General features: G+C 46.1%; 2 protein-coding genes across 5 annotated transcripts; one reads left to right on the top strand and one right to left on the bottom strand.

Annotated features, from left to right (window-relative positions):
• Positions 1-21,830: 21,830 nt before the first annotated feature.
• On the bottom strand, positions 21,831-71,725 carry POLR3A (RNA polymerase III subunit A). 2 transcript variants are annotated; one of them, XM_080822441.1, is made up of 32 exons: positions 71,554-71,725; positions 68,412-68,547; positions 68,024-68,161; positions 67,432-67,603; positions 67,043-67,197; positions 59,624-59,863; positions 59,351-59,513; positions 59,035-59,171; positions 57,389-57,492; positions 56,632-56,773; positions 54,315-54,455; positions 49,857-49,926; positions 49,303-49,430; positions 49,062-49,200; positions 47,405-47,569; positions 44,285-44,457; positions 42,650-42,761; positions 41,711-41,829; positions 40,198-40,335; positions 38,024-38,194; positions 36,771-36,884; positions 34,479-34,514; positions 31,203-31,289; positions 31,032-31,114; positions 30,295-30,465; positions 29,215-29,308; positions 28,932-29,024; positions 27,497-27,661; positions 26,836-27,000; positions 26,486-26,617; positions 24,147-24,279; positions 21,831-22,428 (listed from the first exon to the last, which is right to left on the bottom strand). In XM_080822441.1, exons 1-32 carry the CDS (start codon positions 71,595-71,597, stop codon positions 22,280-22,282), a joined length of 4,209 nt encoding a protein of 1,402 aa, XP_080678567.1. In that variant the 5' UTR covers positions 71,598-71,725; the 3' UTR covers positions 21,831-22,279. The 2 variants fall into 2 exon arrangements, with proteins under 2 accessions (XP_080678567.1, XP_080678568.1); XM_080822442.1 differs by lacking the exon at positions 34,479-34,514 and having other exon boundaries at positions 71,554-71,723.
• A 2,206-nt stretch (positions 71,726-73,931) lies between these two features.
• On the top strand, positions 73,932-80,854 carry RPS24 (ribosomal protein S24). 3 transcript variants are annotated; one of them, XM_080823151.1, is made up of 5 exons: positions 73,932-74,011; positions 75,433-75,498; positions 75,590-75,799; positions 77,324-77,434; positions 80,370-80,854. In XM_080823151.1, the coding sequence occupies exons 1-5, from the start codon at positions 74,009-74,011 to the stop codon at positions 80,376-80,378; spliced, it is 399 nt and encodes a 132-aa protein (XP_080679277.1). In that variant the 5' UTR covers positions 73,932-74,008; the 3' UTR covers positions 80,379-80,854. The 3 variants fall into 3 exon arrangements, with proteins under 3 accessions (XP_080679277.1, XP_080679275.1, XP_080679276.1); XM_080823149.1 differs by lacking the exon at positions 80,370-80,854 and having other exon boundaries at positions 77,324-77,545; XM_080823150.1 differs by lacking the exons at positions 73,932-74,011; positions 80,370-80,854 and adding an exon at positions 74,531-74,549 and having other exon boundaries at positions 77,324-77,545.
• The last annotated feature ends 52,981 nt before the right edge of the window (positions 80,855-133,835 follow it).

Below are 133,835 nucleotides of genomic sequence, written 5' to 3'. Positions count from 1 at the left end.
AAACAGGCTCAAAGGAGTCATGGAACTTTCCCAGAGTCCTCACACGGGTGTGATAATCGGAATCCTCTGGTCTGATCAAACTTTAATCACCTTCAAAAGTGCAGCTCAAATATCCTTTCCTCCATAACCGGCCCCCATCTCCACCCTTAAGCAAAATGAATGCTTCCTCGTCTGTGCTTCCCTGTACTATGTGCATTCTTGTGTACAGCACTTGCCAACAAATATTCAACAAATCGTTCCCGGTACCTATTAGGATGGGTGACTATGTTCCTGTCTTTCTGCCCAGCTGTAGCTGGATATGTTGGTGGAAGGAAGTGTGTCTCTTTAAAAAAAAATTAAGATTTTACTTATACAAAATAGTCATAACCTAAAACTTACCATCCTAACCATTTTCAAGTGTACAGTTTACTTTTTAATTTTTTAAAAGATTTTATTTACTTATTTGTCAGAGAAGGGGGGCAGAGAGAGAGAGAGCACAAGCAGGGGGAGTGGCAGGCAGAGTGACATGGGACTCCATCCCGGGACCCTGGGATCATGACCTGAGCTGAAATCAAAGTCAGACACTTAACCAGCTGAGTCAACCAGGCATTCCCCCCACCCAACACCGTTTTTTTAAAAAAGATTTTGTCGGGGCACCTGGGTGGCTCAGTGGGTTAAGCCTCTGCCTTCAGCTCAGGTCATGATGGGATCAAGCCCCGAATCAGGCTCTCTGCTCAGCAGGGAGTCGGCTTCCCTTCCTTTCTCTCCGCCTGCCTCTTTGCCTCCTTGTGATCTCTGTCTGTCAAAAAAATAAATAAAATCTTTAAATAAATAAATAAATAAATAAAATAAAAAGATTTTGTCAAGTGCACAGTTTAGTAGTGGTAAATATGTGTATATCCTTCCATAACCAATTTCCAGAATGTTTTTCATCTTGAAAAGCTGAAACTCTGTACCCATTAAAGGACAATACCCCCTTACCTCTACCCACAGGCCCTGGCAACCACCATTCTGCTCTCTGTTTCTATGAATTTCACTACTCTAGGGACCTCAGATAACTGGAATTATACCATATTTGTCTCTAAAATTTGCTTATTTTACTTAGCATAGGGTCCTTAAGGTTCATCTGTGTTGTGTCATGTGTCCAGATTTCCTTCCTTGTTAAGGCTGAGTCTCCCAGTATAGGTACGTTTCACGTTCTGTTTATCCATTCATCCATCAATAGACACGTGGGTGGCTTCCAGCTTTTGGCTGTAATGAGTAATGCTGCTGTGAACAAGGGAGTACAAGTATCTCTTCGAAACCCTGCTTTTGCTTCTTTTGGGTCTACACGCAGAGATTGCTGGATCAGGGCACCTGGGTGACTCAGTCGGTTAAGCATCTGATTCTTGATTTTGGCTCAGGTCATGATCTCAGGGTTATGGGATTGAACCCCAGGTCAGCTAGGTGTGGAGCCTGCTTAAGATTCTCTCTCTCACTCTCTCCCTCTGCCCCTCCATTCTCTCTCTCTCTTTCTATCACATCCTTGCCAACACTTGTTGGTTTTAATAGAAGCCATCCTAATGGGTGTGAGGTGGTTTACTTTATACAATTCTTACTAAATGAGCCCAGACCCTGGCATATCAGAGTATTTATGGAGTGAATGGATTCAACCACAAATGGATGAGATAGTTTTGTTTCCCAGGGTTTGTTTGATGAAGAAATAGTATCCAATAGTCTGGTGTCTATTCTGAGCTCAAGAACTTGAATTTGGATTGTTTGGTGGTAAGACTGCACATTCTCCAGGCGGTGGCTTTGCCCTGAGCCTGGAGAGGTTTGTTTCTGCCTGCCAGACCCCAAGGCCCACCGTCCCTCTTCCGGGTGATCGGCTCCTGGAGGTGGTGGGGAGAGGCAGCCTCTCCTCAGAGTCACTTCCCCAACCTGGCTCCACTCTGCACAGGGCAAACAAATCCAGGAGGAAGAAACCAGCAGGCCTGCAAAATCCAAGCACCGATGCTCTGGGGACCCTGGGAGGGCAAGGGCAGGAACCCAGCCCCCTTCCCCTCCCACCTCAGGGTTCAGGGGGGCAAAGCGGAGTCACATTTCAGGGACACACCCAAGCTGACTTGAAAGCCCAAACCAGCAGCCGCCCCTGTTCTTGAGAACTCCTCTGGGTGCCTGCAGGCTTATGCTGGGCTGAGTCACTTCCTCACCTTAATTCCCCCTAATACCTTCCCTTTCTCTGCAGCTTTACTCCCGGCTCCACTGTCTGAGTGTGGAATGTCTGGGGAAGCTGTGCAGGTGGGTCGGCTAAGAGGTCTGGCCAGGTACTGCAGACAGGACCATGACTGGAGTTAGAGGATGTTGGGGGTGCGCATGGGGTGGGGGGGGTGCGTCACAACTGAAGCCAGGTTTCTCTGCTGGCTCTGAACAGCACATCCTAATCTCAGCCAGCTCGATCTCTGCAAGCCTGAGCGTAGGTCAACACCTCCAGGCAGGAGTCTTGAGGGGCAGGAGCAGAGCCTGGACGGTGGAGCAGAGGATGGAGAGGAGCAGAGGAAAGAGGGTAGGGGGAGCCTGGCTGCTCCGCATTCCATCCCCATCCCATGCCACATTCTCTGGAGAACAGGGTCGCATCCTGAAGGTCAGGTTCAAAAGTTACATTATTTGTGCCAGTTTCCTGGATGAGTCTAAGGAGGTCTCACTGTTATCCTGGGCACCAGCGTTCCTTTCATTCCTGTAGGTACTCTTTCCTTCCCTGTCTACAGCTAAAGTTTTCTTTTAAGATCCTGGATTCTTCATTTTTATCTTAGCGTTGCTTCCTGTGTCTGCCTGCCTCCGCCTGTACATTCAAAGATAGAAATCAGGGCAAAGTTGATTTCTAGTAAACCTATTCATCCACATAGCTTGAAGAGTCAAACAGCGGTGTAAGACTTAAGAAAAAGAGGTTATCCCTCATCAGAGATATCCACTTTCAATTGTCACGGCTCATTCTCACTCCAACAACTCACTACCTCCTTTGGTCCCCATCCTTCCAACGTTGCCACATGGTAATTTGGTTAGAGCAACGGTCTGTGCTGAGAGCATCGGCACCGGGTAAACATGATTTCCCTGTGTTTCCACTATGAGCTATAGATGGACTGTGAGGACTTCCCTTTTCATGCACAAGGTTTTTATTTTCCCTGGAGTGAGTAATTATCCACCCCCCCTCCATTTGCTTCCTTTTCTTTGTACTCCATGCCAAACTCTCTCGGTTGTTGAAATCTCCTCTCACTAAACTCAGATGATATTCTACCAATTAAATCTCCTTAATGAAACCTCTCTTGGAGTTTTGTGACCTCATCTGACTTGAGCTGCTTGGGCCTGGTCATGTTGCTTTCCTCCCGCAGTCACTGCCTTCAGAGGTATCCTGCAGGATTCCGCCTGGGTTAGAGCCCTGCTTCCTGTGCGCTCTTTTCTTCTCCTCCTCCTTCTCTTCCTCCTCCTTCTTCCTTTTTTAAGCAATCTCTAGGCCCAAGGTGGAGATTGAACTCACGACCCTGAGATCAAGAGTCACACTCACCACCAACTGAGCCAGCCAGCTGCCCCTCTGGTGTCTGTCTTTTGCTTGGTTTACTGCCTTAATCTGGTGAGACATCCTCCAGCAGCCTCCTGAGTCCATGAAAACAATTTCTTTTTTTATCTTAAATGACTGAAAATTGTCTTTTTCTACTTCCAAACCTGACTGATAATTTGCATGGATATAAAGATTTTAAGTTGAGGATAACTTATACCTTCAGAATTTTGAAAACATTGCATAAGTGTCTTCTAACTTCCAGTACTTCTTTTGAGACATTCGAGCCCTTATTTCTGACCTGTTCCTTCATCCCTCTGGAAATTTGTAGAACCTTCTTTTTGTCTTCTGTGTTCTGAATTATGATGAGTTTTTGTGATATGAGTCTATTATCATCCATTGTGTCAGACATTCAGTGGGCCCATGTATTTATTTATTTATTGTTTATTTATTTTATTAAAGATTTTATTTTTAAGGTATCTCTACACCCAATGTGGGGCTCGAACCCCAAGATCAAGAGTCCCATGCTCCACAGACTGAGCCAGCCAGGCACCCCTCTATGGGCCCTTTTAATCTGGACATGCGTGTCCTTCATATTTGGGCAAAATTCCTTCAAGCAGTTTTTTGACCATTCCCTCCATTTCCTTTTCTTTGTTTTTGTTTTTCTGAAACTCTTTTTGTTCAGACAGGGGTCCTCCTGGATAATTTTCTTGTCTGTTCCCTTTCATTTCCCATGTCTGTGGTTCTGTACTACTTTAGGGGGAGATTTCCTCAACTTTATCTTCCAATCCTTCTATTAAGTTTTTTATTTCTGATATTTAAAAGAGGTTTTGTTGTTGTTGTTGTTGTTGTTGTTTTTTAAAGACTTTATTTATTTATTTGACAGAATGAGAGAGAGGGAGACAGGAAGAGAGAGAACACAAGCAGGGGGAGTGAGAGAGGGAGAAGCAGGCTTCATGCTGAGCAGGGAGCCCGATGTGCAACTTGATCCCAGGACCCCGGGATCATAATGTTAGCTGAAGGCAGATGCTTTTTTTTTTTTTTAATATATTTTTTAAAAGATTTTATTCTTTTATTTGACAGACAGAGATCACAAGTAGGCAGAGAGGCAGGCAGAGAGAGGGGGAAGCAGGCTCCCTGCCAAGCAGAGAGCGTGATGTGGGGCTCGATCCCAGGACCCTGAGATCATGACCTGAGCCAAAGGCAGAGGCCTAACTCACTGAGCTACCCAGAGGCCCCTGAAGGCAGATGTTTAATGACTGAGTCACCCAAGCGCCCCTTAAAAGCGTTTTTTTTTTTTAACAAGAAAAATGACTGCTGTAATATGTTAAGAAAAATTTTGCATAAACTCTGATTCATCCCTGCTCTAATTGGTAATAAATGCAGTATTCATTATAAGGCATGATTTTTTTTTGAAGATTTTATTTATTTATTTGACAGAGAGAGATCACAAGTAGGCAGGGAGGCAGGCAGAGAGCTCTCTGCTGAGCAGAGAGCCGGATTCAGGCCTCGATCCCAAAACCTTGGGATCATGACCTGAGCCAAAGGCAGAGGTTTTAACCCACTGAGACACCCAGGTGCCCCACAAGGCATGATATTTTTAAGAATTCCTTTTTGGGGGCACCTGGGTGCCTCACTCGGTTAAGCATCAGAGTCTTGATTCTGGCTCAGGTCATGATCTCAAAACCTGAGATGGAGTCCCGTGTCAGACTCCGCTCCAGCTTTTGCACTTTCTCTCTAAAAACAAACAAACAAACAAACAAATATAAAAAGGGACCATTCAAAGGGGAAAGGAACTCTTTTTTTTTTTTTTCAAGATTTGATTTATTTATCTTAAAGAGAAAGAGACAGAAAGAGCAGTGTGCACAAGCAGGGAGTGGGGGCAGAAGGGGAGGGAGGGTGAGAATCCTAAGCAGACCCCACACCCTACATAGAACCTGACATGGGGCTTGATCTCAGGACTCTGAGATCATGACCTGAGCTGAAATCAAGAGTACAGTGCTTAACTGACTTATCTACCCATGTGCCCCGGAATGCTCCCTTATTAAAGAAACAGTAATATTGTGTTTTTGTTTTAGTTTTGTATGTAAATACATCTATTGTCTATATAAAATATGTCCATATGTGTATTTAATAGTATTGTGTTTTTGTTTAAGCAATGCAGTATATTTTAAAAATCTCTAAAGAGGGGTGCCTGGGTGGCTCAGTGGGTTAAGCCTCTGCCTTCGGCTCAGGTCATGATCTCAGGTCCTGGGGTTGAGCCCCGCATCAGGCTCTGTGCTCAGCAGGGAGCCTGCTTCCCTCTCTCTCTCTCCCTGCCTGCCTCTCTGCCTACTTGTGATCTCTGTCTGTCAAATAAATAAATAAAATCTTAAAAAAAAAAAAAGACATGTTGGTATTTAAAAAAAATCTCTAAAGATATTAATGATAAATTTTTAAAGTTTTGTTTTTTTATTTATTTTTTAAAGATTTTATTTATTTATTTCTTTGACAGAGAGATAGAGAGCACAAGTAGGTAGAGCAGCGGGTAGAGGGAGAGGAAAAAGCAGGCTCCCCACTGAGAGGGGAGCCTGTTTGGGGACTCGATCCCAGGATCCCGGGATCATGACCTGAGCCGAAGGCAGCCGCTTGACCGACTGAGCCACCCAGGCACCCTTAATTTTGTTTTTAAACTTGTTCTTCATGCATAAACTTTCTTCTCTAATTTTTTTTTTCTCTGCTTACTTTTAGTGTCTGCCTTTCATGGCAGAGGATCTCATCAGAGGACTGATAACACTGGTTATCTGAGTGAAGGCACTAAAAAGCCAGTTGGAAACTCTGAGCACATGCCTGGAGCTTTTTGAGCCGGTGCTTTTCTGTGGGGAATCTGACTGAGCTATAACATTGATGAACTCCTGGCATCAGCATATCCTCAGGGCTTTTTCCTTGGGCTAGACAGATTCCCCAAAATAGGCTTTCATGGGTCTCCTGGAGTTACAGTGTCCTGGGAGCCAAATGAATAATGGAGACTGGGCTCCACACTTTGTCGGTAAATATTTGCTTAATGCCATGCTTTAAGTACAGAGCCCCATGACTAGCTTAGCCAATATCTTCTAATCTGGATACCCTCTGGTTTACTTTCTCCTGAGACTAAACTTTTAGTTTTACGCAATGTTTAAATGGGAGAATAGGAGTGGGTATTTGGGATGTCTAATTTCTTCTTAAGTTTCCGAACGGCTCTCTTGTTCCTAGCGCGAACTTCACCGCTAAATGTTGTTGCCGCCAATTCCTGAGCCTTTTGGAGACTCCCTGTAGTAAACCTAGTTGCCTTTCACTTCTCCCCCTGCCGATTTTAGGATTCGGCTGTCTCAGACCTGCTAAATTCATCGCCGCTCATTACTTTTTCCAGTTTCCAATGTTGAGTAGTCGTGTTGCCAGCTCCATTCCTATTCCTAATGCCCGGCTCTTCCTACATGGTCATGGCCTTCTGGGGGCCTCCAGCGAAAGACCCCTCCAGTCTTTGCTAAGGTCAGTCCACTGTGGCTGGGGCCAGACTCCAGCTCTCCCAGTGCTGGATAGCCTCTGAAAGCTCCACCCAGCTGCTCTCTGCTCCATCGCCAAGTCTGGTGCTGCGGGTGGGTGGTTTAGGGGTCAGCCAAGCCTCAAGGGGGATTTTGGAATAATCAACTCTACTGGTTTAAAATACAATATACCGGGGAGCCTGGGTGGCTCAGTGGGTTAAAGCCTCTGCCATCGGCTCAGGTCCTGGGGTCCTGGGATCGAGCCCCGCATCGGGTTCTCTGCTTGGCAGGGAGCCTGCTTCCTCCTCTCTCTCTCTGCCTGCCTCTCTGCCTACCTGTGATCTCTGTCAAATAAATAAATAAAATCTTAAAAAAAATAAAAATAAGGGGCACCTGGGTGGCTCAGTGGGTTAAAGCCTTTGCCTTCGCCTCGGGTCATGATCCCAGAGTCCTGGGATCGAGCCCCACATCGGGCTCTCTGCTCAGCAGGGAGCCTGCTTCCTCCTCTCTCTCTGCCTGCTTCTCTGCCTACTTGTGATCTCCATCTGTCAAATAAATAAAAAAAATCTTTAAAAAAATAAAAATAAAAATAAAATAAAATACAATATACCAGGCACCTGGGTGGCTCAGTCATTAAGTGTCTGCCTTCAGCTCAGGTCATGATCCCAGGGTCCTGGGATCGAGCTCCGCATCAGGCTCCCTGCTCGGCGGGGAGCCTGCTTCTCTCTCTCCAACTCCCCCTGACTGTATTCCCTCTCTCACTGTCTCTCTGTCAAAAAATAAATAAAATATTTTAAAAAATAAAATAAAATATACTGATTTACTTACAACAACATTCACTAATTTTAAGAGTACCACTATTTTTGAGAGTACAGTTTTGACAAATGTAAACAGATCTATAACCCTCACAACCAAAATATAGAACATTCCCATCCCCTCAGAAAACTTCCTGTGCCCTCAAGGGGGATTTTAATGTAGATTTGAGGGGGTTCCTTCTCCGCATTTCCTCCCCACCCCCCCACCCCAGCCCCCCCGCCTTGGCAGCCTTGCACCCCGATCTGCTTTTTCCACCGAGTGAAACTGCCACGGTGCCCTTGGACACTATTTTCCACAGTTCAGAAGACGTTCTCAAGGTGAACACTGAGATGAACTTTCTCCTCATGATCACAGCCCTGCACTTGTTGACGTCTCTCGTAGGCAAAGAGTTGTTTTCATGTATTTTGTCCAGCCTCTACACTTGTTCACATTGGGGTCGAGGAAGGATAAATGTGATTCCAACTATTCCATCATACCTGGAACCGGAAGTATAAAATATCTTCCCAAATATACATTTTATACTTTTTTTCTGACTAACTCCGAGGACATGAAGAAAACACCCCTGCACAATCTTCCTTGTGGCCGTCAGGCAGGGAGCACTTGTGTCTGGAGCCTTCCTGGACTTTGAAGAGCATCCAGGAATCCTGAGGGAATAGATCCGGTCAGGGGCTCTGGAATTGTAGGCTCTGCTACGTGCTTACTGGGTGGCCTCTGGCCACACGGGAGGAGGCGGGTGTTGTGACAGTTCCATCAGCCACAGGAAGCCTGGAGACTTTAGATTCGGAGGGAGCTGGCTTTGCTTGTTGGCTCCAACATTAGCAGTGTGTCCCAAGAAGGCGACGGAACCATGCTGGTCCTCAGTTTTCTCATTTACAAAACAGAGCGAATATACCAACCTCAGAGGATCATTTGAAGAGTTAATGACAGCATTTAATATGTTCAGCGGGGTTCCTGCTACATAACCCAACAGACCAGAGTGGATAAGCAAAACTTGATCAACAGTGGCTGTTGATTGTTATTTTTATGGACACGGATATGCTTTATACTGTCTTAAGTACCTGGACAGCCCAGGATCTAAATCTTCTTCCTCCATGGAACCAAGGCCTTTCCTTGCATCCCCCAGGACAGGAATGAGAGATCCTTTCTCTCCTTGCTCTTGGTCCCTGGTGGCCCGAGTGGTCAGCTGGATGGCCTGCCAAGGGAGAACGGAGCCTTATTTGGCAGCAGGGACTAAGGCAGCACCAGGCCCGCTAGCACAGTGTCCTGGGCCATGCATGGGGATGGCTCTGGCTGATGTTTGCTGGCTCTCTGCTGATGTTTGCTCTTGGGTTTTGCCTTTCTTCTCATTGTGAAGCCCTTCACCACCTTTCCAGCCTTCGTGATGATTTTATGAGCTGCCCGATATGTTTCTAAACACAAACAAAATAAGACTTTTCTGCATCCTTAGCTGGATTTGGTTTCTACTGCTTGTCACTAGGAATTGTGACAGATACACCTGATGCCAAAGACTAGCAAATTACCAAAAACAGGACAATGACGCTTGACGTGCCAGGGAGACCAGAAAGTTAAAGGGAGTATGCTTGCCCCCATGGTTGTTCTTGCAGCGCTGAGAAGGCTGCTCGGGAACAAGGAACATCAATAGTCAACACGAAGTTGACCTTTAGGAGAAAAGAAATACGAATGAAAGAGACAGCATTTTTTTCTCCTATCACATTAGCAAATAATGCACCAAAGAATATGTGTGCGTGTAATTAAATTAAGATAGTGGGTACTAAGACAACCCTGTATGTTAACCATACTGGAATTAAGATAAAAATACAATAAACAATACCATAGCTGGCCTGGCGGGGAACCTCACATTCCAGGCACCTCACAGACAGATCTCTTGGCATCCCAGGGTTCTGAGGAACCCAAACAAGTGTCTCCACTTTCCTAGTAGAGAAGCACTTGAAAGATTGCTTCCCACTGCCCTAAGCAGCTTTCCTATGGGACAAGAGAGGCAACAGTCATAACTCCCACGTGCATGGATTTGTTGGAAAGTAGGACTTGGCTGTGCCTTTAAAAATTGTGGTAAAATATACATAAGATAAGATTGACCATTTTAACCATGTTTAAGAGGACAGTTCAGTGGCATTCAGTACATTCCCATTGTGGTAGGACCATCAACACCATCCACCTCCAGAACTTCCTCATCTCAGGAAACTGAAACTCCATCCCCATTAAGGGACAACTCTCCATTCTCCCCTCGTTGCAACCCCTGGCACCCACCGTTCTGCTTTCTGTCTCTGAGGATTTGACTGCTCTAGGCAGCTCATGTAAGTGACATCATACAGTATTTGTCCTTTTTTTAAAGGTTTATTTATTTATTTATTTGAGAGAGAGTGGGTGGAGGGGCAGAGGGAGAGAATCTTTAAGCAAACCCCCTTTTGAGCATGGAGTCCATCTGGGTCCATCATTCCCAGGACCCTGAGATCATGATCCGAGTCGAAACCAGGAGTCAGATGCCCAACCAGCTGAGCCACCCACATGCCCCAGCATGATGTCCTCAAGGTTCATCCATGTTGTCACATTTGTCAGAATTTCTTTCCTTTTTAAGGCTATATATATATAGCCTTAAAAAGAAATACACACACACACACACACACACACACACACACACACACATCTCCATCCCACATTTTGTTCATCTATTTGTCTGTCAGGGGATGCTTGGACTGATTCCACATTTCCCCTGTTGTGAACAGGACTGCTATGAATGTGGGTATACAAGTAACTGTTTCTTTGTAGTCTGGGTGTTAGCTCAGTTCTTCTGCTTTTGAGATTTCAATGACATTGGCTTAAGTACACCCACCACCTGACCACCCCTCCCCTCCAAAGTAAAAATGAACAGGAAGCTTCTTTGACACTGTCACTGTATCTAAGAACCCTGTCTCACCTTTTGGAGACCACAGCAACACTATTTCTGGAGTGCTAGGTGCTATTCTAGGTACTTCACAAATCTTACCTGTTTTAGTCCTGGCAGTAGCCCCATAAGGTGGCTGAGGGTCACTGCTTGCTCCCTGGGGCCTTTTATGCATAAAAAAAAAAAGGCTCGTTCTTCCTGGCACATCCATAGCTTGAAAAGCAGTGCAGGAGCTGGATTGGAGTGCCCACTTGGACCCTTGGCAGAGTCCTCTTGTGCAAGCCACAATCGATTATAAATACACGTGCGGGGCACCTGGCTGGCTCAGTCGGTGGAGCATGTGACTCTTGATCTCAGGGTTGTGGGTTCAAGTCCCACACTGGGTGTAGAGATTACTTAAAAAACAAAATCTTTAAATAATAAATAAATAAGTAAGCTGATAACCCGGGTTTATTGTTGAAGAAAGGGAAGCACAGAGGTGGAGGAGTCTGCCTGAGGTCACAGGGAGCCAAGGCAAACTTAGAACAGAATGGGGCCTGCCTTCAGCCCTTATTTGTACTTAGGTATGGTGAGGCCAGCAGATCTGGAGATTATTATCATTGAAAAGATAGTACGCACATAGCATGGTGACTGTCATTCACAATAGTATATTGCATAGTTAGCAAAGATATTGCATATCTTAGCAAAGAGAGTAGATCTTAAAAGTCTTCATCACAAGTAAAAAGGAAATCTTTTTGTACCCATGCATGCTGACAGATGTTAGCTAGACTTCCTGTGGTGATTATTTTGCATATATACAAATATTGAAACATTATGTTATATACTTCGAACTACTATAATGGCATATGTCAATTACACCTCAAAAAAAAAAAAAAAGAAAAAAAAAGAAAAGAGAATGTGTTACTCACAGTTTCCAAGAGGAGGGGCCATGCCTTCCCAGGGCTACACTGGGAAGCACCAGAGGGCAGATGTGAATGGAGAAACATGGGCAGGAGCCTTTCCTGTGGTTTCTGCAGGAAGGATGGGCAAGGCAGAGTAAGCAGGCAGGGGATTGGCTAGGTTGAATAATTTAAGTGGGCTCTGGGCTGTAGGGCTGTCCCTCATAATCTGATAGCTGGACCTGGGGTGATTAGAGTAGGGGAATAGAGGGCCAAGTGTAAGGACTTAATAAGAAGGTGATTTGGGCTCCTGGCTGGCTCAGTCAGTGGAACTTGTGTGTGGCTCTTGATCTTGGGGTTGTGAGTTTGACCCCCACCCTGGGTGTAGGGATTACTAAAAAAAAAAAAAAAAAGTGATTGGAGTCTGGGCTCCAGATTAGTTGGTTTGCATATGACAAATGCACTCATAGGAGAATCCTTCATTTTCTCCAGGATTTGGTGAGTTCTGGCAGGGGCAGTCTCTCCCGTGCATGAGGCCTGGGAATGTCAAAGCATCAGAATAAAAAGACATGCTTCCCACAGGGCTAGCGGGCAGGTTCTTAATTACTTTGCCATCCCTCCATAACACTTTCTCTGGCCAGTGGTTTTCAGACTTTGACATTTATTGCCTTTTGACAGTGGACCCCTTTCTTCAAGTGAAATCTTGAGGCCACCCCATTTGTTAAAGAATGCTCCTCTACCTGAGAGCAGCTGGGCGGAGGGCACGATATGAAGCCCCCAACAGCCGGCGCCCACTCATTTCAGAAGCAGCCCGAGAGGCCCCGCTGACCCTCTTTAAGAGAGCGGAAGGTGTGCACGTAGGCTGGACGGGAGCTGGAACTTGAGAGCAGACACAAGTTGTTGTGTGACGTTGGGTTAGTACTTTCCTTCCCATTTTCTCGTTTAAACAGCTTTACCGAGCTATTATCCACATATCCACTTAAAATATACAACTTCTTGGTTTTTAGAATATTCAGAGTCAAGCCTCTATCATCACAATTTGAGGACATTTCCATCACCCCAAAAGAAACCCCACCCCCATTGGCAGTCACCACCCAATCTTCCCACTCCACCCCCAACCCCAGGCAACCACGAACCTAGTTCTTATCTTTATAGAGCCCCCTGTTCTAGCTGTTTCACGTAGGTGCAGTCATTTAATACGTGGTTTTGGGTGGTCCTTGGCGAGGGGCTTCTTTCACTTAGCATGACATTTTCAAGGATCATCTTGATTATATCTTGAGGATATAAGTATCTTGAGGGTATAAGTATTTAATGTAGTAAATACTCTGTAAACAATTTTTTTATTTTTTCTGTAAATAATTTTAATTTGGAATATGTGATATTTACACATCTATGATAAAAGAAAGTCTGACAGTACATGAAGGAACATACATGAAAAACAAGTCTCTCTCCTAAACCCCCTTCTTGGGGGCCACCAACTGTTTCTAGTTTCCCGTCTTTCCCTTTGGATAGATTCTGTGCATACAGTAGAAGTTATTTATCACACGGGACCCCAGACTTGGTGGAGATCATTAACTTGCCTGGCTTTCCAGCCTGGTCTTTCCCACCCTGCCCTTTCACCCCCTCCCCCTGCTGGTCCACAGAACGGTGGGGCTCCCTCATTTGTCCAGCTCCCCCTTCCCAAGCCCCATCCACCTGGTAATGATTTCCTAGAGAGTCTCCCAGGGGTCTCCATGGGGACGTTTCCTGCTCCAGTCTCCATGGCAACTCTTCAGGTTGCCATGGTGACACTTAAGTGATTATTTGGAGACCCTTAAATAAATCACCCATGGTGGTATATGCTGGAAGCGTTTGGCTCCGACTCTTAGGTTTGGGGCCAGGGTTGGGGCCCAGGCCTGCAGGCAGGAATGGGAGGCAGCGGGGAGGGGCTCATCCGCCCCGTTGCCCCTGGTTCTAGCGCTGCGAGGGGCCCTCTCTGGGCAAAGGTGGAACTAAGCCTTTGGGGAAGTGGGGCGAGGACAAGCAGTCAGGCTTGAATAGAGACACTGTGGCAGGAGGGCACCCTTAACGGGACCAGAGGCAGCTTTGAGGAAGCCAGAAAGTGACTGAGCAGGGACTCAAATCTAGGCTTCTGGGATCCAAGGGCCTCACTCCTTGATGCTAAATATTAAGAAGAAATTCAAGATTGAATCCATTTCTTCACTTACACAACCCACTACACGCCAGGCACTGTGCTAAGCCTTGAGGATACAATAGTGATCAAAACAAACCGAACTACCCATCCTCATGAAGTTTGCATTCTACTGTGGGAGACACAATCAGCAAAATAATTAAAACACACAGGCCAGGGGCGCCTGGGTGGCTCAGTGGGTTAAGTGTCTGCCTTTGGCTCAGGTCCTGAGCCTAGGGTCCTGGGATAGAGCCCCACATTGGGCTCCCTGCTCAGTGGGGAGTCTGCTTCTCCCTCTCCCTCTGTCTCCCCAGCTCTGCTCTCTCTCTGAAATAAATAAATAAAAATCTTAAAAAAAAAAAATACACAGGCCAGACAGTGGTTTACAGACTGGGAAATTGAGAGTGAAAGCAGGCAGCACTGCTAACACCTTGAGTGACCACTCAAGTCTTGGCTAGCCTAGCCCAGGACCATTTCTGCCTGACCAGAGGATTTTTCAGCAACTCCTTGAATCCACATGTTCCCTGAGCACTGTCTTACTGAAGGCTGAATAAATAGCTTGAGCACCTGGGAGACTGGTGTAGTCTATCTGGAGAATCTGGTTTATTTTATTCCTAATGCCAACCTGGAACGGCGAAGATATGCTCCCCGACTTGCATGTGGTGAATTGCTCAGGCCTGTTCCTTGGTGCTGGAGCCAACTGATAGGTACAGGGGCAGGACTCCTTTCACCCTGGTTTCCCTGGGAGACACATTTACTCTTCCAGGAAAGAAGTTTGGAAGCACAGGCCCCAGGCCTACCATGCACATGGAGTGTTCTGTGCCAAAAAGCGTTTGTTTTTTTTTTTTTAAAGATTATTTATTTGAGAGAGAGAGAGAGATCACAAGTAGGTAGAGAGTCAGGCAGAGAGAGGAAGGGAAGCAGGCTTCCCAGTGAGCAGAGAGCCTGATGTGGGGCTCGATCCCAGGACCCCGGGATCATGACCTGAGCTGGAGGCAGAGGCTTTAACCCACTGAGCCACCCAGGTGCCCCCAAAAAGCTTCTGGAGGTTTGTCTTTCTTTCTTTTTTTATTTTTAATTTTTTTTATTTTTAAAGATTTTATTTATTTGACAGAGAGAGAGATCACAGGTAGGCAGAGAGGCAGGCAGAGAGAGAGGGGGAAGCAGGCTCCCCACTGAGCAGAGAGCCTGATGCGGGGCTCGATCCCAGAAACCTGACATCATGACCTGAGCCGAAGGCAGAGGCTTAACTCACTGAGCCACCCAGGTGGTCCAGGAGGCCTGTCTTTATACACCAGGTTCCCTCTGCCTTTTCAGAGTGTGGATCCACCGCCTTCTAATAGGCCTGGGATTTGGGGTCAGGTGAAGAGGCCACAGAAAAAGCCTTCTGGACAGGTCAAGCCCCAAGAGGTGTTCACCAGAAAGTTCCTTGGACAACGAGTCTGGGAGGCAAGTGGCCAGCCTCGGGAGGCGCTGGGGGCTGAGACACTCCCTGGGCTGGGGCTTAGCTCAGATACCAGTTTGAAGTTTCTGGAGAAGCTGTGATTGGTCTCCTGCTGGTGGCCCTCAGCCCTCAAGGGAGCCAGGCTCCCCTTCCACAGGGGCTCCCCTGCACTCCAGTCCCTCTGCTTACTCTTCTCAACCTTCAGATGTCCCCTCCCCTGAGGCCTGCTCACACCACCGACCTCTATCTTATTCAACACTGTAGCTCTTCCTAGGCTCTTAGCACAGGGTATAATTGTACACTGGTTACACACTCTTTCACTAACCTGAGCTTTCTCAATGACAGCCACCAGCCACACATGGCTATTGTGCATGTGGACCTTGAGATGTGCTATGAGTATAAAACACAGGCTGGATGCTGAAGACTCAACATCTCATTCATAATTTTTATCCTGATTACACGTAGAAATGGTATTTTGGATGTGGATAAAATAAATTAAGATTAAGCCTACCATTTTTTTTTTTTTTTAATGTATGGCTGCTAGGAAATTTACCATCACACACATTTCTGGTGGACAGTGTCGTGACTAGATTCAGTCCACAAGGTAAGTGGCCATGGAAATTTTGTCCCCACTTTATACCCAGCACCTGGCAGTAAAGGAGCAATAATCAGGGTTATTTACTGAATGCGTGTTTGACAGTTATATTTTCCATCAGCTCAGAAACATTTTGAACAGCCTGCTAAGGGAATGTATAATTTAAATGTCAGTTTATTAAAAAACAAAACAAAAAACCAAGCCAAACAAACAAAAACAAAAAACCACCACCAAGCCAAAACAAAAACCCTCAGGCAAAAAATTTGCCAGAAAGGGAAGAGAAAAGTGGGAATGAAGGGGTCCGGGTCTCAGTCTGTTTCTTTGAGGGGTTCAGGGGAATATTTGGACCTTCATCAATCAAAACAACGAATGCATGAAAAAACCCCCTAAAGGTCCTGATACACCAGAGGCAGATACATGATTGTTTCCCAGTTCCTGTTCCTCCTGTTTTCTTTGCTAACAGAAGCCCCTACTTTTAGCTAGGCACATGGCTCCCCAGAACCCCAGTGGCATCTGCCAGCTTCCCTTGGAACCAGGTTTGGTTAGTTCTGGCTGAAGGGATGGAAATAGAAATATCGCTCAACTTTTGGGAACTTTCCTTAAAGAAAGAGCTATGCCTCTCTTTCCCCCTTGTCTTCTGGCTAGCATGCCTGGAAATGGAGCGGCAGCCTTGGACCGTGAGGGATGAGGACAGTGCCGGAACCTAGAGGTGGTGGAGGGGGAGGCTGGCAGGGCCTGAGTCTGACAGCCTTGTGAAAGCGCCATTTCAGCCTTGTATTGCCCACTATGGTCTTAACGTCAGAAGAGAAAATCTTGGAGATGTAAGGCCGTGGCCATGAGAGATTTTGTGGTCACCTTATCCCAGAACAGTGTCCTCCCTGCATCTCTGGCGCTTCCTGGCTCTGTCTGTGTAACTGGAAGAGACCACTCTGCTCCTTTCAGAACAGAGCAGTTGAGCACTCTCCAAGAACAAAGTTGGCTTCAAGATGACTTGATTTCTTTACCACCAGATATTGGCAATACCTTCAGAAGGAACAAAATTAGAAAGACACAACAGAGCATAGTGTGAAAAATACCTCTGTTCTTTAGTCACTGTTTCTATTGCCAGAGGCAACCATTATTACCAGTTTGCGCAAGACTTTTAAATGGTAACCTCTCCTTTAGAGAGAAAAAAAAAGTCTCATCTCCTAGGACTTTATACACTAGATCTATGTAAATAAGTACATCCACAACCACCTCTATAATACTCTAAGCTACTGTCCACAACTCTTACAATGAGGTCACATTTATTTTATGGCCCAGATTAAAATGTTTAAGCACTCAGCATGTGACTGCCAAATGTCAGTCCCCTTCCCTAGCCTTTCCTCCCTGGTATGAAACACTTCACTAATCTAATGTTCGAGCAGACTGTGGGGCAGAAGTTATGACTCGGGAGGCTGGATTCCCAAGGCTACAAAGGACAGCTCCATTTGTGTGACTTAAAAGGATCAGAGTTGGGGCACCTGGGTAGCTCAGTTGTTAAGCATCTGGCTTTGGCTCAGGTCATGGTCCCAGGGTCCTCGGATCCAGCCCTCTCCGCGGGAGGCCTGTTCTCCCACTCCCATTCCTCCTGCTTGTATTCCCTCTCTGTCTTTGTCAAATAAATAAATAAAATCTTAAAAAAAAAAAGTGGGTCAGTTATGGGTTCCTGGGTGGCTCAGTCGGTTGAGCAGCCGACTCTTGATTCCAGCTCAGGTCATGATCTCAGGGTCAGGAGATGGAACCCTGGTCCACGCTGAGTGTGAGGTCTGCTTAAGATTCTCTCTCCCTCTGCCCCTTCCCCACTATGAGCACATATGCACGTGCTCTTAAAAAAGAAAAAGGGTCAGAGTTTGGGTTTTAGTTCTGAATTCTCAGACCATGTTTTCCAGTAAAAATACTGATGGTCACCAAACTGCAAACACATTTTAGAGTGTGTCCTTTGTGCCAGACACCATACTTGGATCTTACATGCAAGATCACTTTGAAACTTCATAATGACCCCATGAGTTACGTACCACTAAATAGCATTCCTATCTTATAAATGAGGCAGAGAGGTAGATCATTAGCTCAAGGTCACCAGACAGAAAGGGGAAATTGGGATTTGCATTCTGATACTCTGTTCATAGAAACCTGGCTCTTAACCACAAGCTGACCCTGACCAGACGGTAAGTCCCCCCCCCCTCCCCCCCACAGGGATTTTCTCTGAGGCCCACACACCACCTGGCACAGAGCAGCTTAGCAAATTTTCATGGACTTAAATGTCCACTTATGAACACTGTACAGGGAATGCAGGCTAAGTATGGGAGCCTTCTTTCCCCACGATTGTAGGCTTGTGTCTACTCAGGGCCTACCCTCTAGAACCCCAGTCCAAGGGATGGAGGCCAATCAGCAGTGGGAAGTGCGCTGGAGGGCCTGGAAGCAGGGGCTGTGCTGGCTGCAGGACTGGTATCTGGGCTGGAGGTGCCAGACCTCCCACAGGACCCTCAGTTCTGCAGCTATGACCCTAGACAGTGTTGGACACATATTTGCAGGCTTGATCCACCACCTCTTGGCTCTGCCCCTTCTGTGGAAGAATTGTTTTTAGTTGCATCAGTATCTGATACACTGGTTTTATTTACTGCTGCTTTTAGTACCTAGAATATAGTAGGCCTTTATTTGCTGAATGAACTTCAGAACAGTTAGGCGAGGCACTTGACCCCAGCTAGGTGGCACTTCCAGGAGGCTCTGCATTGTGTCCCACTGGGCTTGGATCAGCTACATGATGGGGGCGGAGAGGGGCACAGTGCTTACTGTTGACTTCTAGCACCTGAGAGGTGGGCTTGTGGCAGGGGACACTGATTACTATAGGAGTTGGAGCCCATATGTATCCTAGTCACTCTGTTCCACAACCCATGGGGATGAACTGCTACTGTTATATGCAGTTACGTTTTCCTCCTTTCAGTTTTCCTAAAAAAGTAGTGTTCTGTCAAGAGGCAACCAAAATTCAAGAAAAATAATCATTATATGGTGTCAGGTTCAATCAGACATGAATCAATGTGAATACCCATGGATAAACCCTGAAACAGAAACACAGCACTGTAATTTGACTCCAACACAGACACGGAAAGATTCCAGAATGTCTCACCCACACCCAAAGAGCTGAAAAAGCAGGGGGCTGTAACTGAGTCAGTCGCTACTTAAATCCCTTTGTACAAAAGATGTAAGTAAAAAAGGCAAAGGATTAGACAGTATCACTAGTCAGAAATATGAATGTGTTAATGCATGAGACCATTTAAATGCATTTTTATTTCTTCCCCAACAGGCCTAGAGTAAAATCCCAACCTCCTGTGGGGCTTCCTCTTGAGAAGACACTGCTCTCTGGATCTCTGGATCCGGCGTCGTGTGCTTGCATAAAGCTAATGCCATGGCAGCAGGTCACTCCATCAGGGGAGTTTGCACACCTACCTAGGGCACACATACATCAGGGAGCACAGACTAGGGCCCACCAACCAACGCCACCTATGCTAGGGGTCCCTGCAGGGCTACCACAGCGATGAGGACCCATGGTCTCTGACTGGGTGGTGCGTTGCTTCATGTAAGCCTTATGTCTCTGCAGTGCCACATACTGATTGATCCCAGGCCCCTGCCTGCACGTAGCACCATCACACACCGCTCATCCAGGCTCCGAGGCACCCAGAGTCCTTGCTCAAGCAGTAGGCAGCTCCTGGCGGGGCTGTCTTTATTACTCACAGCCCCACACATCAGCTCCCCTCCCCACTTCAGAGACATGTCACACAGAGGAAGGCGGGTGCTGGTGCTCCCTCCCACTTGGGGAGTCCACCCTCCCACAGCCCTCGTGTGTCTTCTTGCAGTTCTGGATCTGAGCAGACCCAAGGCTTACTCCCCAGGCAGGTTTTTGGGAAGGCAGCTGTGGCACTGTGCAGCTCTTGGCTGGTTGTATGAGGGAAGCAAAGCCCGTGGTGAGGTTTCAGATGGCACCCCTGAGTAAGTCTGTTAACAGGCTTCATCTGTGTTGGAACCAGGCTAGCTCAGTTCAGAGATATGGGGAGTGGATGTGGGGGAGGGTGGAAGATGAAAAAGTGACTTTTTCACCTTAAGAGAACTTCCTAAGTCAACCTCATGGGTACAGGGCCATGTCCTCAGGGCCAAACTAATTTTAACAGAATTTAAACCAGAGAAGGGCCAAAGGTTCAGGTAAAGAATTCTGGATTCAGGGGCGCCTGGGTGGCTCAGTGGGTTGAGGCCTCTGCCTTCGGCTCAGGACATGATCCCAGGGTCCTGGGATCGAGCCCCGCATCGGGCTCTCTGCTTGGCAGGGAGCCTGCTTCCTCCTCTCTCTCTGCCTGCCTCTCTGCCTACTTGCGATCTCTGTCCATCGAATAAATAAATAAAATCTTTAAAAAAAAAAAAAAAATTCTGGATTCAGGATCCCATCAGGATGCGAGAGAAAGCATTCATCCTGACAGACCCCACAGTTGATGGTTACATCAAGTGCCTTAGCAGCATTAACTCAGAACTTTCAGGAATCAACTAGAGATGTCCGAAGAAGCAAAGTGTGATTCTGTGTACTACAACCTGAATTGTGAGTGCCTGCCCTACTCCCTCCCCATCCCCCATCCACCTCTTTAATCAGCCAAACCATCTTCTTCCTCAATAATAAACTCACATCTCTTCAGTCTGCGCTGCTGTTTCTTCCAGGGGCTGGATACAAAGAGAGAAATTAACGATGTCCCTTCAGTAGCAGAGCTTCCCAGGTGCATGGAGCCAGAAGGTAGGGTCGAAGTCCTACTTTCACAATCACCTCACTCCCAACTAAGCATCCTTGGTTTTCCAAGGCCCCCTGGCAAAGAAGGAAGAGCCAGGGGCAGTGGGACTTGGCTCTGGATAGGGGAGGGAAGGGCAGGATTCACGGAACATTCTCCAAAGGGAGTAGTGAGCAGCAAACACATCACTTCTCTTGTGACCTTGGCCCAATCTTATGGAGCAAATTCAGTACAAAGCATCACGGTCTTTGGCAGCAAAACCCTTCTGCTCAGATAAGTTATGTACATTTCTTTCTTCTGTTGCACAAAACCCCATCACAAACCTTGCGGGGTCCTCCTGGGATATCCTGCTAGCGCTCCTCCAGGTCTGACCTGTGCTCTGTTGTTAGATTTACTCTTTTAGGAGCCTGCTACTGCCAAATGGGGCACATTGTCAGCTCTAGCTCCCTCTCCACCACCACCTGGGCCTCCTCTCTTGCTGTCTGGGTGGTCCTTTCACCCCTGCCTGTACCCAGAAAGGCCTTACCCCACCTCTGCCCCCAGGCACTTTTTAGCCCATAGCTCTGCACCTGCCCTGCTTGCTCTGTGGCTGTGGGAGGCAGGGCCCCTGCACATATACCTCAGGGGGTGTGGTCACCGCCCAGGCAATGTAGGGCCCTGGACCAGCTTCACCCCATTACCTCCACGCACGACAGTCCCCACCGCAGTGGGCTCCAAACTCTGGCAAGACTTCTATCAGCCATGAAGAATGGTTCCCACTCTTGTCACAAAGGCATGGTCCACTCATGGAGGTCAGAGGTACATAAAAACAATGGGGTATGGGGTGCCTGGGTGGCTCAGTGGCTTAAAGCCTCTGCCTTCAGCTCAGGTCACGATCCCAGGGTCCTGGGATCGAGCCCCGCATCGGGCTCTCTGCTCAGCAGGGAGCCTGCTCCCCCCTTTCTCTCTGCCTGCTTCTCTGCCTACTTGTGATCTCTGTCTGTCAAATAAATAAATAAAATCTTAAAACAAAAACAAAAACAAAACAATGGGGTGGCCGGAGGCCTCTGTAAAAGATGTTTCAGAGCAGCTTGGGCCTCATGACGGTTTTAGCTCAGTTACAAATCCTAGGCGGTCCCATCTGCTTAACCAGTTTTTCCGGTGATACTTCAATGCTGGCTTTCTTGGTTTCTATAGTCTCTTGCTTTCAAATTTCAAAAGTAAAGCCAAAATAATAACAACAACTCCAAATTCTCCAAACTGAATAAATAAATAATAGTGATAATATTTACATTGAGCAGGCCATGTTGAGAGATTCAAGCATGACCGAGCAACAGAAAAACCAGAACAGGCCCTGGTCTCAGGCCTTACACCTGGCTCTGGATCATGGTGGGATACTCCTGAAAGCCGATGGTTGAAAGGGTGAGCTGAGAATGAGCAAAGATGCCTGGCTGGGGCCTCCTGGTGAGGCTAGGGTTTCAAACAGACAAACTTCAGTTCTCCCAACCAGGCACTGTGGTGTAATCACGGTCCTGGGTGAGCTGCTCCTGGGGACACAGAGGCCTTCTCTGCGTGACAGCATGGTGGGGATATCAGGGACTGTCCCAGGGAGCACAACCTCTCTGGGTCAGCTGCCAGTCTCAACCCCTTTCCAGACAGGACAAGGAGCCGAGGTCAGGAATGGTCTCCTCTTCCCTGAACTATGTGACAAGGGGGATGTGGAATTCGTTTGTGTCGAAGATCAAGGGTCTCCTGGGAGGGCTTGGGTCCCTGTCGGCCTTGTGTAGCAGCTTGAAGAGCCCAGTTCCGATGTTCATGGGGATCCCCATGATGATGCATTCAGACACCCCTGAAATCAACCAGACAGGGTATTAGATGGCTTTTCACCACACAGGTGGGTTCCCAGCTCTCCTCTTGGTCTGGGTCACAGTTGCTCTGGAAGGCGAGCCTTCCAGAGCACTAAACTCAGACAGCAGGGATACTGAATGATGTTCACAGAACCCTGACTTTGCCACCCAATGTTTCCTCAGTTTAGGGCCTAGAAGAGAAACAAACAGGCTGATGGTAAAGACAAGTGCCTGTGGAAACAGCAGGAGAAACTTGTTCCCTATGCTCAGGGGTCAAGGCTGGGTCAGGCTTAACAGCTTTCCAGCACCCCTGTACCTTGGAAACCCACAGCCCTAATGGGAGACACTTGGAAGGCAAGGCCCCTGCAGAGACAGAAGGAAGGCAATGGAGCAGATTCTTTCTCTGAACTCCACTCCAGCTTTGGCTCAGACTTCTGGTTCCGTAACAAGCGAGTGCTTGCCTACTCTATTCCAGGCTTTGTGCTATCAGGAAACCAGAAGAGACAAACTGCCATGCTAAAGACCAACGTGGACTGAGGGCTGACTCTGAGTTAACAACAATGCAAAGGGTGAGGAAGGGGAAGATTTCACAGTGGGGGGTGGGGTGACTGTGCCAGGGCACCATCAAGGTGGCAGTGTGTGGGGCTGCAAGGCCCAGCACCCCGATGGCAGGGTCGCAGCGCTGGCCGTTAATCCCACTGTCAAGCACACTCACTCTTACTTTGGCCTTGGCCTTGTCCTGTTCTTCTGCCCCAATCTCTGCTCCCTTTTTCTTTCCTCTGACTTATCTTAAAAAATGATATAGTAATTTCTCTTTTCCTTTGTCTGCAACCTGTGTCCCTTTTGAAAAGAGAAGAGTTAATCTTGGGAACAAAGCAGCGGCATGTGCCCAGCCCGAGGCCTCACCTGGCCAGCTCCTGTTTGGCAAATCCACGTAAGACTAGGAGACGAGACAGGAAATGGCCATGAGGAAGCCAACCTCTGGTGATAAGGATGGCAGCCAGGCTGGGAATCCCTGCTTGGGCCCGATGAGTATGTGACCTTGGCCTAGCTACTGAGCTCCCCGCGGACTCCCTTCTCGGGCATGTGGTGCGGGAACCAGGGACGAGCCAGCCAGGCAGCAGGTACAATGGTGATAGCTCTGCCAAGGCCCTTCTCTCCTAGGCTGTCGTCAGAGATGTGCTGGGTGCTGTGGGGAGGTGGCCGGTGCAGGGCGAGACTCGTCAGCCAGTAAGCTAGTTCCCTGTGCGACTTGTGCAAAGGTTTAATACCCATCCCTTATAGACGTGCTGTGCTCAGTGCATGCAAGGTGCTGGGCCTGGCAGCTCTCCTTCCCCAGGGGTCACGACAGCAGGGCCACTAGACGCTGCTCCCTCCTGTCAGCCCTGGCACCATACAGGAGGGGCAGGATCATACTGGCCCACCGCATCTCTAAGGTCTAGAACACTCATTGGTGCCCAGGGTTGATCTTTTCTCCTTAGCCCCCAAAAGTTGTCTGTACTGACAGAGAAGCCTTCTAGCAGATGAAGGGGGATACAGGGAGCCACAGCCAGGATGTGGAGATAAAAGATATCATTTCCAATACCGTGATCTATGACTTTATGCCTAAAAAATAAACACTCTGCCTACTCAGTTTCCTCACCTCCTGGGAATCCTCAGCCAGTCTCAGCTATAAACCACAAAGGCCCTCTGATGAAAGTCTTAGAAACCCCAAACCTACCACACACGGAGTCCTTCTGCCCAAAGTAGGCAGCATCGAAGAGATGGTCAGCTGTCTTCTCAAAGGAGGCCAGCATCAGCACACTTTCTTTCATCTTGGCCAGACCAAACCTCGTAATGCCCAGGACTTCACCCTGCATTGGGGGAGAAGGAGTCAGGGTGGTACTCACACCACTTACAAAAGGCCACAGCAAACCACACCCTCTGCCTCCCCTCAAAAGAGTCAGCCCAAATCGGCGAAGCAGCTGTTCAAGTCAGTCTCGGGTCAGGACAGGACCCTCACTGTAAACTGTCCCACCGGCATCCCCCTGAGGGCTACCAGTCACTGACGACAGGGATCCTTACATTCCCAACTACATGCTGTTGGAACAAAGAATCATGAACTGAGAGCTAGAATTAAAAGTCAACTTTTAAAAAAGAGAGTACTTCTGAAGATGTTTATTATGGCTCAAAGAATTCCAAACTCAAATAATTTAAAAGCCTCACAGTAGGGAAAGAGTTAAGTAAATTTAGGTGCTTTCATTCAAGCAAACACTGCACCATCATTAAAAAAGTATATTTATGGGGCACTTGGGTGGCTCAGTTGTTAAGCATCTACCTTTAGCTCAGGTCATGATCCCAGGGCCCTGGGACTGAGCACCGCACTGGGCTCCTTGCTCAGCGGGAAGCCTGCTTCTCCCTCTCCCACTCCCCCTGCTTCTGTTCCCTCTCTCGCTATATCTCTATCAAAAAAATAAATAAAATCTTGGGGCGCCTGGGTGGCTCAGTGGGCTAAAGCCTCTGCCTTCGGCTCGGGTCATGATCCCGGAGTCCTGGGATCGGGCCCCACATCGGGCTCTCTGCTGCTCAGCAGGGAGCCTGCTTCCTCCTCTCTCTCTCTCTGCCTGCCTCTCTGCCTGCTTGTGATCTCTATCTGTCAAGTAAATAAATAAAATCTTTAAAAAAAAAAATAAAATAAAATCTTAAAAAATATATATATATATACTTATGGGGCCCCTGGGTGGCTCAGATGGTTGGGTGTCTACCTTTATTTATTCACTTATTTATTTTTAAAGAATCTTTTTTTTTTCAAGATTTTATTTATTTATTTGACAGACAGAGATCACAAGTAGGCAGAGAGGCAGGCAGAGAGAGGAAGGGAAGCAGGCTTCCCGCTGAGTAGAGAGCCCGATGCGGGGCTTGATCCCAGGACCCTGGGATCATGACCTGAGCTGGAGGCAGAGGCTTTAACCCACTGAGTCACCCAGGCACCCCTGGGTGTCTGCCTTTAGCTCAGGTCACAATCTCCATCCAGTTCCTGGGATGGAGCCCCACATCGGGCTCCCCGCTCAGTGGGGAGTCTGCGTCTCCCTCTCCCTCTGCCTCGCCCCGTGCTTGTGCTCTCTCAAATGAATAAATAAAATCTTAAAAAAAAAAAAGTATATTTATAAAAACTATGTGACAGGGGCGCCTGGGTGGCTCGGTGGGTTAAAGCCTCTGCCTTCGGCTCAGGTCATGATCCCAGGGTCCTGGGATCGAGCCCCGCATCGGGCTCTCTGCTCGGCGGGGAGCCTGCTTCCTCCCCTCTCTCTCTCTGCCTGCCTCTCTGCCTACTTGTGATCTATGTCTGTCAAATGAAGGAATAGAATCTTTAAAAAAAAAAAAAAAAAAAAAAAAAAAAAAAAAAACTATGTGACATGGAAAATAGGCAAAAAGTTACATGAAATAGGATAAAACCCATAAGCCCACTATTCACTGCAAGTACATAACACAATATGTGCGGAGAGAGTAAGACCAGGAGGCAAGACTTAAAAGTGACAGCCTTTACTACAGGGAGGAGGAAACAGGTCATTTCTCTATCTGCTCTGTCATCAGGGACAGGTTCCTATGGGGAGGCACCATGAAAACCTTATGGCACTGCTACGGGACACGTGTACTACTATGGGGAATGGATATGTTTTATAGAAAAAGAGAAAGAAAACGACCAACCTCATTCCCCACCTAGCCTCCCCTTCAGATCATGGTAACTTATCCTTCACCTGGAAATGGCTACAGAAATGTGAGGAATGGGTTCAATAGGAAATAAACACCTTGGTTTGCCATGGAAATCCCTGGGCTTTTGGCAATGGCTGGTTTTGCTCTAGGATAATATTTCTAATAAGGACAAAAATAGTAATGCCCCACCTCCTGTCAAAAGGCTGCAAGTTTCATACCAGAGTTTCACCAGATCACCCAGCCCAACCCCCATGCTTTGGTCTTTGAGCAATGGGGACATCCTGTTTTCTTTCTGCGGCGGTCATCACAGCCGTGTGTTCTCCAGGCAGCTGCGAGCCGGCTGGCATGCCACGCCCACGCACGAACCTTATAGGTCATCAGGTCGGAGAGCAGCATCACATGCCTCCTGTCGATGCTCATGCCGTGGTTGACCATCGTGTACTGGATTTCGTTGATGATCGTTGTCCGGGCAGCTTCGATGCCCAGCGTTTTCTCCACCTATAGAGAGCCAGGCTGAGTGCAAGCAGCCTCTTCTGACACGCCGGCCCATGTCCTCCCCACATCTTCCTCTGCTCAGCAGCTTCCCGGCACACTTTAGGCACTCTGCCAGAAACGGGCTGCTGGTCAATCTTTTGTGCAGACCCAGAGAAAACAGTAGTATTTATCACACCAGTGTGCTGGGACAACCCTGAGGTGACTCAGGGCATGAATGGTACCTCATAGGTGTTATTGGAGGTGGTGCGGGTGCCCTTCACACCGTGGGTGGCCATGACTGCCCGCAGGTTATCACCCTCCACCAGAAGCTTGTATTTCTCCTTTCCGCTCTGCTCGTCGATGTGGATGACAGCTCTGGAAACCTCTGGGATGCCTTGCACCACCACCTGGACTCAAGAGACACAGAAGGCTCAAGGCCCAGCGGGGCCCACGGCCGTCCTCCTCCCCCCATCCTGGTAGCCTCTGAAATCACATGGCTGTGAGAACTGGGAAGGTCATGCCTGGGTTGTCACCTTGACCAGCCCTGTTTCTCAGTGGGGTTTACTGGGAACATAACAAATCTAAAAGTGCCCGTGTGCTGTTAGGGCTTACGGAGAAAGCACAAGTTCAGGCAGCCATGCCTCAGTCTACATCAGTTTTACCACAGAACACACAGGAATCTAACGGTAGAGTTTGTGTGGCTGGGCAAAGATGGGAAAAACCTGATTACAGAGGGATGTGGCAAGAAAGAAGAAATAGGCACCCCTCTCAGTCTCTGTAGTGACACAGTCCTCAGGTTTCCTGACACCTGGGTATTTGGGCCACAAGTAAACACAGTCTCTCCATCTACAAATGTCCAGGCATTAGGCTGGGTGGGCCTCCAAGAGGGAACTTCTGTCTCACCTTGGGGAGATCCTCTTTCAGGAACTGCAGCACATAGTACATGGAGCTCTTGCTGTTCTCTCTGGGGGTGACACATACCACAGCCTCGCCATGAACAGCCACATCGCCAGGCTTCACGCGGAGCTTGGACATGCAGATGGAATAGCGCACGGTCTCAGCGTTCACCTGCAAGGTGACCAGACATGGGCCGCCCACCCAGAATATTACTGACAGGGTTGGAGGCTTTGATTCCAGTGTTTCTTGGCCTTTTTCCATCACTGCCCCCTGACAAGCCTCATTTTTCCCTTATTGGTATTCCTCGCCATAAAATCCTAACATGTGACATATTGTATATTTGCTTATGTACTGCCTAAGTACGTCTACTTTACTTATAAACAGAGGAGACTTTCTTCACAACCTCCCCTCACCCTAAACCAACTTTCGCCCCCATTGAAAATGCATGTTGCATTCACAGTAACACACACAGGCTCTGAGGTGGTTCCAGAGGGCAGGGGGCTGGAGAGCAGGACAGTTTGTGTTAGTGAAGCCTCCCCTTCACCTGACCTCACCACAACTGCTCACGGGTCACATGCCTGGATGCAACTCAGCCCTGGTTCAAGAGTCACAAGGCACGTGGCCAGAGGTAGGCCAGAGAAGTCCCCAGCCTGGAGACCTGACTGCTCAATTCTGGAATCACAGTCTCTGGTCAACACGAACTTGATACTTGAGAGAATGGGCTGAGACACAATGTGGCCAGGATGGGTGCTAACTCCCTGAGAGGAAGAGGAAAGTGCCAGAAAGTTACTCAGTTTGCACCCCTGCCTCAGCTGCTCTGTGAGAAAGGCTGACAATCTCTCGATCTTTACCTGACCGTGAACACCAGTAATACTAAGCCAGACTAGTCCATCTAGCCAAAAACATTGGCAGAGCCAGCCAGGCGCCATGCTGGGGCCCACACATGAATAAGATAAAGGTGGCCCTGGGACGCCTGGGTGGCTCAGTTGGTTAAGCGGCTGCCTTCGGCTTGGGTCATGATCCCAGGGCCCTGGGATCGAGTCCCACATCGGGCTCCTTGCTCAGCAGGGAGCCTGCTTCTCCCTCTGTCTCTGTCTGCCTGTGCTCACTCTCTCTGACAAATAAATAAATAAAATCTTAAAAAAAAAAAAAAAAGATAAAGGTGGCCCTATATTCCTGCCAGACCCTCTAATACTGTGTCACAGCAAACGGCTATTGTGGCCTCACAAAATTCCTGTGTGTCTTTAGGTGGGAATGTGTGTGTCAGGGTCAGGTTCAGAGAGAATGGGAAGGTACGATAGACCCTTACAGAACAGAAACCCAACGAAGCCTCGCCTCCTCGATGCTTCTCACACCTGGCTTAGCTCCTACTCGGCGATCAGTGCCCATCCTGGGACTCACAGAGGATGACCTACTACCTACATTTAATGACGTGACTCACTTCTAGTCTCAGAAGTCTGATCCGTTCCAGGGAGAGCTTGACGAGGATAAAGCAATCATCCGGAAGAAACACTTCTTCAATATACTCTGAAATCTGTCGTGTCAGAAGATCAGAACATTATACAATCACTCTCCCCCTTTCAAAGAGCACACGCTGCTCCTTTTGAGGGACCCAGGACAGCACGGCCCCACTGATTAGAAGGCCCACCACAACCGGAGTTTACATGTGCGTGCTTGCCACACTGCTGCTCCAAGTGCTCTCGTCACCAAGACGGATTTCTTACCTCTCCCAAGAGGGTTTTCTCGATTCTGCCCTTCACGAGGCGAGCGTAGTCTGCATCGTCGTCCTTATCCAGCTGTGCCGTGATGATCGGGGTACTGAGAGAAGGCAGGGGCAGCGGTTACAGCCCAGGAAGGAGACACGGGGAGGCCGAGGCACTATAGGAATCCTAGTGCTAAAACCAGCTGCAATTTCTGAAGCACTCATTGGAGGCTTCACATTCTTATCCAGACTTTCTCTGTTTAGAACTCACATGCAATCGACTCCATCAGTGAATGAGACAATTTTCAGAACATTCTTCCTGACCAAGTGAACCTACATCTTCCTCTCTGGTCCTAGCAGGTAGTTATTTCAATTCTGTACTGACACTTAATGCTTGTGTATCAGAGCTTCCGCCACCCCTCCGTCCCACCCACATCACCCCCTTTCCAGGTTGACACCTGCCAATCACTCACTCCCAGCTTCTGCCCTCCCTGTCCTGGCTGGTGTCTCCTGGCCATGCATTCCTGGGAGACCAGAGCAGCTGGAGCGGCAGTAGAGCTCCTGCCACCCTGGACGCCCACCAGTGCTGCTCTAGAACGCAGTGCCGTGTTCCCTCATTGGATGCTATCTCTCATCACTGTGGAGGATTCAGATCACAGGTGAATCATCATGAGGTCACAGAATGCACTGTAACGTAGTTCTTTCTTTTCTGGTCTCAGATGACCTATAAATCCTACCATGAAATCACTAGGGAGTCACAGACTGTGGCCACAGCTCAAGTGACAGACTCACCAGTCAAGCTTAGGCTGGGAATAACATCTGAAATTTAAATTGACACAGACATATTGATACAGTCTTTCCAGTCATTTTTTTTGATGTTTCTTTCTTTCATGTGACTTGTGGCCACAAAGAACAACTGCCTCACTTGTGACTATACCCAGTTTCCACTTATCTTTTTCTCAATTGGGTTTTTAAACAATCCGGATCTGATGAAGGCAAGCATGCCACCAGAGCTGACAATACTGCCCACTAGAGTACCAGGCGTAGTTAGAGAAGCACACGACAGGCAGCATGAGAACAAAAGGGAGGTGGAGGGAAGCACCTGATAGCCTTGGAAGCATTGATGATCTCTTTGATCCGGGGCACACCCAGGGTGATGTTCATGGAGGCCACGCCCGCAAAGTGGAAAGTCTTCAGGGTCATCTGAGTGCCTGGCTCGCCAATGCTCTGGGCACACAGCGCGCCCACCGCAGAACCTGGCTCCATCTGCGCCCTAGTAGGTAAGGGTATGGAAGAAGAGTCCAGCAAAACTGTTGGGAAGAGGCTTCTGATTATCTCTTTTCAACAGAAAAAAATGCAGGTGTCGTCAGGGTCAGGAGGGAGTATGCTACGAACCAAGCCGTGCTTTGACGGGAAGAACCTGGCATGGATCAGCCAGAGGTGTAGACAGGGGGGTTGGGTGGGGATGCCATAGTCCGAGGGGCCCGATAATGGAAGTGAACTCTGTGTGGCTACTTGTGGTCCGCTTGCAGTGACTGGGCCCAAACATCGATGGCCTTGAGAAGATCCAAGAGCTCTGCTAACAAATGGTGCCAACGGTAGACAGTGTAGCTGGCACCCACAAAGCATACTGGGAGTGACTCCATGGGGTAAAGACACTCAGAAATGCCTTTGCAATTATTTCTGCATCTTGGAACATCCAGCCTGCCTCCCCACTGGAGCCCCTAAGAAGAGGTGATAGAACCTGCTTGAATGCTGGCACTGGAAATGCAGTGGGCAACAGGAAGGACAGGAGCCCCATGGGCCTGCCCCACAGTCTAGGCAAATTAGCATCTGTACCTCATGTACTTGTCCCTACAGGTCTCCAGGAACTTTTCGATTTGGGTGGGAGTGATCCGGTCCAACTGGTACAACACACGGGGCTGGAGGGACAGAAACCAAGTGAGGGGTCAGGCTGCGGGACCCGAGCCCATGAGGGCACCAGAGCCCGTTGGGGAAGCCGAGCGTTACCTCTGTGGTGCCATTGTCATTGATGCCATATTTATCTCTGGTCTTCTTGATCTTCTCGGAAACGCCCTTGACGAAATTTTTTATTTCCTGAAAGATTACACAGCAAATATCAGTTGTGCATTTGTGGGGATTTGGATGGCAGTTTGTCTTACAAACTTCGGCAGTATGATGAGCCCGCCAGCCTCACGATGGTTCATGACACCCTCTCTGCCCGTTCCACACAGCCGCCCACACAGCCAGTGGGAGCCACGGCAGGAGAGGCTGACGCGCCCACCTTCTCCTCTGCTCTCCTGGCATACCTGTCGCCTGCATCCTCCCATCCTCCCAGCTTAGAATGGCTAGAACTTATAAACTCACGGTTTCTAAACAGGCTTATTTTTGAGGTTTCTTCTGAAGTTACTGTCAACTGAAGCACCAGCTAAGGCATAGCCTTGTAGATGCCATACACATTTCAAACACATGGTTTCGGCTTGCCTTCATTTCAAAGAAGACACTCCCGAATCCCTGCTTCTCTTTTTTTCTCTGACCCTCGCCTCTGCATCAACCCCACCCCTAGTCTTACTTGCCCTTCCCAACAATCAGGACTTGGTAAGGATTCCAGGAAACCAGGCTGGGAATGAAACATCAGGGTGTCTGTGGTCCCCTCTGCATTGCAGAGTAGCACTCTAGGCCCCAGATAGGGACTATATGGAGCAAGGAAGGTGACAAGGACAACATGTGGAGGAAGCACAGGGCAAGGCTAGAGGCCACAGACCTACACTTTCTCGTAATCACTCAAGGGGGTAAAACTTATCTGTTTTATAATTTGTGGTGTATCTCTGACACAGACAAGCCCTGTAGTCACCCCTGGAGCCAGGATCTAGAACCAGGATCCGCCAGCACTCAAGGAGGACTTACGGAGGAGGTGATGGGATTTAGAGAGCTACACCCATCAAAACCTTGCTCCCTGGGCCTCATGTGTCAAGCACTGTGGGACCGACTCTAAGAGTACTTCCCAGGTGAGTGGACAGCACACGCCATGCAGTGACAGCAGTCTTCCAGAGGCCGCTGTGACACAGGCCTGGTGGCTGGCCATCAGCCACTCTAGTTTGATCCAGGGGTGTTTTTTGAGAATACAGGAAAGAGTGGCTAGACTGCACTTCGCCTCAGTAGCCCCCATGGAAATGTATTTTCCCTCATTGAGTTTGGACAAATAACAGTGGCAGTGAGCTTAACCATCACTCTTGAATGCCAGTGCAGGTACCCAGCTGCTCTGTGTGGCTGGCTGAGGGCAGATCCAAACACGCAGGCAGTCCAAGGGTGGAGGGAATACCGTCATGGCTGCAAAGCTTTAGGAAGTCCTATTTCTTGATTCCAAAGCAGGCTTAGGGACCACAAGGAGAAGACCAACATAACCCACTACCCAAAGTCTACTCCATCTATATCACATAGCTGAAAATACCTGTTTTGTGTGAAATAAATATTTTAAAGCAGATGGAACCAGCAGCCTACTCTTGCAAAAATATAACCCTATGTGTATTCACGTAGAGCTTAAAACTTACCAGAACCCAGTTCTACCTTAACCTTGCAATAATAAGTCTCCTTAGCCGCCCACAGACCACCTAGCAAATCCTAGTTACTATGTTTCCTGAAAGCAAAAACCCTAATTCTTAATGTTCGTATTTTAAGTAGCCTTAACTTTTAATATACAAATGGTCCAAGGCTCATGGGCCGTTCCCAGCCAGCTGCTACCTGGCAGGGTGAGCCCTCCCCGTGAGGTGGCATTGCATCAACCCCATCACTCTAGAGCGGAGGGCACTGATGGGCTCAGGGAGGTCACAGGCTTGGCCAAGGTGGCAGGCCTCTCCCTGAAGTCAGATGCTTTCTCTGAAATCTGCTCTTGGGGCAAGGGGGTTCTGCAATGTCATCCTTGCCCACTGGTGATTTCTGTTTCCTTGGAGCTCAGCTAACCAAAGGGCTGCTTGAGGTCCATCATATTCTATCCCTTGCTCATGAACGTAGCTTTCTTGTGATGACTGCGTTTGTGGGCCAACTCTCTTCTTTCTCCTTGAGAAAGCGTGGAATATGTGAGGGGTACTGTGCCTTTCCACTGTCATTCGACACAGGAAAGGACTTTTATTAATTTACAAGATCTTAAAAGTTTTCTAGAAACTCTCCTTAAAAAAAAGCTCTCTGGGTTTACTTACTGATTGTGAGATGGAGACCACACTTTCAGGTAGTCAGTGACTGCAAACCAGAGAGGGGACCTAGACTGCAGGGGGCAGTGCGACAATCATTCCTGCATGGCTCTGCTCAACACAGGCACTCTTAGCTGCTGCCGCCTCATCTTCCCTCTGCATCATTCAGTGCAGAGCCTCTCTGACATTGGTGATTTCCTCCCTGAGCCTACGCATCTAGCTGTGGCTGTGTTCTTTAGGGCAAGCTGCTGATCGGCAGCTGGTCAAGGCTGCCCCACTGCTGGCTCAGCGAAACCACAGCAGGAGCCAAAGGCTGAGCAGACCCAGGGCATTTTCATCTGAGGAACTCTGCACACAGGAGTAAAAGAACACACATCTAAAACCATTCCTCAGCTTAGGGGAACTGGAAAGGAGGTCTTTCAGCTACCACCCAAACGGACATGCTTCCAGTGGCTTTGCTGAAAGGAACGATTTTCCTTACACAAAAGTTAGGGCGGATTTTCTCAAAGTTAGGTTTAAGAAAAAAAAAAAGCTCACTTTGTAGAAATGAAAACTGAAATAAGCTACTAAGAGTTCAGCTGCATCAACCCATGCATACTAAAAGGGACTCACAACATGGCAACTGGCAGGCAATTAATCACACTGTTAACCAGCAGTTACGGTCTCACACTCACTCCATAGCACATCTGCGAGCACAGGCAGCGGCCTCTGGCGGGCCTCAGCTCTGGCACAGGCTGGGGCTGGAGAACACATGAGGGGCTCAGACACATCTGTTCTGGCCCGTGATTTTGGACCTGAGTTCATTAGGCGGTGAGCCCCTAGAGGGTATAGACACATTTAGTCATCTTTGAGGCGTGTGACATGTATTGAGGGCTAGAAGGAGTGCTCACTGAGGAAGCACACACTGCGAGTCGGTGGGGGGGGGGGGGGCACTCGTTAAATCCTGTTAAAGGAAAGAAGGGAGCCAGAGTGATGAACAGGGAAGCCACGTGTGCCGGAAGTGGGGCGGAAGCCTGTCGAGTCTGGGGCTGGCCGACAGCCGCACTGCTGCAGACTTCACCCCTAATGCTCAGCATTCCCAGCATGCTCAGTGCAGTACCTCGTTATATTTCTCATAGCCTGTCTCAGTTAAGGTCTTTGAGGATAAACAAAAAAGTAAGTAAGTGAATATAATCATATATAAAAGCAAAATCACAATTCTAATGTGTTAAAAAAGAAGAGTAGGGCGCCTGGGTGGCTCAGTCGGTTAAAGCCTCTGCCTTCAGGGGCGCCTGGGTGGCTCAGTGGGTTAAGCCACTGCCTTCGGCTCAGGTCATGATCTCGGGGTCCTGGGATCGAGTCCCGCATCGGGCTCTCTGCTCAGCAGGGAGCCTGCTTTCCTCTCATTCTCTCTGCCTGCCTCTTTGCCTACTTGTGATCTCTGTCAAATAAATAAATAAAATCTTTAAAAAAAAAAAAAAAAGCCTCTGCCTTCAGCTCAGGTCATGATCCCAGGGTCCTGGGATCGAGTCCTGCATCAGGCTCTCTGCTCAGCAGGGAGCCTGCTTCCCTTCCTCTCTCTCTGCCTGCCTCTCTGCCTACTTGTGATCTCTGTCTGTCAAGTAAATAAATAAAATCTTTAAAAAAAAAAAAAAAAAAAAGAAGAGTAAGGGCGCTTGCGTGGTTCAGTGGGTTAAGCCTCTGCCTTCGACTCAGGTCATGATCTCAGGGTCCTGGGATCGAGCCCCAGGTCAGGCTCTGCTCAGTAGGGAGCCTGCTCCCCACCCTCCCGCCTGCCTCTCGGCCTACTCTGTGTGTCAAATAAATAAATAAAATCTTAAAAAAAAAAAAAAAAGGTAAGAAGACAAAACAAAAGGTACTCAGCCCAGCCATACTCTGGATTTTAAACTTATTAAAATCTGGAAGAGTCTCTTTTTCCCCTTTCCCACCTTAACATATAAAAAGAGTCAAGAGCTTCCTTAACTAAAACATTTAAGTTTCACTTTACTGCTGTCATTTCTGATATATTGAAAGGGATAGATTCCAGACAATCCTGTGCTGCATTTGAGTCACCAGTCGGTACACAAAGGCAACCATTTACTGGTTTTTGTATCCCTTTGCTTTTGATTGTAACCATGATTATAAACAGGAAGGAGCTGCCTGAGCAGGTCAGTGAAATTCAAAACAAAAAACCAACAAACTAAAAAAACCGTAAGAGGGGGGCGTCTGGGTGGCTCAGTGGGTTAAGCCTCTCTGCCTTTGGCTCAGGTCATGATCTCAGGGTCCTGAGATTGAGCCCCCCATCAGGCTCTCTGCTCAGCAGGGGGCCTGCTTCCCTCCTCTCTCCCTACTTGTGATCTCTCTCTCTGTGTCAAATAAATAAATAAAAATCTTTAAACAAACAAACAAACAAACAAACAAAAAATGTTAAGAGGCTATCATGGTAATAGCTCCCTGGAAGAAGGAGGCTGGCTAACTCAATAAACTTTGGATCCACACTATGGTAACAGGAAGAGCAATTTAAAACGTTACCACTGGGGCGCCTGGTCAGCTCAGTGGGTAGAGCAGGTGACTCTGGGTTCCAGCCAGCCCTGCGTTGGTGTGGAAATTACTTATAAATTAAATCTTTTTAAATTTTATTTATTTATTTATTTATTTATTTATTTATTTGATAGAGATAACAAGTAGGCAGAGAGGCAGGCAGAAAGAAAGAGGAAGGGAAGCAGGCTCCCTGCTGAGCAGAGAGCCCAATGCGGGGCTCTCTCCCAGGACCCTGGGATCATGACCTGAGCCGAAGGCAGAGGCTTTAACCCACTGAGCCACCCAGGCGCCCCACAAATTAAATCTTCGAAAAAGAAAAAGTAATCACCCCACTAGGAAAAAATCACTAGGGATTCACAATGACTGTGGAAAGAGCTGGTCCCTCAAGATGGGGAAGTAGATAAAGGGGTTGATAGGGACATGGTTAAAAAAAAATCAGTTCTCTAAAGGAGTATTTTTCTAGCAGGGAGACACTCAGGTGAGAGACATACACTAAGGACCTAACATAAATTCTTTATATGTTGGCTGGTGAAATTTTGCCTGGGCCAATCCTGAATTTTTTTTTTTTTAAATAAAATATTTATTTATTTGACAGAGAGATACAGAGCACAAGTAGGCAGAGCAGCAGGCAGAAGGAGAGGGAGAAGCAGGCTTCCTGCTGAGCAGGGTGCCCAATGCAGGGCTCAATCCCAGGACCCTGGGATCATGACCTGAGACAAAGGCAGATGGTTAATTGATTGAGTCATGCAGGCACCCCAATCCTGAAATTTTTAACAAAGAAATACTCTTAATGTCCTCCTCCCCAACCTGTGCCAACCATCTCTTGGTGATGGCCAAGCTGCACCGCCCCCCCGCCGGCAGCAGAACTCACCTGCAGAAAGCTGTCCTGGCAGCAGAGGAATTCAGTCTTCTTCATGATTGATTCAGTGGTCAGGACCAGTTCATTTTTACTTAGCGCAGGCTCACTCTGACACGGGAAGACTGCCTCGAGTATCGAAAGGAGACAGTGTGGTGTGTATGGGGGCAACCAAGGGTGGGGGGCAGTATTAAGTGAAGAATTTATAAGAGACAAAATGACTATTCTCAATGCAAGCTTTTACTAACCTGTGATTTTTTTCTTCTTTCAAAATGTATTTTACATTCTACCTTTAGTGTGAAGGTGACAAGAGAATAACCCCACTCCATCCCACACAAAGACTTACGGAATAGTGGGTATTGTTCCATTATTCCTCAATCTTCACCCCATTCCAGATTTGTATGAAAAATATGTATTGTTGTTTTAAAGGGGCACCTGGGTGGCTCAGTGGGTTAAAGCCTCTGCCTTCGGCTCAGGTCATGATCCCAGGGTCCTGGGATCGAGCCCCTCGTCGGGGTCTCTGCTCAGTGGGGAGCCTGCTTCCCCCCCACCTCTGCCTGCCTCTCTGCCTACTTGTGATCTCTCTCTGTCAAATAAATAAAATCTTTAAAAAATATATTGTTTAAAAAAAAAACCCGAACATTTCAGAAGTGAAAAATCCCATCCCTAAGCTTGTGGGATTTCCCCAAAGTTTTAATGGCTGCATATTACCCTAACACATGGGCAAATCACTATGTATCTGATCTATACTTTACTGGTGGTTGCCTTTACTATAAATGATGCTGGAAAAACACTCTTGACACATTTAGATCATTTCCGTAAGGCAAATTTCTGTAAGTGGAACTACTGGGTCAAAAGACACCCACATTTAAATTCAGATCACTATTGTCAACTACATTCTGAAAAGATTGTTCTAAATTATACCCCCAGTTAAAATATGTTTTAGTAAAAATTTAAAGTAAAGTTTCTTCTCAACACCCACGACTTTTAACACTGGAGTGTGTGTGACACACTGCACTAGACAGAGAGAAACCCAAAGCCCTCTTCTGTGCATTCAATCACTACCAGTGCTAGGCTTTGAAACTGAAAAAATATTTTCCCTTAATATTTGGGAAAATTAAGCAGAGCACACAAGAAGAAAAATACTAACCCAGTAGCTGGGTAGAATAACTGAGGCACTAACTGTGTGTGAAACTCCAGAGGACACCTGCATTCTAAGAACACATCCTCAGAAACATTCTAACCCCAGATATAATACTAAATCTTACTTTGATGTTGTCCAGAACTCTTTTGAACTCTAACGGTTCATCTTTTCCCTCCATAGCTGCAGGATCCAAGCCATCTCCCCCGTAAATGAACTGGATAATGTCACCCGTAGAGCTTCGGACAGTCAGATCATACTGTGAGCAAAGATCTTCAAGGGACTTGACAAGCCTTCTCTAAAGGAAAAGAAAGAGAGGAAACAAACCCTCAGTTGCTTTGAGAAGGCCAGTCACATGTACAGAGGATGGGATGTGCACACTAAGTTTCAAGGTTACTAGTACTTTCATCAGTTAAAACATTTTAACAGAAATCTTTTAGGGGTGCCTGGGTGGCTCAGTGGGTTAAGCCCCTGCCTTCAGCTCAAGTCATGATCTCAGGGTCCTGGGATGGAGCCCTGCATTGGGCTCTCTGTTCAGCGGGGAGTCTGCTTCCCTTCCTCTCTCTCTGCCTGCCTCTCTGCCTACTTGTGATCTCTCTACCTCTGTCAAATAAATAAATAAAATCTTTAAAACAAAACAAAACAAAACAAAAAAAACAAGCTCTAAGTGGCCCGACAGCCTGTGCAGGGGGATTTAGAATATGCTCCAACCTCACGCACCTTAGTGTACTTTTGAGTACATGCAATTTAAGCCCCATCACCCCCCCCAAAGGACTCTGCAAACACTAGCTGTTTTCCTAGGCTGTTTTGCCTTCCCTCTCTTTCTCCCTAAAGTATAAATTAATGCAACAGCTTTGCATTTCTAAACACAACTTAATCCAGGACCCCTGTGGACTTTAATATGAATTACAGAGGATCAGGTGCAGGCCCTCTTCTGGGACACAGGGGGAAGAAGAGAGAACAGGGACAGCATTGTGTCTGAACCAGCAGGCAGCAGCCATTTCTCAAATCTGCTTAGGGAGAACCTTCCACCAGCAGAGCACTCCAGCTAGCAATGGGATGGTGGCTCAGTGAATTAAAGAGAGCGAAATCTTCTTCCAGGCAACTTCAAAACAAAAATTCCTCATGCCAGAACAAATTTGTTCTAGGTTAACACAGCGCTCTGGGAAAGTCACACTTTCGACTTCAAAAAGGTAAAGTCAGAAAATAAAGTAAAAAGACATTGTGGCATAGTGGTGAAAAGCATTTTACAGTCTGTGGGTTTCCGACAAAAGCAGCACACTCCAAAATTGAAGGGCAATTTCCCACCCAAAGATAATGAGAAGGGAAGTAGATCGATGAGGATACGCACGTGCAGGAGAGTGTACGGACATAGCTGCCTACTGACTCGAGTCTGATCCCACCCTCAGCCTTATTTGCTTTGGCTCCCTCAGCCACATCCCTGCTTTATCAGTCCTGCGTCCCAGCCTGCAAAGGGCTGTGCTTCTCAAACTGGGGTCCACAGCGGGGAGAGAGGGGACACAAAGCCACAGTATGGGCATGGCCCACAACTGGGAGATTTAACTTCATCTGGTGTTATGAAGAAACAAAAATATTGAAAAAATGTAAAAGCAAACACAGATCATAGAGGACAGAACAGAAAATGATAATTAGAGAACGAAAAGAAATCCTCTGCTTGTGGTCTTGTGGAAGAACAAAGTTGGGATGTGTTCTCTCTCCTCTGCCATCCGGGGTATTTTTTACCGCGGCTGGAGAAGCGCAGGCGTTGCGAAACCCTCTAGTTTCATTCTGGCCCCCTAAGCCTATTATCCTGGAACTGTGCAAACAATGGAGAGAGAGCCATCCCTCCAAGTGGCCAAGGCCTCTGCCGGCACTGGAGTAAGTTCTCGGCGTCAGTTAAAATTATCCTAATAATGGGTTACACAAATAGTTGCCATGTGAGAAGCAGAGTCCTCTCAGTGATTGGGAGGTACTATCATCCCCATCTTCATGTATTAGGACACAGAGGCCCAGTGCGGCTCAATGCTGTGTCCCCGGATGCACTTCCAGTATGTTCTCTGCAGAGCTTTGGCGTGTGTGGTTCTGGCCTGATCTGGTTCCCTCGAGGTACACGGATGAAGGGAACACATTACCTTGTTAGGCTATTTATTACTATGGCACCTGAATTTCTCAAGTTTTCCTTTTTAATTCTAGGACTCAATAAATTACAGCTCATGTACAAAACATGTAAACACTCAGCAGTCAAAATCCTTAGAACCCTGTACTGCTCGGCCGCAAATGGCCTACATTTCTTTGAATTACCTGCATGTACCCTGTTTCAGCGGTCTTTACGGCTGTGTCAACGAGACCTTCCCGGCCAGCCATTGTGTGGAAGAAAAACTCAGTTGGAGTCAAACCGGAATAAAAGCTATTAGCCACAAAGCCTTTGGCAGCTGGGAGCTAGAGAGAGGCGGTGGGGGTGGTGGGGGGAAGAGAAGAAGAATCAGACAAAAAAACCTTCAAGGTCCACAACTTTAAAACCTATTCAAATCACAAAATGCCCCACGTTTAGACTATAAATACCCAGTCAGTGCACTCTTATGAAGGGGGAGACTTTATAAGCGCTTTCCTAAAGGAGGAATAGCTTGGCGTTAACTATCCTTTCTAGAGGCAAGCAAGGGTGAGGTCCCAGTCAGGGCTGATGCTGGTGCCAGTGGCAGGCAAGTGGACCAAGTGAAGTTGGGATGCCCCCAGCCTCTCCTCCAAACTCGTCAGGCTCCCTTAGAACTCTGAGCTTGACATGCACAGCAGGCACCATTCCAATGACCACATGGCTGTCTAACTTCTAGTGAATTCTGATCTTGGGCAGAGACCCTGAAATGTTCCTGGGGCTGTTTGGATACAGATAGTACCTATACACTCTTAGGACAGCAGTCCTGTCTCCCCAGGAGGGGCTGGACAGAAACCCTGCAGTCCCATGGGACAGGAACAGCTGGGGCATCTACGCTTTAATGGGAGTAAGAGCTGACTCCAAATACAGAATCTGAGTAACTAAATCTACTCTAAGTTCTTCAACTAGATTTAATAGTTGTCTGCCCCTGAGTTCCAGAAAAAGCCCAGCATAGATTTGTCTATCTCTGCTTATATCAGCACTCAAACCACAAAGCCAATGGAACCAAGAGGTCATTTAAAAACTGAGCTTGAGGGGCACCTGGGTGGCTCAGTCAGTTAGTATCTGCCTCTTAATTTTGGCTTAGGTCATGATCTCCGTTCAGGTCATGATCTCAGGTGTGAGATCGAGCCCTGTGTCAGGCTCTGTGCTGGGGGTAGAGCCTGCTTAAGATTCTCTTTCTCCTTCTGCCGCTCTCCCTCTGCTCACACGCACAAGCATGGGCTTGCTCTCTCTCAAAAATAAATAAACCAAAAAACTGAGTTTGAGAACTCAAGAGGAGAATCTGGAATTTGCTGGCTGTTTTGGTGTGGTTCCTATCATCACTATTTTAAAATCACCATACTTTGATGTCATTGCCCCCCAAATAAGCATACAGATTGATCATGCATGAGGTAACTTTATATTCTGACTACTGAATGTAAGCTCGATAGGACCCTGAAATCTTCCTCCTTGGAGAGAAAACAGGAGTGGGTGTCGATCTTCCAGTTTTATAACTTCGAGTCTTACAAGGCTCCTACATGACTCTGCTGGGAATGAAGAGGGTAAGCAGCCCTGGCCTCACAACCCTTCCTCTAGGGGCTCCTCGGCTGGTGGCACGTGCTTCCGTTCCTCTCCTGTGCCATCGGTTGCCCTTCAAAGTTCTGCCGGAGCCGCTACACTTACCTTTGAGTGCTTTTCAAAGTGAGGCAAGGACCTGTTTTCAAAGCCATCTGGCACTCGAGAGCCACTGATGGCCTGTTGTCCCACACAGGCAATCATCTGTGATATGTTAATGAAAGAACCTGGGAAAACAGGTCAGGAATATAATACTCGTTTACCAAAATCACATTAACTGAAGCATGAGCAGATCTGTGGGATAAAACAGGACCATGACATAGCAGGCTCCCAGTCTAGGGACAGTAAGAGCCAGAATGAGAATAGTACAAGGTAGAGCCCTCGGTAACAGAACAAAAGCAGAAGGAGGGTGGGCAGAGCTCAGCAGGGAGTTAGCACTTTGGGACTGGAGGAAAGACTTGTAGGTGAGGCTGCAACCGGGCTGAACTGTGGCAGGACACCACGATTTGGACATGAAAAGGATGAGGAGAGGAATTCCAAAGTAAGTGGAAGAGTGGGAAGGAAAGACACAGGAATAGGAAAGTGGGGGGCATATATGTGTACCGGGAGCAGGAAGTAGAATACTGAGGGGAAAGACAGCAAAGTTGGCCTTTATTCTGCTAAAAAATTTTAAAGAAATAAAAGCATGGAGTTTTTGAATCTGAGTGCAGTACCATGAAACCTAACGCAGGTTCTAAATAACTATGAAATTTAAGTGTTTTGCTATTGCATTAAATATATTAGTTCAGAAAGGTTATTTTTTTTTTAAATAAGATCAAGTTGGCTTAAAGCATCTTTGCGCTCTTAAATCAACACGTATTATACAAGTTCCTCCAGAGGAGTTAAATTACTGCAGTGCACACAATTCTCTTTCTGTACATGTGATTTAAAAAGCTATCCCCTTATAAACGGAAGGTCTGAAGTTGTCATGCATACATTTGCTGGCACAACCCCGGCCAGCCCATCCAGAGAGAGTATGATGGCCGCGGCAGCCCGAGATGCACTCACCTTTGGAGCCGCACAGAGCCATGGTGAGCGGGCTGTTGCTCTTGTCCAGTTCCCGGAGGCAGGCGCTGCCGGCGTGGTCTCGGATCACAGACAGCTCCTTCAGGATCAGAGCCTGGTGGGTGGGGGAAGAGAGGTGCATGGGGGCTCTGCCGACTACCAACATTCAATCTGACATTTAAGGGAATTTGAAAAAATTTAAGCCAGAGGTCGTATTTCCAAGTAGGGTTTCTGAGCCTTTGAAGACCAAAATGCCTTATCTATAAAGACCCACATCTTCCACAAGGTTCTAAAATCAGTGCTTAAGGTAAAACTGATAAGTAACAAAACCCTGAAAAATCCTTATTTTTTAAATCCTTTAAATGGCCCATAAGGTAGAATGCGAATGGCCCTGTACATAGCGAGCGCCCTACAGTACAATATGTCTGTATGTATTTTACTGTATGCATCCACATCCACTTAAATAAACATACGAAGTATACGCTAACGTGTAGCATATAGTGAAAGAGAACTGCTTGTACTATTTATAAAATTTACCTCTTGTTTTTTACTTTCCAAGCACAAATGTGAATTCCCACAAGTGTGTGGTAAGGTGTCTCTACAAGAATATTCTAGTCTTTGAGCTCAGGTTGTCCTTCATCAACTCACAGTTTAGGGTGCTGAATCAGTGAGGAGTCAGGTTCCATGAAAGCCAAGTGCTGCTGAAGGCCCAAGTTACAAGTCAGTGAGAAACCTGTGTGTCTCTCTCAGGACTCAGTGAGATTAAGAAGGAGCTAATGGTGAATAGGGCCTACAACTCTTCTTTCTTCCTAGTTCACAAGAAATTCCTTCCATCAGAAAATTTCTTACTGTTTATCTGTTCTCACACACTTAGGTGAGTTAAAAGCCCTTAGCCAGGGGCTATAGGAGAGGCAGAAGAGAGCCAGGCAAAATCCCGGTGCAGTCAGACTGCTGATACTGGCTGCCTGAGAGAGAATGTAGGGCTCACAGAGGCTGGTGGTTGTTCTAATTCTGACACCTGCTGGTCAAATTCTCAGCTAACCTAGTTTCAGAGGGGACAGGGGTAGGAGATAGGCATGTGACTCTCAGACATGAATTTTCCCTCTTCTGTGTCCAAGTCTCTTTCGAAGTACATCTGTTGCTTTTTATTTTCTTTTCTGAAGATTTAATGCTTAAGTAATCTCTACACCCAATGTGGGGCTCAAACCTACAACCCAGAGATCAGGAGTCGTGTGCTCTACCCACTGAACCAGCCAGAAGTCCCATCAGACCATTCATTTAAAGAGCTATGGTTGCCAGTCTCTACTGGAAAGATGCTAGAAACAGAAAGGGCAGAAGCACTGGAGTACCAGTTACAGCAGGGGTCTAAGTGTAACGCTGGGGCAAGAGCGGCTCCATGTGGTCAGAGTGAGCTGATGGCCCCACTGAGGACTGAGATAGCCGCAGGGGTATAAAGGATCTAGTTGAGAGTCCTCCCCTCATTAAATGAATGAGCACACACCCAAGGAGCAGAGAGCTGACCTGGGGCTAAAGCCATACCGTGCTGACGTCCCCCTCCCCTCTGCTACCAATTCTTCGGGCCCGCAGCACAGGCCCACGAGGACCACGTGGCTAACCCAGAAGAAGAGCCCGACGCACCTCCAGAGTCTCCTCAGCGGTGCAGCCGGGCTGCTGCTGCAGCTTGCCAGTGTTCAGGGCTTCGATGTACTCGTCACATTTCTTATAGCCAGCATTCAGCAACTCATACTTGGCCTTCAGTAGTCCCTGACCAGGTGTGACGTCACCAATCCCAATGGAGAATCCACGGTTGGCTGCAGAACAGTTGGCAGGTGGAATAGAAAGAGAGGGCCATGAATGGTCATCAACCTACTACATGGAAACAAGTTTACACCTTCAAAGAAGGTGTCATGATCTAATTAAATAAAAATGTATCATGGCAGTCCCTTGCAAGTTACGTAAAAATGACCAAGACTCACTGAATCCTGTCAGAGACCTTACAACCCAGCGGGGGGCAAGTCCTGTCCCCAACTAATTACAATATAAAGGAGACCAAAACACTAAAAAGCAGCCAGAGAAAGCCAGCAATGGAAAGTGAGCCATGTGACTTCTGGTTCTAAGACACCATCTTAGAGAACTTTCTGCCCACACCCCCGGGCTTCCTTCTTCAGAAATCATTTCAAAACACAGAAAAACCCCATCCTCGAGGGAACTATGCCCCACCAATGACTTAACCTAAGATACATAGAAATGGGTGGATGAGAGGCACCTGGCTTAGCAGTGTGGGGAAGGGATGCCTAAGAGTGGCTGTGGATCTGAGGACCCATGAGACTGGGAAGGCTCAGAAACTATAGCACCAGCTTCTGTAGATGCTGGAGATAATATAAGGGTTGGAAGCAAGGAAACCTGGTGGAAAATCAGTATTTTCCTATGGGAGATGGAAGTTCGCTAATGGAATTAGAGAACTCTGGACTGGGGGATAGTAGGTGCAAAAAGATAGGAACAACTGGGGAGCAGGGCATGAGGGACAGTATATTTCATGGCTGTGATCCCTTGGACCCTTTTCCTGCCTGGCTCCCAGAATCCTGGCAAGCAGTTCGCAACCACTGGGCCACAGGCAGTGGGGAGGGGAGACTGAGATTGGAAGATATGTTCCTGGAGAAAACAAGCCTCCCTAGAGAAAAGCATTACTGATAGGGACATTTGGCAGTTCCTCAATAAAAATGTTGGCTTGCAGCTCAATCAAGGAACAAAGAAGCCCATCAATTAACAGACTCCATTTCTAATCAGTGTTTGGTGCCTTATTCCTAAAATTATGAATGGATAGTCAGGGACCACCAGATGTTTGAGGAAAGTCTTCAACATGAATGACTGAAGACAACAAAGGCACAGAAAAATGAAACTATTAAGAAAATTAGGGGGCAGGGCACCTGGGTGGCTCAGTGGGTTAAGCCTCTGCCTTCGGCTCATGTCATGATCCCAGAGTCCTGGGATCGAGGCCTGAATCAGGCTCTCTGCTCAGCAGGGAGCCTGCTTCCCTTCCTCTCTCTCTGCCTGCCTCTCTGCCTACCTGTGATCTCTGCCTGTCAAATTAAATTAAAAAAAAAAAAAAAAAAGAAAGAAAATTAGGGGGCAAATCAAACTATGATAAATACTGTGTCTGATAGAGAAGATATATCTAGAGATCAGTAACAGGTAGCCAAGGGGTGCCTGGGTGGCTCAGTGGGTTGAGCCTCTGTCTTCAGCTCAGGTCATGATCTCAGGGTCCTGGGATCAAGCCCTGCATCAGGCTCTCTGCTCTGCAGGAAGCCTGCTTCCTCCTCTCTCTCTCTGCCTTCCTCTCTGCCTACTTGTGATCTCTGTCTGTCAAAAAAATAAATAAAAATTAAAAACAAACAAATGAACAAAAACAGGTAGCCAAAAACAAAACGAAACAAACAAAAAAAAACCCCCAAAAAACAAACAAACAAAAAAACCCAAACAACACAAAACCCTGAAAAGCAAAAAGTTTACCTGCAAATGAGAACAATGGAAAATATGGTTGGAAGCTAAATAAATGCAGTTAAAATAAAAAAAAATCAATAGAACAATTCATTTTACAAGATAAAAGGAAGGCCGCCTGGGTGGCTCAGATGGTTAAGTGTCTGATGCCTTTGGCTAAGGTCATGGTGTCAGGGTCTAGGGATCGAGCCCCATGTCGGGCTCCTGGCTTAGCGGGGAGTTTGCTTCTCCCACTCCCTCTCCCCCTACTCCTGCTCTCTCTGTCTCAAATGAATAAATAAAATCTTTAAAAAAAAAAAAAAGATAAAAAGAATCCAGAAACGAAGAGATAGACAAGAAAGAAGGTAAGGGAATATCAGACAGCCCATCTAGATGTTCTACTTATGCAATGACTAGGAACTACAGAAAGAAAGAGCAAAGATAATTAAGGTGAGAAAATTACCAACAGTAGTAACAAAAACCCAAAAACCAAACCAAACCAAACACAGGAAAATTTCCACAACTGAAAGACACATGGTGGCAGATTAAGAGAGCTCACAGAGTGCCCAGCACCATAAATGAAAAAAGATCCATACCAAGGGTCTACCACTGTGAACTTTCAGAATGCCAAGAACAGGACTCTCAAAATTTCCAGAATGAAAAGACAGATACAACAATGTGAAAATAAGAACAGAAACCCATTTTAATGCAGTTCTGAAGGCTAGAGTAGAGCAGGACCTTCAAAATTCCAAGGAAAGATAGAATTCAATCCAGAGCTCTATACCCAGCCAGAGAAATGATCAAGTGTAGGAGCTGAATAAAAATGCTTTGGGGCATGTAAAAATCTGGACCTAGGGCCTGCTCAAAGCCCAAGCAAACAAAGGAAACAGACCAGTGCAAGGAGAGAAGGAAAGATGAGGGCCTGGCAGAGACGAGTCAAGAGGGCCCAGTGGGCTGTGGTCGGAGTGCAGACATCTGAGAAGCAGCCCGTGAAGGGCCCTTGGTCTAACAACCCTGTCTGATGGGCAACAGAGACCTATGGCATATGTGAGACAAGAACTCAAGAGCAAATTCAAATCTGAACCAAACTGGTCAGTACTGAGCTAATTTTGTGGAGTTAAGTCACAAATGATTTAGCTGGTAGTAAGTCTCCTTTAGGGTGCACAGGTATGAGCGTGGTGTGTGTGGGTGGGGGGAGTCAAAGGTAAAAGAAGGAAACAGCACAGAGCCCCTAAAACCTCAGCAAGTACAGCAATAAAACGAGGATGGCGAGATACTCACAGAGGTAGACAGGAGCCAGCCTGGCAAGCCGTGACATCGCATCGGCCGCTTCGTTCTGCCCCCAGTCTCGCAGCAAAATGTAGAAAATGTTGTTCTTAGATCCGGACCCCAGCGTTCCCTTGTCCATGCTGCCACTCATCAATTCACTGTTCTGGATAGTAACGTCTGCAAGGACAATGATGACCATGCACTTAAATGAACAATTACTACTTAGCCTCGTTCTAAAACAACATGAGGCAGTTGAGAAAATACCTTCCCATATTGAAAACTAAAGCAGAGCAAATAAAAATTCTCTTAAAAATGTTTGAGGAGAAAAAAGAGACATCTAAGGACTTTTGAAAAGCATGAAAAGTCCAGTTAGTTACTTTACAATCCTAACTCTGCAATGTACTATTTGACCCTCATTTTCAACTATGAGCTGAGAATGAAAGTATCGACCACATCATCTTCATGTCACAGGAATATTTTGAGCATCTGATGAAATTATATGCAGTATGATACTCTATAAACTAAAAAGCATGTTGTTATTCACACAAGAGAATGAAAACCAATGGCACCTGGAAGAGCCTATACCACAAAATGAAATTCACATCTAGGCAGAAACAAAACACAGTCTAAAACAAGAAGCCAAAAACACCTAAAAGGCTAGAGAGTGTATTTTCAAAGTTAATGGTTATAAACTGAGAAAAATCGGTGCCCTTCCAAACATTTACTCATGACAAAACAGTACAAGTCTTGACCTTCAGAGACTCTGCAGTTCAGTTCTTCAGTACAGAGTCCTGGGGATCTACTCCTTGTCACAGGCCTGGCTAACAAAGCCCATTCAAAGTCAGTGTCATTCAGAGTAGTCTGCTGGGGAACTGCTTGCTAAAAGTCCGAGGGGAAGCAAAGGAGCTAGTGGCACAAACCAAACACCAGCTGAATGGCATTGGTCTGTGGACCATACTTTGGGGTGAATTAGTCTAGATGACTCGGATGATTTAACATTTAAATTCTCTCATGGTTGGGCGCCTGGGTGGCTCAGTCAGTTCAGCGTCTGCCTTTGACTCAGGTCATGGTCCCAAGGTCCTGGGATTGAGTCCTGCGTTGGGGCTCCCTGCTCAGTGGGGACCCTACTTCTCCCTCTGCCTGCTGCTCCCCTTGCTGTCAGAGACCTTATTCTCTCTCTCAAATACATAAATAAACAGATAAGTAAATATCTTGGAAAAAACTTCTCTCATGGTTAAACCTGATCTTCACGTTATAAAAAACCAATGACCAGGAAGCAGTAAAAAAAAACAGTCTTATTAGTTATACTTTAAGACAATGAGCACATTTTTGGACGTTAAAATGATAAATTATATGCCTTAAATAATGAGACTCCTGCTGATAGAAAAAAAAAAGTAGGGGCAGAATAAAAGAAATTACATGAATTTAAAGAAACTAGTCCCTAAAACACATCTGGACTCTGGAGAAGAACATTCTAATCACTGGACCACAGATCTACATGATCTCTACTTTTTCGAGAAATGAGGAGTCACACCTGAGGAGAAAAACCTACTACATTTCCCCGAAAAATAAACCTCCTGCCTCAGAGAAACCTCTGATTTGCTTGCTCCAGGAAGGAAGTCACTGGCCACCTGCTTTCTGTCCCCTCCCACCTGCTACCTTCACTCACAGGAATCATTGACACAGAGATCTTCTCCTTTGCCACAGTACTGCTTGCCCTTGGTTCGGAGGTTGGCTCTCACCGGGTTGTCATCGCTCGGTCTGAGGATGATACTGAAGATCTGCTTTCCTGTCCACAGGGTGACAGGCTGCAGGAAGAAGGAAGCCACAGCATTAGTTGGCTGGGCCTGGTCTCAACTGCAGTGTTCACGGGCTAACCTGCCACGAGCTCCCCCAGCGTCCGCACAAACCTTCAGTATTGTCGGGGGCGGGAGGTGAACTTTAATTTTTTCATCCTTGCCAACCAATATTGAAGCAATGATTTGGCAAGCCTTGGCACGGTCAAAGAAGGTGTCTTTAAGGGTGAGGAGATAGGCACCTACAAATGTTGGAAACAACACAACACAAAGAAATGGAATGAAATTATGAGAAAAATCACAAGGTTTCAATTTTAAAATGAATTTGAACTATTACTAAAAGAGTGAATTAAAACATATGGCTGCTTGCTGGCTCTCTCTTACCAGAATCAAACCTCCGCAAGGAGAGGGACTTTGTCTGACTCACTGCCATATCTCCAGTGCTTAGAAAAATGTCTAGGGCACCTTAGGAGCTCAACAAAGGCTTACTAATTCCAGGCATATAACCAATCAACACAAAATCTCTCAAGCTGGTTCACAATCACACTGGTAAACAAACAACAGAATTAAACAGAGGAAATCACACAGCTTTTCAAGTTGCTGCATGATTCACTGTGAACGAGAATCCTGGTGTTTCAGTCTCCTTTCAAGTGAATTCATAAACACACCTGTTAGAAAATCCTGAATAGCGGCAATTAGTGGTTCTCCATTCCTCGGTGTTACCAGATTTGCTTTAGTCTGAAGGAAACACAAACAATACGTTAGCCATTCCATCCATGTGTTCTCTGTGGACTGCATGATGCAGGCCACGGAACTACACCAGAAAGACTACGAACCGCTGCAAATCCAGAATAGCCAGCGAGCGGAAAAAAGAGGCTGAAAAATGGAAGCCAGGGGTCCCAATCCCAGCTTTGTCACCAGCTCCTCTTTCCTTTATTCACCAAGGGGAGACAAGAAACAGGCCTCAGACATAGCAACACTAAAATCAATACTGAATGAAGTTGTTTTGGATTCCTACAAGAACTCCATATGTGTAAGACTTCCTAGTTATTAATAAATGCAATTCTTCAAAGAAAATTCACTTCTATGAACGATGAGCAGCACTGTTACCTCTGAGGTCAATCAATTTCATACCTCTCCACAATGATGGCAGAACTACTGAACTTCTCTTGATTAAAACACTAGGTTCTAACAATAATTAACAACAGGATTTAATTAAAATTTAATGAGTGCCTACACTGAACAAAAAGGGGTGCTAGTTGTTCAGGGCATAATTAACAAGTTAAAAGAAGATTCTATGCATCAGAATGCATTTGGTCAATTTTTGCTATTGTTGAGATATAATTAACAGATAAATTTGCTCAAATCTTGACATGGCGATGGCTTGTGTTACTTGTGGGTTGTCTGGGCAACCTCACCTAGAGTAAAAGGCCCCCTGAGGGAGAGACCTGCTCCTGACTTCTTGAGAATGCTGCACGAACAGTGATCCTCCAACTAGGGATGGAAGACAGTTGTTCGTGCCTGCTTTTGAGAATCTCTCTGGGGTGGGATAGGGAGGTGGTCTGGGGGCTGAGGATGTGAAGCTGGGATCTGCATATTTTGCAAGTCTCTGGGGGTAACTTGGGACTACACTTAGGCTAGGGCCATACCCACTCCTCTGAGTCAGAACTGCTGAGTCAATACAACAGATGATAATTTTCTTACATGAAATGGAGGGCATTTGTCCCGATGGCAACTAAAGATTCTTCCATCCCAATATCCTTGGAGCCTGTGTTTTATGGTTGTCACTTTTAACTGATGAAATATGTTATTATCACAAAATGGACCCTCAGAACCAAAGCCAATGCTGAAGTTCAACTGGTTGGTGACAGGCCGTTATCACTAGAAACCAGTTACACAGCTGATATCACTGGGAACATTCTAAACATTACTTTTTATTACAAAAATAGTATATTCCTTATAGAAAAAAAAAAAACAAGCCTAAAAATATAAACACGTAAAAAAGGTGAAAAAAATCCAAAATCCAAAAATACATCTCTCCAAGGAACCAGAGAACTGGTTATAAGATTTTGGTATATAACCCTTCCAACTTCTGGCTATAAATGTTTTTACAAACATAGAAGCATCTTTTTGCCAAACAAAATTGGATCATGTCATACACATAGCCTGCTTTTTAAGTAAAAAATAAATCATAAGTAGCTTTCATGCCAACAACGATACAAACTATGTCCTCATTTCTCAGGGCTGCACAGGGTTCTGTGGTATGAATGTGACATAATTTAATCTTACCAATTTTTTACTGGTGGACATTGCCTGTTTCTATTGTTTTACTATTACAAGTAATTTTCCAACTCTGATTATGGCCTCTGGAGAGCTTACTAGAAAGGAGAGTGCAAGGTCTAAAGGAATGATTAACATACCGTCTGACTATAGGAGCATGGAACTCATTCGTGGCCAACCACCCTCCATCATCTCTCTCGCCATCTGCCAATACCTAACCTGGTGCTCATGACAACTGCTACAAATACTGATGCTTAGGAGGAAACAGGCTAGACTCCTGTCACACCAGGTATGATCATACCACCGGGTTCCTCTGCTTGGACTGCTCGTATGCTGACAGTCACGCTGCTCATTCTCCCACTTCTTTCAGAAGGTGGCTCAAGTGTTATCATTCCAACGGCCCTCCCTGACCATCCTCTATGGAGTAGGACTTCTCTCATTTTCTTTCCTCCTTGCTGTGCTTTGTTCTTCTCTTCTCAGCACTTACCACCTCAACTATTTTCCATTTGTTTACGCTCCACTTCTCCCTATTTGACTAGGGATGAGAACAAAAACTGACTTTCTTATTCTGTGCTATGTTCCTAGAAGAGTACTTGACACACAGTAGGTGCTCATTAAGTATCAACCAAATCATTTAAAAAGGCTGAGGAGTCTGAAGAAATAATTCAGAAGAAGAAAGACTCCAAATACACAAAGATGGCCACTGAGGGAGTCATTCTCATGGCAAAACAGGGAAAACACCCTCAAGTTTTAACAGAAGGTAGATGAATCTTGGTATGTTAACCTGGTGAAATTCTGTGAAGCCATTATAATCAATAATTATGAAGATTTTACAACAAATGGGGGAATTTATTTTTAAATTTATATATATTAAATTTTTAAAGGGGGGAGGGGCTGAGGGAGAAGGAGAGAGAGAGAATCTTAAGCAGGCTCCTTGTCTAGCATGGAGCCCAACGAGGGGCTTGATCTCACAATTCTGATATCATGACCTGAGCCAAAACTTAGAGTCTGACACAAATCAACTGAGCCACCCAGTGCCCAAATGGGGGCATTTGTAATACATTAAGTATTAATATGACAAACCATGACCACAAGTATCTAAATTCAGAGAAGGAACCAACAGATAAAAAGAGGTGGAAAGAAAGAACCTAGAGGAGTTGCGATATGGAAAAACCTTATCTTATTTAAATCACTTCATTATGCTGGAACATTTGACAAAATAAGAGTTAATTTTTTAAAGAAACTGAAGATCACAGTGCATTTTAGCCACATGAATTTCTTAATAGTTAAGCGTATACATAAAAACTGCACCACATTAAATACTTGACCTTACCAGAAAAACAATGTGAACTTCAAGCATGAAGAACCCAGGCAGAGGCCAAGAACGCAGCCCCTCCTGCCTGTCTCCACCGAATCCTCCTGTAGTTTAATAGATATGCTTGCAGAAGTTAATTGCCTTCACTTTAGAATCAATACTAACACCCTAAACTAGAACAGATTTAAACAGCACGGAATCAGAAACGGTGAGAATTGTTTTAGAGGTAGGCACCTGGACAGCAACAGACAAATTGGCCCATAACACAGAAAACCAGAATACTGGGAACCAGGAAAACCTAACCTCTATAGAAAGATTTTGTTTAGCATGTCCTTTAGACAACAAACAAGCATGTAATATACTGTTAGGAGATTTTTGTTCAGAATGTTCAATAAAAAAGGAAAAAAAAGAATGTTTAATAAAACGTATTAGTTCTTAAAGAATCTTTAGCTACCAAAAAAGATCCACTTATGCAGAACGTCTTATGCTTTTCTCATGACACCCAACAGTCAAGATATTGCTATAAACCCTTGTCCTTTTTATTTTTTAAACATTGATAAGGCTTATTCATATAATACTATTCAGCAATAAAAGCAACAACCTGCAACAAATGTATAACTATAGACAACTTTCAAAAGCATGTTGAGTGAAAGAAGAGGTACACAAAAAAAACATAAATGTATGACTCCACTTACGTGGAGTTATAGAAAAGCATACCAGATACACAACAGGGGAAAAAAATCTGGATTGCCTCTGGCAGGTGAGGAGGGCATGACTGTGATGGAAAGGCAAAAGAGGAAACTTCGGGGGTTATAGGAATGCTCTCTATCTTAACAATAGTTTGATATACACAGCTCTATGCACTTGCCAATGCTTAAGTAGAATGGTATACATCACCTTAAAAATGAAAATAAAGGAAAAAATAAGCCATTTAAATATAACTATATGGGGTGCCTGGGTGATTCAGTGGGTTAAAGCCTCTGCCTTCGGCTCAGGTCATGATACCAGATTCTTAGGATCGAGCCCCGCATCGGGCTCTCTGCTCAGCAGGGAGCCTGCTTCCTCTTTCTCTCTCTCTGCCTACTTGTGATCTCTGTTTGTGAAATAAATAAATAAAAATCTTTAAAAATAAATAAATAATTAATTAAATAATTAAAAATAACTATATGAGGACTGAGATTATTTAGGGGGTATGCTAAATGTCTGCCACTTGCGGTTAAATGCTTCCAGATATAAGATGGACTATGGATAGACAGAAGGATGGATTAAAGGGACTGATATGTGATAAAACCTAATAGTAAAATGTAAACTAAAGGATCTAGGGCTACACACTTGTCTTATCGTTTCATAGCTAGAGCTCGCACAGGTACTTTCCCTTAGAGATGCACATTATAGGCCAGAAGATACTCCCCTGACTCTTCACCTGTCACAGACACTCCCTTACACACTCTAAGGTGCTTTCAAACAGGACCCACTGCCCTTCCCCTCCTCTCAAGCTATTCTACAGAGGCGGGGCTGCCACCCTACGTACCCCCATCAGCACAAGGGCCTCTGCTTTAGCTTCCTCCGTCTGAGGAAGATGAAGGTTCATCTCATCACCATCGAAATCCGCGTTGTAGGGCGTACAGACACACTCATTAAATCTGAAGGTTCGGTGTGGCTTGACCTTGGCCTGTGGAACGCGCGCGCGCGCACACACACGCAAAACAAAACAGGAGAAGGACTTAGTCATTTATCCAAAAACTTCATGGTTTCAAAACATTAATAAATGGCTTCCTGGAAAACTGGATACTTTAGATTAAGAAAATAAATTTCTAGTATGTTCGGTCAAGTGATAACATGTCACTTGTGGACTTACTCAAGTAGATTTGTTAGATCAAAACAATGCAATGAGTTTAACAAAAGGCAAATACCAACCTAAGAGCCACAAGAAAGGGTTCCCCTGGCCAATGATGTCACAGTTTGATACCAAACAGATTCATGGCAGAAGTTGATTAAAACACACAGACTAAATAAAAACCCATGAGTTTATAATGACACTGAAAAAAAGGAAAACAAAACCACACACAAAACCCAAACCAACCTAGTTGGAAGAAACTAAACACCAACTTTCTCCTCCTCAAACTGATAATAAAGGAAAAAAGAATCAGGCATTTATGCTTGTTCCTTCAGGAATTATATTTCTGGATAAGCAAATAACCCTAGTTAATAAAACAAAATTCTTCATTATACAAACGGTAGCTATGAAATGTGAGAGGAATGACAGATTAGAAAATCTCCATTTTTGCAGACCCCATGATATAATGCTGGCAATAATCATAAGTGGAGAAAACCTTAAGAAAAAAGGTCAATAAAGAAACTTTCAAGGGAGACACCAGGCTGAAGTATCTGATGCCCTAACCTTCTCAGGATACCAAAGAGTGGGGCAGTCAGACAACATATGCCTTCTGAAATAAGGCAAAAGGATTTAGCCAGCACCACCTAGGAGTTACTCTTGCTAGAAGTTGAACATGAATCTGATCCTGCTTTGAGAGCTGTCCAGTTTATAGGAATAAAAGGAAGAACGAAGAAACTCTTAATGCCATGCGAATACATACACAGAACACGGGACATTTCTTCAGAACAAATGATCTGGCTTTTTCAGTAACAGTGAAATTAAGGGGGGGAGGGCAGTTGTTCTAGATCAAGACAGACCGAAGACATGTTGTCAACCAAATGTCACGTGCAGACTTTGCATCCAGATATGGACAAACTAGCCGCAAAAAGATTGTTGAGAAGCTTGTGGAAATGTGAACATGGACTGGGTGGACAATACCAAGGAGTGAGTGTTCATTTTGTGTGGTGTGGTATGGCACTGTGGTTATGTGTGTCTTACAGAAGTAAACTGAATACGCACGGAGAAAGGACATGGCATCTGGGGCCATCAAAGGAAAAAGGGAGAGAAATGGGTGTGGCAAAACCTTGAAAATTATTAAATACAGAGAATGAGAATATAGGAGCTCTTCATAGGATTCTTCCTACTTTTGTATTTATATTTGAAATTTTCACACAAAAACATTTTTATTTTGAGAACGCCTGAAAGCCAAGCGAAAGTTTTTAGAAAGGGAAGGCTTTCTGTTTCCCTCCCTAGATCCCCATATTGTAACCCCCATAATCATAAACTGCTTCTTTGGTATTTCCAGACTTAAGTAAAAAGACTGACAAAACATGTTCATGAAGGGAAAAACTAAATCTAGAAAGGCACTAACCGAAAAGCCTGTTTAAGCACTGTCTGCAAACGCTCATGGATTTAACGGCTTTGGAGATAGGACAATTTATGCATATTTAGCAAATTAAAGTTGCATCTAATTTCCATTTTACATCTCCAGAAAAAGGAAGTGCTGTTGTTGCAAAACTAAATCACCGAAGAAAATATGCTTGAAGGTCTTCGTTGGAAGGCCACTGTGATGAGAAATCTCCTAAGTGTTTTCGTTCCGTAGTTAATATGCTAAGTCAAACCTGTAATCGACTCTCTGCCATATCTATTTTACGCAAGTCTGTGCACACACATATACGTATATATTTTTGTTTGCAAGTGGAATCATGCCAGTCACTTTCACGCTCATTTTCAATTAGCTCCTTTCTGTTTCACTGTTGTGCGTGCATTTTATCAATATGAAAAACACTGAAGGGAAGCTTGAAATGTAGAAGTTTCACTCCAACTAAAAAGTGAGAGTATAGAGAAAAATCAGAAGTCCTGAAAATTTGAGATAACCGGCAATCTTGAGATTTAGGGGCCTGGAATTTTGCATTGCCTGCCCAGCCAATTCCCACCCAACAGAAGCTAAAAACAGAAACGTCACACTCACCAGATGCGCCATGATGCTCAGTTTGTGTAGCGATGGCTGCCGGTTGAACAGCACCACGTCTCCGTCTATGAGGTGTCTCTCCACAATGTCCCCGTACTTGAGCTCCTGAGCCATCTTTTCCCTATTTCCGTACTTCAAAAACCTAAGTGTATGATAAGAAACATGACCTGTGAGAGTCACGCCTCCTCACCCAGTCGCTCCCTCTTCATGTCAGGGTTTAGTCTAGAAAATTATCACGTTGCACTGAACTGGAGGTGCCTCTACCAGCCCATCAGTAAAACTATGACGCACTGTCAGTATATCTTCCTTTCATATATGTTAAAATGTGAAAAGAGTTATGTCTCAGAATCACAAAAATGCAGTAATAAGTCTGCTTCTCCCACAGTGGCCTATTGTTCTATCTCAAGAGATCCAAAGGCACCAGTGATTAGTGGAAAGCCAGAGCAGGCAAAACAAGGTTGGAAGTACAGTAAGTATCCCCGCAGAGCCCGTGCGACACAGAAAATGACTGGCTTTCCTAACTCCATGTGCTCTGTCTACCTAAATCCAATGATAAATGCTAGGGAATAAGCGGATATTTTGTGTCTATGTGATGAGCAAACACAGCAAATGATGAACCTACACTCACTGCAACTTAAACAGTATTTTCCACATGCTAACATGTCACAGACGTATTCTGGACTGTATTCTGTAGCTGAATATGGCAACCTTGGGGGCAAGAACGTTGTTACATAAGGCTAGACTGGGCCAGCATTACCTTTTCATCTGTGTGTGTCTCTGCTGAATGAAATTGGCTCCTGGGTGAACTTCTGGGCCATTTCGAACGAGTTTCCTCAAAAAATTGATGTTTGCTTTGTTCACCTGCATGAGCACAATAGAAGACATGAGATACCGTGAGGTTTCTGTAAGCTAGCACATTATACTGGGTTGTGTCTCAATCTTTACTTCCCTTGGGTGACTCCAGAAGAAAGGCAGCATCATGCTGTCTTGGGTCTCCCCCCCGCCCCACAGCAGTTTACTTACTTATTTATTTATTAAAAAATATATATATATATATTATTTATTATTTATAAATTATTTATTTGACAGAGAGAGACACAGTGAGAGGGAACACAAGCAGGGAGAGTAGGACAGGGAGAAGCAGGCTCCCTGCAGAACAGGGAGCCCGATGTGGGGCTTGATCCCAGGATCCTGGGATCATGACCTGAGCTGAAGGCAGGTGCTTAACGACTGAGTCACCCAGGAGCCCCTGTCTTGGGTCTTGAGTTAAATGACAACAGCAGACTGACACACAGGAACCAAGGTTCCAATCTGAACTCATCACTGGTTAGGTGAAACAGCCAAGTCCTTTACTGGCCTTTGGTTTCCCTATTAGTCAAATGAGTGGGCTGGACTCAGCTGTAGGGACCTTCTGGCACACACTGTGATCTAAGAACAGGTGGTATCTTCACTAGCATCGATGTACCATGGGCTCCTGAGGTTTAAAAGCTGTGACTCCAACACCACTAGGCCCTGCTCTGCACTGTCACGTCGTGCAACCTCTCAGACAGCAATCTTGTGGGACACCATCTCAGAGAAGGAAACTCTGGATTAGATACATAAAGTATCTGAGGCTCCTTTATAAAAGCTTTACCAGAAGATTCCATGAATGGGGCTAATTATGAATCTCAAAAGCAAAGCTAAAGCCCATATCTTCCTATTATTAGGACTTACAGTTTTCTATACCTCAGTTACTATAAATTCCATTTTATACTCATGATGAGTGTGAGCTGATGTAAAGTGGTGTAGCCTTTCTGGCTATGCATCAACACCCTTAAAATACTCAAAGTATTTGACTCAGTGATTATAAAGTTTAAAAAAAATCCATCCCAAGGTAATTAACTAGGTGTGGTGCTTATCATTTAGTTACTTTAAAAACATGAGGTAGGGGCACCTGGGTGGCTCAGTCATTAAGCGTCTGCCTTCGGCTCAGGTCATGATCCCAGGGTCTGGGGATCGAGCCCCGTATTGGGCTCCCTGCTCAGCTGGGAGTCTGCTTCTCCCTCTGCCTGCTGCTCCCCCTATTGTGCTCCCTCTCCCTCTAAAATAAATAAAATCTTAAAAAAAAAAAATGAGGTAAGAATGAACTAAGAGGTCAAAGACCACACTACTTGGAAAAATAAATTGTAGCAGATTATGTCTAATGTATCTGTGATTGTATATACACAGAGCCAGACCCATCTGTTGTTGTACTGTTGTAGATGGTATCCACGGTGGTAGATGTACGAAACCGGAAGATAACATACACACACCAAATTGGGGTGTGTGTGCATTACCCGGGATTTCCCAAGTGTCTATTGTTTGGAATCTCAAAATAAAAGACTAGATTCAGAACACAGAACTGAGTGGCTGAATGGTACTTACCTTCTCAGGAAAAGTAAGAATTTTGGCCACGTGAACTGGCACAGCTACCTCATCAATCCTGAGATTGGGGTCAGGTGAGATGACTGTTCTGCCAGAAAAATCCACTCTCTTTCCTGAGAGATTGCCCCTAAATCGACCTAAATCAATAAAGACACGTCATAGGTCTCCATGGAACAAACATGTGCTGTTTCAGAATAGTATGACTGCAGAGAACTAGGAAAATCTGTGATTTCCAATCAGATAAGCTGGACATACACTCCAGAAAAAGGTGACAAAGGCAGTAGACTGTTTCCTGTACATTTTGTTGGAAGCGTACCCTGTTTTCCCTTGAGACGCTGGACGAAACCTCTAGTCCATTTCTTGGGCGCCATGTTGAGGGGAATGCCTGAGAGCTCGCTGTTAATGTAGAGGGCACACTGTAATTGCAGGAAATCCCAGTCTTCCATGATCATCTGGGTCTTTGCTCCTGATATCCGATGCTAAAAATGAGTAAAGTATGAAGAAAACACGATCCTGGGTCATCCTGACTTTCTTGATGAGCAGTGTTTGCATATAAAGGTTCCTAAACCTAGGAACTGAAAGTACTGACCTTTTTAATGACGTCATTTAGGAAAATAATTTCTGTCAATTTCATTGTCAGATCATCTTCATTGGTGCCAGACTTCAAATCGCTCACAACAGAGGGTCTGATACACAAAGGGGGCACTAGAAGTCGTGTGAGAATCAAATCAGAGGGCTTTCCAGCTTCTGGGTTCATTAGAAGTAGAGGGACATCCTCAGCTGGGATTCGTTTAAATAAATTCAGAACTACTAAGGGATTCAAGTTTTCCTATGGAGAAGAGGAAAGAAGAATGGAGAGACACGTTAACTTTCCAGTCTGGGCAAGGGTCTACTTCCCCATGCTCTTCACGCCATGCACCACTTACCTCAGAGTTAACTATATGCACTGACAGAAATTTCTGTCGGTAACATGCTACAGTGGCAGAGCCCTAAACATGTACATGCCTTTTAATCTAATTATTTAAGCCAGTAATTCCACTTCTAATTATTCCAAAGGGAATGACTTTAGAAATCAACACAAAGATTCAGCTATAGGGATGTTCTCTAAGCTGTTAAGAGTGGTAAGTTGGAAATAGCCTGACAGGTTGCTGGCTAGATAAAACCATCGTATACCCCTATATGAGCAACCATGTAGCCATTAAAAAAATGACACCACAGAAATTTAGCTACTACCATGAAAAGTTCATAAAATAATGGTAAATGAAAGAAGCATGTATATGGTATGATCTCATTTCGGGGGAAAATGTGTATCTGTACAGAAAAGAGGAAATGGATGTTTAGCAAGGTGTTAATAGTACTGTCCGCAGATGAATGTAATTATAATCTTTTTGCATTTTTGTTTACATTTAAATTTTCTGCAGTGTGGCACCTGGGTGGCTCAGTCAGTTAAGCAGCTGCCTTTGGCTCAGGTCAGGATTCCAGGGTACTGGGACTGAGCCATATATCAGGCGTACATCCCTGCTGAGAAGGGAGCCTGCTTCTCCCTCTCCCTGCTGCTCCCCCTGCTTGTGTGCTCTCTGTCAAATAAATAAGTAAAATCTAAAAAAAAAAAGGCATTAAAAAATAAATTTTCTGTAATGAACATATATTGCCTTATTATTTTTAAAGATTTTATTTTTCATTTATTTGAGAGAGAGCAAGAGCATGAGCACAGGGAGGGGCAGAGGGAGAAGGAGACTCTCCACTGAGCAAGGAGCTGGAAGAGGCGCCCTATATTGCCTTTGTATCACCTTCATTTTATAGAATTGCTATGCTATAACGACTTACTCATAAGAACTATGCACCTGCTCAGAGATATTCAAAGATCAAAGGTAAGAATGGTCAGCTTGTGTCTTGCTGCCGAAAGTTATATTTTCTTGGGATTAAAGACTGTGTGACAAAGAATACATGTTATAGGCAGAACTTGCTATGCATAACTTAATGAGACAGGGAACAAAGTTAAGGAAAGTTTGATAATCCACTGCCCTTAGGATACTGTCCCAAGAGCAGGTTTCTGTGGGCCCACCCTGGACATGACAGCAGACTTGGGGAGAAAGAAGGAATCTTGCCTGAAGATTTGCAATCCAGGTCCCTGCCCACAGAATTCCCTTCCTCACCTTCCTGCCTCCCAGCAACAAGCACAGCATGCTACCTGATGCAGTCAGAGGAAATCTACACTAAGAGTTCCAGGAACAGGGTGAAGGCCAGATGTCACTTACAGTACCAGGGCCAGTGCTAGACAAGAACATCATGTTACTGGGGCGCCTGGGTGGCTCAGTTGGTTGGGCGACTGCCTTCGGCACAGGTCATGATCCCGGAGACCCGGGATCGAGTCCCGCATCAGGCTCCCAGCAACATGGGGAGTCTGCTTCTCCCTCTGACCTTCTCCCCTCTCATGGTCTCTCACTCTCTCTATCAAATACATAAATAAAATCTTAAAAAAAAAAAAAAAGAATATCATGTTACTGAAATCTAGAGGACAGGAGGGCAGGAAGACTGGCAAGAACCTGGAGACCAGTTCCTGGCCAGAGCTGTTACTCCAGAACGACACAACCCTTGCCTTCCATAGGGCACAGGGAAGAGGCCCTGATTTGTTGTGGAAAACAGAAGTCAGAAACCGCTGGAGAGACAGAAGAAGGGCTGTTTGGTCTGAGGCACAATATCCAAATAGTTCGGGCTCCCTGGTGGAGTGTGTGGGCTGTCCTGGCTGGCAGAGATGGTTAGCTTGCTGCTCAGTCTGCTAGCGACGCTGTGGAAGGCATTTCTACCTGGTGGGGGTGGGGGGGCAAGACTGATGCTATCCAAAGGAAGATTCTTTCTCTTTCCTTTTTTTTTTTTTTTTTAAAGCAGGCTCTACCTCCAGGGTACAGCCCAATACAGGGCTTGAACTCAAGACCCTAAGATCAAGACCCGATCAAGAGTTGGACACCCTAAAATTAAAAAAAAAAAAAAAAAAAAAGAGTTGGACACCTGGGGCACCAGACAGTGGGTTAAAGCCTCTGTCTTTGGCTCATGTCATAATCCCAGAGTCCTGGGATCAAGCCCCACATCAGGCTCCCTGCTCGGCAGGGAGCCTGCTTCCTCCTCTCTCTACCTACTTGTGATCGTGATCTCTGTCAAATAAGTAAATAAATAAAATCTTAACAAAAAAAAGGCTCAGGGGGTTAAGCTTCTGCCTTCAGCTCAGGTCATGATCCCAAGGTCCTGGGATTGAGTCCTGCGTCAGGCTCTCTGCTCAGCAGGGAGCCTGCTTCCCACCCCCACCCCGCCTGCCTCTCTGTCTACTTGTGATCTCTGTCAAATAAATAAATAAAATCTTAAAAAAAAAAAAAAGAGTTGGACACCCAACCAACTGAGCCACCCCGATGCCCCTCTATGGAGAGTCTTATCTGAGGTCCACCAACTCCTGGATTTGTGTTAAAATGGGGAGTAGATATACACTAGTCTTCTGGGGACAGAGTCCAGAGTTTAATTCCTAAAGAGGTCTGTTACCCAGAAAAGGTCAAGAACCACTGCTCTAAGATGTCATCTAACTCAAGGGTGCTGTGCTGCCCATAAAGGGACATGAGGTTCCATGTTCCTGGAAATCAAAAGGGTAAACATGTTGGGATCTGGACCATCCTGAGATTAATGAGCTTCAGGGCAATACACCCACCTGTCTGCACGACACCTCTCTCCACAAAAGCTAAAAGTGACTCATGGATGCTTTGTTCACTTTGGTGACTATGGGGCCCCCTCTGAGGGAGGGCCATTCGGAATCTGGCAATGCTGAATTCCTGATTTGCCCCCTTCCTCCTTTCACAGCTGGTGTAAGAACCAGGATGAGTTGATGGTCTGACAACTCTGGAGGCACTGCCACTGCTCCAAGCACTGTAAAGGCCTTAAACAGGACCTCAGAAAAACAGATCTTGCTACAGACCACACTAAAGGAGAAACCAACTGGGGCGCCTGGGTGGCTCAGGTCATGGTCCCAGGGTCCTGGGATCAAGCCTCGCATTGGGCTACCTTGCTCAGCCAGGAGCCTGCTTCTCCCTCTGCTTGTGCTCTCTTTCTCTGTCAAATAAATATATATTTAAAAAAAATTTTTTTTAAAGATTTACTTATTTGACAAAGAGAGAGAGATTGTAAGTAGGCAGAGAGGCAGGAAGAGAGAAAGGGGGGAGCAGGTTCCCCGCTGAGCAGAGAGCCTGATGTGGGGCTCGATTCTAGGACGCTGAGATCATGACCCAAGCTGAAGGCAGATGCTTAACTGACTGAGCCACCCAGGTGCCCAATAAATAAGATATTAAAAAAAAAAAAAAAAAGAGGAGAAACCAATAGAAATACAAGATGGAATACAAGTGTTACATGAAGCAGAGACAATGGATACATGGTTGAGAAAAGGGTGAGTGAGATCAAAGGGCTGGAAGAGCAGAAGCTGCAGGGAAAGCTAAGGCAAGGGTGAGGGGAGGGAGCAGTGTCAGTAAAATAAGCCAAAAGGACGCTGAGTCCCAGCATACACATGGAGAGGGGAGGAAACCTCACTTGTCTTTACCACGACTGTCATTACTTATTTTCTTTATAATTTTGTTGTAAATTAGATCATACAGTTGCATTAAAGAAGTTTATTTTTATTTATTTATTTTGAAAGATTATTTATTTTTAAGTAATCTGTACACCCAATGTGGGGCTCGAGCTTATGACCTCAAGATCGAGAGTCCCACTCTTCTGACTAAGCCAGCCAGGCACTCCTGTCATTACTAAGGCTTTTTTTTTTTCTAAAGAGAGGGAGAGAATCTTAAGCAGGCTCTAAGCCTGGCGTGGAGTCTGACTCGGGGCTCGATCTCACACCCCTGACATCATGAGCTGAGCCAGAATCAAGAGTCAGACGCTTAACCAACTGAGCCCCTCAGGCACCCCATCCTGTCATTATCATCATGATAACGTCAGTAGCAGTGCCAGCTACGGCAACTGTGTAATGCGCTCTAAGCAAATGCTCTGCACCGGGCACTGTGCTAAGCACTGTATCTGGAGTTCATATCTGGAGTTCATCTGTTAATCCTTAGGATAGTATTAAAGCAGACACTCTTGTAATCCCTGTTGATAGTTGAGGAAACTCAAGTCTAGGTTGGGTCACGTGTCTACAGTCACTGAACAAATAAGCAGTAGAACTGGGCTCTAAACTCCCATCCTAAACCACCTCTAGGGTGTCAATCTGGGCAGAGTGGGGTGGGGTCCACAGGGAGGCGGTGGCAGTGGGGGAACGACCTAAGAGTTGAGCTGGATGCTCTAGGCTAGTGACTTAAATGGGAGGGGGTTACCTCCAGAGCCGAGTCATTTAGGAGACTGCCCAAACAAGAGGCCTCCCAGGCCATATGGGAGTATCGTGCTGCTGTGGACACAGTGTGGAGCAGACAGCAGCTGCCTGGGCCTGGGCAGAGAGCTGGCCGGGGGAAGTGGTGGTGGTGGGATGCCTGGGAGGCTGATCTGGGAGGAGCACAGTACGTGCAGGGGTATGGCAAGTAAGGCTGCCCCCAAGAAAGCCTGGACACCCCTCAAACTCACAGACTGAGGCTGCTCCTCAGGCTTCTGACAGCTCTCTGCACAGCTGAGAGCCTGCAAAGTGCCTTTCTCACAGCTGTACAAGGGCAAGATCATCTTCCTCAGCTCACACCCTTACTTCCCCTGCAGTAGCTTCACCGTAACTGCCTTGAAGACGCTTCTGCTTGAATCAATCGCTGACACCCTGTCTCCCCATTTCCAGGATCACTTCCATTTTCCAGATGTCTGTGCATGTGCTCACTCACCTCTGACCACTTCCTCTCCCACCTATCTCCCTGGTGGTTGGTCATCAACTCCTGTCTGTTATCATACACAGTGACTCTGGTCTCTGGCTCCTTTATTGCCACCTAGGCTCAGGATCTGTTTTCCTTGTAACCCCCACCCCCCAAACCGGCCCATTATCAAGGCAGAATTCACATATAGTAAATTGCACAAATCCTAAAGAAACTGACACATTTTAACACATATACACCAAACACACTAATGTTCAGAACAAGATACAGAATACTTTCATATTTCCATAAAAGGACCCTGATAACTCTTTTCATCAATGCCAAGCCCTCACCCCGGGGGAGCTGCTCTCCTGACATCTGTCACCACAGATCAGTCTGGCCTGTTCTTGGACTTTATCTACCTGGAATCATACATCATGTACCCTCCTGTATGGAGTTCCTTGTTCTCAGCAGGATTCTGACATTTGGCCAGGTTGTGTGTGTCAAGAGTTCACTTCTTTCAAAAGATAGTATTCCATCGTGTGGGTCTATGACAACTTGTTTATTCTCCTACTGACAATCATCTAGACTATTTCCAATAGTGGATTTATTAAGAAAGTTGCGATAAATGTTCTTGTACAAATATTTCCGTGGATATAGGCACTCATTTCCCTTGGGTATGTACTGAAGAGTAAATCTGCTAGGCCGTATGGTAAGCGTAGATGTCACTTTACAAGAGATTGTCAAATGGATGTTCAGAGTGGTGATAACCGTGCACACTACCACTGTCAATGCAGGAGTACCAGTTGCTTCACATCCTTGCCAGCATGTGGTTTTCAGGGTTTTTTTTCACATTTTAATTTTTTTGGTATGTGCGTATAGTTTTAACTAGCATTTACCTGATGACTAATCATGTTGAGCAATTTTTCATTTATTTATTAGCCATTTGAATATATCCTTTTGTGAAGTGTTAATTCAAGTTTTGCTCCCATGTCTTCAAATCAGGTTGTATTTTTCTTATTGATTTTGAAGGACCCTTTCCTATATTCTGGATAGGAGAGTCCTTTGTCAGATGCACGATGTTGACTGCTTTCTCTCAGACCGAGGCCTGGGCTTTTAACTCTGATAATGGGGCTCTAGAGGAGCAGCCAGGCTCTTCTTCTGCAATTTCGTCAGTTATTCACCATGAACCTTCCTGTTCAATGCCTTCCCTGGCTCCACATTCTCAGAGCAGGCTGAGCTCTCACCTGTCTGGTCTCCAACACTCCAGTTCCCTTGGCTATAGTTGACTGGGTCATCTCAGACAAGGCTGTCTCAGGTGCTCCTGAGGATTACACAGGAGGCAATCCATGTGAAGAGCCTGGCCAGTGCCCGACCATAGCAGCAGTTGCTGAAGGCAGGGTGCTTTTATTAGCATTCCCTGGTCTTTCAGAGCCTCAGCTTCAGCATCAGCCTAGACACTGTTGCCTGGACATGCTGAGCTCACGGCCCTTGACTCCGTAAACCTGACTCACCCAGATCCCACGTCTTTCCTCAGTCTTCCCTAACCAAGCCCAAAGTGACATCTTCCTCCCCATTTCCCCTGAGCTTCCTGTCTCTGCCACTCGTGTGATGGTCAACACCCTGCCCTAGGATACCAGTTATCTTTCCACAGACTAACTGCCTGTGACGCATCTGAACTGTGGGACCAGTGACAGCAGACCAACCATCTTGCAGTTCCTGATGCTATAAGTCTGACAGAACTTGGTACTCAGTAACAACTCAACTTGTTTGTTAGTCTCGTATACTACCAATTCTAGACTGTATTGTGGGAATTAAATACTAATCGAAATCAGAGCAAGGCCGAACAGGATCCCTCATAAAATTCTACTAGTTAAGTCGGTACCAAGTTAAGTAATGGGAGTTACCTACAATTTCTTAGATCTCAGTACCCACATGAGAAATGGCACCTCTCAGTTTATGATCTATACAGCCACAATCTCTTAGGATAAAACACATTATCTGTACCATTAAAAATGTGTTAGTTACAAGGCCAGTCTATATTAAACAAAGTGTAACATAAGCACTTTTTACAAAATATTCCTAGAGATCTAACTTAATCAGGCTTCTCATTTTGAAAGATGAGAGAGAAGATCAGAGAGAAGGAGGGGGTGAGAATGGGTACGTGTGATGCAGGGGGATGTGGGCAGAGGGCAGGCATGTGTGCTCAGGCTCACCTGTGCCCTTCCCAGCAGGGGTTCTACTTCTTTGTTATGCTCAATGGCTGTTTCAAAAGACTGAAGGAAATTTGATACGATAGGATCCACCACTTTTTTGTTGGTTTTGTACTTTTCATGAATTATCTTCAGCAATCCGCATTTCTTTACGGTACCTGTTAAGAGTGAATTTATTTACCAAGGTTGGACTAATGAGGTAGTTGGTCAGGCTGCCCCAAGGTTGTAGTCTGGGTAATGAGATCACTGAAAATGCATTTGCTAACAGGGCATCATTGGTTGCTAGGCTCCAAGAAAAAACCTGACTTCCCAGCACTGCATAAAACTAATAAGCTAAATAGGCCGGAGTGAATGGAAAGGGCTTTCATAAGCCTTTTATGAGTCCTGCTCACCATTAAACGCTCCACAGTAATGGCAGATGTTCTTCTTTCGGCACTTATCTGAGATTTTCTTCTTTAGTCCACGTTTCTGGAGGTAGGTCAGGCCGGGCCTCTTCAGATAATCCAGAAACTGCTTCTTCTCCTCCTGGGACAGCATGATGTGGCAGCAAGTTTTACAGATCATCTTTTAAAAATTAAAACAGAGAAAAGGATGAGAGATGAAAAAGTCTTCTTTTAAAAATGTCACCCCTACCTCTTGCCCAGGACACAGAAACTGAGCGACATGCCCAGAGAGCTGGGTGATGTTCACCATCACAGCTTGCTGGCAGGATTTTTGCTAACTGATTTTTTAATTTTGTGCTGTTCTGTACTGCTGGATTTATGATTATTTTTCACAGTGTCCTATCTACCATCTACTCAAGAAAAAACAAAGAATAAAGAATCCTTAGGCAATTTAATTTACTGCAAGATGCAATATTATGAGTGTAAAGTAAACATTCTCCCTAGATGTATCCCTAACCACTCACAATCTTAAGCTCACTCCAACATCCCTGAGCAGTAATTCCCAAGTTTACGCCTTGAAAACAAACATGTCTGCACCTACCTGTAAGATGCCAATAACTGCTCTGAAGTAGCCCACGTGAAAGCACGGCAACTCCAAGTCAATGTACCCATAGTGGCCGAGACAGTCAGCCAAGTTCTTCCCGCAGGTTTCACAAGGACGGTCCTTCTCACTGGTACCCTTTGGATAAAAGCATACCCAATTATTAATGGAGACTACTGGACGGGAACGTGGGACCAGGTGATTCTGAGTCGGAATCACCTGGGAAGGTGCAGTGTATTCACACCCCACTGACCAAAGGCTAGAGTCCCTGAGATGGTGCAGGAGGAATAAGGGAGAAGGAAGGAAGCTCTTGTTTCCTCTGACCTGGCAAATCATTAGCTTCATCAGCATGCCAAAACACATGGCCTGGGAGGGGGTGAGGCCTTACCATCCTATGGTCAAGCACACCGTACAGCAGGGGAGCATGGTTATTGTCCTGGCTGTAAAGGTTCTTACTCACAACCTGGATGTGAGCCTGCTGGCGCATCTCCTCAGGGGACTTCATTCCAAAACAGATGTGGCTTCTGGAATTAAAAAAAAAAACGGGGGGGGGGGGTGGTGGTGCCTGGGTGGCTCAGTGGTTTAAGCCTCGGCTGGGTTCATGATCTCAGGGTCCTGGGATCGAGCCCCGAATCAGGCTCTCTGCTCAGCGGGGAGCCTGCTTCCCCACTCTCTCTGCCTGCCTCTCTGCCTACTTGTGATCTCTCTCTCTCTGTCAAAAAAAATAAATAAAATCTTAAAAAAAAACAAAACAAAACAGGGGAGTTGGGGCACCTGGCTGACTCTGTCAGTAGAACATGTGACTCTTGATATCAGGGTTGTGAGCTCAAACCCCATGTTGGGTGTAGAGCTTACTTAATTAAAAACAACGACAACAGTAACAACAAACAGGAACAATTACGTCAAAACTACTTACAAAAATGGTAATAGCAATGACCCACCATAACTAACCTTATTCTTTCAACTGTTTACAGGCTCTGCTCCCCTATTATTAAATATATTCAAATCTCTCCCACTTTTCCTTGGTAAACATCCCTTCATGCCACTGAAATCACTTCCATTCTTACTACCAAATGAATGGTGTTCACCAAGGTCACCGAGCGCCCACCTGCTTGCTAAATCCTGGTAAGTATTTTTTCAACTTACCACTGTGCAGCGCTGGATGTTAACTCCCCTTTCCCCTTCCCCTGAAATATTCTCCTCTTCTAGCCTTTGGGACACCACATACTCTCTGAGTGCCCCCGACCTGTGCCAGCTGTTTCTTTTGTGCTTGCTTCTTCTATGCCATCCCTTAAATATTCTCGTCTCTCATGTAAGGATGCAACACTCAAGCCCTTCTTTTCATTCTAGACATCCCTCTGAGTGATTGTGTCACTCAGCTATGTGTTAACGTCAGCTAATCTCCATCTGTAGGCCAGATACTGCTGCTTAGTGGGAGACCATACAGACACCTGTTCTGCCCAGCTGTACAGGCACCTCAAACTTGACATACCTAAAACAGAACCTGACATTTTCGTTGCCAAATTTGTTCCTTCAATCACCTGACCAGCAAACTGGGGACTTACTGTGTGCCAGGCACCATCCCGAGGAGCTGTGGATACAGATTAGATGAGACAGACAAGGTCCCTGCCAAAATGGAGCTCACAGTTCAGCGTGGGCAAGACAGACAATAAACAAATACATACACAAAAGCGAACAGATGCAGAGAATGAAAATGATATGAGGTGGTAGAGTTTGAGGAAACTACATTGTGGGGTCAGATAGCCCCTTTGTAAAACTCACATTGAAGCTGAATTCTGAGTAAGAGGGAACCAGCTTTAAGATGGGAGGGAGATGTGGCATTTGAAGTAGAGAATCATTAGGGTGAGGGTCCCAAAGCCAGCACAAGCTTGGCATTCAAGAACCAAACCAAGGGGCACCTGGGTGGCTCAGTGGGTTAAAGCCTCTGCCTTCGGCTCAGGTCATGATCCCGGGGTCCTGGGATCGAGCCCCGCATCAGGATCTCTGCTCAGCAGGGAGCCTGCTTCCCCCACCTCTCTCTGCCTGCCTCTCTGCCTACTTGTGATCTCTGTCTGTCAAATAAATAAACAAAATCTTAAAAAAAGACCAAAAAACAAAACAAAATCAAGCCAGTATAATAGAGTGCAGAAAGATAATGGCACAAGATGAAATCCATGTGGTGTGTGGGGTCCGGTCATGCTGCGCTTGGGAAGGCTGGTAGAGATTTTACATGTTAGTACAATGGAAAGCCACAGGAAGGTTTTAAACTGGAGTCACAAAATCTAATTTGCATCTTAACAGGGTCTCTTGGGCTCCTTTGTGAGAACAGATTACATCTGAATATGGGTGGGGTTTGGGGGTGGGAATGAAGGGCCAGGGTGAATATGGAGAGACCACTGGCAAGGATTCCACCAAGTAAGACACTTGTTTCCCATGAACGGCAACCAACCAAACAGCTGCCCAAGCAAGAGATTCTGTGTGTCAATTTTACACCCTAAACCCCTCTGAAATCCATCTCTCCATCGACTCTACCAACCTCATGCAGAAGGAAATCATCATCCCCTGCCTGGACCCCTGCAGTGGCATCCAAGGTCTCCCTCTAATTCTGTCCCCCAAGAATTGAGAGATGTTTCAGGAGAACTCTATTATCAAGACACTCCCCTGCTTAAAATGCTTCAGAGATTTGTTATGGCCTGCAAGAGGATTCTGGAACACAGCTTCAGATCTCCTGCTTCCTTCTCATCACCCCTTTCTCCGTCCAGTATGCTCCTTAAAGGCTGCTGGGTCTCCATTCTTCTGCTTGAATCCCTTTCTTATTAGGTGTTTGTCCTTGCACTTCCCAACACTGACTTGCCTACCTTCTCTAACCAAAAGAGGCAGTAATGTCTTATTCGAGTCCTAGCCCTAATACTTATGGCCGGGCCTAGCACACAACACCTTCCTCAGTTAAGCGTCTGTTACAAGAATGATTGGTTCATTTTTCCCGTGTCAGCTCTAAGAGGAGGCCACGGTCTGATAAAAAAAAGCTCTGAGGGATAAAAGGCCCAGAAGAGCAGCCTCATTTCTGATACTGCTACACATCACCCAGTGGGATAGCTTTCTAACTGGAAACTCCAACCTTTCGGTCAGCAAATATCGCCTCCGTGTTACATGCTCTGCAGCAAAACCACAATCAGACACAGTCCCCGCCCGAGACTGCGCCCCATGCTGCAGTGGCAAACAGATCTGCAGGGAAAGGTCATCGTTTGACCTCGGGAGGACTCGTGCGTAGGGCCACAGCTCGCATCACATAGCAAGCCCCGGGACCACCCCCGGCCTGCAGTCCCCCAGGTGTTGGGTTACCCTCTGCCTGACCAATAGTCTTTGACCTATCCTGATACTTCTGAGTTTTGCCCACACCTTCCGCGGCCCTCCCGGCCCTCCCCTTCCAACTGAATCTCATCTCTGACTCCTTGAGACCCGGGATCCCCGACATCGCACCCTCTTGCCCCTCGTTTCTCCACCCTTTGACCACTTTTGCTCCTCCTTACATTTTCTTGGCCACATCCGTCTCTCGGAACTGTTCCTTCACCATGGTGACGGCTGCCAAGGTACCCTCCCCAATACTCGGGGAGCTAGAGAAACTCACGTCCCCGCACCCCCTGAGGCTGCTAGTCGCCTTGCTGCTAACACCTCCGCTGCATCCTGTCGGCCACCGTAGAGCGCCCCACGTGGTCGCTTCCTCTTCCGCTACTCGCCGCCGCGTCTGTCAGTCAAGAGAGGGCTTCGGACAGGTCGCTTTCCGCCTTCTCCCTACACTGCCATCTTGCGGAACCTCTTTGAAACTGCAGCGGAGCCTGTTCTGGTAATTTCAAAAGCTTTTTTGCGGTTCATTTCTCCAGGTCACGTGACCCCTGCAGAGACACTGCAAAGCCTTGCCTCAGAACGGTTAGGCCATCAGAGAAAAAAACTGCATAAAATGGAAAACGTCGTTATCCACATCAATACCACCTCAATTAAGATCGATCCTCTAATTTTTTACATTAAGGTGGAGGCTTAAATGAACCTGCCCAGGGAACAGAAGTACCAAACTGGAAGACCACCAAAGGAAATAAATGGGTCAGGAAACAGGGTCATGCGTGCAGTTTACAAAGTTACTTTGAAAAAGAAATGAGGGGCACCTGGGTGGCTTAGTGGGTTAAGCCTCTGCCTTCAGCTCAGGTCATGATCTCAGGGTCTTGGGATGGAGCCCCGAATCCGGCTCTTTGCCCCGCAGGGAACCTGCTTCCCCCACTCTCTCTGCCTGCCGCTCTGCCTACTTGTGATCTCTCTCTCTCTCTCTGTCAAATAAATAAATAATAATAATAAATAAAAAAGAAATGAATTAAACTTACGTGATTGATTACAAAACCTGAAGCTATAAATCTGTGAAAAGTTAGGTCATGGTGAGCAAGATGAAGGGAGAAGGGAGAATAGGAATTGGAGATCATTACCGTAGTCAGGAAATAAACGACTTGCGCACAGTCTGTGACAACCTGTGGGAGGTGATCCTAGTGTGACATCTCAGCACATGAGACTACCAAGGAAACCACACCACTGTAGGATTTAGTGCTACAGAGCCTGAAACTTCTTTACTATTTGTAAGAAACTCTAGGCAGAACTGAATCAAGTGGTTCAACACCTTTGAGTTTTAAAGAGTTTAAGGACTCCATGGATCCTCACTGGCAAAACACAAATGTAAAACAAAAAGCAAAGCAAATCAGACTTTACTTATTTCAGCAGTTAATCACTTAAAATCTCTTTGGAAGAATATAGACAATACTAACAAGATTTGACAAGTGGCTTTTATCATAGAGGTTAGAAGCAAAGGTTCTGGAATCTCAGTCGCTTCCCGGGGCACCACCACCTAAAGTTGTGTGACCTTGAGAAAGTTATTTAGCCTCGTTTTGTCTTGGTTTCCCCACCTTATAAGAGAGGTAATAAGTATCCTACTTCTTATAGTTATGGGGAAGGTCAAATGGCAAAATGAATGTGGAAGTATTTAGAATGTAACAGGCACATAGCAATCACTCAATGAATATTAACTATTGTTATTCTGAAAAATGTAGAAAAGCTGTCCTCAAAGCCTGCACCTTTGTCTCCTCTTCCACACTAATCTTTGGAGGTCCTAATGTCTCTATATGAACATGCACGTATGTTCCTTATTTTTGCATGACCATGTCACTTTAAATAACAAACTTACGGATCAAATATTGATAAAAGCTTTTTTTTTAAATTTTTATTTATTTATTTGACAGACAGATCACAAGTAGGCAGAGAGGCAGGCAGAGAGAGAGGGAGGAAGCAGGCTCCCCGCTGAGCAGAGATTCCCGATGCGGGACTCGATCCCAGGATGCTGGGATCAAGACCCGAGCCGAAGGCAGCGGCTTTAACCCACTGAGCCACCCAGGCGCCCCGATAAAAGCTTTTTTTTGATAAGGAGTAAGGTTTTCAGAAAAAACACAAATTAAATAAAGATTATTTTATTTTTAATTCAGAAAACTACCACAGGATCTCAAAAAAAGCAATATTTAGCAAGAAACTAAAATGGTCGGTTTTGTGCAGTTGAAATAACGAAAGGTTTTGAATCGGTTTCTGCGGTTTCCCTCGCTATAAAATGAGGCTGGTCGACAGGATCTTCTAAGATGTCTTCTAGCTTTACGAAGGTTTAACTCGCATTGAGATAATTTAAACTATAATTCGGTTTACCGTAATTTTAAGTACGGGAAATTCAGGACAACGAATTGAATTGAGACTGAACGTGTGCTTTCGTAAATCCAGCCGATGTAAGATCCGTGGGGGCGGGCCTTGGGCACTTTCAATCAGGCATTGGCGCGGCCGCCCTCGCCGGGCTGGCCACGCCCCCACGCCTTCGCCGCTCGGGGGCCTTCCTTGCGCATTGATATGATTGGCCGGTGAGTAGTGGTTCTCTTTTCCTCTCCGGCTGCTTGAAGCTCGGCCGCCATCATGGTGAGTCTCCCCAGACCCGTACAGTCATCCGGCACGTATCTGAGCCATCCTTCGTCCCCGGGTCCTGCCATTTGTGCTACAGCCACCTGAAGCCCTGTCCTTCTTTTTTTGGCTGTGTCTTACGGAGGCTGGTTGCCGAGAGTCCCGGAGCCGTCGGCGGGGACCTGACCCGGACACGCCGGGCTTTAGAATCCAGGGCCTGGGGATTGCGAGGGCCCCTGCTGCGTTTGTCGGCTTCGTGGAGCCTAGTGGATCGGGCGGGGTGGTCATACTCCTCTCACCTGCGTTCTCGGTTTGGGATAGGCGGCTTGCAAGTGATGGCAGCCCCAGAGATGAAGCGGGTGCCGGCGGCGCCCGGGCGATTTGTGGCGCGTGAAGCTGTCCGCATGTCTAAGCTAGAACGTTGTCAACCAGACGGAGCCTTTTGTACTTTGCGGAAACCGAGACCTTGGAAAGGGAGGCCTGCAGAAAGCTTGCCTTGAGTACATGATGACTGAGCTGTGTCAGTAAAGGTTCAGCACCCATTCGTAATTCCACCGTATGTGCAAGTTCCCTCTTCCCTCCAATGTTCTCAAGAGTTGGGGGCTGTTAAAGTGAACTTACTTCGGTGTGGCTTTTCGCAACCAGTCGTTGCCATGAAAGCCTCTCCTTTATTTCTTCTGGATGAAATTTCTTTTTAGTGAAAGCATGCTGAATGCCCACATTCCTAGGTGCTTATTTGTGTAAAAGCTGTTGGGCCATTTAGAAGGGAGTAGGTTTTCTTGTGGGATATAAGTTGGCCATGCACGGTGGGTAGTTGACATGCAGATAGTGGCAGCGTTTGTGTCAAATTTGTGAGGGTGTTATGAACGTAATTGAGGCTGTAAGGTTTGTGCAAGTGGAAGTAGTTTTACTCCACAGAAAGGGTCCTTACATGAGGGTGGTTCTCCCGCCCCAAGGAGACAGTGCAAAATCTGGAGACATTTTTGATCCAAACTGGAGAGTTGGGGGTGCTACTGGCTTCTAGTGCAAGTCCCCACAGAAGTAGTGAGGCCAGAGTAGTAATGTTGAGATTGAGAAACCCTGCTCCAAAGTGATTCCCATAGCAAAGGGAAGATTCCAGAAAGCTGTGGAGTATGTTCTCTTGGTACTGAGGATATGTGTGTTAGGTGTGTCTTAGGAGTTAGGCAGCGGGGGGGGGGGGGTGGTTGTGGTTTTTTCTTTCCGTGGAAGCGTTCCCACCACTAGCTCATGTAGCTGTTGAAGGTTTAAAATGTGGTGCCTGCAGCTGCGGAATTGCATCTTAAATGTGACTTCATGTTTGTAAATCATCCACATGTGGCTCATAGGTACCCATTGGCAGTTCTGTACCTTGGAAACTCTCAGCAGGGTCAAGAAAAGGTTGAGTGGATCGCTAACTCGTGGTTTATGCATGTTTTTAGAATGACACAGTAACTATCCGGACCAGGAAGTTCATGACCAACCGACTACTTCAGCGCAAACAAATGGTAAGGGTGGTCATATCAAAGTTTCATTGTTTTTCGCTTTAAAAGACTCATTTTGTAATAATAAGCACTAAAACCTGTTACTTCTTTTTAGGTTATTGATGTCCTTCATCCTGGAAAGGCAACAGTACCTAAGACAGAAATTCGGGAAAAACTAGCCAAAATGTACAAGACCACACCAGATGTCATATTTGTATTTGGATTCAGAACCCATTTTGGTGGTGGCAAGACAACTGGCTTTGGCATGATTTATGATTCCTTGGATTATGCAAAGAAAAATGAACCCAAACATAGACTTGCAAGAGTAGGTGTTCTTATTTGTTCAATAGTTGCTGAAGACTGAGTTTTTCTTTTTTTCTTTTTTTTATTTGACAGAGAGACAACGAGAGAGGGAACACAAGGAGGGGGAATGGGAGAGGGAGAAGCAGGCTTCCCGAAGAGCAGGGAGCCCGACTGAATCCCAGGACTCTGGGATCATGACCTGAGCCGAAGGCAGACAACCAGTGAGCCACCCAAGTGCCCCAGGACTGAATTTTTCAACAGCATTGTGTTGTGGGTGCAGTGGAATGAGCAAGAGCAGGCAGGCTGTGGAGGGACAATCCTCAGACCTAGGGAACTAAAGGGGTTAAGAAAGAAGGTTCTTGGGGCGCCTGGGTGGCTCAGTGGGTTAAGCCTCTGCCTCTACCTCTGGTCATGATCTCAGTGTCCTGGGATCAAGCCCCGTGTCGGGCTCTCTGCTCAGCAGGGAGCCTGCTTCCTCCCGCTCTCTGCCTGCCTCTCTGCCTACTTGTGATCTCTGCCTGTCAAATAAATAAATAAAATCTTCAAAAAAAAAAAAGAAAAAAGGGTGGGGTGCCTGGGTGGCTTAGTGGGTTAAAGCCTCTGCCTTTGGCTCGGGTCATGATCCCAGGATCCTGGGATCGAGTCCCCGCATCAGGCTCTCTGCTCAGCGGGGAGTCTGCTTCCTCCTCTCTCTGCCTGCTTCTGTGCCCACTTGTGAACTCTGTCTGTCAAATAAATAAAATCTTTAAAAAAAAATTTAAAAAAAGGTTCTTTGATAAATGAACAGATAGAGTACAGGGCTTCAGTAATGGCGTCTGCACTTTTGAGGAGGTGGCATTTGAGCTGGGACTAGAAGGGCAAGTAATGGAGTACTTGTGGAGATAGGAGCTGTAAATAGGGGGATGGGTTTGGAAGGCTTGGCACCAAATCAAGATCCTTAATTCTAAAAGTCTGAGTTTGGACTCCACCCTCATAGGTAGCCAGGAATCATGAAAAGGCTTTTGATCATTTTCCTAGTGAACTACAGCAATGAGCGGAGCAAGCTCCCTTAGGTTCTAGATTATAAACTGTAGATTATTATTTTAAAGTAGTACTTGTGTTTTTCTCTCTTTATTCACTGCCATCAGGTAAGTCTTCCAATAGAACAGCTGAGGGGAAATGATGGTGTGGTAGACAGATGCTGTACTCTTTAGTTGGGTGGCCTGGGAGGCCTTGCTGAGGAGGTGACCGTTAAGCTGAAATCTTTGTGAAGATTTGAAAGCATTCTGGGCAGCAGGGACAGCACGTGCAAAAATGGGCAGAGTGAAGAGTAGATTGGAGTGTTGAGAGCACATGTGATCACTGTGCCACTGATTTGTACATGGCGTGTCTCAATTGGATTATCTTTTCTGTTTTAGTACAAACAAGTATTGTTAAACGTACTTGAAACACTTTTGATTTGGGAAGGTGCATTTCTTGAGCTGCTTGACTTGCTTATGGTCCCTACCAGATCAGTAATTGCTAAGTGATGTTCACAGGTCACTTAAAGGTACTCTTTTTCCTTTAGCATGGTCTGTATGAGAAGAAAAAGACCTCAAGAAAACAGCGAAAAGAACGCAAGAACAGAATGAAGAAAGTCAGGGGGACTGCGAAAGCCAATGTTGGTGCTGGCAAAAAGGTATTGCTCATCAAGGAGAATACAGAAATGTCAGTTGCAGGTCTTTAGTTTCTAGAAAGGAGGGATTTGTTTCCTTAATAACCTTTTTTAATGTTTTTTCTTTTCCCACTTCTTCTGGATTACAGAAGGTAACGTGTTTTGAGACGCTACATGATGTAGTATCTTAACACCTCACTAGAGTAGCTTTGCCCACCCTTTGTCAGCTCACGGATCAGCACAACACAGGGGCCACATCGGTTCAGTGATCCTAGTAGGCACCTTGCAAGCTCTGTCAGGAAAAAGTTTTCATTTTATTGCTAATTGGTTTGGACTGTTAAAAGGGGAAGATTAAACTTACTTGCTTAAAACAGATAACTGGTTTAAGAAGCAGTTGAATCAATGTGGCCCATGTTTTCCTGGCATGCTGGAGAGGCAGCTGAAATCTCGGTTGATTTCCTCTCCAGTTAGCCAAGACTTAAGTGATTTTAATGATAAGCAGCTTTTTACCAGCTTTGCCAGCTAACTGTAAATAATAGTTGAATTAAGGTGTTGGGTTGTTAAATTAACAAATAATCAAGTGTTCTGTGAATTTTTTTTTTTTTTTTCCTTTTCCCTCTACTTTCTTGGATTTCTTATTCATCAGAAATGAAGTGTCTAGCAGGTACTGAGATTGTGAGCACGGTGTGGGGATGCATCACCTTCACTGAGTTTGCTTTGATGCTTTGCATGTGTTGGCTTTTGGACAACAAGAGTTTTATGTAGTATGATCTCTTAAAATTTAACTGCTTTGTTTTAAAATGGCGTATAATGAGGAAGGGAGAGAAACTTTTAATCACGTTTATTTTGGAAACTCAAAAATGCATGTTAATGTTGCAAAGTGACCTGGTGGAGGAAGGTGGGTACTCTACTGAGTAGGCATCTTTTAACTTGTAGTTGGGAAATGCTGTGTCCCAGAATTATATACCCAGGAAACAGCTTTAGTTAATACAGGGCCTGGGAAAGGGCGTCTCATTTGGTCATCAACAGTCTTTCCCTTGGGGACCCTGAAGAATGGTCAGTTTCTTTGACAACTCTGGTAATAAAGTGGTCTAGGAAATCTGGCGAAGCTTCTGTCCAGAAAGCGTTTGCTCAAATCTGCCTTTTACGGTTATACTGCTTTTTATTGATCTCTAATTTTTCATCTGATGTCCATTTTTCTTTTAATTGAAAAAATTCCAAGGTAATTGTATATTCACACCAAAGCCTCTGATATGTGATATACTTTTTCTTTTAAGTTTTTGGTCAGAGTGGTCCACTACCCCACGACATTTTTGCATATTTGAGCAGCCTAAATCACGTAAAGTGGGCTTAGAGGGGTTGGAGTAGTAGGGTTTTGAAACACTGGTAGTCCTGCTCCTGTGTACTTCCTGTAACAATAACTCCCTGCCAGGCAGTAAATCTGGTATGCCTGCCCAGGCCTCTCTAATCACATTGTCTTTCCAGCCATGGAGTTCTAGTAATGGATGAACTGCCAGAGGAACTACCTTCTTAGAACTGCTCCCTGTTTGTGAGACTTATACTTATCAACTGAGTTTGCTGAGGTTGCAAAAAAGAGTCAGTGGACTGATCTAGAACCCAAGGACATTTAACCCGTTCTGGTCTTCATTCAGCCTTTGGGCCCCATGTGTTTGTGCTTGTTAGTATTCGCCAGTGACGTGTGGAGGGGGGCTCCCTGTTGGGGACCTGAGCCATCACTATTCCCTCTGCAGATGGCAGTGGTGCATTTCATTAGCAGAACTCTGGAAAACTGGGTGGGAAATGAATGCATGAATGAGCACCTGTATTCTTTGGCTCCAGATAGACAGGTTTACTAATGTTACTTTTAACTGTTCTTGTTTGGATGTTGGAATTGGTATTTGCTCTTACCTTTTGGGTACAATAGAGTTGTTTTAAATTAAGGAATAAATGTTCTCGTTTGAAGAGCGCTTGAAGCATTTTCATTTCAGCCCAGTTCTGCCTTTTTAAAAACTAATTTGCACTACTTTTGGTGGCTGTGAACAGTAGCTTTTAAAATACTGAGCTGAGACAGGATTTAAAAGACTTAGCTTGATCATTTAGAACTCTCTTTGAGGTTAGACTCTAGTGTGGGATGATTCCTGGCTCTTTTGGTGGTGCTTATGTGCCCAACATGATGTTGCTGAGCAGAGCAGGAGGGTTGAGGGTCAGGTATGTGTGCTTCATGTATATGTAGGCAGTGGCAGCCTGGATTGGCACTACTGTTGGTATGATGATCCCTTCGTTGTGAAACCATTATGCCACTTTGTTTACATAAGAACCATAGTAATCACGTGAGGTATTCTCCAAATTGGGAGGAATAAAGAGTGTGTCTAAGGAGTGCTCTGTATACAGTCAAAAAGAAAACAGTTATTTTTAAGGTAACTGATTGCATGCATGTAAATGCAGATTATTTTGGAGTTTGAAAAGGGACTATTAATGAAATGTTTCTTTTCCTTCTTCCCTCCTTTCTCCCTTCCCTGCCACTGATTCAGTGAGCTGGAGATTGGACAACAGGTATAATTCAAGCTTTTCATGTGGATCATTAGGCTTTACTGATAACAGTAATTTGAAAGTCTAGAGCACGTGAAATAGTTTTGTTTTTTTGTGTTTGTTTTTGCATGTGAAATAGTTTTAGAAATTGATTCGCAAATACTTTCAAGAATCATAGCTTTTTAAATACTGGTAGTGACATGGTTTTGTTTTTAAAACTTAATATTTAATTATTTCATTTCTAATGTGAATGTTTGCAAGCTTTATTTCTTGATGTTCTCATTGTGTTATTGCAGACTTAACCTTTTAGGTCACTAATATTTGTTTTGCATGAGTGTCCTTAATTTTGGAGTTTGCTGAAGATTTTGAACTTCAAACAGTTTTAAAGGTGGTTTAACTAACTAAATTTTTCCTTTTCTTTGTTTCACAGAAGGAGTAAAGATGCTGCAGTGGCTTTATTTGTGGTGATTGTGCAGATTTTTCATGAGAGGATTAATAAACTAAGAATGTTAATGTGTCTGTTTGTTTGAAATGTGTTTGAAATTTACTGGGAGTGTCAAGAAAATTACTCTGCTGTTAGAGTAGATTTAGATTGCTGCCCAAGTTTACATGTTCCAGTACACTTTTAGTGAAAACTTGGTATGATTGTTGTTTCTTTTAGTAGCACAAATAATGTAGGTATAGGGTATCAGCAACATGAGAGCATATAGGGCCAATCTCGTGTGCTCGTTGTTAATACTTGCCATCAGTTTAGTAGATCATTATCTGAAAGACACACTTGAAATCTGAATTAATTCCTTTTGGTCTTCCTAGAACCCGACATCGTTCTTATTACTGAAAAATTACTTGCCGACCTCAATAGAAAATTACTAGTTCACATTTTCATCATTTATCATGAAGTAAATAAGATCTGCCAAAATTATCTGTGCATTGTAGGTTTGTGCTTGTGGGATAACTGAATGGTGTATTATGAGTGGGGAATTTGGAAGCAGTTAATATAATGAATATTTGGAAGGAGTGTGTAATTGCTTGGTAAATCTGTATATGCTTTTGGTGAAACATGGAGGGTTACGTAGTATCACTTTTTCTTTGCCGAATGTCACTTCTGAGTTTGTTTTTTTCAGGTATCAGAGTTGATAACCAGGTTGATAACCCTGAGCTCTGGGTTATTGGTCACTTGTTTGGCTTTGAGGGTTTTTTTTTTTTTTTTTTTAAGATTTTATTTATTTGGGGGAGAGAGAGAACAGCAGGGGTACCAGCAGAGGGAGAAGGAGAAACAGACTTTCCATGGAGCAGGGAGCCCGATGTGCGGTTTGATCCCAGGACCCTGGGATCATGGCTGGAGTCAAAGGCAGACGCTTAACTGACTGAGCCACTCAAGGAGCCCTGGCTTTGAGAGATTTGAGGGGCAGTTGTTTTAGGGTTACTGTTAGGGTTGGGGTGCCTTTTGATAAGAGGGTAGAAAGTGAGGAGTTGGGAGAGCTTGGGTATTTGGGAATGGGGTGAAGAGGCATTAATGGCTTAAGGGTTTTGGATTCCATTTTCCCCTGAAGTTGGTATAGGATTGATTTGTACCTTACATGGGTCCATCTGGGAGTCAAGCTTATAAATATGATTAGGAACTATGTAAGTAGATGAAAAGCACTAGTGAAACCTCTGGAAATTGTAAAGGAGTGAAAGACCTGCTTGGTTGGGTAGATGGGGGATTCGGGAAGAAGGAAGGATCGTGATAGCAGAGGGTATGAGGATGCTGGAAGGAATGGTTCTGTGTTTTGGAGAACATAGTGAGAGCCCTTGATTGAAGAAGGACATGCAGAGTAGAGAGCAGGGATGTAAGGGCTGACCCTGCTGGTTGAGGCCTGCTGATGGTGGGTATAGTTTCACTTGGAGCTAAGCTCAGGCTGTGGTTTGGGTTTGTGGAATTCATGGCCCTATGGTTTCCCTTGCTGGGGCCAGGACCTAAGCCTGGCTGTACTGGAAGGAGAGTGTGGAGGAATGGGGGATTCAGGACTGCTAGTGTCAGTTTTCACCGAAGTGGCTAAAAGGTGATGTGGAGTGGGGGATTTTTCAGCTAGCAGTGCAGAAGCCATTCTTGCCTGGTGGCAAACATTGCAGGAGAAGGTGGGGTTCCTGTGGCAGCGAGGTTGAGGGAGCAGAGGACTGGTAAACAGCGTGCAGGGGCAAGGAGAAGGAAAAAGAGAAGGGAGAGCTGGGAGAGGTGGCACCTGGGCTGGCCCGGGGTAGCACTGGATGAATTGGAGGTGGGGGAGGCGTTGGAAAGTTGAGTAGCAGAGCTAAGAGAAGCAAAATTAAGGGTATGAGGTGGCTTTGAGAGTGGGGTACTAGAGACTGATGTGAAGATAGAGGGCACAGCTGTGGCCAGCCTGAGTGGAGGTGAAGGTTGGTAGCATTCACAAGATGAAGAAGCTTTTCTGTTGGGATGTACTCAGGAAGGGCAGAGTTGACAGTCATTCAGCCAGTGTAGCCTCTTTGGGGAAGGGAGTTACTATTAACTCTGGCTGGGCTTGGTTTTCCAGGGGAGCTGCCTAGGCTGAGCTATTGCAGAAGTCACTAACTGATACTCTTGTCTGTAAGCTCTGTTGCACAGGCACAACATTTTGAAACTGGACAAGTTATACATAAAGATTGAGATTTCCAGCTTCTTGAAATACTGGGCACCAACAGCACCTCACCTTCCTGTGTGATGATAGTTGGCAAGGTTAAATGCTTGGGTGCCTGCCTTGGGATAGGTGTTGTGCAGTCTACCACGTCCTCCATGGTCTCAGCTCCTACAGCTAGCTTGTACCCTCTCTGCCTGCCCTCTGGTTTTGTGTCCCTTCTGCAGGATTCTTCCATTTAGTCCAGCTGGATGTCGGCAAGTCACTTGGTCAACTGATTGAGTAGCTTTTCTTCCTTTTTTAAGATTTCATTTATTTATTTATTTGACAGAACAAGCAGAGGGAGAGGGGGACAGGCTCCCTGCTGAGGAAGGAACTGGTTGTAGGGCTCCCATCTCAGGATCCCAGATCATGACCTGAGCCAAAGGCAGATGCCCAACTGACTGAGCCACCCAGGTGCCTCTGGGTTAGCTTTTCTTTAAGATTGATTTATTCTAGAGAGTACGTGAGTGTGAGCACACGCATGAGAGGGAGGTCTCTGGAGGGGCAGAGGGAGGAGGAGAGAGAATCTCAAGCTGATTCCCTGCTGAGCAGAGAGCCCAAGATCCTGAGATCAGCTAGCAGACCCTGAGTCGGATGCCCAACTGACTAAACCACCCAGGCGCCCATGGATTAACTTTAAATTGGGGTACCCAAGGGTATCTGCTCTGTTGACTGGATTGAAGAGGCTATTTTGAGGCCCAGATGATGGAGGACCTGTAAGAACAGTTGAGAAACTGCAGTGCTATGCAGTGCTAGCAATGTGTGATAGGAAGGAAGGACACATAGGAACTCACTCAAAATTGTGGAAAGTCTGTGCTGTTGAACTTGAGGATTTGTAGAGATCCAGCATTGTTGCCCCTGACAGTAACCAGACCGTCCTCTGCTGTCAACAGTCTTTTTGAAAGAGCCTTTGGGAAAATGCAAAGTTGCCTTTCCTAAGCAGAGTCAACAGGGAGGGAGAGTACCTTCCTTTCCTTAATTTGGCACTGGGGGAAGGTTGTGGCTTCTTGAGAGGAAGCAGGGATCTTTGAAGAGTGGCGAAAAGAGGCTAGAAGTGATTCTGAAGGGGGTGGTTTTACAGTCTCCAGTGAATACTGGGTTGCTTCTTGGCCTCTTATCACAGCACCCGAGTTGCATTTATAGTTAGCTGCATGTGCCCAAGCAGTCAAGCAGCTTTTAACAGGTGTTCTGCTCTTTCTTTGTTTCCTGATAAGTTATTTTGGGTTCTTAAAAACAGCATCTTAATAGGTCATAGTCTTGGAGCCCAGGCAAGTACCATCTAAATTCTGTATAAACAATTTTCTCCTTTATCCTGCACAATAACCCTAAGAGACTGATCTCACTGGGCCTATGGAGGAGAGTTTAGAACAGTTAAGTGGTGGGGCTGGGAGTAGGGCACAGTTGTCTTGACTCTAGAGAGTTGAGTTTTATTATTTTATTATTTTTTTTTGAAGGTTTTTATTTGACAGCTAGAGAGGGAACACAAGTGGGGAGTGGGAGAAGAAGCAGGCTTTCTGCTGAGCAGGGAGCCCACGTGGGGCTCAATCCTAGGACCCTGGAATGATGACCTGAGTTGAAGGCAGACATCTAAGGACTGAGCCACCCAGGTGCCCCTGACTCCAGAGTCTATCCCTGTGCCTTTATTCAGTCAAATACGAATTAAGCAGTTCTCTGCAGGGCATGTAAAGGTTAAAGGTGAACAAGACTGGTGATTCGTGTACCCACTGTGTGCTCAACAAGGTGCCCATTGCCATGGGATAATTGAAGTGGTAGATGGCCAACTGAATTTCCTGTTGGCTAGACTGCTGTGCACCCTGGTCCCTGTTGGGGGCCTGGAGAGATGAATGAACTAACCCTTCTCTCAAAACTCAGGGGGTTTAACAACTCACTGCAGTCTCATGGCCTGGTTCCTCACTGTGAAGCAGCAGACAGTGCATAATTGTGTTAAATTACATGCTAGGAATCTGAGGCAAGAGAATCTGCAGGTTGACTGGGTCTTGGAAGGCTTATGAAGGAATATCACTAACAACCTGATCTGGATGCATGGGAGCAGGGTTTTCTGATCTAAGGTGGTGAAAGCTAGAGTGCAGGGAGGTGGGAACAAGTAGCAACTGTGGAGTGAAATGAACCCAGTCATTCTCATGGGGTACGAGTGGGGATGAGTTGGGGAGGGTGGGAGCAGAGTGCTTATAGGTGAGGTGGAAGATCCTCTGGTGACTTTGGTGCCTTCCAGCAGTTTTGCATAATGCACCTGGTACCAAAAACTCCATTTCAAAAATAGACTTCAGCTTGGTTCTTAGGGCACAGGTATGCTTGATTCACTTGTGCTGACAAAGTAGAGGCTTTCCTGAGTTTTGGAGCTCTGTAGTGTGGGTCCAGGGTGTGAACAGTCTGGTTGAGGGTTAGGGTACAAGTAAGGTCCTGAGGGAAATGAGACTACAGAGGCCAGTAGGGAGCAAGTTACAGAGGATCTCGTACGTCAGGCTAAGGGTTTTTCTTGTTCAACATTTTGTTTGAATAAAAACTACTGGATTGAGTGTCCTTGTCACATGCTGAATTCCTCTGCATGGGGGATACTTAAGCTGTTTGTTCATCATGCATGGTGGAGCGGGGATTTGTGCCAGGGGCCAGGCGTTGAAGAGATGGCATCCATGCCATGTAGCTTGATGGAAAAGAACTAGATTAGAATCTGGAGACCTGGTTTGTGATCCTTGCTCAGCCTCTAGCCACCTGGGGTTATGGATGGCAAGGGACTTTACTGAGCCACCATTTCCCTGTGTCTAGATGAGGTACAGGGGTGGATGAGTAGTTCCCAAACTTGGCATCTAGGGGCTTGTTGAAAATACAAATGCCCAGACTTCCTGCCCCAATTTCCCAGGTGAGTTCTGGTGGCAGCCAAGAGTCTAAGGTTGTGATAACTTCTAGGTGCTGCTGCGTTAGGGGTATTTTGGACTCATGGGTCCCTGAGGTCCCTCCTGCCTCTGTGAATTGTTGAATAGGAGAAATGGTCCCTGCCCTCAAGAAGCTGGCAGATGAGGGGCGCCTGGGTGGCTCAGTGGGTTAAGCCTCTGCCTTTGGCTCAGGTCATGATCTCAGGGTCCTGGGATAGGCCCTGCATCAGGTTCTCTGATCAGCGGGGAGCCTGCCCCCCACTCACCCCGCTCCACCCCACCCTGCCTCTCTGCTTACTTGTAATCTCTGTTGGTCAAATAAATAAATAAAAGCTGGCAGATGAACAGTAATTTTACTGTTGCTACTGCTAGTAAAATAATGACAGAAGAGCTAACCTTTATTGTTTTTTATGTGCCAGGAACCCTGTTGCATGAATTCTAGGTTTTCCCAGGTATTTGAAATTAGAGTGATCCTGTGAAAACTTTCAGAACCTGAAAAGGTGTAAAGTGAAGAACTAATTTTATATGGGAAAATTTTGGAGTGTTCTCAGATCCAGAAAATAACCTTCCAGCCTTAGGATGCATTTTAGAAAACATCTTGCTAATGGATGCCCAAAGTACGCTGAGATAAAGCACAGGTGCTCACAATATCGTTCACAGCTATAGCGTCTTGATGTCGAGATGCTGAGTGTATTTTGGGGCCAGGGGCTTGTGCCTCTTGCTGCTCAGGGAGCGCTGCAAAACAAACAATGTTATTTTCACTTTTTTTTCCTGCAAAAGTGAAAATCCTCTTTGGATTTCTTTCAGTTAGTAGAAACAGGTGCTAATGTAGGTTTTTTGAGGGGTATATCTGTATCTCATTTGCCCTTTGTAACTACTCTATGAGGGAGCTACTAACCCACATTTTACAGATGAGACAGGCTCAAAGAGCTTAAGGAACTTGATCAAAGTTACATAGCTTTGACATTGTATGATAAGCCTAGGGATATTTGTGGAACATCTCAAAGAGCTAGAATTTGTGCTGAGCCTTGATGGGTGCAGAGAGATTAGCAGAGGCAGTGGGTCTGAACAGGCTGTTGTCAGCATCACCTGAGAACTTGTTAGAAATGTAAAATCTTGGGCCCCACCCCAGAACTACTGAATCAGAAACTGGGTGGGTTCCCAGCAACCTGTGTTTTAACAAGTCCTCCAAGCCATTCTGATGCAGGCTGAAGTTTGAGAACCACTCACTGAGTTAGGGGAAGGGGAGGACATTCTAGAGGGGCTGGCAGCTCCCCAAGGAAGGGTGGTGCTATGGACTGCTCAATCACTGGCCTTTGCTTTGGTGGCATGAAGAGGTCTGATTAGCCACAAAGACTCCCACGAGGGGGCACTGTGGGCACAGACTTGGAAGCTGCCTGCTTTGTTGTCCTGGCTGCTATCCTTGTGGAAGCATGAAAAAAGCCTGATGCCACATCAACTGGAGAGGTCACTCTTTCTTCTCAGAGAAGGTCTAATGGGGGTGGTAATCTTGTTTATAGGATTCGGCCCTCGTAGGGAAGCTGAACCGGCAGGGCTTTCTGCTGTTCACATGCGCGTGGTGATGTCTACCCATCCGTGCTGCAGTGTCTCTGCAGATCCAGTGCAAATAACATTCCTCCTTTGTAAGCTGCCCCAGCCAAGGGGCTTGGAATTTATTTGGGAGGAAGAACACTCGAATCCTAGTGGCCTGATTATGATTCATTGTTCTCCCTATAGTGTAATGGCTCAGTTCAGTTCTTGAATGGTTTGGGTGGGGTGCCAGAGTGCTGGGTCCAAGACCTGTCTTCAGGCCTTAGCTCTATCTCAGCCATACTTCCTGACCTCAGGCAAGTCCCTTTTCTCCTCTGGGCATCAGTTCCCTATTCTCTGGGATGAGGGAGTGACACTGAGAGTGGTGGCTTTCAGTACCTTTCATAAAATTTTGTCCTGGGGAACCAGGAGACAGACTTGTCCTACTCAAGGATCTTGGATTGCAGAACAGCTGCAAGCCCTGCTGGAAGACATCCATCTCCTGTATCCACTTAAGTAAGCCTTGCCAGGGACTTGGTGCAAGGCAGTAAGGTGGAACTTATCAAATTGGATTTTTTAAAAAGTACAGATCTCTAGACATTATGTTTGCTGTAGATTTCTATTCTGCATTTCTTGGAAGAAGGAAAGATTTACACCCTTTCTCAGCTGCAGTGTGTATTCTGAATATACATTGCCTCGGAGGGAGGGGCTGTCACAGCGGAGGGGGGTTCAGCATTCACCTCATTAATCCAAGGACTGGCCTACTACAGCTCACTGTATCGAGCTGCTGTGCCTGGGCAGTTAGTCTCTGGAATTGTGTTTTCAGAGGGCTGTAGACCTTCATGTCACAGGGCCGTGGGGGAGTCAAGGGAGGCTCTGAGTCCAGCGCTGTGCTGGCTCCCATCCTCTAGGATGATAGAAAGTTTGGTTAGAAATTGTGCAGCTCATAGGCAAACACCATTGAACTGCATCTCTTGTTCGTGGAGGAAAGGTCTTAAACAAGATGCATCTTTCTAGCAAGGCTCCACGGAGGAAGGAAGTTCTTTAGCTGATCTGGCACCTCCATTTTGTAGGCAGGTAGCACTACATTTTCTTCTGTTTATGAATGAGGCCATGAAGGCACAGAGTGACTTTCCCCAGCTCACACAGCTCAACAGTGGTGGGCAGAGGACTGAGCTTTGGGCCTTTTCACCTTGAGCTCACTTCCCTTCCAACAGCAGAAGGAGCCATTTGCTACTCAGGAGTCATTTCTTCCTTTCTTAAAAAACCAAAAAACCAAAATACCCGTTGGTGGTTCTCACTTCCCCATTTTATTGAGCTAATACTGACATCTAATAGGATTAGTTTAAGGTGTCCAGCATGATATTTGATACATGTATATGTTGTGAAATGATCATCACAGTAAGTTGAGCTAAAATCCTTCACCTCAAGTTATGTTTTCTTTTTCTTGTGATGAGAACTTTTAAGACCCCTCTTAGCAACTTTCAAATACACAATAAAGTATTGTTAATTGTAGTCACTATGCTGTCCATGACATCCCCAGGGCATATTTCTCTTATAACTGGAAGTTTGTACCTTTTGATTGCTTTTACCAGTTTCCTATACTCCCTACCCCCTGCCTCTGGCAACCACCAATCTGTTCTGTTTCTGTGAGTTTGGTTTTTTTTTAGATTCTACATGGAAATGAGATCATACAGTATTTTCTTGCTCTAATGTCACCATAGTGCCCTCAAGCCCATCCATGTTGTCTCAAATGGCAAGATTTCCTCCTTTTTTAGTGGCTGAATAATATTCCACTGTGTGTATTTGTCTTCCACACTTTATTCATTCATCTGTCCACCGGTACTTAGGTTGTTCCCATGTCTTAGCTGCTGTAAATAACGCTTCAGTGAACATGGGAGTGCAGATACTGCTTCAAGAAAGTAATTTCATTTCCTTTGGATGCATACCTGTGAATGGGATTGCTGGATCATAGAGTAGTTCTAATTTTAGGTTTTTAGGGAAACCCCATACTTTTTTTCCAGAGTGGCTGCAGCGGTTTTCATTCTCACGGACAGTGCACAGAGTTCCCTTTTCTCCACATCCTTGCCAACACTTAACTCTTGTCTTTTTTTTTTTTTTTTTCAAAGACTTTATTCGTTAGAGAGAGAGAGCACAAGCAGGGGGAGAGGCAGAGGAAGAGGGAGAAGCAGACTCCCACCTGAGCTGGGAACCTGACATGGGGCTTGATCACAGGACCTGGAGATCATGACCTGAGCCAAAGGTGGACGCTCAGCCATCTGAGCCACCCAGGTGCCTCAGACTCTTGTCTTTTTGATGATAGCCATTCTGAGGTGATGTGTCATTGTGGTTTGGTTTTGGTTTGCATTTCCTTGATGATTAGTGAGTTGAACACCTTTTCGTGTATCAACCATTTGTATGTCTTTGGGAGGAATGCCTATGAAGTTCCTCTGTTTTTAAATTGGATTGTGTTTTTTTTTTTTGTTTTGTTTTTGCTGTCGAGTTGTATGAGTTCTTTATATATTTCGGATATTAAACTCTTATCAGATACATGATTTGCAAATATTTTCTCCCATTCCATAGGTTGCCTTTTCATTTTGTTGATTGTTTCTATGGCTAATTTGATGTAGTTCCACTTGTTTATTTTTGCTTTTGTTGCTTTTACTTTTGGTGTCAAGTCCAAAAAATCATTGCCACCACTAATATCAAGGAGCTTACCCACTAGGTTTTCTTCTAGGAGTTTTATGGTTTCGGGTCTTACCATCAAGTCTTTAATTCACTTTGAGTTGATTTTTGTCTTAAGTGCACAGTGTAAGATAGAGGTCCAATTTTATTCTTTTGCAAGTGGCTGTCCCATTTTCTCAATACCATTCTCCTTCTCTCTTTAAGGTTACAAAGCACTGCAGTCTTGTCTGGGGCACTTTTCCATGCTGTTCACCTCATTGCCCTCTGCTGTCTGTAGAGTATCACTGGTACACAAGTGCTCCCTGAGAAACTAAGAGTTGAGATGCCTACTGTTGCTCCCCGAGCTGGCTTTGTCTCTGGTTTAGATGGTATATTAGGTAAGAGGCCTGAAGGCTGAAGCTGAAGCTACGGAACACTGAGAGCTCCACTTAAAGTGTCTTGAACAATGAGGACATTTATTTGCTTACATAAGAAGCCATCTAGATGCAGAGAGGTGTTCCGGGTTGATGGATGCAGCACATCAACAGTGTCACGAAGACCTAGACATTTCCTCTGCTTTGCTATTCACAGTGTTGGCTCCATTTCGTAAATGGTTGCCAATTACGGTGGGGGTATTCCAGGTCAGCGGGAAGCTCTCCCCTGCAGGTGGTGAGTCAGGAACCCGGGCTCCTCCTATTTTGTGCCTTCACCATCTTTAAGGCTTCATGGTCATCTGCATCTGCCTGGCAGAATGGGGAAAATGTGGAGGAGAAGCACCCATTCTCCACAACCTGACCAGAAGTAACCCACATCATTTCTGTTCCTGTCACATTAGCTGGCTGTCAGTCTCCTGGCATACCTAATTGCAAGAGGGCTGGGAAATGTAGGCTAGCTCTAGTCGGGGGAAAGGTGGGGAGAATGGCTTTGGGGAACAGCTACCAGTCTCTGCCATGGCAGGAAGAAGGAAATGGGTGCTTCATGGGGACTCTTTGAACAGGGGTCTCCCAAGCAAAAGGAATTTACTGGAAAGCTGAGAGGTGTTTAAAAACCAAGGTGTAGGTAGTGCTGGTGGCCTACCTACAGGCGATCAGGATTGAGAAAGTATTCTAGTACAAATCAGCCCTTCCCTCCTTCCTTCACCTTCTCTGAGTTTGCTCCCACTCTCTCTTTCCAGGCAGCTTTTTATGCTCTCCTTTCTTTCTCACAGCTGCCCTTTCCATTGCTTTCCACTCCAGGCATCTAGCACCATTCATTAGACCCTGCATCTTGCATATCACTTCACAGGAATGTGACACTGACTGGCCCACTCAGGACAGGGGTCCCTCCCTGGTCCTGCCAGCTCATGGATCCCAGTCTTCACTTAACTGGAGCAGAGGGGCAGTGAGGAGAGAGGGCTGCTGAGGAGTCCACAGCAGCTGTCCCTCATGTTGCTAAGACTTCTGCCTTTTCTCCACATCACTTCCAGACCACTCCATGTTGCCATGTAAAAAAAAAAAATGCTTTTTAAAAACTACTTTATTCATAATTCATATACCATAATAGTCATCCTTTCAAAGAGTATAATTCAGTGAGCTTCAGTATATTCACAGAATCTAGCACCTAATCACCACCACCTAGTTTTTGAACACTTTCATTGTGCCAGAATGAAACCCTGTACTCCTTAGGAGTCATGCCCTTCTCCCCCTCCCCCCCCCCCCCCCCGCTCTACTGCCCAACACTGGTAACCACTGGTGTACTTTCTCTCTCTCTCTTTCTTAAAAATTTTATTTATTTAATTGTCAGACAGAGAGAGTACAAGAGCATGCACAAGCAGGGGGAGCAGCAGAGGGAGAGGGAGAAGTAGGCTCCCTGCTGAGCATGGGATCATGCCTGAGCCCAAGGCAGACCTTCAACTAACTGAGCCACCCAGACACCCCTACCTTCTCTCTTTACAGATCTGCCTGTTCTGGACATTTTCATTTCCTGTAAATGGAATTATACAATAGGTGACCTTTCGTGAGTGGTTTTTTCACTTAACATGTTTTCAGTCTTCGTATTATAGCACGTATCAATATTTCATTCCTTTTTAAAAATACAGCTTTATTGAGACAATTTACATGCCATAAAATTCACCTTATGAGGTGTACAATTCAGTTATTTTTAGTATATTCACAGAGAATGTTATCATTCCAAAAAAGAAATCTCTTACCCATGAGCAGTCTCTCCCCATTCTCCCTCTCCCAGCCTCTGACAACCACTCATCTGCTTGAAAGTCTCTGTGGGTGAGCCTCTTCTAGACATTTTACGTAAGTGGAATCCTATCACGTGCAGGACTTTATGACAGGCTTCTCTCAGTGAGCACGAGGTTCTCAAAGTTCATGTTGTGGTATGTAGTGGTTCTTCATTCCTTTTCATTGTTAAATACTATTCCATTGTGTGGTTGTACTAGACTTCATTCTTCAGTGGAAGGACATTTGAATTGTTTCTACTTTTTGGCTGGTATGAATAATACTGGTGCTGTCAACATTCATGTACAAGTTTTTGTGTGGATGCACATTTTCATTTCTCTGGATATATACCTAGGAGTAGAATTGCTGGGTCACTCGGTAACTCTAACATTTGAGGCATTCCCTGACTATTTTCCACAGAGGCAGCACCATTTTCTGTTCCTGCCAGCAGTGTATGAGAGTTCTAATTTCTCTGCATCCTTGTCAACACCTACTATTATCTGTACCTTTGATTTTAGCCATGCAGGTAGGTATGAAGTGGTATCTCTTTATGGTTCTGGTTTGCATTGCCTAGTAACTAGTGGTGTTGAGGATCTTTTCATGTGCTTGTTGACTATTTCTGTCTTTAGAAAGTCTTTAGCTCATTTTAAAATTGGATTGTCGGGGCGCCTGGGTGGCTCAGTGGGTTAAAGCCTCTGCCTTCGGCTCAGGTCGTGATCCCAGGGTCCTGGGATCGAGCCCCACATTGGGCTGTCTGCTCAGCAGCGAACCTGCTTCCTCCTCTCTTTCTCTCTCTGCCTGCCTCTCTGCCTACTTGTAATCTCTGTCAAATAAATAAATAAAATCTTTAAAAAAAAATAAAATAAAATTGGATTGTCTTTTTATTGATCGAAGTGTTCCTCACGTGTATAAGATCAAAGTCTTATTCGGTAAATGGTTTGCAAAATTTTTTCCCCATTCTGTGGGTTGTCTTTTCACTTTCTAATGGTGGTGTTTATTATAATTTTTAAAAAAATTAAAATATTTTATTTTTAAGTAAATCCTATACCCAGTGTGGGGCTCAGACTCACAACCCTGAGATCAAAAGCCGCATACAAGTTCTATGGACTGTCAGCTAGGCGCTCCTTGATGGTGCCCTTTAAAAGGCGAATGTTTTACATTTTGATGGTTATCTGTTTTTTCTTTTGTCGCTTGTGTTTTTATTGTTAAATCTAACAAACCATTGCTTAACCGAAAGGTCATGAAGATTTACTCCTTTGGTTTCTTCTGAAGATTTAATAGTTTAAGCTTTTACATTTAGGTCTATGATCTGTTTGGAGTTAATTTTTATAGACGGTGTGAGGAAGGGGTCTGACTTCATTCTTTTTCATGTGACTATTCATTTGTTCTAGTAAAACTTGTTAAAAAGATTATTCATTTCTCATTGAACTGTGTTGGCACCCACTGAAACTCAGTGGACTCTGCTGTCACTTCTTGGATTTTCTGTCTTTGGAAACTTCTGTTAGGGCTCCTGTGAGACTTTGGATGTAACAATAATGCCTTTTATTGAGTATCTAGTACTCAGTGTGCTAGGCATGTTGTGTATATTCTCTTGTGTCCTCACCAGACTTCTGCAAGATGAACATTATTGTCCTCATCTCAGATATAAACAAATTGGAACTCAGGATTTTAGTCATTTGCTGAAGGTTGTTCAGGCAGTGGCAGAGCTGGACCTTGAATTTAGGTCAGTGTTGGCTCCAAAGGCTGCATTTATGTCTGTGCTGTGGTTCTCTGCTCCCTGGAGGCCCACCCACCTAGTTTGGGTGTCATTTCTGGGGTCCTTCAGGGCCATAACTAGCCAGATAGATAGTGTGGCAGGAATTATGGCCTGAAACTTAAATGGAGATTGTATGATTTCATGGTGTGATTTGGATGCTAAAAAAAGCACAAATTGTTGCCTCCAGCTGCTCCATAGGAAGTGGGCACCTAGAGTGAAGGAGCAGTGAGTCCTCTTTTGCCCTGTCCTGTTGGATTGCTTTTGGGGTTACGTTATTTTTGGAAGCTGTGAAGCCGAGCTTTCAGAAAGAGTATCAGGATGATATCTAGTGTGGTCTGGAGGTATTTAGCTGGAAATGAGCAGAGTTAGGTGTTATTGGTCAAGGGCTATAATGTGGGAAAAGGGTGAGATTTGTCCCGGAGTGTGGAAAATATGGCACACTGGTGTGGCTGGACAGGAGGAAATTTTTGAAACCCAGAGCTAATGGAAGAGGGCAGGAGCTGACTTTGGGAGTAGTGAGCTTCTTGTCACTGCTGGTGTACAAGCAGAGTCTAGCTGCTTACTTTGTGGGGTTGCTATAGAGGCTCTTTGGGCCTTCTGCAAGGTGTAAGCCTGGGGATTTTTTTAGGGTTTTCTTTGACCCCCAGAGCCTGTATATTATGGCTTCTGATTTTATGGGGACTTCCTGTCCACACAGCTGGGATTGCTCCCAGCCCAGATCTGTCATGTCTCACTGATCCCGAGGGCTAAATTTGGAATTTAATAACAACACTTTGGATTTATGTAGCCCGTTTCCTTGGAGGCACTTCATCTGTTATCCCATTAATTCTCATAACATCCCTGGGCGGAAGGTGAGGGAGGGTGAGGGAAGAGTCTCCGGCTTCTCCACATCCTGAAGGTGAGAGGAGATGGCTGGCTTAGGTGCAGGCCAGGGGCTGGGGGTGTGGCCCTAATCACAGGCCCTCTGGCTTGTTCCCCACACAAAGACCAGGTTCCCCACGGGACAAAGGATGTGTTGCCCTGGCAGGAACCTCATACCTTACACAGAGTATATTGGTGATCTGATTCCAAGAAAAGTTTAAGATATACCGTGGTATGTGAGGCTCCAAGTGGACTCTGTCAGGAGTGAGAGTGGATGGGCATAGAGGTGAGAGGGAAGACTGATGTGTCTACCACCAACTGGCTTGCAGAGGGGGGAGGTCCAGAGGCAGCAGGAAGGTTTCCTCAGGGAGAGGGGATTTGAGCCGAGTTACAACAGGGGCTTTGAAGGACGAGCAGAGATGGAAGGGAAGGGTGCCCTAGGTGGAGGGCTCTGCTTGTACCACAGCATATTGGCTTTGGGGCTCCTGCCTACTTCAGACTGTGCTGTTTGTCGCTTCTACCTCTACTCAGGCTCTTCTGCATCTGTTCATGCTCTTCTTCAAGCCTGGTTCTGTACTCCAGGCGGGCCCTTGGTGAATACCACAGCCTGTACCGGGGACACTCTTGGCGCGCCTCTGGTGCTGATCTTCCTGGGCGTGGGCGAGGGAGGACACAGAAACTCAGGGCCACAGACCGCAGATTGTTGGCAGCTGGAAGGTCTCTTGCAAGTCTTTGGGTACTATACCCTGCTTCCCCCTTCTGCAGATGAGGCGACTGGGGCTTGGAGTTGTAAGCAGGCGAGGAATTTTTCAGGAAGAGAGATGAGCAGATGCCAAGATAGAGGCAAGAGAAGGTAGGTGGGTTTGTAGAAGGTAGGAGAGCCAGGACTGGGGAGTGTATAGAAATGTGGCCAAAAGGGTACGAGGGGTTGGCCCATGAAGGGGCTGTAGCGGGTGTTTCTAGGTTGGACTTGACTTAGAGGGCAAGGGGAAGCCCCTGGAAGATTTTTGCAGAGGAATGGTGCATCAGATGTGCCTCTCACAGAGGGCACTGGCAAGAAATCAAGGCCCTGGTAGTCCTGCTTCTCCTAGTCTCCGCTGGCCGCCCCCGCCCATGGATGGCACATAGCCTCCACTTTCACTCCCATGTCCAGTTCATCTCCACATCTTCTGGCTTTTCCTTCAAATGATCTATCCTGAACCTGATTGTTTCTCACCACTTTGGTGGCTCCTATGATCCCAGCCTGTACATTTCTTACCCTGTTCCTGCTGTGGCCCCTTCAGGGCACTCCTGACTATACCTTTACCCCTTAGATGTATTCTCCATGCAGCAACTGGAGTGCACTGTGAGAATGAGAGCTGCACGAGGTCATTCTTGTTCAGAAGCCCCCCCAGGGGCTATTCATGTCACTTACAGAGATGCCGAAGTCTCTTCGTCATCCACGTGGCCTGCAACCTGGTCTCCTATCACCTCCCCCAGACACTAGCTCTGCTCCTCCAGCCTGTCAGCCCTGTTCCTGCTCTAGGACCTTTGCACGTGTTCTTCCCTCAGCCTGGCCCACACTTGCCCCCGCTAACCTTGCGGGTCATGCTTTCCTTTTCACCTGGTCTTCATTCAAGTGTTTCCTTCTCAGAGATGCCTTTTCCGACCACTTTATGAAAGATTGTAATCTTCAAGTTTTCTCTTGACTTTGGTGTTTTCTCCTCAGCATTCACATCTGTTATTTTCTCATTTCTCTTCTTTTTTTTTTTTTTTTTAAGATTTTATTTATTTATTTGACCGACAGAGATCACAAGTAGGCTGAGAGGAGGAAGCAGGCTCCCTGCTGAGCAGAGAGCCCGATGCGGGGCTCGATCCCAGGACCCTGGGACCATGACCTGAGCCGAAGGCAGAGGCTTTAACCCACTGAGCCACCCAGGCGCCCCATTTCTCTTCTTTTTAAAAAGATTTTATTTATTTATTTGACAGAGAGAAAGATCACAAGTAGGCAGAGAGGCAGGCAGAGAGAGAGGGAAAAGTAGGCTTCCCACTGAGCAGAGAGCCCAACCTGAGCTGAAGGCAGAGGCTTAACCCATTGAGCCACCCAGGTGCCCCTGTTTTCTCATTTCTTGACTATATTCTGTCTAGAAAGGAAGCTTCATGAAGGCAGGGGTTGTGTGTGTGTGTGTGTGTGTTCATAAAACAAAAATTTTTTTTTCCTGTGTGTACATCATTGCTATATCCCCCGTGATTAGCACAATGCCTGGTAGCCAGGAGGAGAAGTAAATATTTGCTGAATGACTCACTGACCAACCGAATGGTGGCTGTATGGCAATCAGATTGGTCTTGGGGGTGGGAGTGGAGTGGGGAAACCAGCCAGGAGGCTGTGGCAGAATCTCTGACAGGAGATGATGGGGGCTCTTGGGTCTATAAAACTCCTGTTCTCCTTGCTGTAATGTGCACACTGTCAATTGAGAAGCACTTTGAGGCTTAGTTTGTCCAGTTCCCTCTTTGATTGTGTGGGGAAGCTGAGGCCTATGAAAGGAATTCCCTAGCTTTCCTGTCTTCCAGACAGTATCTTATTGAAGAACTCTGGTCTCTGGAAGAGGGGAGCCCCCTCAGGTGGTATGGCAGGGACTGAGAGGTGCTGCTAATGTACTCAGTGGCTGGTTGAGGGCAAGTCATGGTGAGTTGGCACATACAAAGTGCTTTTCTCAGTGGTCACTTTGGGGCTGGTGAATATGCATGAGATGGCCCCTGCCCCAGCACTGCTGTTTCGGTTGGAAGCTGAGATGCCTGCTAGCAGTTCACAGAAAGACAGACATTGGAGGATCTTCCAGTCGCCTCACTAGGCATTCATTTTATCCCCTTACCACTCTGCCCACTTGTTTTTCTTGGGGGTGGGAGGAATGGGCCTTCACTGGCCTAAGCTAATAAAAGTATGGCATTGGCTTCTGGAATAGTAATGGCTTGGTGACATGCAGTGACCCAGACCTAAAACAATCGGTGCGCAGAACTGCCCCTAGCCAAAGCAGCTGATGGAGGTTAGGCCAGTTGCAGTGGTGGGAAGGCTTCCCCTTGCTGGCTGGGGAAGAGATCTCTCCTGCTCCACGTGGTGTGATTGGCAGAAATGAAACTTAGAACCACTCTACACATTTTGTTACCATGAGGAAAGCCAGCCCGAGGACAAAGTTGAGATTTGGAGCAGGGCAGACCCCTGCTCAAACCTACCTGAAGCACCCTTTGACCTGGACTCTAGTTAGGGAGGCTAATGAATGCTCTCTCTTGTGTAAGGGAGTTTGAGTTGGCTTTTCTGTCTTGGTCATTGAAGGAAGCCTTACTGATACTTGGGTGGATAGGCAGTGATGAGGAGCCATGGGCGGGGATGGTGAGCCTGGTGTGGCTGTTCACTGGGAGCATGTTCCACAGCCCTGTGCAAGTCCCTGCTCCTCGAGAAGCCTATCCCATAGTCCTGGAGGGGGAGTGCCAAGGAGATGCCAGCTTGGGCTGTCTGCATAGTTTCTGGCACAGTTGGGACCATGGAGAGATAGCTGTCTTTTTAGAGGGTTACTGGCTTTTTAACCCCTCTTCCCTTGTGGACACATGCCACTTCGGGAGGGTTTCCCTCAGAGGGAAGGTACTGGTTCCACCCCTGCCAGGGTTCTGTAATCCTGTCCATGTGATGTCTTGTGAATGCCTCCTGGACCACAGGTGGCTCCTTCCATCCCCCCACACAGGGTCCTTTACCTTTTCTTCACCTCTGGGTGGGCTGTTGACCAATGGACTCCTTCCCAGAATATTTCTAAATGCATGAAATACATCAGCTTATAAAGAAAACCAATTCTGTTGTAGTACACTTAGTAAAATATTAAATAATTTGTAATGAAGTATCATATGCTTCTTTATTAATGAGATAATAGTACTTGTGGCAGGTCTAATACCTTTTAATTCAAATAGCGATCGAGAGCATAAAGGACATTCTGAGATCTGTAACATCTGGGGTGTTGTATTAAAATATCTCTGATTTCTGTTGGTGACACAGTTATTGGAACTGATCATGCTGCTGGGGTTTGTTGTCAGTATTCATGATGAAAAAAAAGTTAGAAGTAAGTGAAATAAAGATGTCATTTTTTTCCCCATCCAAGTTCATGTTCCCCCCTGCACTCTGTTCACGGATGCCATGGGAGATGTCTGTCGGCCCCAAGTTAAGAACCACTGAGTGACCGTTGTTTTAAAAAACAACAACAAACAAACAAAAAACAAAACCCCTTATACACATACCCACACTGTCACTCACACGCGTTGTAGATGTGTGAACTTGCACACCTACTAGAATTTTTATACCTGCACAGAGTTACAGAGGACAACTTGTATCTCTCCAGATGGACCTGGTGTGCACATGCACACACATACACAGCTTCAGGCACACCCATAGAGACACTGCATATATGTGCACGTGGACACACACATATCCAGTACATGGGGCCCACCCCACTAAAGTGTATGCCCAGGCTCACATGTATGCTCACATGCAACTTATTGTACTCAGAGACTTCTGTAGAAATGTGCACAATCCTAGATTCTAGGCAGAGCCTTGTGGCCTGGTGTGTCTGGTGCATGGCAGCATGCATAGGCAAAGGAGGTCAGGCTCATGCCATCTGGATGCTGCCACCTAGCCCCCAGGCACCAAGGAGGCCCAATCTAGGAGGATGAGAATTCTGCCAATCCTCTTTCCCAAGGCACAAACCAAGGGGCCAGGAGGCCTTCAGAGTCTTCTCTTTTCCTTAATGAAATCCTAATCTGCCCCCAAAGGGTGATGGGGATTTGGTTGATGTCACTGTGCCACCATGAGTGGGCTTGCCTGAGCCCATGGGGGCCGTGAGGCAGTAGGCCCAGTATAGTGTAGGGGTGTCCTCAAAGGGAAGCATTCTTCATTGGTAATGAACATTATGTCTGCAGAAATGAATGGCCCAACCTCCTATTCAGTTTATGTAAAATAAAACAGGCCATATGTTGCTGCTTTCAGAGTTTGGGTGTTTAAATTAAATGTTGTTTAATGAATATTCAAACCCATTTGCTCCAAAGTTGTGCTCAATGTGGCGGTGGCTTTCATCCCCCCTCCTTCCTTGCAGCCCCCTCCCTGCTCCAGTACCCAGGGTATTAAGCCATTAGAACGGGGTGTGAACATCCAGGCATCTGTCTTCCAACGGAAAGTTGGATATTAAAATGCCGGAGCAGATGACAGTATAAATAAAGACATACAGTGAGAAGCTCGTCTGGTTATTTTTTTGTTTGGTAATTAAGACTGAGGAGGTTTTGACTTAAGTTCTATCTTCTTGAGAAACCGAGGTTGGGGGCCAAGAGCTCCCACCTCTTCCCACTTTCCTTTATTCGTCAGTTCATGGAGGGGCTTTCACATTGACCTCCGTGTAACTGGTTCATTGACAAGTGTCAACTCGGTGGCGTAGAGATGTGCAGTGGTTTGAAGTTTCTCTAGTCACTGCTTTCTGCTGGACTCTGTCAAATTACCCTTAACATTAGCTGGAGCGGAGGACATAGTTAAATAGTCAGAACTGCAGTGTGTGTCTGAACTGAGACTCTCCCATTGGCCCACTGTAGGCTGGGCCTGCTGATGCAGGTGAGGAGGGGGCAGTGTTTACGCTCTTGCTTATCTTCCTGTTGCAGAGCTTTGGGGCCCACCCCCTGGGGGCAGGGACAGTGGGCTGTGGAGGCAGGCTTCCTAGAGAAGTGGTCCCTGTGTTCGGGGGAGGCATCTCTCCTTCGGCTTGCTGCCATGGCTGACCTGGTGGTCTCTGTGTGGATGGCAAGCTGGCATCCTAGGGGCAGAGTCTAGCTTATGCCAGCACCATCCGTCCCTGAGGATGCCCTTAGAGGCGGCAGGTATCTTCAGCCCCGTGAAGGGTGCACACTTGCCTCCTTTCTGTGGGGGACTGAGGGGCAACATTTCTTGGGCTGTCCTGTGGCTCTGGCCCACCCTCTCTTCTTTACATCTCCATGTGTCTGCACAGGGGCAGCTGAGGCCTACTGTACCTTCAGGGCCTTCATGGGATCCGCGCTGTGGGTGCTCTCTTTCTTCGTAAGCACTCTACTCCACTGCCCTCCTTATGGGCTTTTCCAAGCCTTCTGTCTTGAGCGATCCCCTGGGGAAAGTGGACACCATGTTCTATGCTCATGTAAATCCCCAGACTCCAGGGGACCCATGTCAGCTTCACCTGGCGTCACTACCTCCCTGGGTTTGGTTCCTCTCTCCTGGCAGTGTGAGGTGGGGCTCCAGATAATGCAGCTCAGCAAGCACTCAGCTGGAGAGGGAAGGGTTGCCCTCTTGTGGGCAACCCCCTCCCCCCATTTCTATGAGTGGATCTCTTGAGCCCCATTCATTGGAACAGTATGTTCTCTCTGAGACCAGTTTCCCCAGTGATCCTTTTTTTCCTCCCCTGTCTCTTATGTAGACTGTGTCTGTCTGTCTGTCATGGTTTGTACTGAGGCCTGGTGTTAGAGGGCTTGTTCCAGTTTCTTGATAAAACCTTTGGGGAGGTGTCTGCTACTAGTGGCTTTCTAGATTGTGGTACTGACACTTCTTTGCTTTTAGCTATGTCCCCATGACCAGTCTGGGGCAACAGTAAAAATCCCAGCTGACATTCTGCACACACACTGAGGGAGAGGATTTGTGTATGACAGGAACAATTTTAGGAGCATCATGAGGGTTTCTATCCTCCCCTCTAAGCTACCTGTCAAGCCAAAGAGCTCCAGTTGCTCCCATGCCTTTAGTTAACACCTCCATGTGGGAGACCCCCAAACCTGTCACCAGCCCTCAGTTCTCTCTGTGGCTCCGTCTCTACTTGGAGATCCGACCAAATTTCGATATGCTCATATCCAGCCTCTTTCTCTCTCCTTCCCCTCTCTTCTCCATGATCCAAACCACTGTTTTCTGTGTATTTTTTTTTAAAGAATTTTATTTATTTATTTGACAAACAGAGATCACAAGTAGGCAGAGAGGCAGACAGGGGAAAGCAGGCTCCCTGCTGAGCAGAGAGCCCAATGTGGGGCTCGATCCCAGGACCCTGAGATCATGACCTGAGCCGAAGGCATAGGCTTTAACCCACTGACCCACCCAGGTGCCCCTGTTTTCTGTGTATTAAGAACTTGCTCAGCGAGCACTGATGGAGCACTCACTAGAGCATCAAGCTGTGTGATAGATGCTGGTGATCTAGTGATGACGAAGAATAGTGCTTGCCCTCAAGTGGCTCTTGGTCCAGTGAGAATAGTGCTTGCCCTCAAGGGGCTCTTGGCCCAGTGAGGGCCATCCATCTACAGAGATTCTTGGTACGAAATGGAAAGAGGTAAGGCAAGCACGGGGGTAGAGAGCTGTCATGGGTTAGCTCACTAACCTTTAAGCTCCTGGGCACTCAGGAAGAACTTCCTGGAGGGGATGACCTTTGGGCCCAGTCCTGAATTGAAGTAACAGGCAGGGTAAGAAATATTTGAAGGGCATCCTGTGGAAAGAGAAGAGTGAGAACAAAGGCATGGATGCATGGCATAGCATGGGGTACGCTGAGAAATTGAAGCACTTCCATGCTCCTGGGGTCTAATATGCGGGGAGGAAATGGTAAGAGATGGGCTGGTTTCCTTTCTGCATTCCTGGACCTCTGTCCTCCCAGTCCCCCATGTGCAAGGAGTTGTGGCTGACTCCTCTTTAGCAGGTCATCGCCCCTGCCATCCATCCCACCAGAGGATGAATGAGAGGTTGAGGTGACTGATCACATGGTATCTTCCCACTTCCCACTTTCCTATCCTGTCATCGGTAGGTGAGTCTAATGATGTCTCTCCTAGGGGAGGTGGGCTGGGGGAGCCATATGATGATGGGAGGCTCTTTGGAGTAAGGCTGCTACCCCTTGGCCAGTTCCTATACCCTAACCTTCCTCTGGGCTCAGCTCTTGGTCTGAATTCTGAATCTCCTTGATCCTTGACTTCCCTTTGCTTTCTTGGTCTTTGAGTTTGTAGAATCGCTCCCAGATTCCACATGGTCACTTGAATAGGCAGCCTAGTTGGATCCATCTCTGTTGGTGTTGGCATTTTGCACGTGATAGGATATACCCTCAGAGAAAAGGACCCACCTTTGGACCCCAAGGTAACCCTACGGTACCTAGTCCAGGTCCCTCAACTCCTGGCCTCCACCCAACTGTCTAGGAGGATTGGGACTTTCTAGGTGAGGCCAGCTTGGACATGTCCTTCCCTGGTGCCTGTGTGTGTGTGTGTGTGTGTGTGTGTGTGTGTATGGAAAGAGATTGGTAGGGAGCCAGTGTTCCAGCTGAGAATCTGTTCCCAGGACTCACAGGAAGCTGGGCACTCTTGGTGCTGACTCTCAATCACATACACATACATTATCCACAGTGGGAGTGTTCCATCTTAGGTGGATAGAAGGCCTGGTCCAAGTCCATACCTACACATGACTCTCCTAGGCGACAGGTGCAAACTTAAAGAATGCATTTTCATGATAACCATAGCTGAACCATTCCAGAGCTGGACATGTGTAAGGAACCCATTCATTTGTTTCTTCACTCTTCCAATCTGTACTAAAGCTGGTGCTGGGAATTGGGGGATGGAGGGAATAATAAAATACAGCTCCTCTTCTCCAGGGGTTCCTGGTCTAGTGCAGCTGGGAGTGGATTCTGTGACATGTGTTTGCTGGCACTGGGCATCACAGCCAGCCACTGCGTTGGACGAGGAGGGCTTAGCTTTCACAATACACTTATTTAATACCTGTTTGTTGCCAGTCACTTAGGATAAAGGAAAGGTAGGCATATGGGTAGACAACCTCTTCCAATATTTAAAATTAGATGCATTATATCACTGAGTCCTTTCCAAACCATACCAGTTAGAAACTTGAACAACAGAGAGGTTAAGTTATTGCCCTTGGTCACAGAGCTAGTAAGTAGTGGAATCAGAACTTGAACCCAAGTCTTTTGACTCCAGACGATTGCTTGGCTAATGATGCAGTACCTTGAGGAGTTATATTTTTCTTTCACTTGGTGAGAGGACTTTCAATTCTAGGGGACCCAGACAAATAATCTATCACGTCCTGGCTGCACTGAAGCTTCCTCATTGAAAGGCAGTAACTCCAGGAGTATTTTACAGATGCCTCCTCTTATCTCTAGACAGCTGAGCCATGATGCCCTGAATTCTGTGGCAGCCTAGTCTGCATACTGCCCAGGAACTCAGGGAAGTCCTTGTGAGATATGGGGCTTGGGCCCCTCGGAAGGATGGAAAGAAGGACATTAGGACAAGAGGGGCCAAGAGGCAACCCTGCCCCTTGGGAAGCACCATGCCCATTGTTGTAGGTGGGACCATTGGGTTGCATAGACTACAGTCCATGTGAACCCGCTCCTATGCTGGGCAGAACATGGTGGTTGGAAAAGGACAGGGGCCTGTAGATAGAAAGCGAGGCCAGTGGGGCTTATGGCGGTGGGGTCAAGGAGGCCACCAGAGAGGGAGGCAGTTCCCCTCTGTGTCTCTATTCTTCCATCTCTCTTGGGCTGTGTGGTCTTTGTCCTTTGACCATCTTTGAGCAGCCTTTCTGCTGTTTTCTGCTCTGTAGGCAGGATTCCTTTGCTTACTCATGGCTTCTTTGCCCCCCACCCCCCAACTTGTTTGCAGATGGCATGGTTTGCTGTGGGGCCCACTGTGGCCATGACTACATAACCCACAGTGCCTATCCCTGTCTAACTTGGTCCAAATTCTTAAGAGGAAGAAACCTGGCAGATTGCTGGTTAGCCAGCAGATGTCTTAAAAACCTTGATGTTTTTAGGCCAGGTATCCAACTCCGATCAAGTCAGAGGAGAACAGGTGGTACAAGCAGGGCCACTTAGAGCTGCCCCTTTAGCTGGGGCTGCGGGCAGGCAAATACACCACTGCTCTGCCACAGGCCAAGGGTCAGTTGAAGCTGTTTGTCTCACTCCAGGCTGTGGGCAGGAGAGCAGAACCAGCAGCAGTTTATTGGGGTCTGATTTTCTCCTGATGGGCAGCTGGCCGCCTCCTCAAGTCTCTGGGCAGGAAGGTTGTACCATTAAGGAGGCCTCAAAGAGCACAGTTTGCTGGTGGGCTTTTCCTGAACTCAGATCACTTTGAGCCCATAAGGGAGGGAAGGCATTGTGGGAGCACATACCACCTGGAATCCCATTTAATTCTCATAACCTGCCAGGAAAAATGGGCCTGCTGACTCCTGTCACACAAATGGTGGCATGTTCATTTGTTAATGAGGCATTTACTGAGTGCTTCCTGAGTGCCGAGGCTGTGCCGGCTATTGAAGATACGGCGGTGTGCAATGGCTCACATTACTGCAAGCGAACTGTAGAACAGAGACCATGGGAAGGAAGAGTGCGCTACATATTTATCCCTTTTAGTACTCTGAACAACCCAATGAGATAATTTGTGTTTTTAACCCATTTTGTAGATAGGGAAAATGAAGTCCAGAGAGGTTAACCTTTTGTAGAAGGTCACACAGCTTGTAAGTGGCACAGTCTGAAGATGAACCCAGGCCTGCTGGCCTCTTATCATTTAGGCCAGGAAATCTGGGTAGAGATAGATTTTGTTGGCCAAGGGGTGCTTGGGAAGTAAAGTTCCCATGGCCTTTGTCTCAGCTGGCTCCTTCCATTCCTGAAGGAGTGGTGGGGAGTAGGCATGCCCCTCCCATCTTACCCCTTCATTTCCAGAGCTTCATTCTGCTTTCTCCATACATTCCTAGTCTTCCTTGTGTGGTTTTCCCATGCCAAGGTCACAAAGACTCTTGGCCTTCTTGTAGGCCACATCATCACATCATGTGCTGTGGTCTGAATGTCTGTGGCCCCCAAGATTCGTGTACTGAAATCATAATCCCCCAGGTGGTGTTGTCAGAGGTGGGCCTTTGCAAGATATTCAGTCCTCAAGAATGGGATTGATACTCTCATGAAGGAAGCCAGAGAGAGCTCCCTCACCCCTTTCACCAGATGAGGACCCAGTGAGAAGTCTGTGACCCAAAAGAAGGTCCTCACTAGACAGTGCTGCTACCATGTTCTTAGATTTACAGCCTCCAAAAAGGCGAGAAATAAGTTTCTGTTGCTTATAAGCCACCTAGTCTGTGGTGTTGTGTTATAGTAGCCTTTTTTTTTTTTTTAAGATTTTATTTATTTGACAGAGCACAAGCAGGGGGAGCAGCAGGCAGAGGGAGAGGGAGAAGCAGGCTCCCTTCTGAGTAAGGAGCCTCATGTGGGACTTGATCCCAGGACCCTGGGATCATGACCTGAGCTGAAGGCAGACGCTTAACTCACTGAGCCATCCAGGTGCCCCTGTTTTATAGTAGCTTGAGTGGACTAGGGTGCTGTATGTATGTCTGAGAGCCCTGCTGACCCAGATGGCCGAGTGGGGCCATGTTTGTGGCTGCCCCATGTTGTGGCCAGTCATTTCCTCTGTGTTCCTGTGGACCTCCCCTCTTCTGGGGTTGTGTGCTCACTGAAGAGACAAGCTGTGTGTGTGAGGGAGAGAGTATTAGACATCAAAGCAGGCCTTGGCATCGGCTCTTTTCATGGGCAAAGTGACAAGGTGACAGTCCTTAATTGGCCAGCATAAGAGCCAACTGTGTCCTGCTACATCCATATAGTCCTCTTGATTCCTTCAAGGGCAGCTGTGCTGGGAACCATGTGGCAGCCAGCTCTTAGAGCTCTGCGGGAATCAGGCGGGGCTGGAGGACAAGGAACAGCCTTCCCTCTGGCTTTGAGAGCCCAGCTTTCTGGAACTGGGGTGAGGGCCTTCTCCCTTGTACCTCATGGCCTTCATCACTACTGAGAGAAGGAAATTCTGGCCGAGAGTGTTTAACTCCTAGGCTCGTCTAACTTCTTGTATTTTAGTGATCCCGAAACTGCCAGGGAGAGTGTTGATGAAGCAATAGTCTTATTTAGGTAAGTTAGGAGAATGGGAGACCTTGAGGTCCCTGCTGGCCCAGGACATCCATGTTAGCTGTGGAGAGAAGATGAAGCAATGTCAGATCCCTGACCTGGCAGAAGGACATGCTTTGATGTCATGGGAAGCATGAGTACAGGATCCGGGAGGCTTGGAGCCAAGCTGTAGGAAGGTAGTTATTAATAATAACACAGTCTTATTGTGGGCTGAATACCTTATATAAGCATCTTACATATTTTAATTCATTTAGTGTTCGTGACAACCTTATGAAATAGGTTCATTATTACCTCTTTTAGAGTCGATGAAATTGAGGCACAGAGAGAGTAAGTGACTTACCTAAGGTCACAATAGCCCTAAGCAGACAGTCAGTGGCTGTGCTAGCTGGCTGTGCGACCTGGGGCAGGCCTCTGGGCCTCTTCCCATGGAGTAGCTGGTCTTGTAGCACCCTGCTTGTTGTTGTCTGCTACATTTTGACACAGCAGTCTGGCCTTGGACTCTCCCAAGGGTGTGAGATGGCAAGGGGTGGAGCTCTCTTCCCAGGGACAAAGGAGCTGCCCAGATGATGTCATCGTGTAGCTGCCAGAGCCAGCTTTTCCCGGTTGATCACACTAGTCATTAATCCTCACGTAAAACACAATTTGGGACCAGGCTCCAGACCCTGTAGTTGCTCTCATGTTTTCATGTGCCTGATAAACGATTCTGTTGGAAGAGGCGTGAAGGGCATCTGTGAAAAGTGGTTCTGAGCAAGATTCTTTAAGACCCTTTTACGAATTTCTATCCATTTTGAGGCTGCCCTGGGACTGAGAAATGAGAATGCTCATAGTACCAGGAAGGTGTTTGGTCTAGAGTCAGGAAGCCTGTACTATCTTCTCACTGAAAATTAGAGAGGGAGAGATTGCTTGCAGCGCTGCTGAGCCCATTTTTTTCACTGCCCATTGAGGGGTTTGGGGGGAGGGGGAGCTCAGGTCCAGACAGGGGAAGGAGGGGTTTGAGGTTGACCGGCATTAGTTCCAGCATTGAGACCCTTAGGGCCTCACCTGGCCTTCCTCCCTGCCCAGCTAATGTAGATGGAACACTGTTACCATGCTCCACCTGGATTGTCTCCACTTAAAATCCGCACCAACCCAAGGAGCTTAAGACTGTTTACAAATAAGGAAACTGAGGCCCAAATGGCAGAACCAGAATTTGGCTCCAAATGCTTTCTTACTTATATTCCTTGTGTGTCCTTTTAATATTAAGACCTCTTTAGGGGTGCCTGGGTGGCTCAGTGGGTTAGAGCCGCTGCCTTTGGCTCAGGTCATGGTCTCAGGGTCCTGGGATCGAGCCCCGCATCGGGCTCTCTGCTCAGCAGGGAGCCTGCTTCCTCCTCTCTCCCTGCCTGCCTCTCTGACTACTTGTAATCTCTCTCTGTCAAATAAATAAAATCTTAAAAAAAAAAAAAAAAGACCTCTTTATGAATATTTTCCAGAGTGCTTTCTCTTTCATGCACAGACCATCTGGTAGAAATAATTCCTGAACCAACAATCAGGATGGTCAGTTCCTCCTCTGTTAGTCCCAAGTTCAAATCCTAGCTCCACCATGTACTAACTGTGGCCTTGAACAAATCATGTAACTTGAAGCCCTGGTTCCTACTTTGTAAATTGGAGGTAATAATGTCTAAATTACAGGGAAGATTTTACTTATTTATTTGACAGAAAGATCACAAGTAGACAGAGAGGCAGGCAGAGAGAGAGGAAGGGAAGCAGGCTCCATGCTCAGCAGAGAGCCCAATGTGGGGCTCGATCCCAGGACCCTGAGATCATGACCTGAGCTGAAGGCAGAGGCTTTAACCCACTGAGCCACCCAGGCGCCCTGATTTATGTTGTTTTGAGCCACGAAGTTTGTGTTAATATGTTAATAGGAGCAGTAAGAAATCAATACAAGATCTGTATTTAGTATTTTCTACTCAAATTCCATAGGCATTTATAAGCACCCCCTCTAGACTAGGCACTGTGCTAGGTACCTCACCTAAATGCGTCTCTATAAACAGCGAGATGAATGGGTGCAGGAGCTTCTGTGCAGAAGAGGCAAGCAGGAATCCCAGTCTTACTGCTCATTAGTGGTGTGATCTTGGGCCAATCACCTGACCTCTCTGAGCCTCAGTTTTCATGTCTGTAAAGGAGAGAGTTTTACACATGAAAATACTTGACTCCCTACTCAGTAGCTTCTAACATAATTCATATTGCTGCCTACTTCCTCCAACTCAGATGCACGGCACCATGCTTCCCCAGGAGAGCCCTTGTCTGGGGAATGCAGACTTGCGGGTTTTGTGTTCAGTGCCTCCTGTCTCTGGGGTTCTCCTGGGGAATGGGCAACTGGCCTGCCCAGCAGTGCCCAGGGCAGGGTTAGGGCCAGATGTGGGGAAGAACTCCCTTTCAACCAGCACTCTTCAGAGTTGGAGCCAGCAACTTTCCCCCTTGGTTTTCAGGGGACCCAGGTGTTACGGCTGCCCTCCCCTAGGACTTCGGATGCGGATCTTTGATGTCAGCACCCCACGCGGTCACATGTCGTCCTAGAGCTCACTGGTGCGACTGAAAGATGGGCATCTTGCAGTCTGGAATTTGTGTCTCTGTCCTTGCCTTCATGTCTGTAGAGCTCCACATTGCTCAGAATATAGGCTTTATTTCAGGACTAGCAAAATCACATGGATTGCACTTTGTTTTGGGTTGGTGGGTTAGAACAATATTTTGGTAAATGTACACTCTGAAAATTTCCCACTTTTTAAAAATTTTTTATTCTGCTTTGGCAAGTCTTCATTTTTCACTCCACTCAGAGCTCCAAGATAAAAGTAGCCTGAGCTGGTGTTTCCTCCAGCTAGTATCTATCTGTTTTTGAAGAGGCAGATTCCCCCTTTGAAGCCCTGTCCCATTCAGTATCTCCTGTAATGCTCTCAGCAGCTCTCTGAGGGCTGTATTCTCATTCTGCTGCTCTGATGTTCGAGCAGGATGAACAGGCGAGGGTACTAGATGTGCAGACGATACCACTCTGCCTGTGGTTCTGGTCGTTTCCTCCAGCATTCATTCCAATTGCTCTGGGCTTGTGCTGCACTGATGGCTACTTATTTGGATAGTATCCCTGGTCATCCCCATTTTACAGGTGAGAAAACCCATATAGATGAAGGACATGTGCCAGGCATTGCAACTGAGCCCAGGGCCCTTGACTCTGAGAACCCATGAGCTTTTCCCGCCCAAGCTGCCCCTCTTTATGGGAGGTTAAATCACTCTGCCTTTAAAGACCCCATTACAATACCTTGGTTTCTTTTCTTTTTACCACCTCGAAGCGGCTGTAAAAATATTAAAACCAATTGCCGTCATCTTTCAAACCGCTGCGTTTATGAGATGTAGCTTTCAAATGAATGGAAATAATCGGAAACTCCCTCCCCGTTTCATTCTATGGGGGCATTTCAGATTTATACAATATTTCTGAAAGCTCTTATAATAGGGCATATGCACTTAGGGCATTAATGAAGTCGGCTCAGCGCTGGCTGGTCTCATTTCATGGAGCTAATTGTTAAGTGTTTTGCATACTTACAATTGAACTAAATTATTCCAAGCTAGCTGGTTTCAGGAAGTGTTAATTATATTTCAGTAAAGGAAAATCAAGGCTAAAAAATCATCCACTTAGAGCTTATCTATTTATGAACATCTCATTCTAGAGATCTCAAACATATATTTTAACGCCATGTGAATATTGAGATTAATATTTCTTCACCAAAGAAACCTTTCTTCCTTCTTTGAATAGCCCTCCTCCCCCCAACCCATCCTTCCAGCTTTATTCAGCAGCCTAGTTTGGAAGTTGAAAGAAGCCTTCCTTTGTATTTCTGGCGCCTTGAATCTTTAAGTTGGATGCCAGGAACAGCATTAGCTCCATTCATCCTGAGACCAACTGGCCTTCTGTAAATGATATTAAGTAATTAATTTATGGGTCCTGCACAGGCCATTTAGGACCCAGTGCTTCCTTGCTCCTGGGTTCTTTTTTGAGGAAATTAGGAATTTTTACCTGAGACTTGGGTTGGAGAGGCTGAGTGACCAAGTACTGGCACTCAGGTCTCAGAACAAGACGAGGGGATGGGGGGATGGGAGAGGAGCAAGTCTGGGGGGATCTACAATGCTTGTATCGTCTATTCACACTTCTCTTCCTACTCATTGGACCGAAGGTCTGAGTGAATGCCTCACCAGAAGTTATTCTAGTTTCTTTTGCATCTGTTGCTCAATTTCTTTTCTATTTGTTTTTAACTTTTTGTTCATCCACTCATGTATGCATTCATTTTCTCATTCAGTACACACACATCGAGCATCACAGGAGAATACTGGACTAGGGGCTGGGCATAGAGAGCTGAGGGTGGCAGAGCACCCCCACTCAGGAGCTCTCATAATACAGAAGGAGACTGGAGAGCTTGTTAAAGCAGGGGTGCTGGGCCCCACCCCAGAGTTTCTGATACAGCAAGACTAGGGAGGGCTCATGATTTACATATTGAAATAGCTCCCAGGTGACACTGATGCTCTAGTCCAGGGATCTCCCTCTGAGAAACACTGGGAGACTCATGGGACTTAGAAATTATATCCCAAGACCGTCTAGATTTTTCCAAAGAAGACATACAGATGGCCAACAGACATCATCAGGGAAATGCAAATGTAAACCACAATGAGATACCACTTTACACATGTCAGAATGACCAAAATAAAAAACACAAGAAATAACCGTGGGCGAGGTTGTGGAGGAAAAGGAACCCTCCAGCACTGTTGTTCTGTTGTTGGAAGTGCAGATTGGTGCAGCCACTGTGGAAAACAGTATGGAGGTTCCTCCAAAAATTAAAAATAGAATTGCCATATGATCCAGTTATTATGCTACTGGTTGTTTGCACATAGAAAGTGAAAACACTGATTTGAAAAGATATATGTACCCCTATGTTTATTGCAGCATTGTTGACAATAGCTAAGATATGGAAGCAGCCCAGGTGTCCATTGATAGATGAATGGATAAAGAATGCACAAAGAATGCACACACACACATACAGGAATATTAGCCATAAAAAAAAAGAAAATTTGTCATTTGCAACACCACGGATGGAGCTAGGGAGTATTATGCTAAGTGAAGTAAGTCAGCCAGAGAGAGCCAAATACCGTATGATTTCACTCATGTGGACTCTAAGAAACAAAGAGACAAATAAAAAACAGACTCTTAAATACAGAGAACAGACTGATGGCTACCAGAGGGGTGGTGCGTGAAATAGGTGAAGGGGGTTAAGAGGACACTTGCCTTGAGCACTGAGAAATGTATGGAATTGTTGAATCATTATATAGTACACCTGAACTAACACTGTAGGATTGGTAAAAAATAAAAGATTTGTATCTAAATTTATATATATGCTATCACAGAGCATTTTTTGGCTAGCAGATGAGAGAGGCATTTTTTTCACAAAGTTTTTTCCACTTAAAAAAATCACTTTTTTCTCATAAATAATGAATGGAAAATAAGCAATATGTGTCGAGAAATGGATGTCAAGTGACTGGTCAGTCTCATGAAACAGCTGTACATCCTCCTGCACAGTAGCCTTCCAGAATGAGATTCAAGTCCACACTTGTACAACATGACAAGTTATGCCTTTGCAGGGGCCTCCAGGGATGCTCACATGTATAGGGGACCTTGGGTGGAGTTAATATTTAAATAGCAGTGATGGGGCACCTAGGTGGCTCAGTGGGTTAAGCCTCTGCCTTCAGCTCAGGTCATGATCTCAGGGTCCTGGGATCAAGCCCCACTTCAGGCTCTCTGCTTGTGATCTCTGTCTGTCAAGTGAATAAATAAAATCTTAAAAAAAAAAAAAAGCAGTGATGTGAATATCATCTCAGTGTTAAATCTACACATGCCCCAGTGTACCCAAAGCTTATATAGGCCTGACCTTGATATGTGGGCATGGAAGAAGACACGTTAACTTGGAGACAGAAGAGGATCAGGAGAATTCGGTCTGCCTGGGGCTCAAAGGATGAATAGGAGTCTGCTAGCACTGGAGTCAAGGTGGAGTGAAGAATGTTTTGGGCAGAAAGGACAGTCTGCAAAGCACTGAAGTGAGAAAAGGCAGGGCTTGTTCAAAGAGCATAAAGAAGGGGTACAGGGACACCTGGGTGGCTCAGTCATTAAGCATCTGCCTTCAGCTCAGGTCATGATCCCGGGGTCCTGGGATTGAGCCCCGCATTGGGCTCCCTGCGCAGCGGAGACCCTGCTTCTCTCTCTCCCCCTCTTCTGCTTGTGTTCCCTCTCTGGCTGTCTCTCTCTCTCTATCTAAAATAAATAAATAAATAAATCTTTTTAAAAAAAGGTGGGTGCAGATATTGCTGTATGTGCAGGGGGGAGAAGAAGGAGGAAGGCTGGGAGAGGAAGTAGGATTACGAAAACCTTGACTATTAAGCTGAAAAGCCAGACTTTGTTCTGAAATACGGGTGACAGAGTCAAGGAGAGTGACTCAGGCTGCTGTTAGGCGGGGATGGGATTAGAAGAGAAGTCTGGCAGGGCTAGGAGACTTTGGGAGGCAAAGTTAATGACAATAACATAAAAATCAGTAAATGAATAAAACTTCAGTTCCTCAGCAGTAGTTGCCATGTTTCCAGGACTTGTTTGCCACTCATAGCTAGTGGCTGCCACTGGACAGTGCATATAGACTTCATCACTGCAGAATGTTCTATTGGACAGCACTAGTTAGATCAGAACCACGGTGTCTGGGTGGGTCCATGCACTTCTCGTGGCAGGGAGAGATGGGTGTGGCAAGAGGGGACCAGAGTGGAGCTACATTCAGGGATAGCAAGTGGGTGGAGTCGAAGCAGTGCTCAGAGGCCGTTAACAGGGTCAAAATGATGGTAGTGGCCAGAAAAGGCCTAATCAGAGGTTGGAGGAAAGCTGGCACCAGCTGAGTCCTAGAAGCCAAGAAGGAAGTTTCAATAAGTAGAAACCACTGGTGAGGCTAGCTAGCAAAGGGCAGAAATGGTGAGGAGAGATGCAGCCTGGGCTGGTCAGCATCTTTTTCCTGGAAACTTGAATTGGGACACAGTGACTGAGGGTATTAACTGTGGCCGCTGAGGCTGCTGTATTTGGGAGGCTATGAAGGCTTTGTGTGGGAAGATGAGCAGCCTGTCTGTGGAGAGAGTGGAACACAGCAGGTGTATGCACAGAAAGGAAGAGGACCATGCTCCTGGAAGGGACAGAGGCAGAGAGCATGGCTTGATCACCTTCTAGTTCCCTTGAGGCTCTCTCTTCTTCCTGTGACACCTGGGCAACTTCACACCCATGCTAACCAAGGGCGGGGCAAGGGTGGGGCCAGTTCCGTGAATTTCCCTTTCTTACAACCCAGCGATCTCTAAATACACTGACTCCCTACTGCCCAGCCCACGATGTGGCACATACGAATGTTCAATCAAAGGTTGTTGAATGAAAAAAAAAAAAAAAGGTTGTTGAATGGTGGAATTCTGGAGAGATTTGAATGATGGACAAGATTGAGACAAGCAGAGGGAAGGAAGAGGCCAAGGCTGCCTCTTCATCATTTTGCCCACCCCCTTGAATGCCCAGGGAAATACTGCTGGCAGGCCACTGAAAGATTTTCTCCTTCCCTCACCCCTTTGGCACCTAGAATATGGCGTCCCCCTCCTTCCTCCTTCCTGGAAGCTACACGTGTGGCTGGCACTGTTTCTGATGTCTTGCCTTGCATCACTACACTCCCACATCAATTCAGGTGGTGGTTTAGAGCCAATTAAAATTTATAAGCCACAGGTAGTGAGTGAAATCCCAAGGATTAATTTGCTCAGTGGAGTATTAATCTGTGTAATGTCATAGGCGCTCCTTCAACAAACGTGGCAAGATGGAGCCGGGGAGGTACATCCCCTCCTGTGTTTTACTGTAAATGCTTTAATTGGTCCCACTGGGCTGAAGGTGGGGTGTGGCTCCGCCTCCTCTGAGCACAGTGAAAGGGCAGAGTCAGCTATTTGGGTTCCCCAGCTGAGCTGCCCAGAACTCAGCCCCCTCTCTGCTTTGCAGCAGACCCTACTGCCCCCTCCCTCCACCAGCAGAGACATGCCCTCTCTGACCAGCACTCCCTCCGCCCTGTGCTCCCTTTCCATACTGCAGGGACAAGGCAAGGGAAGGAGCAATAAGGGGCTGATTCTGTCAGCTCCCAGGATCTGCCACTTTCCAGGGTTTTGTAATTAGAATCCTTCTCAGTTAGGAGGTACGGTGAATCAGCATCCAAATTAATAATGTGGCAGTGCCCACCTGTCCAGCCAGCCACCTTGCACAAGACTACCAAAGAGTCGGAGAGAGGATTTACTAATGCTGAGAGTGCAAAATTAGGGCTCCGTGGCTGGCTGGATGTGAGCCTGTCCAGTCAGCTTCGATGCTGGGGTTTGAGACACCTGGGTTCTAATTAAATTCCTTTCCCAAGCAGAGCTTGGCTGAAGAGAACCTTGTCTCAAGGGCACTCTGTTTCTTCCTGGAGATTGTAAACTTCAATGTTGCAAGTCAGAGCAGTTACTGCAGCTGGTGACCCTGGAGTTCAGAGGGGATTAAGTGTTTTGTCAGAAAGGTAAGCAGAGGCAGAACAGTCGGGAGCCACTTAATATAATGACTAAGAATTCTGGCTTTGGACCCAGGTTCAAGTTCAAGTTCTCTACTTAAAAACTGGATGCTCTTAAGCAAATTAACTAACTTCTCTGAACTTGTTTCACTGTTACTAGAACGCGTAGCAAAACATCTGCCTTGCAGGGTTGCACAATGTATAATGGAATGTTTAGCTGGTAGCTTGCAGATAGCCAACTCTTAACAAATAGTGTCTTTTATTATTATTGTTAATAGTAGTGATTAAAAAAAAAATACCCCAAGTCCCAGTCTCTCTCTGCTTTCCTCTCCCTTGGCCTCTCTCACCCTCACCTGTGCTTGGTGATAGTGAGCAGGATAGGGGAGGGGACAGCTTTGAAAAGGACAAAATTGATGCTGAAGCAAAAGAGATTATTGTTACTAACAAGCGAAGTTGAAGGCTGCAGATTCCCACATTCCAGGGATGGAATGGCTTGCACTGATCACTTTGTAGGGGGGTAGTTCAGGACAAAATTTCTCCTCAGTTTCAGAAGATTCTTTTATTTATTTGAGATAGAGTGAGTGAGAGAGAGTGAGCACAAGCAAGGGAGCAGCAGGCAGAGGGAGAAGCAGGCTCCCCACTGAGCAGAGAATCCCACGTGGGGCTCCATCCCAGGACCCTAGGATCATGACTTGAGCTGAAGGCAGACACTTAACTGACTGAGCCACCCAGGAACCCCATCAGTTTCAGAAGATTCTGACGTTGGCATGATGTTAGTCCAAGTTCACTGTTAACAGAAATGACTTCAGGCTGGTTTAAGTAGGAAAGGAATTCGTTGAAAAAGAATATGACCTATCAGAACATCAGCAGGATAGCTGGGGAAGCAGGATAAGAGTGGCTGGGCACCAGGACCACAGTCTGAACTGAGCTGCAGGGTATCTTGGTGTGGAGCTGGTGCTACTTCTGTCCCCACTGTGATGTCCTTAGGACCTGGGAGTTGCCTCTACTTCTGGTAAGCATTTTCTCCTGACCATGCCTCTTCAAGCCATGAGCATGACACACTGGGCTTCAGCTGCAAAGAGGAGAATGGAAATATGAAACAGCTATCAGGCCTCCATTGTTTTCTGACTTAGGAGGAGAGCTCTGCCTCCCGAAGACTCACACAGTAGGGTGTTCCCTAGTAGGAAGATTCAGCCCTAACGTAACATACGTCAATGACAAATACCAGCAGTCTTCTACATCCCCATGCAGTGGACCATGAGAATGTTGAAACCTTCACTGGCACATTTCTGGCACATTTCTGGCAAATTTCTGCATTGACTGGTACTTCTTTGTCTTCTGTTGTGTCGAGAAAGGGACTTGTGCTCCTGGAAGTTGAGGCCCAGATCTTTTGATGGCATCAACAGGCTGCTTGGGAACTCGGGTGGGGGAGGAAAATGGGGGTATCAGTGATGGCTGGACTTTTCCCTGCCTTCGAAGGCAGCTGGTCAAAAAGTTCAGGCCAAGGGCAGGGTCCAGTTGTCCAGACAACCAGTGAATCAGAGCCACGGTTGAGGGCAGAGGGAGAGCTGACAGTGCAGCTAAGGTGGGAGCTGCCATGCCCTTCTGGGGACACACTTGGGCTGTGATACCCCTCCTCACCAGGCCTCCCCATGAGATAGTGTGTCCAGTGGGGAGGAGACTGGCTGGAAAGGCCCTTTTCTTGCTCTGACAGCACACCTTGTGTCCCAGGGTCTTCACCTCACCCCTGCCCCCCATGGGGGATGACCACTGAGCTCCAGGGAAATGAAAGGTAGCTTCCCATTGTCAAATGATAAGGACTCTGATGTACTCCAGTCATTTCCCCACAACAGCACTGAAGCAGTCAAACACCAGTAAAAAATGAAAGCTAATCTTATCCACACAGCAGAAAAAGTATTGCTGTTGCATTCAAATCATGGGTGGCTGGCTGGCTGGATGGGGAGAACCCATGTGGCCTCCCTTGCCTCACCCAAATACCAGGAACCCTTAGGACACTGGTTCTCAAGGGGTGGAGGTCTCTGTATCAACAGCATCAATATCACCGGGTAACAAATGAAAAATGCAAGTTCTCAGTCTCCATGGCGGGCTCACTGAATCAGAAACTCCAGTGGTAGGGCCCAGCTCTCTGTTTTAACAACCAGGGGATGCTGGTGCTTGAGTTTGAGAACCACTGCTTTAGGATTTTGAGAAGACTCTCTCCTTTTTAAAGGGCCTCAAGTTTCCCCCTCTCTGTAAAGTGGAGAGTTTGAATGATTTTTTTTTAAGTACAGATTCAAGTAATTCCATGGATCCTCGCCCTGTTCTGCTATCAATTAGCTGAGCGTCCTTGGGTGAGTCACAGAACCTCTCTGGGGACCATTTCCTTTCTCAGCAAAGGGACAGTGTTCAGACAGTTTCATGGAGGAGGCGGCATCTTGGGGCGTGGACAGGATTGGGTGACTTTGCTGGTCCCCTGTGGCCCCTGCTGTGTGCTGTGGTGTGTTTGCAAGGTGATTTGCTGCGGCACCAGTACAGACTGTAAACAGCCACGTGTCAACAAGGAGGACACGAAGTTATGGTGCATCTGTGCCATAAAATATTCTACAGTGTCAGAGTGGGGACAATGTGTTTGTACTGATTTGGGCTCATCTCTCAGAGTAAGTGAAAAAAACCCAAGGTGAAGAACAATATATATATTAAAATTTGTGTGAAAAGATAAAAATACATGTTTGAGTTTATGTCAGATATCTCTGGCAATAGATCCCTCTTGGAAAGGGCCCTTAGGGACTGGGGTTGGGGATGATAGGAGTGAGACTCACTTGTCACTGAATTCCCTTTGGTACTGTTTGAGTTTTTAAAGCCTATACAGTTGACCCTTGAACAACACGGGTTTGAACTGTATGGGTCTACTTATATGTGGATTTTTTTTTTTGGATACGGTACAGTACTGTCAATGTATTTTATCATTTTCTTAGTAACATTTTCTTTTCTCTAGCTTCCTTTGTTGTAAGAATACAGTATATTACACATATAACATACAAAATAGTGTTAATTGACTATTTATGTTATTGGTAAGACATCAGCAGGCTGTTAGTAGTTAAGTTTTGGGGGAGCCAAAAGTTACACGTGCAGTTTCAACTGCGCAGGGGGTTGGTCGCTGTAACCCCCTGCGTTGTTCAAGGACCAACTGTACCCGTACTACTAAAAAAATGAAAATGCAACAAAAAGCACCCGCAATAGAGAACCACAGTCCTGTCTGGCTCTCTGATGTTTTGATCTTGGAGCAGTGGCAGCCAAGTCTGCAAGTCAAAGATGAACGAGGCTCCTGTGGTGCCCTGAGAGCGAGGAGGAGAGGAAAGTAGGGCAGCGGGTGTCGGCAGAGTTCACTGGGACACACGCACAAACGGCCCCCTGTCCAGGCCTCTGTCTACACCGTGCAAGGACAGGGGGACATGGAGGTGCAGAGGGCCTCTGCGGGTAGGCTGTGGACTGGGCTGCACACCAAACCTCTGGAAGGCAGAGCTGTGCCTGCCAGGCAAGCAGGGCACTGACCTCACTGTGGACTCCAGCGGGACACTTGCATGATGGAGTCCAGGATCCCAGAGGCACCAGAGGGCAGGGCGTGAGGCTGGGCTGGGGGATGGTGGCTCACCAACAGGGTTATCCCGATCACGGTGCCCTTCTCCCTACGTGATCTCCTGCGTGCCCATGCGGGGCATTATTGCTAACCCCTTTCTGCATGTGAAGAAACTCATTTTTTCCAAGGATCTGCTCAAGATTGCATTGCTGGTTAATGGCTGAGCTGGGATTGGAACTCAAGTTACTGTCTCTGAGTGAGTGGTAGAAACAGGAAAGAACTCAGGGTCCTGGATTTGAGAAGTGGATTTGGTATAATCGGCAGTTCACAGGCAGTGGCCGACCTGGAGGAACTCCCTCAGGCTGGGGCCTCAGCTGCTCCTCACGGGGAGGATGAAGAAGGCCGTGGAACCCTCTGAGATTGTTCTCCTGCCACCCCATCCCATTTCCCTCCTCTCATTGCAAGTGCCAGTCAGGCCAGATAAATGCGTAGGATGAACGTCCTCTGTGTGTTGAAATCCTGTTACACCTTTAAGGTCCATCTCAAATGCCTGTCCTCCATGAAGGTTCTCTGATCAGCCCCAGTGGCCTGGATCACTCTATTCTGACCTTGCAGGAACCCCAGGCAGAGTGAGCCGGTCCCCTCAGAGTCCTCCTCCAAGCAGAGAGCCAGGATTGGATTCCTTGAAGTTGCCTACCCTCTGGCAAATTATAGGGGCCCAGTCCTGTTTTGTGAAGGCTGAAAGGTCTTCTGCCCTCATTTCTCCACTCTCCAGACAGAAATCCTTTATGCTGATGAGTCTCATATGGTTAGAACAGAGGGCGTGTGATAGGGAGTGGCCAGGGGCTAGTGTTGGGAGTTGGGGCTGGTTGTGAACGCCCTTATCGTGCAGGCTGCAGGCGGACTTCATCCTGGAGGCCTTGGGAGCCATCAGAGGCGCAGTCACTCTGGCAGCGGTAGGCTGGGAAACCTGGGGCTACAGGGAGAGCCTTGATGTAGCCAGCCAGGGACTCAACAGGCCTACGTTCCTGCATGGATCTGAATTAGGCAGTGGGGGAGGGCTGGGGGATGGCAGCCAGAACTGGGGTCAGCAGTCCGGGGAGAGGAAGAAGGAAGAAAGGCGGGGGAGGACTCCCAGTGCTTGGGTGGCTTCTAATGGGCGAGTGGTGGGTAACACAGAATTTCAAGTAACAAGAGGGGTCAAAGGAAGTCTTAACAACAGAGGGACACACTCTTTACAAAGGAGGGGTGATGGCCAACTTCACAGTCTTCAGAGGTCACTCTGTTGGAGGGTTGTGGGAGAGGTGGCTGGAGGCGGCAGGTGGGAGGCCACTGGCGGTGCCGTGTGGTCTCTTTCTGGGGTGTGACCGTGGCAAAGCCAGACTGCAGTGGGAAGCCGGCAGCCGAGGCATGGCTCATGGGCTAGGAGTGGGCGCTCAGCACAGGCAGGCTGCTTGATTGATTCTGCTGCTGGAACAACACAAATAGCCGGAAATGTAAACACTGCTGGATCCAGCACAGCGCCCCTTGGCATTGCTAATTAGCCCTGAGATTATTCCTTGCAAGGAAGCAACTACATCACACCTTGGTTCTGGCTGAGCAAGCAAGCGAGGAGGCAGGTCTGGTCAGCGGCTGCCCATTGACACCCCCCACCCCGCCCCCGCCACCGTTCTCTTCAAGAAATGCCAGAAACAGTCACACAGCCCCCTGCCTCCTGCTCCTACCTTTCCAAGTACCATTGCTTAGGTGTTACTGGTTAAGAGAGGGACTAATTTGTGTAATGGAAAAGTCACGGAGAGAGAATGTGATATAAATGTTAATCGCTTTTTTAACTTCACATTATGTGATCCGTTAACATTAATATTTAATTTAATGCAGTCAAAAGATTAATGCTTATGTTTATTTCTAAAAAAGGCAAGGATGCTTCAGGCTGCTTTTCAGCTTGGTCGAGCTTTGGGGGGAAAAAAAAAACCAACCCACCCGGAACAGAAGAAATGTATTCATGCTGTAATAAGACAAATACCCTCTCCCCCACCCGCTCTCCCTCCTCCATTCCTAAAAATAAGCCGCGGGGTTCTAATGGGGACACTGATTAAATATTCGGCTCTGTAATTTATGCCCAAGTGAATCCCAACAGGAACCAGGGGCTCTGGAAATCTGTTGTGAAATAATTATCCTGAATGACATTGTCGAGATGGTCTGCAAGGGTGCTGTCAATAATGCATTAGCCCAAATCTGTTTGAAATACAGCAAGGAAATTACACGATATTCATGGGAACCTGAAAGAATTATCAGTAAACAAATTTAATCAACTTGATGTTATGCATACCACTCAACCTCTTATTATCTGATCATCTAGGTTTAGAACACGCAGGGGAATTGAATGACGCAGGACGCGAGGCTGAGCATGTGTGTGTGTGTGTGTGTGTGCACGCGCATGCACGCTTGGTGTAACCAGCCTCGGGTCTCTGCATTTCTCCTCCTTGGCTGCGTTTTTCTCTCATTTGCATTTTTCTCTAGGTCTGATTGTTGGCTGTCAGCTTTCACCTCAGCCTGGCTCTTGAACTCTCTTTTTTTCCCCTGAGTCAGAGCCCTGCTTAGAAAAGTCAGTTGACTGCCTCCCTTTCCTCCAGATGCCTCTTTCTCCTCTTCTGCCTTTCAAAGGTATGGTGGTTGCCCCTGCTATGGAAATCAGGAGTAAAGAGGTAGGAGTGCCCTCATTGGGGGAGACACTTCCTGGCAGAGAAGAAAGAACCCTAAGTGAAGATCTGCTGCTATTTAGTGGATCTTACACAAGACTTTTTTCCATCTCTGGGCCTTAGTTTTCCCATCTGAAAAATGGGTCTTGTGTTGGGTGGTCTGTGTGATTTTATGAAATCTTGGTAGAAGTTCAGCAGCGTGTCATTTGCTTGGATTTTGTTCCTTGCCTTCTAGATGGGAACCCCAGAGGGAAGGGGCTTTCTCAAGACCAAATGGGAAATTGGAGGCAAAGTCAATATAACTTTCAGATCCACTTCTCATTACCCCTTCATCCCCCAAATCAGAACATTACTTTTTGTCTGCACTAAAAGCCATGGGGAGCATTTCAGAGTGTTTAGTCCAGAACTGAGCCCTAGGTTCCATGGTGGGGGACTTGGGTTGCTCTCCTGGCTTTGCAAGTCCCTTTCCATTTCTAGGCCTAAGCTTCCTTGTCTGTACAACAAAGGGGCTGATGAGATGACCCTTCAGACCCCCTTATTTTAGCTTTGACATTCCACATCACCATCCACTTTCTAAGTTCCCCGACTGGCTGGCTATGGCTTCATATTTTCAGGAAGGAAGTCTAGCTTCCATTTCCAGACTGTAACCCTCTCTTCTAACTTCTTTGTGGAGTGAAAGTACACTGTTACTGAGCATCTGCTGTGGTCAGTGCTCAGGACTGGGCCCTGTTGGGTGGTGTGTGGAATATACTTATTGAGTTCACTTTGTGCTTGGTCCTGGGCCTGGTATTGGCTTGACTTCATGGAATGTGGGAAATAATACTTGGGGAATGAATAAAAGCTGATTCTTTCAATAGCTTCTTTTGGGGGTACCTACTGTGTGTCTGTCCCTTTACTCAGCATTATGTAGGATAATAGTAACATTTATGAATACAAACTATGTACTAATCACTTCAGTATTTAAGAGCACGGTGAATGAGACTTTCCCATTGCTTGGGAATGGGCCAAGTAAATGTAGGGATAAGAGGCAGAAAACACCTGTGTTATAAAGAACACCAAAAGCAGAGAGGTATAGACTCTCTCCAGAAGCTACTGCATGGGCTCTTCTACCTCCCTCCATTACTGCAGCCCAGACCCTGGCTTCACACTGTCCCAGCCTAGAGAGATGAAAGTCCAGATGTGGCACTGTTCAGTATGGTAGCTGCCAGCCCCAGATGGCTATTAAACCCTTGGAATGTGGCAGGGGCGCCTGGGTGCCTCAGTCGTTAAGTGTCTGCCTTCGGCTCAGGTCATGATCCTGGGGTCCTGGTATCGAGCTCAGCATCGGGCTCTCTGCTCGGCAGGAAGCCTGCTTCTCCCTCTCCCCCTGCTTGTGTTCCCTCTCTTGCCGTGTCTCTCTCTCTTAAATAAATAAATACAATCTTAAAGTTTATAAAATAAATAAACACTTGGAATGTGGCTATTCCAGACTGAGATGTGCTGTAAGTGTAAAATACACACCAGATTGCAAAGACTTAGCACAATAAAAGGATGTAAAGTATCTCAGTAACTTTTTATATGATTACATGTTGTAATATTTTGGATATATTGAGTTAAGTGAAATAGAATATTAAAATTAATTTCACCTGTTTCTTCTGGCTCATTTGGAAAAGTTTTACTTATTTAAGTAATCTCTATACCCACTATGGGGCTCAAATTTACAACCCCAAGATCAAGAGTTGTCCACTCTTGCGACTGAGCCAGCCAGGCACCTCTTTTGGCTTATTTTGATTTGAATAGTAGGAAATTTAAAGTTATGTAGTCTTACACTGTATTTCTATTGGAAATAGAAATATTTAAATTATTTCAAGAATATTTAAATATTTGAATAATTTTTCTAATGGGAGTGGGGTGTACTAGGAGGGTGGTAATGTGGCTTTCTTCCTCCCATTTCTCATGCGGGAGGCTAGAGGGGCATTTGTCCCCACTCCATGTAAGGGATTCTAAGAGAATCACTCACAGAGATGGAAGGGTCCTGGATAAAAGATTGACATTTTAATTCTTGGCTTAGCTTCTCCTTAGCAGGGGAATTGCTGATCTGCTCCCTGTGCTTATTTGAACAGGAGGAAAAGATAATCGGAGAGTGTGGTAGACACAAAAATGCCCCCTATTTTACCCCAAGGTGTCTATGTCCTAATCCCAGCAACCTGTGAATTACCTTATATGGTGAAAGGGACTTTGCAGTTGTGATGAAGTTAAGACCTTGAGACGGGAGATTATTCTAGATTATCCAGTTGGGCCTAATCTGAGTTCTGGAAGTTGGAGAGCCTTTCTGGGCTGCCATCAGAGAGAGATGGTATGACTGGGATGATGGAAGAAGAGGCAGGAAAAATGAGAGGTGTGGAAGGGGTTTGGTTTGCTACTGCTGGCTTTGAATATGGAGGAAGGGGCCATGATCCAAGCAATGCAGGAGGCCTCTAGATGCTGGGAATAGTAAGGAAACAGATTCTCTCCTAAAGTCTTTAGAAAGGAACACAGCCCTGCTGATCCCTTGATTTTAGCCCAGGAGATCTGTGCTGGATGTCTGACCTACAGAAGTGTAAGACAATTCATCTGTGTTGTGTTAAGCCACTGTTTGTGGTAATTCATTATGGCAGCAATAGGAAGCAAATACAGAGAGACACTGGGTTGGAGAGAGTATAGTGTTTTGGCAAAATAAAACTGCATGAGTTGCTCTTGAGTTGAGTGGAGCTTTTGGAATACAGCCAGGCTTCAGCCATTCTGCTAAGACCCTGGATGGAGGGAAGGAAGCTTAGCAGCTAGAGGCTTTCAGGTAGACCACCAAGGGTGGTAGTTGAGGGGAAGCGGAGGAAGTCAGCTTGGAGCAGCCCTTGGGGGTGTGTAATGGAGAGTTCTCCCTCCGGTGGGGCTTCCCAAAGAGCTCCCAAGGAGAAAGGGCCCCAGGAGAGGAAGGGGGAGGAGGATGGAAGAGCAGAGCATAGGTCTTGCCTGGGTGGTATGGGAAGCGTGTGAGTGCTAAATGAGATAGGCGATTGAGTTTTGTTTTGTTTTTTAGATTCTATTTATTTGATGGAGAAAGAAAGAACAAGCATGAGTAGGGGGCAGAGGCAGAGGGAGAGGCCGACTCCCTGCTGAGCAGGGAGCCCTACATGGGGCTCGATCCCAGGACCCCAAGATCATGACCAGAGCCAAAGGCAGATGCTTAACCAAAGGAGCCACCCAGGTGTCCTGGTGATTGAGATTTTTAAACCAGACTGACATTTCCACTTAGATACTGAAAATGAAAGGAGACTGAGGGGTCTTCCTGTGATGTCATTACAAAACAGGAATGTGAGATTCATCAGGGCATGGATGAAGGCAGTACTTTGAAAGCTGGTTTTTTTTTTATGTGTGGCTAGTTTCATACTCTACTGAATCCAACTATGCATGCATTTAATCCTAAAAATGATCCTTCGAGTCAGTCCCTGTTACCTTCATTTTACATATCATAAAACTGAGGCTCAGAGAGGATAAGTAATGTGCCTAGTGGCACACAGCTTCAGCAGCTAGCCAAAACTCAAACTCAGATTTGTCTGGTTCCAAGTACACTTTTAAAAGCCATATTTGCTGTACTGTGTCACACTACTCTGATGTAAGTAGAGTACTACTGCTTCTGGAATGGACCAAGAGAGACTCACTCACACTGTGAGTTAGCCCTTTGTGGATAGGAGGGTAAAATTAGAAAGATCCTCAGGATGTAGCCAGAGAAAATGGACGTTTCTGGGACACCTACCATGTGCCAGGCCCTGCCACATACTTGGCACACATTATCTCAATTGAACTCCCAGGGTAACTTCATAAGGTAAGCCATTCCATTCCAATTTAGCAGATGAGCCAAACTGAGCCATAAAGAGATGACTTGATTTGCCGAATATCAAACAAGTAATAGGCAAGATTTGAATCCAGTTCTGCCTGATTTTTAAACTCTTTAAACTTTTTAACTCTTTAAAACTCTTTCCACTGAGCAGCAATTTCCCAGTGAAAGGAGTTTTGGAGGGTGGGACAGTCTTGAGGAAGGCCTCCAGGCCAGGAGGACGCAATGGAAAGAGGGAGGGTGACAAGTGAAGGCGCACAGATGAGAGAGAGCTCGGGGCCAAGAGTAGGCAGGTCTGACACAGAGAGTGTGTGAGAACAGTGGGAACAGGAGGAAAAGCAGTTTGGAGTCAGGTGGGGGTTGTTTGGGAATGTCTGGTTGAGGAGTTTGGCTTTGTTTTCTCAGGCCACGGGAGATTATTTGCAGTGAGGTCTAGTGTACCTTTGGAGGAAGAACAGGAAGCCTGGAGTGTGTGCTTTCTGGGACTTTCTGCCATTCCCCCCCGCCCCCTCCACCCCAGTAGGTGCACAACAAGAAAAGGATAGTTTAGGCAGAAACATTGCCAAGACAAAGCGTGGTCAGGGTTGGGGGGGGCAGATTTCAGATACAGTGGGACAGGGCAACAGAAGGCACTGAGGTATGGAGGGTACATAAGGCAGAGGAAAGATTGTGGCTTGGGCACATGACAGACCTCTTTCAGGTCTCAGCCCTGTGACCCTGGGCACATAATTTTGCTTTGATGACATTGAGATTAAATGAGCTCTGTGTGAGAGAACGTGCAGATTTCCTCACTTAACATGCTTCAAAATGTAGCCCCTTTAATGTCTGTGTCTGGCTGCCTTGAGGAGCCCCTTTCTACAGGGGAGCAGGGAAACCTCACCTCAGCTGACAGGCTCCACTAGCCTATTCAATCACCTTTCAGCGAAAATGTTCCCATTCTTCATTCCCATTTTCCTCTCAGAGCTGGCTTAAATAGTTCCTTTGGGATTAATGAATAACTCTTTAAGTAAGTGGTCTTTCAGAGTTTTCACTTCTTTCTCTTCTGTCCAAGATGGCACCTGGGTATTTGAGGGCTTTACTACATTCTCGGGATAACGGAGGGACAGGCCTTGGATTTGCATGGTGTCTTCCATATCCAGGAGCTAGTCTGGTCTGCTCCCTGGACTGGTGGCCACTAAGGTGTGACTTACCTCTTCCGGCCTTCTGGGTGATATGCTAGTGGAGTCTGTGGTTTTGGCCATTTGCCCTTAGATCACAAAGAAGTTCCTGTCCACAATGGCCTCTTTCTCTTGATGCTAGGCCTCTGCCCTCTCAGTACCTTTGTGTGCCCTCCTTTGATCACCTGTTTGGTGGAGGGTCAGGGGTTCTGCCTGACTCAGTCCTCTGGCTACTTCCTACAGTTGCTGCTGTGCCACCACACTTTGCCATATTGGAGAGATTTTGAGTGGCTTTTCTTAGAGAAAAACTCTTGCTAGTAGACATGTTAAGTGAGTGGGCCTTTACTTCTTTGGTTGACGTTGGCTTTATCCTCGACCTATCTAATTTATCTCTTCAACGTGAGACTGCAGTTAGAGGGGGAAGGTAGAATGCAATGGCCTGAGTGTCCCTTCCATCTTTTGTTCTCACAGCTTTGTGAACATGAAGGGATGAACGTCCTGACTTTTACTTTGGGGAAATACGGCACCACAAGTCATGTGGTTCGAGGGTACTGACTTCATGCCTAAACTCCAGAGATAGACAGATAACTAAGGCCTGGATAACCATACCATTCTCTTCTCCTGGCCAGTGACTGGTTCAGGAATGGACATGTGACCACATTTGTGCAATGAGAGATGGCTCTGGGAACTTATTACAACTTATAACAGAGGAGTGCCTGTTGGCTTAGAGGGTTAAGTATCCAATTCATGATTTCAGCTCAGGTCATGATCTCAGGGTCATGAGACTGAGCCCTGCTTTGGACCCTGCGCTTGTCCCTCTCCCTCTGCCCCTCTGCCCCTCCCCCTGTTCTTTCTCTCTAAAGTAAATAAATAAATCTTTTTTTAAAAAAATATTTTATTTATTTATTTATTTGACAGACCGAGATCACAAGTAGGCAGAGAGGCAGGCAGAGAGAGAGAGAGGAGGAAGCAGCCTTCCCGTTGAGCAGAGAGCCCAATGCGGGGCTCGATCCCAGGACTCTGGGATCATGACCTTAGCCGAAGGCAGAGGCTTTAACCCACTGAGCCACCCAGGCGCCCCTAAATAAATAAATCTTTAAAAAAAAAAAAAAAACTTACAACAGGGGCACGTGGGTGGCTTAGTCTGTTAAGTGTCTGCCTTCAGCTCAGGTCACCATCCCAGGGGTCCTGGGATCGAGCCCCATGTAGGGCTTCCTGCTGGACAGGGAGCCTGCTTTTCCCTCTTCCCCTGCTTGTGCTCTTTCTCACTCTCAAATAAATATATAAAATCTTTAAAAAAAAAAAACCCAACTTAGGACAGAGAAGCTCCTTTAAAAATTTTAACAATGAGATATAATTCATATAGAGGGAAATGCACTGGTCTTTAGTGTTTAATGTGAAGAGTTTTGACAAATGTATACACATTTGTGTAAATAGCACCCAGATAAAGGTATAGATCATTCCCGTCACCCTCAGAAGTTCCCTCAGGCCCTTTTCCAGTCAATCCCAGAAAGCCTCTTCTTGTCCCTTTCCAGTCAATACCACTCTCTTCCCAGTACACACAGTATAGACAATCATTATTCTGACTTTTATCATTATTCTACTGTTCTACTCTCCATTTTGGCTTTTTTGTTCTGTTTCACTTATACTTGTTTCACTTATACTTGCCTATACTTAATCCAACATCACAGTACCTTGGTATATTGCCTTGGAGTTAGGCAGTATAAATGTTTTTAATTTTGTTGTTTTTTAAGACTGTTTTTGTTAGTTAAGTTCTTTGAATTTTTATATAAATTTTAGAATTACCCTTCCAATTGTTCAATACAACATGCTGGGATTTTGATTGGAACGTCAATGAATCTGTAGCTCAATTTGGAGAAAGCTGACATCTTATCCATATTGAATCTTCCAAACCATGAGTATGGTATATCTATCTCCCCCCCCACCTTTTTTTAACATCTTCTTTCATTCCTCTCAGCAATGTTTTGTTCTCACTGTAGAAGTCTTTTATGTTCGTTACCAAGTATTTTATATTTCATGATGCTATTATAAAGGTATTTTTAAAAAATTTCATTTTCCAGTGGCTAGTGTAGATGTTCTCTTTTTAGTGTCTGCTAAGCTGGTGGGAGGTGAGTCATGCAAGACACATCATGGGGACGTGGTCTCCCTGAGAGTGAATTCAAAATAGAGGGGAGAAGACCTGAAAGATGGGAGAAGAAACGAAGACAGAGAGAGGTAGGGAGAGGGAGAGAGCTCTGAAGAAAAGATCTGAGCTCCTATATTCCATTTAGGCTGAAGCCAGGTCGACCATGGATACTACTGGAGACAATAAATTTATTTATTTTTGCTGAAGCCATTTTGAGCTGAATTCCTGTCACTTGCAACTGAAGGAGTCCTGACTAATCCAGCGTCTGACTTGGCCCAGCCTTGCAGGCTTGTGTGTAGCTGAGTAGGAGTTCCATGCCAAAGAAGAAAAGACACGGCACAGGTCACCAGTTTACTCTCTCTTCCCATGAGTGAGAGCTGTGGGGCTTCGGGTCTCCTCATGGGGTGAGGAGCTCTTAAGTGAGCCCACTGTTTAATTCTTTCCTTTTTTCTTTTCTTCCTTTTTTCTCCCTTTCTCCCTCACTTCCTTCTTTCCTTACTTCCTTCTTTCCTTCCTATGCACAGTCTAAACCTATACAGAAGAATTTAAAAAGCAACATTACCTCTGTTAGCTGGTCTGTGGTCCTGCTGTGTGAGATACAGCAGATCTCCTCAGTTTTGCTGAGGAATGTGGGATTTATTTTTGTCCCTCCTGGGGCCTGTGGCATCACAAAAAGCACTCTAAGCTTTTGAGGGCTGCTTTCTCTGCAACCCAGGGAATGTCACTGCCTTTCATTAAATTCTTTCAGTTTAGTCTCTCCCTCTGGTGATGGGGGAAGGGGTTGGGGGTCGGAGTGGGGAATGTGGTATGGGAAGCACTTGCTGTTTTTGTCACTAGGCTAGCCATCCATCCACCCAGTCATGGATTCTCTGAGCTCTGAACGTTTATTTCAAAGAAAGGTAAAATATGCACTGGGTGTGTTCCATATACATTATCTTGTTGGATTCCTACTGCAGCCCTTTGAGGTGGGCATTATTAATACCCTCATTTTTTTTCCGACGAGGAAGCTGAAGTTTAGAACATGTAAGCCACACATTAAGTCCAGACAATGAGGTGACAAAGCTGACATTCAAAACTCCCAATGCCCCCACTCTTTGTATTCTGAGAAACTGTCTTGGTTTCCTGTGGGTGGGGGCCATGCTGAGCAGTGCAGGAGGTGGAGAGAAGATGAGCACTGACCAGATGTGAATCTTGTCATCCAACCCAGCAGCCCATTAGAGGAGCTGACGCTGTGTAGATAACTGTAATGCAAAGGAGAAGGGAGGAGCATCTACATGTAATGATGTGAATCTTTGGGATACAGGGGCCAAACCATGAGAATTTCAGGGACTTTGCAAAATCCTAAGTTATTCTTAAGACTTCCAATGTTCTGGGGTGCCTGGGTGGATCAGTGGGTTAATGCCTCTGCCTTCGGCTCAGGTCATGATCTCAGGGTCCTGGGGCTCTGCTCAGCAGGGGGCCTGCTTCCCCCCCCCCACCTCCCTAAGCCCCCTGCCTGCCTCTCTGCCTACTTGTGATCTCTGTCAAATAAATAAATAAAATCTTAAAAAAAAAAAAGACTTCCAATGTTCTTCATTCTCTTTATACATTTTTATATATAACTAAACTTTCTGATGAAGAAATAAGAGATATTAAGTTAGTAGAGTAGAACTGTAGCCTAGAGTGTGTATTAAAACATGGAAAATGCCAGTGAACATAATTGGGTAGTGTCTGAATAATGTCACATTGAGATCTCCTAGCAAGGTTAACAACACTAAGGAATTCCTTGTCTTCCAAAATTTATTTCTTGGAACACCACTCATAGGATTTATGTAAAATATACTGTGCATATAAACTTATTAATATTTATTTTATTTGCAAGAATAACTCACCATTAGCAGCAAAAAGGGCATCAAACACACACTGATAACAGCCTTGAGCAAGACTGACTCATGTCAACCTTAACCTTCAACTCTGCCTGTCAGTCTTTCCTGCTCTTGCTTTGACTTGACATTGGCAGATTCCTTCAAACCAGTAATGCCTCTGTACTGATAGGATTTGATTCTCACAGGAGAATATGATACTTTCCTTGGTTTTCTTCATTGTTTTTTCTCAGGAGTTGAGATTTGGAGGAATATTTAAATTTCCTGAGAAAGAACAGGAAGTTTCTGAATGGAGACCTTGGTCTTGAGGGAGGTGCAGATACAAGCTAGCAGGTTTGGGGAAGATAAATATAATGCGAAGCTGCAGGACTCAAGGCAGACTTCCTGTAGGAGCTGGCACCTGAGCTGGGATGTGAAGGGTGGGCAGGATTTAGAGATCGAGGTGGGTCTAAGAGTAGGGAGAAAGCCATTCCAGGTGGACCACCCAGCTTGAGCAAAGTAAGACTGAGAAGCTGGAAACTGGGGATACACCAGGCAATTAGACTGACCTTGAGCAGAGTGTTTGTGAAAGGGGGTAGTTAACAATACAGTTGGAAGGGTAGAGTGGCACTAAATCCACAGGGGGTGGGGGGGCTGGGGGGTGGGGGGCGGTGGGGGAGGGATGAGGGCAGGCTCTGCATCATTTACATCTCCCTGTCCTGTTAAGTAGATATTCCAGGGTAATTTGTTTCTTTTGTGATGAGGAGACAGAGGCTCATGATGTGCTTAAGGTCACATGGGTAAGGTGGGGAAGATGAACTCTATAGAACACGTAGTCCAATGTCTTGTCCATCACCAGCACACACTGGAAGTCTCTGGAATGAGGCGGTCCTTGGGATTTTCTTTTCTTTTTTTTTTTTTTTAAAGGTTTTATTTATTTGCCAGAGAGAGAGAGAGAGAATACAAACAAGCAGGCAGAGAGGCAGGCAGAGGCAGGGGGAGAAGCAGGCTCCCTGCCAAGCAAGGAGAATGATGCGGGACTCGATTCCAACACCCTGGGATCATGACCTGAGCTGAAGGCAACGGCTTAACCAACTGAGCCACCCAGGTGTCCCGGTCGTTGGGATTTCTTAAGTGTCTTTGAGTTGAACTGATGTGTAGAAATTGAAGGGAAATTAGATTTTGGTTAAATATGAGCAGAGGCTTTCAGGAAAAACAGACTTCTGCAACAAGTTGTTTTAACTTTTTTTTTTTTTGAGGTCTGTATCTTTCTGTCATTTATCTATCTCTTACTGATGTGAATTTATAACTAATCATGGTTCCCTCTTCCTTTTGGCTGCAAGGAAGTCTAATGTCAAATTTGTGGCTCTGTAAAATGGGATGGTTCGCATTTCTGCATGCTCATCTTAGCCCTTGCTTTGTTTTTTTTCCTGCCTTTTTGTCCCTTTGCTGATCATCTTCTCTTTCAGCATTTGACATATTCATTCAAGCTGCCTCAAATTTGGATTTAATTAACTAATCTATAACTAATTGGGCACAGACTAAGAAATGCAAGTCAGATGAGCAGAACAATGTAATATGCTGTCTTGTGAGGTTATGAGCTCACTACCATCAGAGGTGTGTAAGAAAAGACTGAAGGATCATTTGGCTCAAAGATCCCTTTGGTTTTGAGATTTTCTAAGAGTTGGGAATAGGTCATTCTTTCACTGGATCCTCAGCCATCCCCCCAACAAGCTGTACCCCAGTGCCCAGAGTAAAATCCTCACCCCCTTGCCGGCCTGAGGTCCTTTGGCTACACAGCCTAATGAGACTCTGGGGGGCTGGAGATGCAGAACACGGCAAACGACATTAATAGCATGTGACTAGCAGTAGGTTGATTGAGTAAGCAGATGTTAAGGTTTTGGCTGATAATGATTCATTACTATTTGGGAAAAACCTGATAGGGATGCTCTCACTCTAAGAATTAATTAGTTTATGCTTCATCAGTCGTATTGAGCAGAGTGTAAATGGTCCTTCTGAGTACAGAGCTCTCCAGTTAGGGGAATTAGCATTCCTTCCACCCAGCAAGACATGGGAACAGTGAGCTTCTTTCCGTGGAAGAACAGGCAGAGGGGGAGGGGAGGAACAAGGAGCGGGAAAAGCATGCATACCTGATGTTTGCCTTTCCTGCTTCCATCCCTCTTCTACCTGATGTTTGCCTTTCCAGCTCCATCCCTCTTTCTCTGCAGCTTATCATTTGGAGAGGCTCCCCTTCGCCACTCTCAGTCTATGCTAGGGCGGGGCTCCTCCCTAGCTCAAGTTGGTTGGGAGATCATGTGACCAAAGCTGGGCCAATCAGTGAACTGCATCGCCTGGGCCACAGTGATTGGCTCACGGATGTACCTGTGTGACCCAATCAGATAAACCAGATACCCCTAGACTCAATGAGACATTTGATGGGAACCTAGGGAAGGCCATTCTGTATCTTTTCCCAAAGGGGTGTGAGGTAGGAGCTGCGGCAGCCATTTTGTGATTCCAGCCTGCAAGCCATTGAGTCAGTCCCAGAGTTTGAGCCTCCCCAGCTGGTGCTACGTGGAGCAGAGACAGCTGTCCCCACGGAAACCTTTCTAAATGGTAGATTCATGAGCAAAAAGAAGGCCATTGTTTTTTAAGCCACTAAGTTAGGGGTGATTTGTTACATGTCAATTGACCAGAGTATTTCCCATATTTTGGACTATAGACCAAACTTTTCTTACTGCAAACCTGATCATCTTACCTATTTGCTTAAAAATTCCTCAAAAGCCTGCTGGTTAAAGATCAAACACCTTTGTGTGGTATGCAAGGCTTCTGGGGGTACCTCTGAGATATCATCTCCCTGCCCTTCCTCTCAGGAATTCTGTCCTTCTGTCACACAGAACTGCTTGTGTTTCCCTAAATAGCTCATGCTCTCTTAGGCAGACACATGCTGTTTCCTCTGCCCGGAATGCCTGTTCTTCCTTACCAGACGACATCTCTGTGGAGGATTCCCTCCCTTCTCTTTTCTCTTTTTTGGACTCCTGTTATTCAAATGTTGGGACCCATAGATTAATCACTGTATTTCTAATTCAACTATTTTTGTACCTATTCTTTGGTTTACCATATGGAGAATTTCCCTGACTTTATCTTCCAGCCCTTCTTTTTAAAAACGATTTTTAAAATTTTTTTATTTATTTGACAGAGAGAGAGATTGAGCACAAGCAGGGGGAGCAGCAGACACAGGGAGAGGGAGAAGCAGGCTCCCTACTGAGCAGGGATCCCGATGCGGTACTCCATCCCAGGACCCTGGGATCATGACCTGAGCTGAAGGTGGATGCTTAACTGACTGAGCCACCCTAGAGCCCCTGCACCAATCTTTTTTTATGAACTTCTACTATGTGAAGTTTCTAAACAAATGGAAACACAGTCATTGCTAAATTAAGTACAAAAGGTTTATCCTGGCAGCACAAACCTCCCCAGTGTGAATCTACCACACCCCCCTAACCTTTCTTACTGTTGCCTCAGACTCCTTC

Source organism: Martes martes (genome assembly GCF_963455335.1).
Source record: "Martes martes genome assembly, chromosome: 14".
Classification (NCBI taxonomy): domain Eukaryota; kingdom Metazoa; phylum Chordata; class Mammalia; order Carnivora; family Mustelidae; genus Martes; species Martes martes.
This window is presented reverse-complemented; position numbering and strand designations above follow the sequence as displayed.

Excerpts from the sequence above, each read along its gene's own strand:
- POLR3A (XM_080822441.1), bottom strand. The coding sequence starts at position 71,597 with ATGGTGAAGGAACAGTTCCGAGAGACGGATGTGGCCAAGAAAAT. Across the intron at positions 57,493-59,034 it reads TTCTTACTTTTCCTGAGAAG|GTGAACAAAGCAAACATCAA; the intron begins GTAAGTACCATT and ends GTGCTCATGCAG. Across the intron at positions 31,290-34,478 it reads GCTATGAGAAATATAACGAG|GAAATAAAAAATTTCGTCAA; the intron begins GTACTGCACTGA and ends GTAATCTTTCAG.
- RPS24 (XM_080823149.1), top strand. Across the intron at positions 75,499-75,589 it reads TACTTCAGCGCAAACAAATG|GTTATTGATGTCCTTCATCC; the intron begins GTAAGGGTGGTC and ends ACTTCTTTTTAG. Across the intron at positions 75,800-77,323 it reads CCAAACATAGACTTGCAAGA|CATGGTCTGTATGAGAAGAA; the intron begins GTAGGTGTTCTT and ends TTTTTCCTTTAG.